Source organism: Cyanistes caeruleus, chromosome Z (assembly GCF_971803275.1).
Source record: "Cyanistes caeruleus chromosome Z, bCyaCae1.hap1.1, whole genome shotgun sequence".
NCBI lineage: Eukaryota > Metazoa > Chordata > Aves > Passeriformes > Paridae > Cyanistes > Cyanistes caeruleus.
In genome coordinates, this window is record NC_141732.1 from 47,521,658 (window position 1) to 47,651,372 (window position 129,715).

General features: G+C 38.8%; 1 protein-coding gene across 4 annotated transcripts; it reads left to right on the forward strand.

Moving 5' to 3' along the window:
- The first annotated feature begins 2,060 nt into the window (after positions 1-2,060).
- On the forward strand, positions 2,061-109,434 carry SLC24A2 (solute carrier family 24 member 2). 4 transcript variants are annotated; one of them, XM_086867572.1, is made up of 11 exons: positions 2,090-2,243; positions 4,102-5,176; positions 57,365-57,403; positions 58,448-58,556; positions 75,209-75,259; positions 82,625-82,720; positions 84,358-84,443; positions 98,065-98,196; positions 105,110-105,199; positions 105,617-105,783; positions 107,792-109,434. In XM_086867572.1, the coding sequence occupies exons 2-11, from the start codon at positions 4,244-4,246 to the stop codon at positions 108,039-108,041; spliced, it is 1,953 nt and encodes a 650-aa protein (XP_086723698.1). In that variant the 5' UTR covers positions 2,090-2,243; positions 4,102-4,243; the 3' UTR covers positions 108,042-109,434. The 4 variants fall into 4 exon arrangements, with proteins under 4 accessions (XP_086723699.1, XP_086723698.1, XP_086723701.1 ...); XM_023943640.2 differs by lacking the exon at positions 2,090-2,243 and adding an exon at positions 2,333-2,464; XM_086867573.1 differs by lacking the exon at positions 75,209-75,259 and having other exon boundaries at positions 2,061-2,243.
- The last annotated feature ends 20,281 nt before the right edge of the window (positions 109,435-129,715 follow it).

Genomic DNA, 129,715 nt, shown 5'->3' on the forward strand with positions numbered 1-129,715 from the left:
ATATTATTGTCCCTGGCTCGCAACATATTTTTATTGTTGGGAGAAAAACCATTGAAAGTAGAGAGAAACAGACGGATATTAGAATTCAGATACATGGAGTTTTGGATGGTATATAATATCATTATAGGGAATATAGTAGCATAATTATAGGTGGATTTTTTTACACATTTTCCCTGTGGTCATTTGCAAAAGTCACCTATTTCCAATTTTTACTTCAGAAATTGATAAAATTGCGGTAGTACACACATATCTCAGCCCGCCTTTGGGCCATCTGTGAAGTTGTAAAACAATTTTTGTTATTTTTGCAAGTGGCCACTTCTCATAGACTACAAACCAACAATTCAGCAGTCACAAGAAATTTTATATGCACACCTACCCTTAATCCTTGTCACATTGCATAGGGGACACAGGTTGAATTTCTGAGATGAATTTTCATTTAGGTCTCGCATATGTGGATACAGAAGTAAATCCACATTTTAGCTAATTCTTATCTGTGTGGGGTCTCTAGAAGCACGGTTAAAAGCAATCTCCACATGTGTTCTTGCATCATCCTGAGACTGAAGGCAAAGACAAACTGTGATAGTCAACGGGCCCCCTCCATCAACTGCCAGCCAGCAATGACCACCTCCCAAATAAGTAACATGAAATAAGTGTACGCTGCACGAGCAGACTCTGGCCTTAAAGGGCACTTTGTGTGCGTGACTCAGCTATGGCTCTCACTAGAAACCAGTGCAATTTTGGACATATCTTTGTGACCTTTTACATCTCTTTCGTGGCCACATAGTTTCTAAGATGCCTGCTGTACTTTGGTGTATCTTGTTTTGCCATCTCCCAAGTCTTTACAATTTATGGGCTTCCCATTATTGCCAAGGGCAAACCAAACAGCCAAGTCCTACAAAATGCTTAAAAAATGTGAAAATATAAACAGACTGTGCGCGCCAGGCTTATACCAATGGTCCTTATTTTTCATGTGATGTCGTAATAATATTTATAATATCTGTGTGTTATCACTTAAGAAAAATTCTTACATTTTTGTATTCTTTGTGAAGCACCAATTAACAGTTATTTCCTGTTTGCCAAGGGATGAAATCAGAGTACAAAATGAAGAAGGTAGAAACTGAAAAAGGTTATTTTTACCCCAAAGAGACTGAGGGTTCACCTCTTACAGTAGGGATTTTCAGAATGTGCAAAGGATGTCACTGAAAGTGGACAAGTTAGTGAGCTGTTTACCAGTTCTTCCCATATCTCAGTGTCTGTCCTACCCAAGCCATCCGAATATCCTTGCTCTTGTCTGGGCTCTGCATTTTTCAGGACTTCCACATGAAGTTCCTCTTAAAGTGCCCTGAACCAATCAGGATCATCCCGGGGTACTGGCCCACCTACACTGGATTGCTGTAGTTTATCCATGTAGGGTTTTTAAACAATGGCGTAGAGGAGGAGTGCAACTGCTGTTTCAAAAGCCCATCACCTGTGTACTCTAATAGATCTCCAGCACAGAAAAAGGAATTTTACAAGAAATTAGCTGTGGCAGAGCTGCATTGTAACTGTTTCAAAGTTTGTGTGTTTTGAAGCAATTACTTCATGAAAAACAGCTTATTGGGGAAATACTTATGTTGAAAGGAGAAGACCAAAAGAGAAGGAGACAGCTCCGGCCAAGGAATTCTCCTGTTTTCTTGTCTGTTCAGAGCACCTTTATTGTTCTCTTTGGCAACTTTGAAATGCAGTTTTAAGAAATTTCTTCTCAGCAGTAAATTAATCATGAGGAATAGCTTAATCGTGGGTATGTCGTCGTCCTTAAATCAAAACCAAAATGAAACGTCCTTTTCTTTCATTACCTGATTTCCCTTCATTTGACATAAAGGATATTTTGCTCAGAAGGCCTCACCTTTTTAAAATAATCGCGCTCTTCGAGGCTCGCTACCTTCGCTAGAAGCGCTGCATTTTACCTCGCTGAAACCGCGCCAGCTAAGCCGGGGTGCAGGGGAGAAGGGAAAGCAGTAAATTCCTCGCCCCGCCAGGCTCGGCCAGTGCCCCGGCTCCCGCGGGATCGCGGCGGGCGAGGGCGGGGCGCCGCCTGCCCCGCCTGCGCGGGGCGGATCCGCTGCCGCCGCCCGCCGCAGTCGGAGCGGCTCGGGGCTGTGCAGGGGCCGCCCGTCCCCGTCCCCGTCCCCGTCCCCATCCCGCTCCTTGCCGTGCCCCTGCCGAGCGCCCGCGGGCCGGCGCGCAGCGCAGCGCAGCTGCGGGTGAGCGCCGCGGGGTGCGCGGGCGGGGGTTGGGCTGCGGCGGTGCGGGGACTCCCATCCGCAAATTCCCGCCTCCATGGGCGGTACCGGCTGCCGAGGGGTGACCGGTGTCCCCAGACCCCGGCCGGTGCCTCCGCGGCTCTCCGAGCTCGGGGCTGGACCCGCTCCCCTTTCGGAGGTGGAAAAAGTTTGTGCGGCGTGGAGCGGAGCGCGGCGGAGCGGTGCGAACTTGGGCTGAGTTAGGCGAGGCTCTGCGGCATCTCCGCGGGGGGACGGGGAAGAAGGCGGGGCGGCGGGGGGCTGCGCTGCGCTCCGTCGGGGTCCGGGGTCCGCCGTGTCGGGAGCGGTCTGGCTGAGCTCTGCCGTGCCTGTGCCGGGGACAGCGTGAGCGCTTCTCCCGTATCCCGTTCGCGCAGCGGCCGAGGGAGCGCGGACACCGGCCCGAGCCGCCGGCTGTGCGCGGCTGCGGTGGCGGAGCCGCTCGGCTATCTTTCCTGCTAAGTGTTTCTGGGGCGGTCCGCCGAGTGTTAAATCTGAGGTGGAAAATAAATATCTCTGCTGGGCTACTGCATCTTGCGGATGAAGTATGTCTCTATGACATCTTAGTGCGGAAACTGTTTGAAAAAAATCAGGAGAAACTGCGAATGACTTATTAGCTTATAGGGAAATAACTGAATGTGATAGCTGTAATCTTGTATTTGAGAATATAAAATCAGTTATTCTGCTGATTGTTCAGAATTCGGAATTCAGCTACTGCTACAAATGACTTGAATAAGAGATGTAACAAAGTATTTTTGGGCAGTAGTTGTGAAGACTAACATTCAGGTTTGTTGAGAAAGTATCTTGTCTTTTGTTTCATATGAAATACGACTTACTCTGCACAACGTATATGTAACTAACTTCTGCATTACAGATATTCTTCAAATTCCTTAACCGAAACACCTGTTATTATCTAGAGGTTTTTTCCCTGTATTAGAAGGGCTGTTAGTCAAGAACACTTATCTCTGCCATACGTGAATAGTCATTCTTGCATAATTCTTTACCGTTTCATTTGTTTCAGGATCAACTCTTGTGTAAATTTAAACTATTTTCTTAAGTATTGGTAAGAGGAGGACTTTTAAAAGGTACTGCGTAGGTATTCTTAGTAACATCCTACATTTATTCTAAATGCATGACATAAATCAAAACAAAATGAAGGGTGACTGAAAATTTTGTCTTGACTCATCCAAGACAGTGTACTAGGTTCTGATCAGAAGCAAGCCAAGTTCTCTCTGTAAACCTGAGTCGATTTTACAGAGGAGCTACTCCCATTTCAATCCTGGTCCAGCACCAGCGTTCTACTTACACGTCAATGACTGTTGCGCTGTGCACGCATAACATTTCAATTAATGCTGCCTCAGCTGTCTAAAGGTCTGATGAGATGCTTGTTAGCACTTTGATTGCTTTTTTCTGGCAGTGTTGCCCCTGCATTTGGGATTTGGACATTACATGTTCATAGTGGAAAGTAATTACAGCAGGTAATAATCTTTGGTGTATCCATTAAAATAATAGTTTCCTCATTTTTGTACATCGTCTGGGGACAGTTTTTACCTTCCACTAGGATATTTTTTTTTGTCAGCAACTGAGGAGAGCAGTGGAAGAGGCACATGAGATGCATAAAATGTGTATTGGTAAATTGTTATCCATGGGGTTACTGCTTAAACAAACATATAATTGCTGTGTCTGGTGGGATGTGACAGAGCTTTATGCTGTGTATTCTGATTTAAATTTCAAATGTAACCCAGTGTATAAAATGCTTTCGTAAGTTTCTAATCACTTCCTATGTCACTAATATCAATAATATGTTTGTCCTTTTAAGACGAATGAAGAAAACACGTCCTGTGAAGAGTAAAAGTACTTGATTCTGGGAAGACTCTTACAGCACTTCTAACTTCAAAGCTGGAGAAAAGTATGAAGGAACGGTTCATCTGACTCCCTCAGCATCTCGCACAGAACACAAAATGGCTCTTCAGAAAAAGACTCTTGTCGGTGTCTTGGAGGAGTGGTGTTTGGCGGAACCGCTGTTCGGTTGCAGGTGGCACCAGAACGTTAGGAAAAAACTGAGACTGATACGAATTGTAGGGCTCCTTGTCAGTGTAGTGGCCATTAGTACTTTCTCACTTTCAATGAGTGCCTTTTTCAAGATGGAACCACATAGCATGGCGCTGGTCAGCAGCCTAGATAGCCAAAAGCTGGTGCGTGGACACCAAAGAACTCTCTTGGATTTCACGGAACAGAATGAAAACGGCACTCCAGATCCACATGCTTCTATGAAATACGAAGCTGGGCGCGACAATGAAACAGATGATCATGCGAAGGGAGAGTACCCCGAGGACCTTTTATCTCTTGAGGAGAGGAGACAGGGAGCAGTGATCCTCCATATAATTGGAATGATTTACATGTTTATAGCCTTAGCCATAGTCTGTGATGAGTTCTTTGTTCCTTCCTTGACTGTCATCACTGAAAAACTGGCCATTTCTGATGATGTGGCAGGGGCAACCTTCATGGCTGCTGGTGGGTCCGCCCCAGAACTCTTCACTTCTTTGATAGGAGTGTTTATATCCCACAGCAACGTTGGCATTGGTACCATAGTGGGATCTGCCGTGTTCAATATCCTATTTGTTATTGGAATGTGTGCTTTATTTTCTAAGGAGATCTTGAACCTCACTTGGTGGCCACTCTTTCGAGATATGTCCTTTTACATCATCGACTTGATCTTGCTAATCATCTTCTTTCTGGATAACTTCATAATGTGGTGGGAAAGCATAACACTCCTGACAGCGTATTTTTTCTATGTGACATTTATGAAGTTCAATGTCCAAGTAGAAGAATTGGTGAAGAAATTTTTAAACAGGAACAAGGTTGAGAAGGTAACAACAGATGCTGAAGGAAAGGTTGGTTCAATTTTTAGTTGAATTCCATGTAATAATGTCCTTGCAAGTGCCGAGTCTTTCTATAGCATAAGGGTTCTATTATATATAGTACAGTAACCAATATAGAAAAGTTCCCTGTTTTGCTCAAATGTCTTTTTGTTTAATCAAACTGATACTATTGAAAACAAAAGAACAAATAGCCTTCTAGCAAATAAATAGCTTTTAATTCCAGAATGATCCTGATCACACAGAAAGCAAGAAAGAAAATGCCAGCAAAAAGACATAAACCTTTACTCAGCATTTTGGCACATTGATGAGGTCTGAGCTATTTTTTCCCTAAGCTTTTGGATTAAGCAGTGGCAATATCTGGGGAGGATCTTGTGACAAAATTCTGCTTTCTAAAGACTTTTAATGCACTTTCTTCCTTAGAGGAGGTACCAATAATTCAGAACAGTGTACAAAGGTATTTTTATACCTGTTTTTCATCTACCGATGCTGATAATGCAGCATTAACTAACTTCCTGTTGTAATTAGCAACAATTACATGAAAAAAAAATCATGAAAAGAGTGACCACAATGGCAAAAGTCATAGGTTCTCTGTTTAAGGAGGATGGTTTCCCATATACCATTTGCAACTATGCAAACTATTTTTTTCTCCACAAGCATATAATGAAATTTATGCACAGAGGGTTTGGTGGGTCTCCACCGATCATGATAATCTTTTGAACAGTTTTCTTCTTAAAGCCAGCAATATTTAAAGGACCTATGAAGCTGAGCTGATTAATACTTATGAATGTTGCAGTATGTTGGTTGGAATGTCTGTTTTTATATGACTTTGGGTATATTCATCAGATAAAGCTTTATTATGCAGTAATTACTCACATTATCAGGGACCTAGCTGCTCACTGTCCTGTTTCTTTTGTTTAGCAGTTCTGTGTGAAATGGTTCAGAAGAGACAGAATCCACCAGTATCAATGCACAGGCACATAAACAGGAGGAGAGGTAGATTGTGACAGAGACATTGTGTGACAGATACATCTGGTTTTAGGGGAAGCTACAAACCATCAAAATCAAAACCCAAAAAAAGTATCTTTTTTTTTTTTTTCCTTTATTTTATTCTCTAACAAGGTTTAACAGCTGTACAGTTACTTGTAACTTTATATTTTCCTTTTAGGATTTGTTTGTTTGTTTTCCAAAATCAGCATGCTCATCTTCGTCGGATTTTATAAGTAAATGAAAAGAAAGGTCAATACCAACAAAATACTTGCATTGCTAGCAGAGAGCTTCTTTCACTACATTAGTTGGTTTCTATATAATCTAAGAGTTCATAGTGCACTGTAAGTCCTTTGACAGTGCTGAAAATATGTGGTGATAGAAAGACTATGGTATATGGAGCAAACTTTATCTATTCAAAACTGGACATAAAATATAGATCTCTAGCTGGTCTGAAGCAATCATCAGTATGAAAAGCAACTGCCTTGTGTTGTTGAGGCTACAAGGTAAGGGAGAGTAGCTGTATATCAAGGTGTTTATTTTTGGCTGAATAGAAGAAAAAAATCATTTGAGAACCACATTGAGCATTATTTATATTTGAAGAACTCTAGATGAATTTGATTTTAAAAGGATACCCTTAGGACCACTCATTTATTATTTAACATATTAATTAGTTAGAGTTTGTTTATAACACAGGTACTCAGATTTCAGATAGGGGTGAAAAAAATTAAAAATTGGCTACTTTTCCTAAAACCACAAGCTTTGCATTGTATGTTTCATGAAAATATTTTTCCTGAATTAACTTGAATTTAATTAAAATGATAAAATAATGTATTCATGAATCATTGAGGGGTGAAGAAAGATGAAAGATGCTCTAATTTTATTGCAATTTAGCTAATGCATATTTTCTGCTTCCTGAGGAAAATAGCTTTTCAAGGTGTCAGACCATGTTTTTACTCTGTGAGCCATGCTGTAAAGACATATTTTTGAATATTCCACTCACACTTTGAAATTATAAGCCATTATGACTGATTTTATTCTTTGCTTAAACAACATTAAGGAGGATGAATGTAATTTTTTAATAGCAAGGATGTCACAGATTATGTGTGTTGGATAAAATCGCAGTGAAGTTCTCTCTTAATCTATTTGCTATTATTAGATAATTGGTTGTCTTGCTTTTTAAATTAAAAAAAAAAGCGAAAAGAAAAACTATTATGTGCAGTCCCAAGCCTAACAGAGATGCCTAGGGCTTTCAGCTTGAAGTTACTGTCTAAAGCAAACGATAAAATGCTTTAATAGTCTGAGGTCTGGTGCCTCGTAGTGAATGCGAGGCACATGGATGTTTATTTCCAAAACTGTGAGGGTTGTAAGTATCACAGAAGTGATAGTCTAGGCTTTTGGTGGCAAAAAATATTTCCTCTCTGAAGTATTAGCTATTAGCCTAGCTTGCTTCCACTCATCAAGAGCATGTATGGACAATTGTATGTATCGAATTAGTGTACTGAACTGAGAATCTGCGGTCTCAGTTGTTTCTGATGGAAACTTTTTCACTCTCTTTTCCCCCATTGAGACAGAGAATTGCAAGGCAGCTCTCTGGAACTGGGTGTGTTAAAATCTCTTGAAATAATTTAATTTCAGGAGAATAGAGGAAATTCTCCCTCTTCTAACCAAAATTCCCTCTGTGTATCTGTTGTTGACTCTGCTGCTGCCAAACTGGCAAGTATTCTGCTAAAAAAACGTGTGTGTCGTATTTATCTTTAAGACTGTTGTAATCTGAAAGCAGCTCAACAAATTTGAGAAGTCTAAATAAGGCAACATAAAGTGGATAGTGAAGAGTTAGGTGGCTTATTAGCAAACAAGTACCAAAGATTAAAAAACTGATCAGATGAGAAACCTCTTGAGATACTAAAATGTGTTTTAATGTTAATATCAGTGCTTTTAGTCTCAGTTGTCCTGAGAGGTTGAAGAAAGTTTTATATTCTCATGGATGGTATTTTCCATGAGAAAAGGCTTTAAATGTGAACTGATTTTTTGTATCTAGCTTTCATCTGCTCTAGGTGTATTCATCAGGTTGCTGCAATGCATGCATATCTCTGTAGGTGCCTTTTAGATTCCTATTCCCTATTCTTAAAAATTAAAGCACATTTTTTTTTGTACTAGAAAATTGTGACTATTTGAACTTCTGATCTTATTTTCTTTAGTGTGTTGGTTCCTTGTACAAATTTAAATGCAGACAGAGTACTCTATATGAATTTCAATGTGCTCACTATTTTCCTTCGCATGCTCTCAAACATATACAGTCTGGATTATTAAAGAGTCCAGGTTGAGAAAATCTGGTGACTTTAATTCTTGGAACAATTTTGTGGCACTGGTGAGGACAGACTACAAGCTTTTTTCATTTAGAGTTCATAGGGTTCGTTGGCAAGGTTCTGTTTGAACTGTGGATAGTTCTGCACCTCGCGCCACCCCCTAGGAAGCCTGATGGCAGTCTGATACTGATGAACTCCAGAGAGCACTGTGAGGAGGATGAAAAAAGGAGGATAGATGAAACAGCGAGGCAGCATGAAAAGACAAGATAGATGTAGACCAGATGGCTGGGTTCTACAGTGTAGGATGGCATATGGTATATGTGGATCAAGATGGGTCCCTAACAAGTCACACTGAATGGGCCCTACTGTAGGAAGTGCCATCCCACCCATCCCACCACTTTTGATATCCCCCAAAGTCCTGTCCAGCCTAACTTCTTCTGTGGCATGATTTTTAGGTTTTATGTAGCTATCCAGCAAAGAACAGAAGACTTTTAGGACTGAGGTGGACACTTTGGTATTAATTTGGTATCTTCCTCAGCTGAATAAAGATGTTTAAAAACATAAGCCTGAAATTGATTATAATAGACAGGAAGAGGAAAACAGAAAAAGCTAAATGGCAAACTTCTTAAAAATAAGACTTTTTAAAAACTTTCTGCTAAGATTTCAGTCTGTTCTTCATTGTCTGTATTGGTGAAGTTTTGTTGAATGTATTAAGTCATGTTAAAACATCACGTGGAAACTTCAGTGCTTCAGTACTTTTTTTTCCTTTAAAGTAGCATGGAGATCATTGCAGAAATGCTTGAATCTGATTGTTCAGTAAATAATTCAAAACAGTTCTGTTTGGCAACTGGGAGAACAGAATGTGGGTGGTACAGGGATGTTGTGCAATGACATCTGTTTCACTGACAGTACCATTTTAGATAAATAGCTTATGGTATATACAAGACAGTTGCAGTTTTTCTACGTTTACAGAGAACTGCATTTGGAAAATTAGCTATTTTTACCAACATGGCATAGCTATTATTTTATTGCCAATTCTGTTTTCTCAAAAAGCTTGAATAGCTTGTGTGTGATATTTTAAGATCCACATTGATCTCAAGTGTTGCCACGGTGTACTTAATGGCAGTATTTGCATTCTAAAGGAAAGTAACAGTATTTTAGTTGCTTTTATGCTTGGTGGTTGTATCAGCACTGCACATGCACATTCGCTGTCATAATGCCTGATCTAGTATGTATTCAAGGTAAAACACAAGTTACCTGTATGTGTACAAGAAAAATTGAAACTTCATCTTCCAGGACTTCTTAATGTTGAATCCACAGACCCAGTAACTATAACTCTATCTACAGAATAACCTTTCTTTTCTCACTACCAAGATTTTTTTTTCCGTAGTTTTCATAGTCCACAGTGTTTCATAGTTCTTAGGAAGATTTGACTTTTATTCTAGACACAATTCTCAGCTGGTCTACTTGTGCAAGCACATGTGTGAATACAGAGCTATGAGTATCTGGATCTTGCAAGACAGATGTGTTGTTTTAAGTACATGTTTGAAACATAAGCCTCAGCACTGACATTGAAATATCTTTTGTTTAGATAAATGTCTGGTTTTGTGTCACATTTTATCTGCTTTTATTATCTCAAAAAACTTTCAATCTACTTCTGTGTTAATTTAATGTTACTCCAGTAACAGGAACTATGAGTTAATTTGCCTTGCATTTTTAGCATTGTTGTTCCAATTTAGGACTATTAACTGACATAACCATAGGCTGATACTTTATATATGAAATCATTAGTACAGTGAAATGGAAACTATTCTCAGTTTCTTTTAGCACTTGTCAGTAATTTATTGACTATGAGGCAATGATTATAGTTTTCACCACAGGAGTCTCTTGGTATTTTATGTGTGTACTTTGGTAATGAGCAAAAAGTGACAGCATGCAAATATAGTGTAGGTTAAATTCTCTTAAAACATGGCCATCCACTAAGATGCTTCCCTTGTTAATTATGATGGGAAAAGGAAGTCTAGAACTGTGCTACCCTTAATAAATAGCAAGGGAAAAAAATATCCATCAGTATATTCAAAAATAATAAGTATATGTAATTAAAAAGAAGATAAATTATACATCTTAGAGGCTGTGCAAAACCAGCTATGTTGGCAAATGTTTACCATGCTGTGTATCAGAAGAACTCCAGACATGATTAAATTTGTTGTACCAGAGGCTGTACAAAGAGAGGAAAATCGAGGGATGTTATAAATGTCGTGTCCTTCTGTCATCTCAGTTTTGGATACTTTGGTCCATTCCTCCACAGAATGTGAGAGCTATGGGAGACTGTAGGTGGAATTTCACTCCAAATCAGTAAACCAGACCTCAAAATATCTGCCAGCTTTGGGGTGCTTTGCTTTATCTCTGGAAGACCTTTACTTTAAAATCAAAAAGAGGTTCAGAAATCTTTTTTTGGTTCACCTTGTGTTCAGAAATGCCAGACACAGGTGCAGCAGTATGGTACTGCTTTTCCATCTGACCCATATTCCTCCACTTTTCCCCCCAAGATAGCTCTCCAGATTTATCTCTCAGATAAATATTTAAGAAAATCCAAAGGCTTTTACAAGGTCTTCAGATTTTGGGGATGAGAGTGTTCAACTTCTATGAAATTACATACAGATCTCCCACATTCACTGCCCATTTGAAGTTGGTGCTGTACTCATCATGTAGTTTTGAGAGGCAAGGCACAGCTAACTCCCCTACTCTCCAGATCTTGTTTTACAAGGCAGTAGTGACCACTCCACCACATGTGTTTTAGACTGTGGATGTGGGCTGTGGGTAGTGGGAGCTGCCCTAGGGCTGTGCTTGTTGCAGTGTTGAGGGTGCCACATTTGGAGTGTGTGATGCTCCGAGCACTGCTGACTTCAGAGTGACCTTGGCCTTTCTGAGTGGTGACATTCCCCTGGCAGCCAGCACTACACTGCCAGGGCCACAGGCCAAAAAATTAGGTTTGATGAAGTGCTTCTTTCCTGCTAATGATCTGGGGTTTTGTTGTTTTTATTAGCAGGAGTCAGTTCTCCATTGCCTGCTGTAGAGGTGAGAAAACAGGCTCTATTGTGTCCTTTCTCATCTGATTTTTTTTTTTTCCCCCCAAGAATTCATGTATTTTGCTTTTGTAACTCTGGAATAAAATTGTAACCAGTCTGAATTTTTTAGTGTATAATGACTAGTGTGTTCACAACAAAGAGAGCCCTGCATCAAAAGAGATACAGAAGTGGAGATGAGGAAAGTTCTTAAAAATAAGGTATGTGCCCATGCTTTGATTGGAAAGATCTGTGTGGGATGAATGAGCATTAAAAGTGTTTTATACATGGCATATAGAACAGATGGGAAGATGTCTTGGAGATGAGTGTAAACGAACAGCTGTAACACCTATAACTCTTACGACATTCTATCTAGCAACATCTTTTTTATGGTTTATAAAATAAACTTCAATATAAAGAATAAGACTTGCTTATTTGTCCCCAGACATGTACCAAGTTTTGTCTAACCTGCAAATGGTGACTAGTGTGATGTTAATAACTCTGTAAATGGTTTCCTTCACCTCAGCCTAGATCAGCCATGCTCTGTTGTTCAACTGCTTTTATTTGAACATCACTTTTTATTATTTAACTTAATGGCTGCTTCCATTAATCTTTGCAGCAATAAGCGTGCTATTGGCACAAACCAGAAGTTCAAATGCTTTCTTGGCACTGAGAAGTTTTTTAGAACGTACAATGACAAGGTAGATCAAATACTGGGTAATTGTAGTGAATTTATCATGCACAGGCATGTACCATGAGGTATAGGTGGCTTAGAAAAAGGAAGGTGACTGGTTTTGTGATTTTATTTAATTTTATTCAAATTCGAAACCGCTCATTAATTAGTGCTAAAAATCACTATATTCTTTTATCCGTGCAAGCCAAATACCTTATTAATACTTAGCTGTGCATTTCAAAATGCTAGAAATTTGGTCTCTCAAGTTGAACACCTTATAGAATGCTCCTATGCTATTGTTCTGAGACAGGCACATATTTTTAAACTATTTTTAATTTTCCTATTGAAGTAATGAGATGATAACCTGGTTTCTCTTGGACTAGGTGCTTAGGTAACTGTATGGAATCACAGCTGCTTTCCTCAGTGGAAAGAAACTCATCATGGGAAAAAGATAAATGTGATTCGCAGTACCTGATCAGAAGAATATGATTTGTCATGTATACAATTTTATGTACTGCTAGCATGCCATCAGTCTTTTCATCCTCACCCAAGCTGTCACTGAGTTGTTGATTATTTATTAAACATAGATGTCCAAGGGGTGATTTAAAGAAGTAGCTTATTTCTCTGTGTGATCTTGCAATAGATCTTTGCAAGTGTCATCAATGATATATCTGGTAGAAGGCAGCACCTTTTTGTATTACAGGACCTAAGTCAAAACACTACTGCTGAGGCCCTGTTTTGCTTTTGAGGTTTGGATTTAGTTTGGTTTTGTTGCAAATTTGTGTGTTGGAAGTTCTTGCAATTGTACTGCTAGGTGCAGGTCAGAGTCACAGGCAAATGGAAAAATCCTAAGTTCAAGCAGCCTTAGGGCATACTTTTGGCAAACAAATTGCATCTGACAGAATATATATTGTAGTACATTACTGTCTTTTGTTATTTTGCAGGCAATACCTGTATCTTTGAGGAAATTAGCTATTTGCTGTCATTGGTGGTTTGTTCATGTACCTGTGTTCTGATCTGAAAAAAGGAAATGGAAAAAAACCCCGCTGTGCTGGGAAAACAGCCACTGCCTTGCTGGTAACAGAAGTGGGCCTCAGGGCTGGGTAGAGCAGTGAGGATTCAGTGTGTTGATCATGTATTTGTTTCTACAGCAGGTGGAGGGTTCAGAGCTCACGTTGCCTCTGAAGCAGCTTTATCTAGCAGTGTAACTACTGCCCCGCCTTAACCACTCACTCTCTTTGGGTGATTTTACTGTCCTTGTCAGGTACAATTTCATCAGGGCAGCTCAAAGAACAATTACTGCTGAGTTACAGTGTTTTGCAGTATTCCATTGCCTTTCCATTGCCATCCATATTGTGATTTACATGAACAACCATAAATAGCTGTGATCTTGGATGACTTCCTTTAAGGTGAATGTGTGAAAACAGACTTAAAGGTGTGTATGTGAAATGATATTAAAACCACGATAAAATCCTGCTCTTAAGAGAATAATGGATTGGTGCAAAATATTTTTCCTGTATGGGGAAGAATTAAGGTAGCAGGGAATTTTTACTACAAACTATGCTGATAAATTAATCAAAAATTTTCCTCAGGAATTAATCCTGCTTTATCACCTCTTAACTGCTTAATGCTGCAAGTCTAGTCTGAAGTCAGCAGTAATACCAGTGACATTTATTGCATAACCAGCTAGTGTAAACTCTTTACCCTCTCACATTGCTGTAAAACAGCTCTAGCTGATATAGATCACTGAGGAAAAGGCACGTCTGCTGTCACAGACTGTGTTTGGTGACCTTCAGGGCATCATTTGAGACCTGTCTAGTTATGTAGACTTTTGCCCAAGGGAGAAAGTTGAAGTTTGCAAGGATTGTAACATTAGAGGATGAGCAACTCTTTAGGGATTAATCAGATGTTAATTTTGTTGTTTGTTTTTTTTTTAATTTGTGCTGCAAGCTTTTATTAAATTACTAATTAAAGTCCTTCTATTGCTACAAGGCACAATCACAAAGTTAGCATTTAACTAAAAATTTATGCCAATCAAACGGTTGAGTGGAAGACCCCCAGATTTTAGAACTCCAACAATTTCTTTGTCCAGGAGTAGTTTGAAATACTACTACTACTAATCCTACTACTACTACTACTAATAATAATAATAGTAATAATAGTTATTATTGTCATATTATTATTTACTTATGGATTTTTAAAGTCAACTGAAATAATTTGAAAGCATCGTGCTGTTACAGATAATTTTGTTTGCATATATTTTTATTTAAATATTACTGGTTTTCTGCTTTATTCCTAATATTAATTGTATTTATTTACTACACTTTCTTTTAATTTAGAACGTTATTGGAGTGATTTTGTAACCTTTTGATTGTCTCATTGTCAGCAGCCATTTCTCATTTGTGTGTGTGGGCACACTTACATGTACATGTGCATGTGTGCACACACTGTCGGTCTGAAAGTGCCGTGTGCGCCATACAGGAGGTAAATCAGAAACAGTGCAGCTCTCTAGGATGGTAATTTTGCATGCTTCCTACACCATTTCACCTGTCTTCTGCCTAGTAACCCTTTTTCGTAAGACTCACTTGAATATTTAAAGTTTCCGAGCAGTACGCTCCTCATAGGATTTTTCCAGATTAGTTATTCAGAGAAAAAAGTCTGTTTCTTCTTAAATATGGTCTCCTTCTAAGCAACAAACAAATCACCCCTGCCTGAGGCCGAGGACATGATGTACTGAACTATTGACATATTTTACTGTACCAAATTTATCACATTAATGATTCCCTATACTGTCCCTCTACAGAAACAGTAGGTCTACATCACTGTAGTCAGATGATTTCTTGCTTTACAGTGAGGTAATCATGATTTGATTCTATCATGAGAATGGCCTATGGTGCTATTCTTTACTGTATGACATTGCGTGTGGAAAAAAGGCATTTCTTGTTCAGGTGAAAGACCAACAGCTGTAATTACAGTAAATAAAATTTGTTACATAAGTAAGAAACTGTGCAGTAAGTTGGGGTGCAAATTTATTACTTTCTTTGTTTAAAGTTGCCTATAAAGTATAAGTTCTTTTAAGCAAAGGAATAGAGATGTTTCTGCACCTATTCCTTAATTGTCTCTTACAATATATTTCCAAATATATTAGTAATTATTTGCAAATATAACTCTTAAAAACCAGAATTTTCAAATAGATTAGTATTGAAATTACTGAATTATTTGGATAACTTCCTGTGTCTAATTCATACTTGCAAGAAACACAATAAGGCTATTTAGGATGTAATACAGTGTTTATGTATTTAGCATTTAAAAAAAGCCAAACCGTGTAGCCCCTTCTTTTTAGGGCATTGGGAAATAAATGTTGATTTAAAACCCCATATGTAGACATGTGTGAAGAAATACAGACTCTCATCTTAAAATAACATTAATAGGCTTAGTAACAGGCTGGACTGAATTGCAAACTCATGCCTTAGCTTCGGTTTTAAGGGTCAAGATGTGGTTCTCTCTTTCATTTAATTGTCTTAGAAACCTGTGGTTTTCAAGCCTCATAGAACATTGTACAGTGTGCTGTAGGAAAGTTTTATTTCTTCTTGCTTGATTGGATTACTATATGCAAGAAAAAGAAAGGTCAGTGTATTGATGGCAAAATGGTCTTAAGGCAAAGCAGGAACATGGTGGAATCTGAGAAAAAGGTGGTCAGGCTTGGTGGAATGAAACCAAATAGCATTCATGAGGCTCTCATTTTGCATCGTGCTGTTTTTGAAGCATCTTGGTAAGCGTATCCTCTTTGCCAAAGCTTTAAAGTTAAGTAAATTTTCTGCTTAAGAATTCTTCCCATCATTAACATTATTGTCCTTCCTTAAAATTTTAGGAAGGATAGTAGGGAAAAAAGTCAAATGGAACTTGAATAAACCTTATATGTGCAGATTTTTAAAATTTCAATAATTATTTTGTTTTCTTCTTTTGTGAGGGAAAGGACTAAACTCAATGAAAGGTAGCTTTGAAGTTGATGACAAGTTTTCCTGTTGAGATTGATGAAAGTGAAATTGAGCCCAAAAGTCAGGACACTGAGAATTACGATCTGGCTGCTTCTCTGATCTCTATGTGCTACTGTATTATTCCAAGCCTCTGAGCTGCTCTCCTTCCATATTAAATCACCCCTAGCAAACAAAGAAAGCAATTTCTTTTGCACTTGTAGTGAGCAAAACAGGCTTTATCAGCTTTCTGTGCCCTTGGACTCAAACTAGAAAAGGGCACTCAGTGTTTCACAGCATGAACTGTCCTGTCATGTGGATTATTGATAAATATCAAAGCAATTATTGTGTGGTGGGATCATAATTGTCTTTTCGCAGACCACTGCTAGAAACCACTGCTGCTTTCATCCTTTTTAAGGGGTCTGTCTCTTAATGGGAAGACTGGGCATGGGAAAAGCCAGTTAATTCCTTTCTTAAAGGTAGGAAAATCTATTAGCTATTTTGTTAATTAGGTACACACACAGGCATGCTTTTGTGAGTGATCAAGTGGAAGAAAGCTTTTCTCTGTGAATTACATGCTCTTCATATAGAAAACGACTCTGCAAAAATACAAAGATTAATTTTCAGATTTAGTTGGCCTACACTCAGAATTATCAATGAGAACCTCAAGATGCAGACAATTGCAGAACCCAGCTCTTGGCCCCAGATTCACTTGGCTTAGCTGTACTGCCTGACCTATGAATCTAGTCTCCTCATGTTACTTACGTAATCACTACAGAGGAATGGGCATTTTTATAGTGTCATAGATTCAGGCTGGAAAAAGCACTTAAGATTACTGAGTCCAATAGCCTAACATTGTCTGCTCTATCACTAAACCATGTCCCTAAGCACCACATCTACACAGTTTTCAAAAGTCTCCAGGGATGATGGAGGCTTGCTTTCCTGGGCATCTGTTTCCAATGTCTGACCACCTTTTCAGTGAAGGCATTTTTCTTAGTACCCAGTTGCAACTTGAGGCCATCTCCTGTTGTTATTTGGGAGAACAGAATGGCCCCAACCTGGCTACACCCTCGTTTCAGACTAGTAGTGGTGTAGTGAGTGTCATCCTTGAGCCTCCTTTTCTCCAGACTGAACAGCCCCAGCTCCCTCAGCCGTGCCTCACAGAACTTGTGCTCCAGACTCTTGCCCAGCTCTGTTGCCCTTGTCTGGACACGCTCCAGCCCCTCAGTGTCTCTCCTGCAGTGAGGGGCCCAGAGCTGGACACAGTACTCGAGGTGTGGCCTCACCAGTGCTGAGTGCAGGGGGACAACCACAGCCCAGGTCCTGCTGGCCACACCATTGGTACAGGACAGGATGCTGTTGGCCTTCTTGGCCATCTGGGCACAGCTGGCTTGTGTTCGATTGGCTGTGGACCAATATTCCACCAACAGGATCTTTATTGTAATGATAATCCTCTCCTGACCTTGAACTGCAAAAATCTGGGCTTTCATCTGTAGCAAGAGATTGGTAATACCTGAAAAGCTGTCTCCTGTGTTTTTATTGCAATACCATGGGTAATTACCACAGTGCTGCCTCTTCTAGAACCCAGAATTACATCAGGTTGTGTGAGGGTGATATCCTGATGTCATTTAGCACAGGGTCACCTTTGAGATAGAGGTAATTCAAAGTTACTGTTTTTCTGTGCCACCAAGCAAAATAAAATACTTACATTTATTTAAGTGTTAATCTAGTCTGTGGATATTTAATTTGCTGTCTTTCTATTCAGGTCAGTATGTAGATACTACATATGGTTCCAAATAGGTACTTGAAGCAAATAAGCTGTTGAGTCTTACTGTTATTTATAGCAAAAATATTGACACTGCAGCCACAGACACTGTTACTGTACATGATTCATAGCAGGTTTTTCTGGATTATCTTTTTTATGAAATGAGACATCATTTTAACTTTCAGAGAATTACACTATTGGTTAACTACTTAATCCCTTCTTTAACTGATCAAATTTTTAATCTTCCATGTTGATAACTGAACATTTACAATAAATGAGTTATATTGCATAGAGCTCCTAAAATAGCTAGGAAACCCTTCTTAGGATTCAGAAACTCCAGCTTCCAATAGGAAAAGGAGTGGTTAATTATGAAAATTCAGATTACATTATTCTTGCTCCATCTGCTTATAATTGTTTCTGGGTGTTTGTTCTTCACAATTAAATGGTAATTGTTGTTTTCAAATATTTCACAATTTAGTGAGGGAACAGAGCCTGCTGTAAGGAGGTGTGTACATACAGTCCTTAACAAAAGGAAATCAGTTTGCAGTCGTAGCTCTTTCAGGCTTGTTTGTTGAATTTCAGCAAGTAATTTATTTCACAGTGTCTCAGATCTCTTCACAGTTGTAAAATCCTATGCCTGCATTTCTCATTTCTGAAAAAGGACCCATACCCTGAATATCCTTGGAAGTCATCCCATTAAAATAATCAGTGTTACAACATCTGTGTGAAGCAAGAAGACACTGGCATTTCACTGATGAAATGTGGAGCATCATCTGTTTCTTCCTGTTGCAGTGGTTCTGACCATCACCCTACTTTGACATCATGACTGAATCATCAAAGTAATGATTACCCTGTTATATCAGTGTAAGGGTAAAAGAATAAGGCAGAAGTGTAGGAAATTAGTATTGAGAAATGGGTATTTTTAAAAGGGCAGAATCCCTTCTATAACAACAGGGACTTCATGCCACTCTTCATTGGTATGCCTATGTTACATCATCCACTGATACTATACCATACATATCACTGTCCATTTGCCATGGGAAACCTAAAATTTACTGTCTTCCCTTTTCTAGCCACCCTTTTGAGACATGATTACCTTCTTTCTAAATGTAGAGGATGCTGTGTGGGCATCTGGCCAATGGTAAGCCTCAGTCTCTGCTCCCTGACCTCTTCTAGGGCCAATGCTGGTTGCAGTTTGTTCACCAAGACTCTTAGAGCAAAGGAAGAATAAAGAAAACCATCAGGTTCTGGTCAAGGAGCCATTACCTACCTGATTTCCTAATATGTTGATATTTCTGTTCCAATGTGTCAGCTTTGTCAGGTGCTGTGAGGGGCTGAGATTGTTGCATCACTGTTTCCCAAAGTGTGGGCCAAGAGACACTTTCTGGCAGCCTGTGAAAGACTAGATAGCAAAGTGCATCTTGACATCAAGAGCAGAAGGATCTGTTCTTTCAACTCCAAATGTCAGCCAGGAATTGTGCACTGCAGAGAGCTGAACAGCTGCATGGGACTGGCTTTCTGCTCACAGTAGATGGATATCAGCATTGTTGGTTTTAATGGGTTTTGGGTAGATTCAAAGTGCTAGAAGGACCTTGTGTAATTGCAGCATATTTTGTGCAGAAAGTGCTGACCATTATGATGTTGTTTGGCATCAAACACTGCAGAAAAAGGAAGCAGGATTTTCTAACTTATGATGCCCTGCGCCTTTCTGAGTTTATTAGAGGGGAACTATACTGCCCAATATTAACCTCTTCAGCAAGGAGAACTTTAATAGAAATACAGTTTTTCTACACTTGAACTATTACTATGGTTTAGTCTTAGCTTGAATTATTACTACAGTCTGCAGTGCTCCTGATATAAAAAGCTTACTTAAGTTCACAAAAATATGTGGGATGACTATAAAGCTCAGTGTGGAACAGAACCGCTAGTTTCTATGATCAGAAATAACTATGGAATGTATTTGTGCTTATGAATTTTACTTTTGATGAAATGCAGCACAATTTCCTGTGAAAAATGCTAATGCCTTTCTCAGTTTACTTCCGAAATATGGTGCTGCTGTATTGTCTGCTGGGTGAATTTGTTCCTTGTAAAATGCATGAAAGCTTGTAAAAGTAACACCGGAGAAATGTTTTCTGTGTGATTGAACTATGTGGGGGGACTTCTGGCAGGGCTCTCCCAGGCCTGTGGTGGCTATTCTGTTGATTTTGATTAGATACACTTGGGTACTGAATGTCCAGGGAAGCATGTACTCTCCAAATGGGAATTCAGGAGAAAACCTTTTGTTCAGATGACCAGTAAGATTAGATACAATACTGGAAAGCTAGTCTGTTTTCCTTCAACAAGGCCGCTAGCTTCTCCAGTGCAAGCATGTATGTCAATAATACAGTTGTCATGAAGTAAACTTCTTTCATTAACTTTGCTATCACATTAATCCTGTTCAAGATTCTGAAAAGATGACTGCATTTTGTCAGAAAAAATTCAGTCAACCTTGTGTGGGTCAGGACTTGTAACAGTTGGCTGTTTCTGTCCAAAGTTCATGGCCTGTTTTTTTTCCCTGTTTCACCACTTACGAGTTCGTTGAAGTATAAGATATGGTTAACTAAAAAGTGTATTATGAATGGGATATGTGAAAGCAAAATAATAATTTATTGACTCTGTTTTTTTTTGTCCTGTGAGTCAGGAAAAGAACTGTTAGGAAGCTTGTGTAAGCTTTCAACAAAGCTGTGTCTGAACCAAGCTAAAAAACATGTACAACCTTGAAGCATTAGCAAGCCTAAATTACTATTCTAAATTACTCTTCTAACAAGCTATAGAGCTAATCATGACACACATATCAGGGATCACAAATTAGTACCCACAGAAATGAGCAGTAGTTTTCTGTTGTGAAATAGACATATCAAGAGTTGTTCAGACCATTTATACATGTTGTGGCAATTAGGAGTGTTAAGGTTAGTATTTCTGTTCACGTTGCTAAAAGATGAGCTGAGGACAATCAAGAGAGGTTCAAATGTCAGCTTTCATTGTGTGCAGTATTTTTCTGATAGGTGTGCAGATGCATTTTAATTGGGTCCAAGATGCACCTTGGATGTGCTGTCTGTCTGTTAGTATAATCGAGAAAAGTATGTATTACAAGTATGCCTAGGGCTTTTAATCTCTCTGTAATGACAGCAGAGGGTTTCTGCTTACCAAAGAGGAAAAATCAGCATAGGCAAATGTCTGTGCGTTCCTGCTGTGATGTGTTCCCATTACATGCTAGTCCTTGAGCAGAGAAATACATAAATAACAGAACAGTCCGTACCTTTCCTCTTTTTATGTCTGTATTTAAACCTGCAAAAGAACATCTGGTTCTCAGAGGACAGTTCCTCTGGAAGAACTTGTTAAGGCTGCAGAGATTAAAACAGAGATGCTGCCCATCACACTTGCCCCAAATAAACGTAATGCTACAGTAATAATGTCACCAGTTCTTCCACAATTAAAAACTTTTTGTGTGTATTAAGAGACTGAAATCAGGATGACAATGTGTAATAGTGCCATCTGGTGACCCTCTTTTGGATTGTGCAGTGAAAATACGTGATTCAACATAAGACATTCCACTTAGAAACACAACAGGCCTTAAGGTTTAATTTTTAAGATTCAAATTCCTTTGAAGTTCAGAGTTATCAAGAGAGGATATTTTATCAGCCCATTAGAGATAGATGAGGATATGCTGTCTAAGCATGTGTATAAATAATTGGAATATTTGTTTCTCTAGTGATACTCATATTGAAAAAAGACAACTTTTGCATATACTGATGTGTGTATGTGTCTTCTCGCTTCGGCTGAGAACTGTGGTATTCATTCAGTCTGATGAGGAATTCAGATTATTAATGCACTGTTTCTTCAGCAAGTCTAATGACACCTCCTGTACAGGCCAGCCTTGCTGCTGCTGATTAGAGCTGATCTGTCACGGCATTTGTCATAGGGCTCAATCTCCTGTGGGAGCAGCAGATTCTCCACACTGCTGCAAGCCCTGGCTCTCAGTCTCTTGCTTGATCCTGAGATAATAAGGCTGAAGATCCTGTTCAACTTCTCAGCTGCAAAGAGACACAAAAAATAAAAATATAGCCTCCCTAGCTTTGCAGATGGATTGCCTGGAGATTTCTGTGCCCCTGCTGGGCCTACTCAGAGACAAGATAAGAAATCTGATAATACTCAGCACTGTCATCATCAGTCTTGCTCAGCAGCAGTTGGAAAATGGAAGATCATCTTGATTTTTTTCCAAATATGTTTCCCATGTTCTCCACCTTCTTGTTTCTGGAGCAGGGCACCAGAGATGCAGTTTACATCAGAGATGAGTAAAGGAGATGCAGTTGAGACCTTAAGTAAAAGAAAACTATTGCATGTACACTGTTATTATTATAAAATATGTTATCACATGTCCTGCTCTGTAATGATAGTCACTTGTAATAGGAAATGCCCTTCAGCTGTCTATATAGATAATTAGTTATCCACACTTTAGGCCAGAAAGCACTTAGTCCCATCAGAGATCAGTCATCTGGTGTATTGTGTACAGCAAATAAAGGCCCAGATGTGATGATTTCCAGTAGGTTACCAATGTTGGAAGTATGAACAGAAATGTGCAAATAAACAAGAGATTTTAACAAGCAAGACTATACTTGCAAATACTATGATTTTATTTAATGGCAGAGGTAAAAAAAAGTACTGCAAGGCACACACCAGCAAAAGTATTTTGTACTTCTAGTCCTTAAATTCTAGAAGTCAGATGCTTTTGTTAAATTCTGTAAGCTAGAAAGACAAGATGAATGTAAGTTCGGTTTTTAGCTTTCTTTTGTTGTTGAAGGAATTTGCCCTGATCGAATATATTGCCCTTCAGAGCACAGAGACTGTAAGCAAGCTTATTGAAACAGCTTTTATTAAAGTATCTCTAATGAGGTTCTCCATTTAGAATCACACCTGGGTTGAGGCTTACCCACCTCTGGGGATTGTCCAGACTCAGCCCACTTCAGGCAGCTCAGCTACTGTGGGTCATATCAGGGCCATACCTGGTTGGACTTAGGAGCATCAAAGGAGAGAGGATCCACACTGCCTGTAGGAAATCAGGACCCCTGTTTGACCACCCTCGTAGTTCAAAACGTTTTCTTCTAAGGGTTAAGAAAAAATTTCTTGTGTTTCAGTCTGTGCCATTGCTTCCTGTCCTTTCCCTGGGCACTGCTGAGGGGTGTCTGGCCCCTTTACACGCTCCTGTCAGGTATTTATGCACACGTGAAAGCTGTCCCTCAACCTCCTCCGCTCCAGACTGACCAGCCCCAGCTCTCTCAGCCTCTCATTCCTAACATGATCTGTTCTATCTATTACCCACATCCAGAATGGAAACAGACAATTATTTTTTCTTTCTTATGGGCAACCTCTTTCCTGAGGCTGAAAACTGTCAGTATTTTAAGGAGTTATTTTCATGTCTGGGTATTAATTTTCTGTGGTTAATTACTATTGTACATTAATATTAATATTGTACATTAATACTGTACAGGATGACCTCACATTTGTTTTATATTTGAAATTAACAGGAAGCAAGACATGAGACTAGGCTGAGTTACATACACTGCATCAAAGTAACTAGTTATTTATCAGGCAGAATTCTTGTTGGTAATCTCCAAATCCAAAACCTCTAAGTTTTTAGCCAGGGCAACATGTGTTTGCGTATTGTGTATTAAATGTTGTAGATGCTCTTGTCCCAGATCAACTTTTTAGATTTTGCAGAATAAATTAATTCCAGTGTATTTCAGCTTAAATAACTGTTTGGAAAAAACTAACTTGCTCTGCACAGCATGAGGTTTGGGGGGAAGCTACAGAGAGTTGCTTTAATGCTGATCTGGACTTCTTGCTGCCTGTTTAGGTTGTATTAGCAAGAATGAATGTATGGAGAGGAGATAAAAAAACCTCATTAACAGATGCCCATGAAGAACATGACAAAAGCCAGATGTGAAAAGCTTGGCCTTCTGTTGCAGATGGAATATGGATGAGTGCAGAATGCGACACTTTTCTTACAGGGCCAACAAGCTAAAGATGTTTGTTGGAAATGCTTGAGATATGCTACGTTTTAAAAGTACAAATATCTTCCTGCAGGTCACTTCAGCTGTCTTGCACGGAACTGCCTCATGGCTTTGTCTTGCTGGAGAAACCCTGACTAGTGCAGAGCTGCTGAAAGAGATAGAGTTTAGATTGAGAGATTGAGTTTTTGAACAAAAAACAAGGTACCCTAAAGGTGCACCACTGATGCCAAAATCTAGAGCAGCTGCTGTACATTATGGAAATCCTCTGATTTCTCTTGGTCCATGAGCATGGTATGAGATATCTTTGCAGTTATGATGAAACAAGTTTAAGTGAGACAAAACCTACTTCCATTTTTTGTGTAATTATATTTTAAACCAGTCAGCCTAATGGCAACATTCTAAAATTTTGCCTTTTTAAATTGCAGTTTTTCAAATACTCTTGTAACAAGAGGAAAGTTTTTGAGAAGTTTTGGTAGCCCTGTCTTAGCAGGGAAAGTACATTTTCCAGCACAGTAGGAGCTTTTTGAGCTAAGAAAAGAAACAGGAAGCTATACTTTTACCTATTTTCTGGTAAGTACTTGCTTTTTGCAGTGGACAAAAGTACTTCTGGCATACTGGTTTTATTGTTGTTTATTGTCATATGAAATCTCTTGTGAAAAGCACATAAAATTCGTGTTTATGTAAATAAGTTATTCCAACAAAACATAGGGAAATGCTGTTTTAATGAGAATAAAGTATGAAGCACCTGAAAAACACTTACATGAAATGGCAACAGTTAACATTTTGCTTGCAGAGTCATACCCTGTTCCCTGGCCAGATACAGGAGAAAACAGATGAAACAATGTGACTGTGTTCTAGAGATTACTGGAGGCAATTTTTTAACTCGCTCACAAATCTTACAGAAAAACATACCAATCTCTGATGAACTTTTCTCTAGGCACAACGTAAAGAAGAACTAAATGAGTTCTTTGATCACTTCATACTGTCGTGATGGGCGTCACAGTGGAAACCAAACGCCTTCTCTGTGAGCAGTCTCTGAAGTATTAACTAGGACTAACTCAATGGGTCTATTTTCTTTAGAAGTGACATCTCACTGGAAACTTGGACTTCCAAGCAGCTCTAAACAGCATTAAAATTGGTTGGCCACTGCCTGCCCAACCCCTCCCACCCCCCCTATTTTAAATTTTTTTTGGTTGAAATTAGTAGTAGCAGAGCTTGTTCCTGAGAAGCTGATATTTTTCTCATGATATGAAAATAAGTTTATTATCACCTTTATTTTATTAGCTGTTTCTTCCTCAACACGGATTCCTCACAGATTAAAACCCCCACCATTATATTTACTTACAGCAGCATTCAATTTTGCAAGGCAATAAAAATACGTAGAAAGCCACATTCCTCTGCAAGGAATGAAATGGCAATCAATTTCAGGGCTAACTTCAATTCATTGAGTCACCCTGATATCAGTTGATTTCCTTCCAATTACTGGACCCTGTGTGACAGTCCTTAAATGTGAACATCCTTTGAAAGGGACAAATAATCGAGCAGGTACGTGAGACATGAGATGAGGTGCGATGGGGTGCTGCACCCCACCTTTTTAGGTGGAACACTCTTCAGACAGGCTTCAGAAACAGACCTCAGAAGAATGATCAAGGTTGCTAATACAGGACTGACCTGTGTCTAGGATCTTTTTAGCTAGCAACCATGACAGGCAGGTAGGACACCATTTTCTGGATAATGCATGGCAGGTATTAGGATCACATTGTTATGAACCCTTAAATCAGACTGAATTTCAGTTATGGGAAGAAAGCAGTGAGTACCTTCAGTAACTAAATCACAGAGTCACAAAGATTTCAAGGATTCACAAAGATTTAACACCCCCTTTGTTCCCCAACAGGAAGCACATCACCACAGCAGGAGGAGTAGAAAGGATTAAAACAATTGACGAGTAATGAGTGACTGCCAAATGTAAATTGCAAATTATAAAGAGGTGGAAGAGGCAGTAGAAAAATAGCTGGCAGATTGTTGTAGCATTGCTGTTTTCTATCTTCTGTATGCTAATGATAGAAAAATATCCTCAATCTTTGTGAAAATAGAGCTTGTTTACTGAAGAGTTAAACAAGATGAGTAGCAGCTGTCAAGTAAAAAGGTTAATTTCAGTTTTAATGAGTTATTTAGGAATGGTAAGGAACAGGGAGTGGCTTAAATGGACACACAAAATTGTTTACTTATTTCAGGTTTTCCTGCTCACAGCTTTATGCCCACATCGTAAACACGGAAGTATTTATGAGAAATCCTCTGCAGGTACACCAGTGCTTAAACTTCCATAGATACGACAGCACATTATAAGCACTGGGACATGATGCTGAGAGCAGTGAAAACTGTGTTTTGCTTATGTCTGTCTCACCAATATTCAGTGCACTGTAGTGGTTTTAGCTGTCTGCACCAGCTTGCTGTGGCCTAGCAGTCTTCTTTGCATTCAGTAATCAAGGGGCAATTTTAAAGCAGTTGCCTCGTTCAAATGTGGTAACACTTAAATTGTTCTAGCAGGGAGATTTCTCTGTGTAGGAGTCCTCACTGAATTAGAGCTAACTAGACATGCTGCATAAATCACAGTGGGACTAAGTAATTTAGTAATGAGCTCTGTGGGGCTGTTATTCAGCAAGGGTGGCAGAAGCATATCTTTTCCACCACAAGCTGTCATAATAGTCTGAAGCGAGAACTCTTTGTGATAAGACATATTTGCTGTTTGTAAGACCAAGTCCTTCTCTGCTAGCTTGTACAGCCAGTGGCAGGGTGTCTCATGCTGATGGGCAGTGTGCAGTCACTCAAAATTGATGGAAATGGGGAAGTATTGTTGAAAAAGCCTGCCCAAAAGCAGCTGTACATCTGAGGGTGCTTTGGCATTTTCTCTTTATCTCTTACTTTAAATTAAAGGCAATGGATGAGAGCAGTGGTGAGCTAAGACTGTGTGATACCCAACTGAAAATGTCTGGGGAAAATTATTTCTTGGACAAGACCTAAATACGGCTGGATCCTTCTTTCATGGAAATGTGCAAAACTCACTTACATGTGAAGTAAGTTCTTACAAATACAAAGAGGTATTTAGTGATTCTCTGGGTAGAAGATAATCTTTCTGTCCTCACAGGTAGAGAGTGGTGTTTCATCTGGTATATATAGAACATGATGTGAAAACAGAGACATTCAAAGCAATATTACCTTCCATTCATGACCCCTCCTTGACTTAACCTTCTTAGGTTCTTATAGGAGGTTATTAAGACTTGTGTATGATAGCTGAGTCATAGAATGAGAAGAATAGAGAGGTGAAGACAACTTTATTATAAAGGTCCATAAGGAGTCCTTATCCCTTGGTACAGGAAAGGAGTCCTCAGACCCTACATCATCTTATTCTTTGCAAAAATCTGTGGAACATTGGTGAATAATAGGTAATTAATTTTAAGGAAGCTAGCCAGCAAGGATAATGACCCCTCTGTCATATTGAAAGTGTAGAAAGCCTAGTAATTACTTCAAGTGAGTATCTACATGACAGCTAGAAATTCAAAGCTGAATTACTTCATTAACCAGCAGGTATCCACATACCTGTCAGGTTAACCTATGATGGTTAATAAAGCAGGGAAGGGAGGGAAAGTCACACTTCACAGAATGTTCAGTTCTGAATAGGTTAGTGGGTCCTGGTGATTCAAAGCAAAACTGTCTCTTAACATGCCTTTGTCTTTCTGTAGAAAGATCATTTATTCCAGCCATCGAGCAGGAAGCAGAAGTACTTGATTTAGTATCATTTTAATCTCTTCCTACTTTAGAGACTGCTCTGTACCTTACACAGACTTAGCATTCATCAGCACTGTTATGTAAACTGAATTACAGACCACTTTGTTGAGTGGAGCTCAGTAAAGCAGCTTGCAGCCACAGTTCCTGGTACCCGAACAAGCACTGCATTCTGTAGGTTTAGCTTGGAATGGAATTGTTGTCACTATGAGGAAAGATTACTTGCTTTTTGATTAAAGTCCATATTTGGCAGCACTGGCAGTTGGGAAGGGGGATTCTTTCACAAAGTCATAGCTGTTTGAGTCTCTCAATAGAAGCAATAGAAACTACTGAGTCTCTCAGTAGAAACAATGAAATTTTTAATTACTGAATTGCTGCATTACATTATCTGTTATCTCATTTAGGTATTGTGCTGTTTCTAACCATCAGATAAGCCAGCAGCACTATGATTCCTTATATTCATGAGCTGATTTTTCTGTAATCTTCAGTATTATTTGGTTGCTCATAGGTGAGTGATGTTAGCCAAGAGTGAATTTCTGAATTACAGTGAATACTGTTAAGAGAGTTATTTATTTACAAGTGTCTGCACCCCATCATTTTTTAATTCTTAATTTTCATGGACCTGGATTGCTCTGTTTGTGGTCAAGGGAGAGGATGTGGACAACCAGTGAAGTGAACACAAGGTCAGCGGGGCTACAGTGCTATTTTTCCTGTGGACCTCAGCAGCAGTGGCAGTGGTGGTTGCATGGTGCCTATAAACTCTGAAGTGGATTGCTGCACCATAGTGATTCTGGGTGCTTCTGAAACTGGGCAGCAGTAGCAGACGCGTCTCTTTAGCAGGCAAGAACTTCCTCTAAGCCAGGGCTTACATTCAGGATCCAGCTGTAAGCTGGGGCACAAAAGCAGAAAGTTGCATCTTCCTGCTACCTGGAGTGAGATACCAAAACTTTCTTGTTGGTGTCCTACTCTCTGTCCCAGTAGGTTCCCTGCTCATGAACATGGGCAGAGCAGGACCTCATTTTGATACACTTGTTCCATGCATTGAATGTGAAGCCAGTGGGCCTCAGTTAGGAGTTTGGTTCCAGATTTCTGTCCCTAAGATCCTCTACTCTTGTTAGACCCCACCTGGAGTGTTGTGTCCAGCTCCAGAGTCCTCAGCACAGGGAGGACATGGGCTTGTTGGAGGGAGTCCAGAGGAAGCTTTCAGGATGCTCAGAGGGCTGGAGCGCCTCTTCCCTGAGGAAAGGCTGAGATAGTTGGGATTGGTCGTCCTGGAGAAGGCTATAGGAAGACCTAGCTGTAGCCTGCCATTACCTGAAGGGACCCTGTCAGAAAAATGGGGAGAGACTTTAGCAGGGCCTGTTGTAATAGAACAAGGGGTAATGGTTTTGAGGGTGGTGAAACCCTTGAACAGGATGCCCAGAGAAATTGTGGATGCCCCATCCCTGGAAACATTCAAGGCCAAGTTGGATGGGGCTCTGAGCAATGTGGTATAGTGGAAGATGTCCCTGCTTGTTGCAGGAACGTTCAACTTGATGACCTTTTAAAAGTCCTTCACAAGCCAGACTGTTTGATAATTCTAAGATATTCACAGGCCTGAAGACTTTTGGAGCTGTCCACAAATCTGTGTAGTCTCTAGTATGCTTTTGCTCAGTGTTTATTGCAATATAGCTTGTTTGCTATGCTCTGCTAAGCAAGAAATATTGACATAATGGTAAGGGAAGATGTGGAAAAAGAGGTTATTGAAGGTGACATTGCTTTCAGGAACTGATAAGCCTGCAGAGGAAGAGCCAAACAGATTTTATTATTATTATTCCAAATTAATTTAAAATAGGATGGTTAAATCAGGCTTCAAATAGCTCACAATGGCAGTTTTTGCTACAATGAGACTAGCAAGATTGTTTAAATGAATACTCCTGTTCCAAAAAAAAAGAAGATGACATGTTTAACTCCCGAAGTTCTTGGCTCACTTGCAGGCAATATTTTTAACTGAGGATTTTCCAAATTCTGCAAAGAATTATTGGTATGCATCTTTATGAGTAACTCCCGTATGTCCAACATATAAGCAGAATCCTTTGTAAAATGTGAAAAAAAAATTGCTACGCTTATCTTTCATTTATTGTTACAATTTATCTGATTTTATGTTCATTTTATTTCCTGGCTCTTTTAAGTTTTCACTTGTAATTCATGAACTCAATTTGCAAATGAAAAGTTTTCAGTTATCTAATGTTTGAATGCTCACTTCCTCTGTAGAGAATATTGTAGGTGTTAAGTAAAATTGTTTCATGGTGAAGTCATTTTGCCATAATATGACACACTGCTTCATGTGATTTTCCAATTTATATTCATTGCCTGTTGTAGATTTATGCAAGTAATAAACTAGGTGCTCCTATTGAAACATTGGCCATAAAATATTCTTCTATTACTAAGATTACAATCTATTTTACTAGATAATAGTCTGCAATAATACAGTTGGTTAGAGTTTGACTGCTTTTATAAATTACATACTCAACTAAATATTTTAATATCATTATATAAAACTTATTCTAAGTTAATAATTTGTTGTGGAAGTATTTAATTTTTAAAGATTAATTTATTCTTTTTTTTAAATAAAGTGCTCTTTGGGATTTGTTAACAATGGGATTAGTTTAAAAATATTTAAAATTGAAAAGATGACTTTTAACTGGTAATACAGCAGACCCACAGTAATCCACATATTTTTAATTCACACAAAAATTGTCAGTGTCTCCCCTGTTCTCATGAAAAGAGGAGAAAGACTTTCCCAGGAAAGACTTCACATCAGGTTTCTGTAGCCAGGATTACTAAGCCACTGCTTTTTATAATGTCTGTTTCATACAGCTAGTGCATTCTGATGTGTTACCGTAAATAATTGCTGAACAGCATGTAATTCCTTGTGCCAGTACTCTTTGTGGCACCACAGTGCACCTGTGGAGGTACTGAGTACAGTTCCCTACAGAGCTCCCCATCACCCAGCTCTGGTGTTGCACTGGTTCATTTATTCTTCGAGAAATCTGAAATCTCATTTTTGCCAGCAACTGAAATAAATTTTGAGTGTCCACATTAAAGGATCTCTCCCCTTTCTGCTCTGGTTTTTCACCCCCAGCATTGGCAGAAAAACTGTGGAATCACAGAATGTTTTGGTTTGGAAAGGACCTTAAAAGATCATGGCTTTCCAACCCCTCTGATGTGGGCAGGGATCGCACTCACTCACTCAGGTTGCTCAGGGCCCCATCCAACCTGGCCCTGAGCACATCCAGGATGGAGCACCCACAGTTTCTCTGGACAACCTGTTCCAGTGTCTCCAATTAGTAAATAATTTCTTCCTAACATGTTATCAAAATCTCTCCTTCTTTAGTTTAAAACTATTGCCCCATGTCCTTTGAAACCATTTTAACCAGTTAAAAAGCATTGTCCATGTCTCTGCCTGTGTGACAAGTCCCTGTCCCTCTTTTTTATGAAATCTATAAATTTATAAAATATTGATGCCATTGATGTTAAAACCAGGGGTTGGAAAATTACTTCCAGTTTGACTAAGTTGTGTCTGTGCAGTATCAGATAGTGCTTGGAAGTGGTTGTATTTTATCTCCCTTTGTGCATTCTTACATTCAGATGCAATAATGTGCAGAAGTTTTCACCAGCACTTCTTATATTCCTCTTTTTAAAATAACACTAATGAATTATTTGTTCTAGTGATGCAGTGTTCTAGGGGTTTAATAATACAAGGAGCTTGCTACACATGATGCCGTGTCAGCAAAATGTCTCTGCTTGATGCCATGGCAGGTCCAAGGGGAGGGGCACGGAGCAGGAGTCATCAGAAAGCTGTTGCACAATGGCTAATTTAAGTTGTGTCTGAAGCTCATTGTAAAAGTAATGAAACATAAATCAGGCTCTCTCACCAGGCCTTGAAAAAGAAAAATAGGCCTTCTAAACCATTATTTTTCTAAAGAAACATTCATGGTATATGATTTCTGATGTGTTAAATTAATTCCTTCCTTCTCCTTGCTCCAGAGACCTAACTATTCACTGCTAGAATCTATTCTAGCTTGCTTTTTTTTTTTTTTTTCCCCATCTCTGTAATAACTTTACTACATGCTTTTTGAAATTTTGAAAGATTAAAGCAAGTCCATGTCTCTTGTCTTAGCCAAAAAACTTACTACCATGCCACATGATCACATTGCAGTACTATTGCTGGCAAAAGAATATAAAGGCAGAAGTAGTGAAAGAAGTAGGTTAGCTAGGCATTTTTCCCAGGACTATATATATATATATATTTTAAACAGAGGTTTAGCTGCTGTTCTTGCTTAAGTAATTTTCAGTCAAAAATTAAAAATAAATTAATTATACATTGAAATAACTCTGTAGGAATGCTATGAAGAAGTGTGTAGATGCCATCATCAAAAAGGCTTTTTTTTTTTGCAGTAACTCCGTCTTTAAAAAGCAGACAAACAATAAAATTGGAAGAAAGGGGATAGACACTGGTACACAGTGAAGCCTTGCAGCAAGTAATCTCTGAGCCACAGGGATTGAACTTTTGCTCTCTTCCCAAGAGGGGAGGAATAGAAAAAGGGGGGAATTGGGGGAGGAAAATTTTAGTAACAGTTAACACTTTTTGTGATAAAACTTAAGCCTTACTTTTTTTTCCCTGAGAGAGCAGTCTCTGAAGAAGTGGGCTGAGACAGAAGAACATTTGGCCACTGGAAAAAGGCATATTCTCTTCTGGAATTTCATAGCACGTGTGCAGTTCTTCCCAGAGATGCATCTGCTTGAACTTCCGTTGATCCCATTTCTAAAGGTTTAAAATTCTGCCTTATCAGAAGTTTCATGGAAAAGTGAATGAGGGTTTTTGGCGGAGGTGGCAGAGATAGGAAGGTTTCTGAGTCAGTTTCCTTGCCTGTCTGCTTCTTAAATAATTAGCACCCATGGATTAGGACTGGAGAAGTGTTTTTGAAGGAGTTTTAAGGTACCTGCTGTGCAAGGCAAAATGGCACAATGGCTTTTAGGTGTCTTCAGCCATCCACACTCCTTAAGGAGCTTTTGTAGTTTAAAATGTCATCTGGTTTCCACAGTTTGATGCCTGCCAGACCCCAGTGGTATGACTCACAACAGTGCACTGAATGCTTGCTTTAAAATAGGAAATCAAGGTTGGGGGTGGTGGTGGGATTTTTAAACAGAAAAAAAAAAAAAGAAGAAGAAATTGTGATACCTTCATCTTTTAGCACTGTTTTAAAGTACATTTTCTCAGCACCTCTTGGATTTAAATCCAGGCACCTAGGCATTAGGTGCTTGCACAGTTTAGCATTAGTGGTTTTGATGATGTTTCATAAAATTAGATAAAACTAAATCATTAGAACTAAATGGAGGATTATAATTTGGGGGTTTTTTAGCTTTGCTAACTCTTTTTAAAATGATAGACAGCAGTGTGCCAGTGCCTATGTATTATGCCAGGAATAAGGGGTTGCTACATTAGACTTTCAGCTGAAGGTTTACCTAAATATTCTCATTTCCAAGTAAGAGTATTCAAGGCAGTTGAATAGTCCTGTTGCACAATGTTTTATTTCTTATTTATATTTGAGGGTCATTATTTCATATGAAAGCATATCATATCAGTATGGCCACCTTGAATTCAAATTAATAATTGCATTCTTCTTAAGTATCATACCATCTAAATTTCTTTATAAAACCCAAATTAAATAATCTGGTTTTATATTGAAGCATTCGAGTAATATTTATTTGGACTTCCTGTCATTATTTTTAATTTGGCCATGTGGGTTTATTTCACAAAATGTACTACATGGATTTCTCATTTGAACACAACAATTCAAAGTATATAGTCAAAATGTAAATTTTTAAGTAAGTCATATTTGTGTTTCAATTTTTGTTGTGACATTTTAATATTTTATCTATATAACTAAATATTTTAGTGAACATATGTTGTGATAAATATGATATTGCATTTATATGCTTGACTTAGTCAACCAAATTATTTCCAGGGAAATTACTGCTTCGGCAACATATATATATATATATATATATATGTAGTGCCTTTTATTTTAAGTGCTAGTAAAACACAGTAAAGATGGCCTTCTACAATTCCTAGGATGGAAGGATTTAAAAGGCAATATGAATATAGCCCCTGCTGAGTCCTTGAAATAGTTGCTACCTTCCATGGCTTAAGCACAAAATATCCCATCTTGGTAGACATGAAATTGCACATAATCTTGAATTAATGCTGATTGTCACTTCACATCTAATTCTGGTTTGCTCATAGTAATTCTGACTATAGTAAAAACCGGCAGAGGTTTCTGTTTCAAAATTGTCATTTAGTGTACACAGAGAAAGCAATTATAGGAACCTTCTTTCTCTTCCATCATGAAAATAAGCAGATTTCTCAAAGTGACACATGAGCATCACTGAGATGCAAAAATGTACTCACTTTCTGTCACTGAGATTTATTTTTGTAGATGACTATAAAGCTTTCTAAAATATCCTTTCTGTCCAGAGTTCCTTCCTGGGAAATAATTTACCCCAGTTTTTCAGTCTTCTCTTCCCCATTACCATACTTTAAGTGGGGAACAGTGACAAGATCCCATCCTACCAAGAGTCTGCAGAAGTCTAGCAACTGTTGAAGTGATGAATCACCAGTAAATTGTGTTGACTAGAAGACAATTCAGAAAAAGTAGGTTTTGCTTATAAAAATAACATGTTGTAAGAATAATAATAACAACAAGAAGAAGAACAATAACAACCACCAAATCAAAACCACAAATCCTGTTTCATTCAAAATGTAGTGTTTTGGAGGTTGGAGGGGGAGTGTTTACTTACATGTTTTGTATTTGCTGCTATGAATATCAGCTGTTAAAATTAAGTAGAATTCTGTTACTTGCATGTCACCAAGCAGAGGAAATGCTCTTCTGATAAATCCTAGTAAAATTCAAATCTCTTCCTGGATATGCTGCAAGTACTCATTGCAGAACCTGACAACATAACACTGGCATGGACTTATTTGTCCTGGTGCTTGTAAACAGAGGCAATTATTTTATGTTGTTCTTTGTATACACTTCTCAAAGCCACAGGGAAAAGGCAGATTCAAGTGTGGATGCTCAGAATTTGACCATTCCTGTATGCCAAGCCCCTTCTTACTTCAAGATTACTTGTTTCTATGGTCGGCCTATAACCTTTTGTTCTGTTCTTGTTTCACTGATAAGTTTTGAAAATGGCCTTTGTGTTCTCATCATCCCATTTCTCCTACACAGAGAAATAAAGCTTTGAGGTCTCCTATTTTCTCCTTCACTGGTGTCCTTCCCAGCACGTGTCCTAGTCAGAACCTGTATTTCTTCTTGGCATATGACTAGAGCTGTTCAGCATCTTGCTGTTGGGCCTTTGTTAGTGCCTTTTTGAAGGGCTGCCAGTCTCTACTGGAAACACTTTTATTGGCACATCCTAGCATTTAGCTTTTCCACAGTGAAAACATACATGGCTCATCATCATCCTGTGACACAATATGACCTTCCTCCTTTTCTGTAATTTCATACTGATAGTGCCTTGCAATGGTTGTGTTGCTACTTAATGAACTGTGGTTCTCTAGGTTTTGATCAGTTTCGCCTGATTGAGGTAATGGAATGTCTTTATAAAACCCTTTCTCTATATGGACGTAATTGTAGAGACTATCCAAAATAAGCAATCTGTTACTTGCTTATCAAGGTAATTTCAGTGATTTTCACCATTCACTTACTGTAGCTGAATTCCAAAATTAGATGGCAATTCTTATTTTAACAGTAAGATGCTGAAGCCATTGAAGTTCTGTGCACCAAAACGTCATTAGAAATCATGCAAAAGAATTCCTTTATAATTTTGCTGAATTTTAACAATGTTAAAAAAACCCAAGACTACTGGGTTCACAGATTTGATTAGAATTTGGTTTGGCCTCATCAGTACTGAAGGACATAAAAATGCTTAGGCAGAGAGACAGGGACAATGTATCTTGATTTGCAGCTTTCTGCCCCAGTAAGTATCTAAGGACAGACAGCATGAGCAGGCTTTTTTTCCATTATCTTCTCATAGGTGTTGTTGCTGCTGTACATTTTGTAACCAACATGTACCTTTTAAAGGGTTGTAAACTAGGTTCTGTGAATTTATCAAAAGCTTTACAAATAATAAAAAAATCAAACTCATCTCTTGACTCACACACTCCCTTTTTCAGTGTCACAAAACAATTCAAGTGAAAAACAGTGATATCTGAGTATAACTGAGTATTTCAAGGCAACATTCAGTCTCTTTCTTTGAGCTTTTCCTGTCCACTGGGGAGCATCTGCGCTGTTTTCATAAAACAAGGACAGATTTTAGTCAGTGTTGTCAGCCTTATTTCACAGCAAGAGCCATATTATAACACATGCAGGGAAGGACGTGGACTGATTTCCAGCTCATTGTTAGTACAAGGAACTCATCAAATAACTGATACTACCAAATGCACTACTTAAACTTCATCATTCTTCATGAAGTCCAGCAAACCAGAAAAAAAGCTGTAACATTGTTTTGGGGGAATGACTAAAATATGTACTCAAACAAAACAAATCAGAGCAAAAATAAAGAACCTTCCAGTTTTGAGTTTTCTTCACTTGAAATCAGTAAGTAAAGCCAAAGAAACACTCAAACAATTGGAAGATGTACTGTGCATACACCTGTGAATATAGTAATTTGTGCAGAGCAAGAAACAGCTGTGACAATGCACATACATTCAGTAATTGAAAACTATACATATAAACTTCTGGAAAATGTGAAAAGAATGTTATATACCTCTCTGCTGATGATTCTGCTTACATTGATTTGGTCCTTGCTTATAACACGTTACCATGTTGGTACATGCTTACTGCTGGTATGACATGTTACAGTATTGAAAGACATGTTTGTTTTGCAAATTTTATAACATGAAAAATAAATAGTTCTGAAAATATTTCTAAGATGCTTTGAATCTCTTCTTCAAATCTGTACATGCATTGCAACAATAAAAAGCATTCTGAGTATCACACAGAAAAAGTAGCTCTTCAAATGTTTGTTTTAATCACTGACCAAAAAACATTGCCCAAGATGCATGTGATTTAGGTAGGAGCAGATGGAATTAGAAATATTGATTAACAAGGGACTAGTAAGATGCTGGATGATTAAACCAAATATTTAGCTCATTCTTTGAATTTTTTGTGTGTGATTAGCAAAGCTCTTTGTAAAAACATCCATATTATTATTATCTTAAATTTGCAGATGAGGAAACAAATAGCAATACATTACATAGAAGCGGGTGGTCCTTTGGTGTAGTAGATAGTGCTGGTTTGTAGAAATTTAAAACTTTGTAATTTGTTCTAAATGTGCAGCAATTCTGCAACCCTCTCTAGAAGGAAAATTATCACAGAGAAGGCAATTTTAGCTCTTGGCAGGTAGCTCTTGTTCTTGTGATATTTTCTGTGGCTAATAAAAAAGCTGCATATGCACTGAGGACCTGCTTTACAAAGGTTGTTAAGCACACATCTTAGTGAGATCAAAGATACACTTAATAAGATTTTCAGTTTCAAAGTAGGCCCCTCAATTTCCAGCATTTGGAGCAAGCATTCTGCAGGGCTGCAGAGCTTACACATGGGAAACAGAATTTGTCAGGAATGGGGAGGAGGCAGATTCGGATTTAGGGTTCAACTAACATAGTATGCCCTCACTGTTCTACTGTATTCTCTTAGATATATAACAAGAAGCACTTGTAAATATCTCTGTTCTCTTCTCCACCTCTGCCAGGACTGCCAAGGTCACTCAAGCCTCACCTGTCTTAATAAACAATAAAGCTCTCAGTAAAGCCAGGATTCTCCTACTTTAGATCACCATTGTCTGTGCAAGACTTGGAAAAGTGGCTAGAGAATATTCTTAAACCTTCCATTTACTGTCAAGTGAAGAAGAGCTTATATCAGCTCTTGCCTTAGAGGAACATAACCATATTGCCTGACATAGTAATGTTCATCATTGAATCAATACTGTTTTTCATTTTATGTTTTAATGAATTAAATACATGCACAAATTCTACATAAGTGCCTGCTTAGGTTCTTTCAAACTGTAAATTGAAAGCTTTCACTAGCTTGTATGACCATTTTCTGCCCTCAAAATTGTAGAAATTCTGTCCCTGGTTTTGCTTATAAAGGTTGAGTGATAGGACATACAAGATTCAGCAGCACTAAGTAGTGTTGTGTGGATTTCTTCCCACATTTAACCCAAGAATTTAGCTGCAGCGTAAAGAATGTAATTCCATTTTCTGCCTAGAAACAGGAAAACAAGATGTAAATCTAGGTCAAGAAGTTGACACCTTCTTTGTTAGGTTTCATGTTTCTTTCTAGCTCTTCCTTATTGTGCTTAGCTGAGACCATTTACCTGCCCAACATGAAGGAAATGCTAAAATGCAAACTTACGAAGCACTGGTATGAAGTGCTGTTGCTGCACTTCTTGTAACCGCTTTAGGACTTTGTCTAAACCCACTTTGACCACTCCCCCAAGCTGACAAATCTGTGACACTGCCTTCACTTGTAAACAGCTCTGATCAAAATGTATAGACTGGCAGGAGAGTACCCCTTTTTTAAAGAGAATGTTAGGAAGATGTGGTGTACTGAGCCGAGTTCTGTAACTATCATGGGAAAACTGGGGCTGCTTTACTGAGGTGAATGGAGTTCCTCTTGTGCACAGTTGTCTGGCATCTAAGTAAACCTGTGAATCAACATAGTTTGAATAAAAATGTGGGTTTATTGAGGGGAAGAAAACTTTCTTATTATGAAGCTAGCATTGGGTTCCCTTGTCTCTCAGCAGATCAGAAATGTAGATACATAAGGCTATAAGAAATGGATATTCTCACACAGTGTGGGAGTAATTTTTGTCTTTAAAAAGTATGTGAATAAGTTTTGAGGCTTTTAAGAGAAAAGTACTGTAGTACCACAAACCTGTGCTCGTACACTCAGGAGATGTCCAGGGTTAAATGCAATCTTGTTCTAATAGAAGAAATAGGTAAGAAGAAAGTAAGGTCTTGTTCCCTCCCGTGTGCTAGGCAAAGTTATGTCCCAGCTCTGTCCCAGTAAATCTCAGGGAGGAAAGACATGTCACAAATTTGTCTGGTCAAGTGCCAGATCCTGATTATCCTTTCCATTTGCATAAGGGACAGCACAGCTGATCTAAGCTGACTGTAAAGCACCTCTGGTAAGAGTGATTTGGATAGCCTAAGGATCTTATATTTAAATGCGACTTAAGTCCACTACTAATTTTATTCCATTTGAAGGAAAGATGTTTGTGCAAAATGATTTAGAACTTATCTAACTTGTCCGGCACAGCAAAATCCATATACATACAGATGCAAGTGAGATTTCATCATGGCTTCTGTGGTTCTTTCAAAGGTGGAAACAGTTTGCAGTTTTCTTCCCTAATCCTGCTATTCCCCTTCAGTGCTCGTCATCTGTGTGGGAGGAGCAGCAGATCAGTGTTTTCCCCAAAACCACAGAGGACTACCCTTGTTCTTCTCATTTCAGTAGTTTATAGTCAACTGCAGTAAAAGAGACTTAGCAAAATTTCTGGTATGGTGGTCTAATCTACTGATTTATACAGGCTTTCATTGAATTTAGATGCAGGAGGGCACATGACAAGGAGAATTATGGGACTCCTGCCTTTGGTTGTGTGTAGCTGTACCAAGGATGGATCATATGAGAGTATGATGAGAATCAGTATACAGCAAGGAAAGAAGCCTCATTAATCACAGTGTGGATGTGGGCTTCCACTGACATTTGGCTTAGTCTTTCTGGGACTTATATAAAAGTCTTTTAATAATAAAATATTGAAAGGAACAACTCGTGTTATCCAGAAAAAGATTCAGTATGAGTAAAATAGATGTAGAGTACCTCACAAGCCACTTGACAGATGAGTGAAATTCAAGTGAAATACAGCAGCCATGTGGCAACATGCTACAACAGTGTGTGACAATTTAAATAAAAATAAAGAAAACTGTCACACTCTTCAGTAAATATTTGATATAGACCAAATAGCCCTGTTTTTCTCAAGAGGTTTCTTAGTCTCTCCATGTCTCAAATTATTGTGTTGTTTTACAGTGAACTGTAGCTGTCTTTGAGAGAAATAAAGGGATTTTCTCTGATAGACAGAGAGAACTAAAGGCATTAAAGTCACCAGAAGTTTAACTTCAGGAGCAGGCTTAGTGGTTTTCATTCCACTCTTTCAAAAATGCTTTATAAAATAAACACAATCACTACATTACTTACACAAGGCTTAAAATAAATGAAACTATGGAAATTCCAATGTTACAGTCTCTTCTCCTGCAAGCTGAACAAATCAAAGGCTTGGTTCTGGGATATGGGTCCTTTATTTTACCTCACGCTGTAAAAATATTTTTTATTCATTTTGTGTCATTGAAACCAAACCTGGGGTATCTATATATGGAAAATATGAAAACCATCTAGTAGTACACTGAACAAGTGCTTATGATGTATTTTCTAGAAATCCAAACTCACCATGTTCACTTTTTCTGAATACTGCTCAAACGTGCAGATGGTGAGCACAATTTAGTGACAATAAAAATGATAAATATCATGAAGGGGTTATTTTTGTGCCTGCTCAGTTCATCCTCCAAACAAACCATCTGAACCACTATTCTTTGTCATCTAAGACTTTCTGACACATACTGTCATTTGACATGATGTGTTGTTACAATATCAGCTGGTATGAAAAAGTAAAGAGGAAAAACAAGAAAATCAGCCTTACTTGAGAAGATCATCTGTGGCCTGTTGTTGGAGTCAGGCAGAAGATGGTTCTGTTTATTGCTGCAGTACCCACGTCTAATATAGTAGTTACATTTTACCATGGAAACAGACTAATTTTTTTTATTTCCAATCATAATCAGTATAGTATTGTTTGGTGGGCTTGTCTGTAAAGCCTTTCTAGTTGTTATTTTTGGATTATAATTGCACATGATCTTGGAAGCTAAACTTTCTCGGGGCTGGGAAAGGAAAGACAGTTAAAATTAAAGAAAGTGTAAAGAAATAGTTTGCCAAAATGGGAGCTTCACAATTAAGTGATAAACAGCACATAATTTTACTGAATGGCTTCATTTTAACCACATTTACTAAAAGGAAAAAAGAATGGCATTTCTCTGGAATAGTAAAGTTTTGGAGATGAAAAATACCAAACATATTTGTGACATGAATACTGCAGAAATTGAGTGTCATTGCAGTGATGAATGCATTACCATTTTTCCTGTCATTTGACTATGATTATTTTGAGATATGTGTATGAAATCTCATGTCTGAGAATACAATTTCACATTTACAAAACCAGTACTGTAAACCATTTTCATCCAGAGGCATGAAAGTTAGGTTTTCAACATAAATTAATAGACTGCCATTAAGGGTAGCAAATGTGCACCTGTTTGCTTATGGCAGAAACGCTAGGATTATTGCTTGGGATGTTAGCACATGACACTCAATAAAAAATTATAAGAAATGTATTCTAAGATAGCTGTATCTCTGTGATTTTCCCTACTTGATACATCAAAAGAAGACAAAGGCAGAGAACATTAACAATTCACTGAGTTAAAACAAAATAGCTAGGATGCAAAATGACAACCTCCAAAGAACATTAGCCTAAAAAGTTCCTTTTAATTTAGTTTTGTTGAACTTGCCTGTTATGATGAACACAGAAAATTATCTTTAAGCATGTTCTGAATAAAAGTGAGAAGAATAAAAAGGAAACAAATGCTTGTGGAGAACATGCAGAAAGAGTGTGGAGCAGTAGGCACAAGTAGTAAGGGGAGCAGAGATGGTCACGGGCATAGTGCGTCTGATGCATTTTTTAGCAGGTGAAATAGTGCAAACAAGTAAAAGTATAAATAGGTTAAAGGAAGCAGTGTATTTTATCCTCTGACTTAATGAATGAAAAATCATTTTAACAGCGAAAGTATTTTGAAATATTTAAAGCATGACACTGACATAACATGTTGTAAGAATATAAGAAATTTCTGGGATTTATATTCTTTCCTAACAGAAGCTGAAACACAGAAAATTGTCTTACACAGAATGATTTCTTCACTCTTTTTCATATCACTAAGGAGGCTTCATGCTGAGCATTTAGATTGGAGACAGATCAAAATGCAGATGCTTTATTTGGTTACCTTAATAGCTTAATAGGCTTTATGGATTATTAGTCTCACAAGCCTTTTTGAGCTTATAAAATCCTAATGTATTTGCTATTAGAAATTATGAGCTCAGTCCCAAAAACTCTTACTTGTATGAGCCCCTTGGTGAATTGCCTGATCTTTAAGGGTCTGCAAGACAGCCAGTCTGTGCTTATAAAAATATTGCAGAAGACAGGAAGTACAAGAAATTCCCAAGGGGAGTCAGCCTATAAAACGACCTTATTCCACTCCACTCAGTATCTTGCTAAGGATCTTTGCTCCATTTGCATTCATGCCAACTAAAAAACAAATGGATTTGTATGGTAGATGTTAATCAAAACTGCATTCATTTAAAAACCGTGGGTTTCGGTGACACTTATACGGAAGCGGAGTCATCGCCTAGAGTAGAAATATCAGGCTACTGCATTTGAATTCTGAAATCCAGCTCTTCACATGGAGACACAAATCTACTCTACAATACACCTCCCCTAATTTGCCATGGTTTTCCCATGGATAAAATTACACTGCTGTTATCCCCTAAACCTCTGGGTGACCTTCCATTTGTATATTCTAGCCTTGCTTTTTGTTTTGCTTTATGATGTTGATTTTTTTGTACTGGACCAAATCTCCTTGACCTTGAAGTTTATATTAAGTCCCTTTATATTGTTATCCTTGGTTCAAAATTGATGCTCTTGAGAGTTTTGCCATAGGACTACAAGAAACATCTTGGAGTAGAGTCACTTGAAAAGGTGTAATGAAGAGTTAGTTAGGAAAAGTAGTTATGAAACTTCAGTGTTGAGGGCTCTCTAGTTGACAGGCTGCTTTTTTAGTTTAACACTGACAACTTTTTGTTCCTTGGATATTTTTATAGGCTTTTTTTCCCATATGTCTCCCATTCACTGGTGTAGTTTAGGGAGGAGAGAATGAGCAGCCATTGCTGCAGGATGTTCTGGCTCCAGTAGCATAAATGTGTACATTTTGGGGTGAACCAACAGGGGTCATAATTGCATCTCTCCATGACACTTATTCAAATCAAATTCAACAAATTCACTGCCAGCAGAGTAGTACTAATGATCTCTTGCGAAGAAGTGAGATTTGCACTGCATGGCATTTTCCACCCAGGTATTTAAATTATCACATATTTCTGACCACAGCAAAGGTCATATGTAACTTTTAGTCCTAAGACCAGTGACAGACCTTGCAGAAAACCTGGCAGTTTTACAGAAAAATGCAAGACAAGACAGTGAATATGTTGATGCTGTAAAACTTACAAATGAAAAAAAAAAAAAGTAAGAAAGAAGCAAGATTTATTCAGAAAGTGTTGAGGGAAAAAAAATACCACAATTAATTGGTCCTTCTTCTGAGAGTAGTAGATTGAAGACCAAAACAGAACCAGACTAAGAATCCTAAATCAAACCTTTTCTGCAGGAAGTTCTGAAATCTTTATTATTAAGCATGTAGAATTGGTTATTTCTGTTTAAGATCCTAAAATTGAAATTCTCTTTAAAGAACTGTAAAAAGGCATGGGAAAAGTTTTTTTTTTTTTTTGTTCATGTGTGAGAATGAGTCCTGTACTACTGGAAGCTGAAGTTTCCCTTAGAAGAACCTAAGAAATTAAGAAAAAGCAGCTGTGAAGAAGCCAATACCTTTTACCCACAACCTTTTAAGGAACCATTGGTCTTGGAGCAGTCATTGCTGAAAACTTCTGCTGATACCTTGGGGGAGATAAATACAAAAATATGGGATATAATATATAAGAAGGTTTGCTTCTCAGTATATCCTAGACTAGCTCTTGCTTCTTGCCCCACCACCATGCTCAGCCCTTTAATGCAGAAATGAAGCTTGCTTGCTTTAACTTGTTTAATCCTAATAAGTGGTTTATGCCCATCTACGTTTACAAGGTTATCCTCACAAGGATAAAGCAGCAAAAATAGCATTTTATAAATGAAACTGAGATTCATCTTCATAGTTTCTGAAATCAGAAATTGTAGGTATTAGACACTAGTCATGACTTTGAGTAAGTGATAAATAAGGGAAATTCAGAGGAGAAAAAACAACCTAGATAATGAAATACTTTTATTTTCACCAGGAGAAAAGAGTTCATAAAATTTAGACCACAAAGCAAGATTTCTCTTCAGCTAATGACAGAAGGGAACAAATTAATTAAGAACAGCAAATGTATTTTTTTTCTACAAAAAATAGGCATGCAGACATCACAATGAACTGAATAAACTGTGGGGTCTTAGATGACAAAAACAAAATGTAGAAATTATTCCAATTCTCCTTTCAGTAGAGGGCTGCCCATTCTGAGAGAAAAAATGCCTGAAGTAATTAAACAAATTAGCGCTCCAATTATTTGTTGGAAGAATTACATGAAAATTGATAATAAAAGACTTGCTGCAAAGGCTTTAAGTCATTTTCTTTCAATTAAATAGCAAGCAGGGTATGATTATAGGAAATTCGAAGTGCTGTGATGCCAGTGAAAAAAACCCCTTCTCTTTCTAAATACATTTTATGTAAGTAGAATCCACACTGCCACATCAGTTTTTTACAAGTCTGTCTGTAACATGACTTCTTTTTTGCAGAACTTGTGATGAAAGTGATTAGGTTTTGTTTGTTTGTAGCATTTCTACTTCTGGTTCTGTTGGTGTTCTGATATATTTAATTGTCTTTAGCTACAAGGTATGCAGTGTCTTTCTTATTAGGTTTTCACAGAGACATACGAAGGCACTTTTGTTGGGTATTCTTTCATGGTCCTGGAAGGCATAATTGTAATTAACTTGTGCCACAAATTTTCCATGATCACTATGGTTTTTGTAGAAAAAGATGCAATCATAGGTCTCAGTCTTCCTTGGGAAGTCGTGGTTAGAAGGATTTAGCCAGCGGGGGTACGTTTCTCTGGGAGATTTTTGTCCTCTGTTTCTGAGAGATACATAACATAAATCAGTGCCTTCCCCCAAAAAAATCAGTGGTTGGAGTTCAGCCTGCCCATGGGTCTGTGATTGCTTCTTAGGGACAAAAGAAAGTCATTATAGACAGAAAATATAGACAGTCATTTGATATTTGGTTTAATAAGAAGATAGGTAAGAGAAAAGCATTGATCCTGTGTTTCTGTGCGTAGCACACTTTATTCAGGCACACAAAAATTTGTGCTTCTTGTGTCTTGGCAGCAGTCCTGTCTGTTTTAGTTCTCTATTTCTTGCCTTGTTTTCATCCAAGATACCATGTCATTTAATGTGGCCTAAACCAAATAAGGAATTCTTTTGTATTACATACAGTTACAAATTAAGCTGGTATAGTTGTGTTAGACAATTTATTCCCATCAGTGGAATTAATATATGCAGCTTCTCTACAGAACTAATAAGAATCTGAAGAACAGTTTTTCCAAAGGGCATACCAAAATGTTGATTTTATGTTGCCCTTTATGTCCAAAGTCTTTGGTGAAATGACAAGTCATTGCCATGCAAATCGGTATTTTGCTATTCTCTAGCTGCGCCCAAAAGATTGCTAGGGATTGGAAATGCTGTGATAGATTCTGTTAGTATGACAAAATCTGCAATCACCCAGGTCGATTCTCCAGTCCCTTTTTCACAGATGGCATTACTAATCCAGCAGACAGGAGCAGCTCTTGTTTATACCCAACCTGAACAAGCCTTCAGCTAGAAATGAGACACAAAAGGGTTGGAATCCTGTTATAGTTCCTGCTTTGCCATCCTTTAATGAGCTCAGAGAGTAGTTTATAATGTTGTCCTTACTTGCCTGTGACTCTGACTGCGGTGGAGGCCAGGAGTGAAAGCAGTGAGTGGTGTGGCACATGGCTGAGCCGCAGCGTGACTGCTTGGTGGTGTGTGAAGCCGCTCTGGATGCTGCGGCTGGCAGTGGCCAGGTGTTCCTTTATCCGGGAGGAACACTAGCACAACCCACCATAATTTGCTATAGCCTTGGGAAAGCAATTTTAATAGCAATTTTAATTGTTTTTTTAAACAGCCATTGCTGTGAGAGCTGACTAGAGTAGGTAGGATATTGAAGTGACTTAAGTGCTTTTTGCAGAAATAGTCAGGCAATTGTTCTTGTTGGAGCAGTTGAACTCTCCAGATCATCAACGCAGTTTGATCTGGCTTGTTAGGGTAAGTAAGTCGATGTCAAGCCCTCCGTTTTCCCAGCTCTCAGTGTTGTGTGTCAGACACTTGTGACTTTAAAATACACCAAAGTCTTCACATTTTTGCATCCTGCTGTTTTCTTGGTGAGGCTCCAGGCTGAGCTGACAAAACCCCAACAATCTGCAGAGTCTGTGTAGAGCCTGAATGTATGACTTCAAAAGCCCTTGTCAGGAAAGGTCTGGGAAAAGGTGTGAAATAGGAGCACATCCTACAGATAAACTTTATTATAATCATAATAAAACCATAATTTGCATTGCAAAATATGCCTTTTATTTTCACTGTATGCTTTTTATCTAACAAACTATGAGATGGACACCTTCTTTCAGCATGCTGTGGAATAAATATCACCTCTTTTCCTGCATGCACAATCAGATCCTGTTCTCAATTAATTTGGTTTTATGCTAATGCCATGAAATTAATTCTGAGTGGTGTGAAATAAGACTTTGAGACACTATTTTTTGTTGTTTTGATCTGGGGGCATATGCCAGTGTCCCCTGTACTTGTTCTTTTTTATTAAGATTATGATTTTACCTGATCTTCTTAATTTTTGTTGTGTAATTGCTAAATCTCTGTGAACCAAAATGCAGAGGTTTTGATAATTCAGATTTAACTAGAATATTTAAAAACATTATTGGTTTGAGAGGAGATTTCTGTGATTGTAAATAGGAAAGTTCTGTTTGCACACAAAACACTGTTAGCAGGAGTTGAACAATGATAGCTCTGATGATTCCGTCCCTTTCAGTAAGCATGGTTTTGAACAAAAAGAAAAAAAAATATTTTAATAAAACAAGCACACTTCAGGTATTGCCATTGACATCCACAGCACAACTGCAGGAATGCTATTTGTGAAGCATATTACAAATGTACATACACAGAGATGTCTACTGTAAAACTGCCAGTAAAGCAAACAGGAAGCAGACAGACTTTGGGAGTTCTAATCCGTGCTTCTCCTCATTCTGTCCACACACCGTTTTACAAATGGACAGATGACTCTACAAGATTCAAATTCTTTTTTTACTTTGACTCTCTTGGTCAGCATCATAAACACAAAAGTTTAATGCAAAAGACCATGTATGGAACCCCATATAATAAAATGTAACTTAAATTCATAAAATCCTGATTGGATACTCACATGAAAGAACTCCCACATGAAAGAACCATATTTACTGACAATTTACCTTGAAACAGACTGCAGTTATCCAAATCTCAGGTGAATATTGTGAAAAGAATCATGTGCATTGTTTGCTGAAGTTTTTACGTGCTTGCAGTGTGATTGCAGAATCATGTTGAGCTAGAAACATGTAGATTCATAACAATGGGATTTTTCCTGTTTATGGATTACTTCCAGACAGGTTAACACTGCAGAGCATATAGTGATTTCTGGTTTTCCTTAACTAAAAGTTTTCTTTTCATGACTAATTTAATTGTATTAAAATTGTATCCTAGGGAACTAGGTTGTTCCCAACCAGATTTTTGTAGATACAAGAGTGTGTGCACTACCTGGAAACAGATTTATTTTGGGATGTTAAAGCCAAAAACGTGCTACCATAGAATGTAGCCACTGAAACTGGAGTCTGGCTATTAAATAATCAGCAAATTGATATACTGAGGCTCAGAAAGCATTTTTATTTGTCTTATTAGAATTCATACCCAGTGTATTTCATTATGAGGGCCCAGCTTCACTATGCAAGTTCAGCTCTTAGTTTCAAATCCCTTCTGTCTTGGGTGACTTCACTCAATGTAAGGGTATAATTTTTGTTAAAAACTCTCCCCAATCCTTCCATTTAGTGTACCTTTTATGCTGAAGAAGGAGTGTTTGGGCTGGGCGATATTGAAAGCAGTGGGATGTAAAAGCCCTCTTGTTGCTAAGTGCAGAGTGTTATGACCGCACTTCTTATTGAAAGCAGATAGCTGGAACAGTAGGAACGTCCCTCTCAGATACAGAGGTGTGCCTGTCCCTGAAGCAGAATGTTCCTAATGGGCTGGGTTTCTGTGGGCATTGTGTGATGTGCTTGCCAATGAGATAGAAGGAAAAAAGAGGTTGCAGGAAAGTCTAAGGTACAATGAAGATACAGGTTCTGGGGGAATAATCATGAGAGGAAAAGGCCGCATCACTATCTACAACTTCCTCTCAAGAGGAAGCAGAGGGCCAGGCACTGATCTCCTCTCTGGTGACCAGTGACAGGACCTGAGGGAATGGGCTGAAGTTGTGACAGGGGAGGTTTAGATTGGATACCAGAAAAGATTCTTTACCTTGAAGTGGGTGGGCACTGGAACAGGCTCCCTGGGTCACAGCACCAGCCTGACAGAGCTCAAGAAGCATTTGGGCAGTGTTCTCAGGCACATGTTGTGACTCTTAGGGTGTCCTGTGCAGGGCCAGGAGTTGGACTTGATGATCCTTGTGGATGCCTTCCAACTCAGCATAGTCTGTGATTCTGTGATTTTATGACAGAGGCAGACTGTCCATTTGGGGAGTAACTGATGGCTGAAAGGATGCTTACAGCTGGGGGTAATGGCATGGTCTTGTGCTTGTGACTTCTGCAGTTAGCGACTGCAGACTTAGAGATACCAGACTTTAAATTTTATTGTAGTGGAATGGAATTACATAAAAGATGGATGGAGTTACTGTGCGTTTCCCTTCTCTTGCTAATTGAAAGACCTTGCAGATTGTTATTTTGGCTGGTGTCCAAAATAACATTTCTCAGAAAAGTCTTAGAGAAATTTCATGTTTTGCCATGAAACTCATCTGGCTTCACCTTACCTGTTATTACAGGTAAAGAAATGCTTTTTCCATAGGCTGTAAATGGGATAAAGAGGTGAAATACAGCTAAGAGCCATCAGTAGCTGCTTAGGCTGCTGCCCTCACTACTACATGAACTCTCTCTGGCTTTCCTGTAGCTATGGTCTCCTATTACATCCATGTAAGTCCTTCCTAACTCCAGCACATCTGCTTTTCCTAATGCCTATCCTCTTCGATCACAAGGGAATTATCTTTGGAGATGGATGTTTAGCTTAAATATTAATTAGGAAGCTGTTTTTGGAGGACCAGACTTTGCAGGGAAGAGCAACAGCTTCTGCACAGGCAATGGTTTCCCTGCAGGCATCTGGGTCATAGTTGTAGGGAAAAATCAGTACTGCAAAAGGCAGTGTGAAATAGCAAACCGATTAAGGAAGGTGAGCACAAAGATTTTTTTTGTCTATCCTCTGCTATGCCATGAAGAACATAATTTTTCTGATGATCCAGACAGTGAGAGCCAAAATGGGGGAGGTCTGATTTATGGTCTGAAGGTTGTAACTCTTCATTTAGGAAGAACAGTGTCATTTAGGTCTTTCTGCATAGGTTCCGTCTCTTGGCTTGAATGGAGTTAAAAGTAACCTGGCACATGCATACTGAACATTGTCCAGAATACGTCTGGTGGTCTCTAGAATCTCAGCACACAGGGACGCTCTTGATTTCAGAGCCGCAAATCTTTGATCTCTTTCATCTTAATGCCAAGCAGAATATTGTAGAAAATAGTCAAAATCAGAGTAAGACAGAAGTTAATGTGGTCCTCTTTTGTCTTCTCCTAAACTGAAGAAAACTTTTTTGTTTTATTTTATGGTTGTAGATGAAATTTGGAAATCTGACTTGCTTTTCTGTCCACAGCTCCATTTTTGCACACTTGCTGGTTTCTTACCTGCAGGCTCTTCTGTAAAATTTCATCTCTATTTCTCCATAAAATATTTTCTTCCTACCCCTGCACCAGGTATAAGACAAAACCTTAGATGGCATTTTCATATTTCGTTTCATAAGAAGGACCTAAGAGGCAGCGATGGAAAAGCTGAAAATGGTTATCTGAAGGATAAATATAGAGGCAGATGGTATTCAATGTAGTTAGGAGGACAGTGAGCCTGAAATACTGTTGAGTCAAATAGGTAAAATTAAGATACTTTCTTTTAGTAATACTTTGTCTTGGACATGATGTCTAGTTTCACATTGTAAAACTGAGAGCATGTAACATAATCCAGTTAGTGGGTGAATAAAAAAATTAAACCATCATTTTTTTATTTTTTTCCCCTCTTACTATGTTCAGGAATTAGTCTAACATCCTATGGGATGTAAAAAGCATTAGTGTTCTGTGTGTTTTGATTACATGAATTCTTATATAATTTTGTAAACCCATAGGTTCAGATTTGTTAGAGACATAAATAGTGCAAAAAGTTAAAAATTAAATGTTTATTAGCTAACAAAGCATTGTAGGAGGTACATTTTGAGCCTTTACCTATAGCTATTGGAGATGCTGCTCTCAAAGAAGATTTGCTTTTTAGCTTATTGGAATGAACCTCTATGTTGTGCTTAGCAGGAGATGCCAAAACCAAAAGAGCACAGTTAATTGCTGTAGAGAGGGCAGTCATACCCAGTAACCTGTCCCTAAAGCAATCAGCCCTCTCCGTAAGAATAAAGTTCTTTACAAATTTAGACACAAAATAGTGTCTTTACTCCTAGTTAATGAATGAGGAAATGGAGGAACAGAAGCTGACTGATAGATCTTACCTATTACACTGGTGTAGAACTGATAACCTATGTTACTGCAGCACATAGCTGCCAGCAAGCTCCCAGAGATGATGATTGTATGTTTTGAAACACAGTTATTTGAAATGTTTGTACCTCAATACCGACTGTATTTTTGATGCTTTCCTTTAGCCCTGCTCTCTTATTTTTTTTTAATGTGTGAGTTAGACCACTTTAAATGTTATTACTGTTTCATGGGAGAGGGGGTCCCAGAGGATAGCCAAGGCTTTCCCTTTGGCCAGTGCTCTGCATTCTGTTCTCTGTGCCTTTCCAGTGGATGTGGGATACATCCACTGCCAGCAGTACTCAGCTGGCTTCCCCAGTGCCATTCATTATTGTATGTGCCCCTCACACATTTGCTTATATTCTTCCTGCAGCCGCTATCTGGAGGGCTCAGTCAGGCATTTCTGCCAGCTGAGATCCTGGTAACACAAAGGTCGCCTGGAGGAAAAAGACAACCATGAAACAAGACAAGAGAAGTGAGGAGATCTTGGTGGAACAGGGACACAATGAGGGCAGCTGAGGATGTGCTGATTCAGCATTTCCTCCCTACGGGCTGCGCCGGCTGGTTTCTTCTCTGCAGCTGGAGCTGTCCTTCAGGATCTCCAGGGTGCTAGAGGTGGAAAGGCAGTGAAACTGCAGCCTTTTTGTCTGTGTGATGAAGCCACTGCAGTATACAGCCAACAGACTGCAGTGAAATTTATTCAGGAGCTGCAAATCAGCATAGCAACAGCAACAATTGAGATTTGTCAAACATTTTTCCCTCTGGGAATTATTGTGACCACTTCTAAGGCAAACTCTGAAACCTCCATTATCTCTCGCAGATCCTTGGTGTATTTAGGCAAGGAGAAGTATCAGGAAAAGCTTTTTTTGCTGGCTTCTTGCTAAGCCACTCATGTTTAGTTGAGTTGCAAAAAAATGAAGAGCAAGCATTTCCTGTCAGTAGTCTCTATGGTGCAATTGCAGTTCAGATTAGAACCTTCCCAGTCCCCTCCTTACAATTTGCTTCTTGTTTCATAGGTGATTTTACTTCCAAAATTTCTTAAGTTTTGAGAGTTTATACTTGGAGCACTCACTAGTGCTTTCTCGTGTAATGTTGATGAAGTAGAAGCATATTCAAGGCTTTAAATCCATGTATTTTAAAGTTAGCCACATAAATCCATACTGAAGTACTTAAACTGTCACTTGTGAACACATGTTCTCTGCATGTGTATCTAATGACTGTTAAGTACATAGATTTAGATTTTATTTATTTATTTATTTATTTATTTATTTATTTATTTATTTATTTAAGGGTTCTCTTGCCCTCCTGAAAGTTACATAGACATACAGAGCTGTGGTGGGTGCTAAATTATTTGAGTCAAAAAATAGCAAAAGGTGACTTCTTTGGTAAGTCTTGAAATGGGGATAAGAGGGACAACTTAAAACTGCATAATTACTTTTGACACTAAGGTGATTAAAAACTCATGAAGTCTAAGCTTGAGCTATTACATTGCCACCCTAAGCCAAAGATACCTGACTTTAAGCAAGTTCAGAGAAGGTAAGAGACATGGGGCAGACTCTTCCTTACACATGATGGGGAACTAAATACCATATAATTGGTTATACAGTCTGACTAGAAGAGAGAGCCTTATTTCACTCGGTGGGATACACAGATATCTGGAATTAAAAAATCAGTTGACCTAACTTTAGCATGTGATTTAGCAACTGATGGCTTAAACCATCTATTTGTCACTGCTCAAATCAGCTAAGATGCATCTCTTCTGAACATTTATGAGGATTCACTATGTGTATGCACATTGGGTAATTGCACGGACAGACTGGCATAAAAGAGACAACTGTTCTGAATTAACAAAGCCATTTTGCTTTTTCCAGAGCTACTACTTTCACACTTGGTGCCTCTAAAAAAGCTGTTGTAAATGGAGCCAGATATTCCATTTTGGTGGTCCAGGTTAATGTCTTTGGAAGTTCAACCTCTAATTTAATACAGTCTTCATTTTGATGAGTAAAGCAACTCTACAACCTCACTTTAATTTTGGATGTGGTTTTGTGAATCATATTTACTTTCTTCAACAATACAGAGGTCTGTTTCTTTGGGTAAAACTCCCTGTTTTATTTTACTTTTAGAAAAGGGAAAGGTGAAAAGAAGAAAGAAGGCAAAATGAAAGAGAACTTTAGTGTATTTTAGCAATGTGGTTGCTAAAGCTTTTTCTTCCTCTGTTTTAAATAAGATCTAAGGTCCTGTATGCAGTGTTAATTCACAGTATGGATTTAGATACTGATGTCTAAGCAGTAATAGACAACTTAAAATCCTTACCATCAGTTTACTATAGCTTAAATAAAGAGGTATTTCCTTGCAGCTACTTACAGCCTTTTTACAAAAATTGTCTAGAGAGTGGGGTAATGAGTTACAAAGTTGTACTGGCCCCACTGGAGCACCTGACAGAGGTACTGCAGGTGGTGATGGCCAGCTTTTATTCCCATGGGTACCTAGAATTTTAGTTTAAGATAATCGAGACCACTAGGATTTGATCTTTCCAGCCAACCATCAAGTAGGTAAAGGTTAGAATTGTGGATTGTTTTGGAGTAGTCACAGAAAGGAGGTCTAGGGGATTCTTATTTGATAAAATTCAATAATTTATGTATTAAGAGAACTAGATGAAGTATTACCTTCATTTTTGGTTCCCTCACTAAGCTTATTAGGCTTATTTCTGAAATCTGCCTATCTGTGTTTGTTGCTGGGATTTTAGTTATGTCTTAATTTGACTCACCATGTAATTTCAAAGAAATGCAGAACGGTTCAATTCCAATTGCATTATTAGCACTCCTTAGGATACTGGTTTTAGAAATAAAGTCTTATGTTAACTAGATTGACTTCAGTGACTGCCTTTGAAATCTATCTCATTTTTCTGCAGTCCAGTCTAACAAAAAACCCTAGGAACCCTTAAGTACAAGATTAGAGAATCCTAGAAATATTCTCCAAGAAAACTTATCTTCTGGAATTTACTTGAGGACTGACAAGTGGTGACTCACCACCAGCTGAAAAGTTGCTGTGTCCAGATACCACTTTTTAAAGCAGGAGTAAGAGAGAGCAGCAGAAGTCCTGTGCTAGAAAGCATTATGCAAATGACAATTATGCAAATTCCTGTCTGGGCTCATATAATACAATAATTGGAGACATCATATTGCATTTTGCACCACACTGCCAACCAACAAACACCACTAAATGCCATTATTCCCAGAAAAGCTGGGATTGATTGATTGATTGTTTGATTGATTGATTGATTTTTAACAGCTTTTCATTGTTATATTTGGAAAATATTTATCAGGCAGAAAAGAGATGTGAACCCACTCTGCAGAAAGGGTGTTGAAATCCCATTGCATTTTTACTTGCTTTTGTTTGACAGCTTGCGTTTCTCAGAGAATGGGCAGTCCAGCTCACTGATTGTTTCTGGTTACTGAACCTTTAACACGGAAGCTTCAATTACAGCAACAACTGCTTGAGCTGTGGACAGTCACCTCTCTGATTCTGGTTGTGGACTACACACTCTAACAGATGATCCAAGTTACTAGCCACCTTTTGCTAACAGGGATGCTCTGTGTCAAATACCTAGAGCTCTTTACAGATTCTGCTCCTCCTTTGACTGTCATGATGCCCTTTATGTCAAAGGAAAGCACTGCTAGACTCACCAGGCACTTAGTGAGCCATCACCTCCTGCATGAATTACTCAGAAGCCTGGTTTTCTACAACATATGTTCCCAAATAAGGCAAGGAATTTGTCAGGCTCAGTCACTGATGGACTTAGGTCACTGAGGAGGAGAGATGTGTGAAAAGAGTACCAGAAAACATTTCTCCATAGCAAGTAGATATTTTTTATGTATTCTTCCTGAAACAGTCTTTTAAGACTTTTAGCTCATCTGAAGCACGTTTGAATGCATGATCACTGATGGTGGCAGGAGGATGGACAAATTCTGATGGCCTGCCATGGAGCATGGGAGAACTAACATGAATTCTCTAAAAAAATTAGTCATCTGTCTAATGATTAGTCATTTTATAATTCTGATAAAAACATGATAATGGATTGTGCCCCAAATACTTTTGAATAAGAAGGTATGCTAGAATGCAGGTTTTTTCACTTTGCAGAATCATAATAAATTCATGGTTTAAAGAAGTTAAAGTGTAAAATTGCAAAAGATAATTTTCACTAGTAAAACCTTCAGAAATATTTGTACTATATAAGACATGGAACCTTCATCTCTTTCTGATCCTAAGGGAACTAACATGCAACAGTTGCCATGATTTAAGAACAAACCTATCTTTACAGAAAACGTGTATTTTCTTTTTAATGTCATGGTTGAGTGTGTCCACAAGTGCAGTATTCACTCCCAGTGCAAAGAAGCACCACCAAGTGGACCAGTTTTTAAGTGTTGTCTCAAAATAAGACAGCATAAAATACCTGAATACTCAATGTTTCTGAGTGATTGAAATCAGATACTTTAAGATACTTTCCCATGCAGTATATGATACCAAAACTAAATAGCAAAGACCATGTTCAAAACTAGCTGAGAACAATAGTAAAATACTCTGACTTTTCCATCCTGGTGCAGTCAAAATGCCATCCAATACTGTAAGCAGAAACACAACTGAATTTTTTCACTGCCATAGTTTAAGATGTTATTTAAAAGTGGTTTTTTTTTTTATTTTTACTCCAGGATAAAATCCAGGAAATATAAGTATTTAGTGTCACCAGAATGCAAGCTATTGTTTACATTCCTGGTTTTGAAATTGTCCTGAATACTTCTGCTAGAATATAACTCAACTGGCAAGTTCAACTCAGAAACAATTGCATGGTTAATCATGTGTGGAAAAAATAATTTTAAAAATCCATTTCATGGTGTATGCCCCAATTTGTATTGGCAAATAATTAAATTATTTCACACTTCAGCTTCCTTAACGCATATAGAAAATGTGTTTCATTATTCTGTCTTTTTTTTATATAATTATCTTTTACTAATCAAATTATATGGTGCAAATTATCAACTAGCTGGTTTTATGCATTCTTTTAGGTTCATCTCATTATTTTTCAAGTAAATGAGAAGTGTTTCCTTCAATATGAAGTTTTGAAAAGTGATAGTCTTCTGACCTTTGTTAGGTAGAGAGTACAATTTACTCAGTTTCACCAATTCTCATATCTTTCAATATTAAAAATAAAAAAAAATAGATTTCCTATCTTCAGAAAATCAAGATATAAAGAAAAAGTAATATTTTTTTAAACTTCTAATCAAGTACCAGTTCTGTGCATTCATCCACCTATCAAAGACTTCTATAACTATAGCTGCTGATCCTTAGGACTCAACTACCCTAAACTGCTTCTTTTTGGAGACAATAAAAGCTTTCCCAGCTTCTCTTTTTTGCTTTCTTGCAAATATGGATTTTTTTTCCATGAAGGTCCCTCAAAATACCCACATATAAATTGTGGATTTGCTCATTTGTATGGGTTTATATCTGAAAGATGCATGAATATGTATAATATATAACCATATATACGTACACCTTAGGCCAACATTTTCTAAGACACATCTATTTTTAAAAGTGACCTTTTAGAGTACAGATTTTATATTTTCTTTTTGTTTCATTTTAATTTGATTCCTTTGGACGTTCTTTTTGTGGTAGTTTTCTTCAATACAGCATAAAACTTTTTTCCTATTATTTTGTCACACAAGTTTAGATTTATTTTAGAGGTGACAGGTAGTTCCTTTTAATAAAGGAACAAAGACATTCTTGTTGTCTGATTATCTTTCTTTGAGTTAATAGTTCAGAGCTGTAGCAGCACATTTTTGACAGAGAGTTCGGTTCTCATTATTCTTGTATTTATTATGGAACATAAAGGATATTTGCTCTGTCATCAGTGTTTGTTCATAGCTTCCACTTAATCTTCAAGGTTAATTAACCCAAAAGGCATGTCCAAAAAATTAGTGTTGATGTGTGTCCAAAAACTGGGTTTAACTGAATGGGAGACATTGTTCCATAGAACTGTTGTGATGTAATTTGTTTTCAATGTATTACACAGCAGTAAAAAAGAATCCTTGAGATGGAGAAGATAATTTAAGACCCATTCAGAGTCTCATTTTCCTTCATGGCAGGGCAGTGTGTGCCATGTTGCTTGCCCTTAATCAGAGCTGCCAGTTTGAGCTAAATGGTAATTTGTAGGGAGTGATTAAACTGAAATATATTTTTTCATTTCTTTGCTTAGTCTCTTCATGCAAAATAACGAGGTTACTCCTTTTTAGGCTTTTTGTGGAACTCACTCTTTCGTGCTCATTTCGGTCAATCCTGAGTTTCTTGTTGCCCTTAGTCTTCTATCTTCACTCTCTCAAACTGGTTGCTGTACAGGGTACTTGTATAAAGTGAACATTGTGATCTGCAGCCCAGCTGCTGTGCCAGGCCCTGAAATGACAACAGTTTCCTGTCCAAGAAACTGACAAGATTAAAAGATGCTTGCACACTGCAGTGTGAATTTACTCTGATTTACTTGATCAGTAGGATGCCTTGAGTGGTTCAAAAATCTGTCACAACATAATTCATAGGATCAGACATGTGTGATGTTCTACTGCCTTTCCATTCCCTATGTGCTCCATCTGACACTTCTTTTTGTTCTTTTTCCCATTCATGCAGTCACCTAATGCTGGAGACAAGGATGACCAAACATTGACGGTAGGCAGCAATTACGCATCTGAGCATTTGTTTCTCAGGGGGGTGGCGAGGCAAGCTTTACCTAACTTTGACATGCATCAATGTTTTTTTTAATTGTTGGGATTTCTTTCTCCTCCTATACTGCTATAGAATTTAAATAATGTATTTCCAAACATAAAGCAGTGAATTAATCTTCTTTATTGGTTTCTATAATTTATCATTTTGTATGTGTATGACACCAAAGATTAATCCGTGTATTATTGCCAAATACTGTTTTCTTCAGAGTTATTTTTTTTTCCCTCTAATTGTATTTCTGTTCTAGTCAGTAGTCTGTTGGCTCTCACTATCCTTTTTATTGAAACAAACAGCCACAAAACAGTTTTACTCTATGAGATAAATGCAGTGCATCGATTATTGTACTAGACAATTGCATGGGGAACAGAATCTCAGAGTATGTTTTATATTTCATTACAAGCATGCAAAACAGACTTGTACATTAGTTTCATTGCTGTAGATGTCTGCACTGCCTAACCACACTTCCAATCTCTTTTTGCCATGAGACTTCAGTGGATTGAGCCAAAGTGAGGAGCATGTTTCTGATTGAGTGCCATTAAAAAAGAGTACTGTCTGCCCTTACTCTCCATAGTTTTGATCATACATGCATATTTGCAGTGTACCGAAGTAATAAAAATTAGTACTGACTTCAGTGATTCAAACAAAAGGTTCTGCAAAGAAACACATTATTAGTTCTTCCTGATGCAAGTATGAGGTTTTCATTTTCTTAGGGCTTTATGAGTTTTCACAAAGACAGGCACTTTTTGCCCTGTTTTTTTCCTGAGTCCGTGTGAGACTAATGGCTGTTCTGACAATCCATCCCCTCCAGAGAAATTGCCTATATTTATGACAGTGGGTGATAAAGCCTGTGGCTTAACGTAATCTGCTATAGGCGATAGTTCAAAATGTTTCACTGTGCAGTGAGGTGTGAGATTAATTCATAATGTTTCAGACATCTTTCCACACAAAAAACAAAACCCCCTAAATTCTTCACAATATTTTTTACCCTAGACCAAGCCACGTCTCCAGCGAGGAGGAAGCTCTGCATCTCTCCACAACAGCCTAATGAGGAACAGCATCTTCCAGCTCATGATTCACACTCTTGACCCACTTGCTGAAGGTATGCCTATTAATTTTTATTGTTTTTGCTTTCCTGATGCAAAAGCAAACAAATGCTTTATTTTTCCTTTCTTACCATGAAACTATTTTTTGCATTTCTCCTGCTTTCATCAATCTTTTCTGAATGTGTCTGGATTTTCTGAGAGTTCTGCACTTTTATGGTGTGATATACATACTCCCACCAACACTTTCAACTTAGGAAACATGTTCATTGCAGTGAAACTAAAACTGGTCGTTTGGTTGATGCATAACTACTGATTCTCTTCTCTTCTGGCTTCAGCAACAATGTAAAAGTTACACAAACTGTATAGTCCTGTACTTTCATAAAGATTTTCTTTTGTTTTCCTCCCTGATTTTGATCTTATTTTTTAAAAAAGTCAAAATGGTGGATAATTTGTCATGTGCACTGTAGGAAAGAATGAGATTCTGTTGATTTGACTTCAGGTTGTTTAATGCTGACATTAATAAAAATGCGGCCAACATACCTCTGTGTTACCTGTATGTAAATGGTTTACTTGCTTTATCCAAGCATGGTGGGATTTATTATTTCTTTGACAAATTAGCAAGAAGACCACTTCTTTGATTGGAGAAGCTGGCAGGAATACCATATGGGCTTTGTAATTGTGGGATGATCTGACTCTCGGATTCTCAGAGAAGAACCAAAAAACTTCAAGGCCATGTGTTATTTGATGTCTGTGTGTCTGTGGGACTTCTCTTGCTGCAGTAATAGATGTCTTGAGAAATAGCACTTGTGAAGGAATAGGAAAGGACTAAAGAGACCTAAAACATTACTGACAGACCTTTCAAACTTCAGTGACCAAAAACCGTATAGCACTTTGCTTGAGCATACATGACAGATTGAAGACTAGACTACAAGAAAGCTAGAATTGTTGACTGGAGCACAATTTGAACCTAATGTAAATTGAGAATAAGATCATCTCTCAGGTATTTTTCCATTGTTCAAGCTTATTTCACTTGTTTCCCATACATAGCTTGTTCAGTGTTCAGAGCTGTCTACTTTTCTGCTGTAGTAAGCTTGCGCTGTGTAGTGTGATCCAGAGGTTTCCCCCTTCACAACAGTGAAGGACAAAAGGAGTTTGAAATCTGAAATTCATCTTGGGAGAGACAAAAGTGCTACATATCTGAAAATTAGGTATTACTTATAATTAAGTTTGTCAGGTAACTCAATCCTGGTTTTCATTATATCAGTAAAATGATGGAGATCAATGTGGATTGATACAGGCGTTTACAATGCATAAATCTTACTTAAATTAATCCAGTAACATTTTCTTCAGGGTTTCTTCACACATAATACTTCACTGTTCTCAGATTTTTTTCTTTCCAAAGTCTTATATTTGTCCTGGGAGTAATACTCTTTAAAAAAAATGGGAATAGAAATAATGTCATGGCTTTCAAGTAAGTGCAAGGCAGTAGCCATTTCATCATCTGGACATTTCATTAAAACTAATACATTGGGTTAAATTTATAAAGGGGGAAAATAATCTACCTACATTTACAGTAATTACTGTATTTTAGTGCAAAAATTTCATGAAGAAGTGGCCAAAAAACTGGTGGAAAATAGCCTGCGTATGTGCAGATATTTAAGTTGGTATATATAAAGAAGACAGCATTTCAAGCTTTTGCTGACTACAGAATTCAAGTTTTAGTTCATGAGAGCATGAAAGTGCAATTCATTCACTAATTTGTTTTTGGACATGGAACTCTGGTTTTAGCTTTTTATAAACAGACTTACAACTGCAGGAAAAATCTGAGAAAAATGCATCCATGTTTCTGTAGCACATTATTAACCTTTTCTGAGGCACCACCTCATTTGTAGAGTCTTGGGTTTCAAGATCTTTTGCACTGTAGGCAGTTTGGAGGGCAAACATGAGCAGTATTGGATGTCTCCACTGAACACACTCATGTTGTTTTCTGAGATTTTAAGCTTTTAAGTGTCCATATTAATTATTCTGTATTCAGCTTACTCTGCAAACTTCTGTGAAACAAAAGGTTTCTTTATTTGATATAAATACTGTGTCGGGTCGAGCAAGGTAATACTAGTTAATAAATTTGGATGTCATTGTATTTTAATCTTGCATTCACTTAAAAAGTATGTGTTACAATGGATGTGGGTACCTATCGTATACAGTATTAATTACCTACTTGGATCTGTATGAATTTTACCTACCAGGTTCTCCCCACGTTTTCATTTCTTAATCTGTGTATAATGACCTTGGAGAACCAAATTTGTGCATCATCTTTGTTTTTAGAGTCTTTTGCCAGCTGATTCTTTAAGCTGATAGCATTTAATTATTACAAATTGAAAGGAATAGTATTTATTAAAAGTGTCTGAGAACTGCAGTCCTTTGCTGTATAAACCCATTGTTTGGGGAGATGTAGAAATGTAAAGGATTACCTGATGTCTTCTCTGGCCCATGTTGCTCTCTCCAATTTACATGTCCTTTCCTCTGCCAAAAAAACTCAACATTTTTGAGTTTTGTGTCGGCAAAGAAAATTAGCTCTGCTGCACTCATGTAATGAATGACGATGGACCTGCTGCATGACCTGTGAGGCTAAAGGGCTTTTTCCAAATCATTTGATGCAAGTATGGGTCAGACTCAAAGGAATAGCAGAAAGATGTAATAAAAATTTTTCAGTCTTTCTTTAGTCAGCTTAAATTTCTTCAGTATTTCTGCCAGATGATGACTTAGATCAATAGGTCAAAAAAATTGCATCATTTGCTGAATTTTTTGGATTTGCAGAAAAAGAACAGTTTATGAAAGCATTTAAAAGTGCTGGTCTCACAGAAAAAGAGTTTGAAGGGTGTCTATCAAAGTTAGTTAAGACACACATGGGGACCCTGGCACCCCCTGCACTTGGGCGTACTCCTGACGCCGTCATCCTCCTCTGTGTCGCATTTCCTTTTTCCCCATTTCTCAGCATTTACTTCTTTGCCTTCCTCATACTGGATCTCACCCACCTGCACCCACCTTCTTTCAGTCTTCCCCCATAAGATGGCTTCTTCAGGCCCCACTGTCTTTCTGGACTGCTGGGTCCTTTAGTCAGATAACTTCCCCATCAGGCACCAGCAGCACTGCAGCTGTCACAGCCAAGTGAACTGTGTTTTCAGTGGCTGGAAAAGCATGGGTTAAGTCTGGAAGCTCTGTTCTTGGTTCTTGAGGGCTTCTAGATCAAATATTGCCTTTAGAAGTTACATTTCTAATTTCTGCTGAGAGATCCAGCTTTTCTTTCTCTTTAAGTCATTAATATCACTGTTACATTCCCTTGAATAATTGCAGGGGAAATGGGGGCATCAGAAGGGAAATGGAGGCATCAGAAGACACACTGCTCTGTCATTTGGAGTTGTGCAGATTTTGCAAGGGTGACAGAGAAGTCCCATCTGCATCCTCTTGGTAGCAAAAGCAATATAGGGTGTATAAACAGGCCATGTGACTATAAAAGATCAGCTTGACCTACACACCATTATTACTGCATTAACATTCAGTGTATTTATAGAAAACCAGCTCATCAAATTTACTTCTGAATAATTCATTTGTCAAGTCAGAACCAACTTCTGCCGCAATTGAAAGCATCTTAAAAATGCACTTGATTGCAAGTAGGATAACATGAAATGAGAGAGTAGGATTTACTTTCCACAAAATGTGGATAAACAGAGCAGTCCCAATATACTATTGTAATAGTATATTACACACTTGCAAACCTGCCCATCCTTTTCCCTTTTCACATAAATGTGGTTTTGGATGGCTTGTGTCTGTCTTGTGAAAGCCAACTTGTAAGCTCTCCAGAATCAGTAGGATTGCAAGGTGTTCAGCCCACCCCTGACAGATGAATGATATCTGAGATCATTGGGAGCTGCTGGATATTTGGCTCTTTGTATTCAGGCAGGTGTGCAGTCATGCTGTGGATTTAACAGTCTAGACAAGGAAGGCTTCTCCCCTTCAATATCTTGGTCTCAGCATAAAGCTTCTAAGAAGATAAAAGTTCAGCCACTCTAACAGGTGAATGTGTAGGTTGCTTGTTAATGGGACATGAACTTTACATTACAGTTGCTGCATCATCATTCATTAAAAATATAAATATCTATGTGACATTAGGTTTTTGTTTGCATTTATTTTATTACAGAAATAATGACCTTGATAGAGATCATTTCCCGAGGATTAAGATTAATGACTGCCTGTGTTTCAGGTTATCATCAACTCTCAGCCAGTCATTAATCCCCAGGAAATCCTATGCCATATTTGCTTCTGCTTAAGTGCTAGTCTGGCAATCCAGCTGGTCTGTTCATAACAACCTTACCCATATGAATAAGGATGGCATCATCTGACCCACTGTGTTGGTCAGACCCCTATCCAAAATCCAAGCAACCCGCACATAAATCATGACAATCACTGATCATTTGTAGCTGTTTTCTCCCGAGTCCTGTACCTCAGATACCTTTGTCCTAGTTTTGAAAGGGATATTCCTAGGTTATGAAAGCCTAGGTTCCACAAAGATCTCTTTACATTTTTTAATAGACAATGGCTGTTGTTGCGCTGGGGGAGCAAGGCAAGAATAAGATGGTAAGTATTTTTTAGGAAAGTGTGCCATGAGTAGTAATCCTACCTTCTTCCTATAAGTTGTTTATAGGGTTTCTTTAAAAATGATACCTTCAGGAGTGTGGAGGGAGAATTTTCTCTCTGGAGGCTTCTACAGCAGCCCTGTTGAAAAGGAAAATATCAGCACTGGGGTGAGGATTTAGAGCAGCAGTGCTACATTGTTTTTCTTGCACAGCTTTATCAAGACAGAGGAAGAATGAGATCTTTTCGTTATCATAGCACCCCTTTTCTGCCTGCTGATAAGGTGCCACAGGCCAGCAAAACATCTCCCACAAGTGAGGATTTAGCTAGTTGCTGACTTTCTTGCTCCTGTGTGACAAGGCTATAACTCATATGCAAATGCCATCCTCTGCATGAAAATGAGTGTGATATAAATCTCTGTCATGGCTTAGTCCCCAGTGAGAAGTAGGTATCTTTGGCAATTTTCTCCTATTCCCATCTCGAGTCCTATTTCCAAAATGGAAAACTACAGGATGCAATTCTGCAGAAAATGAATTGTTTGTCTTATATGCTGTACTTTTTTTTGAAGATACAAATATGGTGCATGTTATTGGTGAGAGAAGTAACCTTCTGTTACATAAAGCTGAGCTTACAATTCTGTCACTTCACTGAACATGGAAAAATACAGTACTGTCACTATTCTGACAAAAAAAAAAACAACAACCAGAAAACCTGCATTCATACTTCTCAGGAAAATAAAAAGGAATCCTCAGAGTTTTTGACATAGTAGTGAATGATTTATAATTTCTTGATAGATTCTGTTGTGTTCCTACATACTGGTCTTAAGAATTTTCCGACTTTTCCATTCACTGCAAACTGTTGTGCCTCATTTGCTGCTGCTACTTCAATACTTTCCTTACATGTCAGCGGTACTGTTAGCTCACCCCAAAGACAGGCTGGGTAACCCTTGCCTGCACAGTTACTCAGCAGCCTCCCAGCTTTTGTCTCATTTTGCAAAAATCTTAGGTTGTTACTCTTCCCATGACCTAGGTGAGCTGCACCATCATGTCTGTGCTCGCTGCCATTGGTGCCATTGGACACCTTGTTTGCTTGAAGCTGTTCATTTGCAATATCCCCAGAGAAGTGAGGCAGGCAGCTCAGCTTACACCTACGCATGGGTAATGCTCAGCTCCTGCATGGCTGAAGTAATCTGAGCACTTCCGCCTTCCTCATCTCCAGAACATGGGTCTCAGAAATCTTTTTTCAACTTTAACCATTCCTTGATTCTGTGGTGCTGCAGGGCTTGAGTGCACTTCACAGAATCACAGCATCACAGAGTCACAGAAAGAACTAGGTTCGAAAAGACCTTTGAGATCATAGACCAATGACCTAACACCTCCTCACTGACTAAACCATGGCACTGAGTGCCATGTCCAGTCTGTTTTTTAAATACCTCCACAGACAGTAACTCTACTACCTCTCTAGGCAGATAATTGCGGTGCCCAGTCACTCTTTCAATGAAGACATGTTTCCTGATGTCTAACCTAAACTTCTCCTGGCACAGTTTAAGACTGTGTCTTCTCGTTCTGTCAGCTGTTCCTGGGAGAAGAGACCGACCCCACCTGCCTACAGCCACCTTTCAGGGAGATGTAGAGAGGGATAAGGTCACCTCTGAGTCTCCTTTTCTCCAGGCCAAACAACCCCAGCTCCATCAGCCATTCCTCACAGGGTTTGTGTTCCCAGCCCCCCACCAGCCTCGTTGCCTCCTCTGGATGTGCTCAAGCGTCTCAATGTCCTTCCCAAACTGAGGGGCCAGAACTGAACACAGCACTCCAGGTGTGGCTATGCTAGAGAAGAAATATATCTTCAGAACTATATAAACACAAAAGTGTTTTATTTAATGTGAAGAAATACGCAAATCTAGACAAAACTAATAAAAGTAGTTTCATATGTTATTAACTATCTCTGCTTTAAATCATTCATCATTCTTGAGCATCCTTTAGGCATGCCTATAGGCCTGCAAAGAAGCTGAGCATTCTTCTTCTTCTTGCACTCCTGTTCTTACCCAGCTTGTCCTTGGTTCATCTTCTGTTCTGTCAAGGAAAAACAGTATTCTCAGCACAGTGCTCAGACCATTTTGGCTCTCCTCTCAGCTGCAGACTGAAATGTTTGCAAGGGACTTCTGCCAGAGAAGATGGGGGCTTCTTGCCAGGCTCGAATACACATTAGTAGCTGTTAATTGTTACACTGTCTTCTCTTTAACTCCTTCCCGTGATAATTCAGTCTGACATGATGGTGGTAAACCAGTGAAAAGGACAATTAGACTGACCTTCAAAGTGTAGTGTCATGTCAGGCAGACACTCATACTCTTTTTATGCATCTAGCTTTCATAAAATAGGTGTGGTTTTTCTCATGTAGGTTGGAAGGGACTTCTTGCTTTACAGAATCCAGCTAGTCTAATCCCCTGCTCAAGCAGGATCAACTCCAGCAGGTTGACTATGACAGCTTCCAGATGTATTTTGGAGGTGTTCACAAATGGAGACTCCACAGACTTTCTGGGAGATCCATTTCAATGTTTGCCCATCATCCCAATATGCATCTGGATGGAATTTTCTGGTTTTCAGTTTGTCTCCACTGACTCTTCCCCTGTCAGTAGGCACTTCTAAGGGAAGGGTTGTTCCCTTTTGTTCTTTCTGTCCCATCATGTGCTTATATATGGGGATAAGATCTCCCTGAACCTTCGTTGCTCAAGGCTGGACAGTCCTAGCTCTCTCAGCCTCTCCTCATATGAGAGGTGCTACAGTCCCCTCATGATCTTTCTGGCCCAATGCTGAACTTGTTCTGGTATGTCTACGACTGCTGTGTACTGGTGAGCCTGGGACCAGTCCCAGCACCCACATATGACTCATGAGTGCTGGTGTCACCTCCTTGACCTGCTGGCAGTGCTCTCCTGGTGGGGCACCCTAAGGGTGCTGTTGATCACCTTTGCTGCAGTGGCACTTCCCTAGCTTTCAGTAGCATGACCCTTCACACACTCATTAGCAAGAAGAAAGCTTTTTCCTGGGGAGGTTTTCAAACAGCTAAATGAGATAGGTGAAGCAATGAGGCACATCATTCTCCAGCAAGGTCTTCTTTCACCTTTCACTATGTTTCAATTCAAGTGGAGACTACCAAAAATGTGTTCCTAATTTAGATACCTGAGATTCCATGATAATGTTGATGAGATGAGTATTTTAAAAGTATCTCCAATATCAAACATCCCACACTACCACGGTCAGCAACATACATAGAGTAGAAATGCATATGGGTTATATGCAGCTAAGGGCACATCTATTTAAATAGACAGAGACAGTATTTTAGAAAGCCTAGTTAATATCTGTCAGAAAGAGAGAGAGAGAAGCTATATAGCTGTTTCCTCCAGTATTAAGAGGACTTCAAAGCCAAGAATGGATTTCAGTTGTATTTACAAACTTCCACGTAACATACAGAAATAAATGTCACTGTAAGAGCTGTGAAACCTGACCTGTCTATAAAAATGTGTGATTCTGGCATAAAGAAAAATCGTATCTTGGGCTAGTGAAGAGAATTTTATTATGAGGTTTTGGTTCAGCTGATTTTTTTATAGGTCAATCATGAATATATAGTAACAATCAAAGAAGTAGACATTCAAAGTGAATTATTTTACTGAGTGGGTCTATTAAATTTACAAACAAGAACCATTGCATTCTTGTCATACTTCTCGGATATAGGTCTACACTTACATGACTATAGGGTGGTTGGGCTTGCAAATTTTATCCTACCCACATATATTAAAAATTTACTGGTTTTTTGTTGAACATAACTCATGGGCAATGAAGGCCTCGCAGAGTTCTCTCAGAAGGGGCAGTTCAGTGGGAAAATTCAGCTCTTTTTTATAATGCTCTCCAAGTCTGTAGCAAGATGTGTCAAATCTGCTTATCTTCAGAGGTGCCCAAAATTCAGAGGGAAGGCACAACTCATTGTTATACTAGTTTCACTGAGAGAATTTCTAGTTATATAGAATTGAAGCATAGATCTCCCTTTAAAATCAGTGTTGATCTTTGTAGGTGGAAAAATTTAAATTATGAAAGTTTTCTGAAACTTTTTTAATTTAGTTTTGAATCCAAAATATAATCCTTGTGTTTGTTTTGTTGTCAATTTTCACAACAATCTATTTCTGCATGCCCTGATTAGTTGTTTTAACTGTAATCTACTCAAGTTGTACACTGCAGGCAGAATTCTTGTTTCTCTTCTCCATAATATTTTCCAGTGATGCCCTGTTCTTCAGACAGCATGTTCCTCTTGGGGTTTCCTACAGAGAATGTGAGGAAGACATAAATATTTAAATACAAGCATGATCCCAGCACAGGGTACAGCTGTCCTGACTATGTATTTGCACGCTTAATGACTTTAGCTTCATTTTAAGTTTCTTCCAAAGTCAGTATTTCTTTGTTAAAAATATGAACAACAGAGATCATAAATAATGCATAAACCTGTGCAGGTCAGGGAACAGCAGAGTCTGTGAGGGGCTTTCCATTGAAGCTGAAAGTGGGAGATTCCCTTTATTACAGTTTGCACATGACAGATGACTTCATCATCCACAGGTTGGTTGGATTTTATGACTGGCTAGTGAAAGGAAGGCATGCTGTCCTTCTGTTATTCTCCTTGGATATGCTGGAAAGCAAAAGAGATGAAATTTTTTCAGTTGGAGTTGTAGGTTTCCAGACCCTACAGTGCCTGGCCTAACAGACACTCAAGGAAATCCTCATCCCACTAGAATCAGTTGTTGAACTCCCAATAGCATCAGCATAATGAGGTTTTCACTTCTACATCTTGGAATTCCTATTTTCATGAGTATTTGAAAAGTGTTTGAAGATAAATACTATCTTTAAAGTCAGCAGGAATTATGTTTGATCCAGGCCAAGTAAATTCTGTAGTATTAGTTGTCTCTTGGTTTTACTACATTATAGAGAATGTTTGGCACTTGTCTTCAAGATTAGATGGCAGATTGAACAAATGTATCTTATGAGGGAAGAAGAAACAAAGCTCTCATGAACAAGCAATTTCATGCTTTTCTTTAATTTAAGAAAAATAAAATCACCTAAAAATATCAAAATCTGGGCACGACATGCAATAGTAATTTAATTTGCTTTCTGCTCCATTGCATATGTCATTGACTATCCCCTTAAAAATATTTGCTCTTCAGCCCATAGCAATTAAAACCCTGACAAACTTCCTTTTGTCACCATGAGAATATTTGTTATATGGTATAGAATGAAAACAGTGGATTTTTCACTTTTCATTTAAAATGAACAAAGTAATAGGTAGATCTAGCTTTTTGATGCTGTCACTGTCTTAAGCTGCCCAGAACTCTACTGATATGATTGTAAAAAATTTAGTTATATTCTATTCACACTCCAACTTGATAAAATTGCAATAAACCAATTATATAAAAGCAGACAACTCTAATGAAATTATTTTGAGGGGAAAACCACCTAAAAAAACCAAAACAAACAGGGAAAGGACACATGAGGAGAGACAACAGGAATAGAAGGCTTGCAATTTAAAGACAAGATGAAAGGTGATCACATGTGTTATTAGAGCTCAGATATGCAAAGTACGGAATTATTTATTTACTCCAAATTTATTTTAATAGCTAAATACCTGAAAGGCTTAATTTATATTATTTTCTGTATTTGTTTAGGATTACTAAGCATTACTAATTTAGCATTAAAGCATTACTGGTAGTAGTATAAGCAAAAAAAGGTGCAATTCTGAAATTCAATGCAATTTTAAACTGTATTACTTATATCCAAAAGGGACGTTTTTGTATTTTTCACAGAAGCAGCTCAGTGGCAAGGCCTCCATTTTTGAAGGACTGGCAGCTGGAAGGTCCACAAGTGAAAATACAGGGTACAGCATCTGATAATCCAGATGTAGTAGGAGAATAAGTATTTTACTTTTTAAAAGAATATTGGCTTTCTCCCTTCTGCATTTTGCAGTGATGCTACATACAAACTCCTGCAGTAGTCCCTGTCTATCCGAGATGGAGTATAGCTACTCAGTAAGAAAGCAAAGAGGTTTATGAACTTTGTAAGTGCTAGGAATCAGAATGAGATTCACTAAAAAAAAATGTATTTCTAAAATTTCTTTCTTTTTAAAATTAACAACTCCTGTTAGCTTTCAGTTGGTGGGATCTTTTGTGTTTTTCCTCTAATAGTGTAAGTACAAAGGCATTTTCTTTTGTTAAAGATCTCTTAGATGTTAGGACTGTAATTTTAAACCTGTAATCTTCACTAGATCTTTCTCAAGTTCTTAGCATCAAGAGATCTTTGTTCCTAATCTAACACCAATGCTGAAATCAAATCAGACTTTGATTCCAGTTTATTTTGGATAGTTACTACAACTTATATAGAAAAATTCTTAAAGTGACCCACTTTTTCTGTTTATGGATGAGATCTAATTAAATTTTCTCAAAACCATGATGTCCAGAAGGAAAAACAGTAAAGACATCCTTGTGCTCCTTGATGTTGTCACATGAATTCCTCTAATTCCTTTGGCCTATTTTTTGTCCTTCTTTTTAAAAAATGCAAATAAAAAAGGACATCTTGTTCAGCATGATGACAATGATAAGTGCAAATCAGAGGTCATATGAAAAAGATGTAAAGGCAAAGAATGGGTTTCCAATATAATGTCTTGGTAACCAGGAATTTGCTGACTTTCACAATTATGTGTATAACCTTCATACAGAAATTCTCTTCCATCTCCTGTACTCAGTTTACTTATAAAGTAAACTTCATAAGTTTAGAATTTTTCATAATTATTTACTTACTTCTAAGTTGAAGTTCTTTGCTGCCTGCATATTCTTAATTTAATTACTAGTTTGGAGCCCTTATTTTCTAATTTCACTTCTTGTCTGTGTCTTAGGTATTCAACCTTTTGGTAGTTCGAATTTATGAGTATGAAAACTTGAGAAAAATATGTGTTCTCCATCTGTTTGTTCCAGAATGCCTCAAAATTTCTGTTAAGATAAGCTCCCACTGATGCAGATAGAGGATTAAGTCTTCATGACTTCATGACTGTAGAAGTTAAACAAAAGCTGTGTCTAGGAAATGCAATGGTGGAATTGTAGTAAAAGATTATGGGATTGCTATCAGTAATTTCCCATTGCCAGTTTTGTTTCAAATAATAGACATAGGAACTTTGAAGCTTTTAATTAACTTGGAGGAGTGTGATATGAATTCTCATATAATATATATGATATATATAACAAATATATTTTTTTATGCAAAGTGGAAGTCTTATGCTTGTTGAAGAAATCCACAATGAGTTTCTTTCATTTGAGATCTGACTTTACATTTTTGAAGGGATACATACCTTTAGTAATGCAGGTTGCTGTCTCTAAAATAGCTGTGTGGCTTATGAGTAGTTGGAGAAACTCTGAGACAGGCTCATTTCTGACCTTACTAGGGTCAGCTGCAGTCTGTATCTGAGATCTTAGTCACAGTGAAGAGAATTATAGGTTCTGCTTTTCTTCTATAGCAGCCTGGGGCTATATACTTAAGAGACAGAAATGAGTATTTCATCACAGACTAAGTATAGGACACAGTGTGTCCTATACTTAGTGAGTGTAAAATAGAGTGAGTTATTAGCTGTCTTAAGTAATAGAATCATAGAATAGTTTGGTTGCAATGGACGTTTAAGATCATCTACTACAATCTCCCTGCAATGAGCAGGGACATGTTCAACTAGATCAGGTCAGTCAGAGTTCTGTCCATCCTGACTTTGAGTATGTCCAGGCATGGGACATTTACCACATCTCTCTGAGCAGCCTGGGCCTTTGTTTCAACATCCTCCATATAAAAAATGTCTTCCTTACGTATAACTAATGTAGTTTCTTTCTACCACAGTAACTCCTACTAAAAAAGTTCATCCCCATCTTTTTTGCAGTTCCCTTTTAAGCAGCTGCGCTATGGTCTCAGGAGCCTTTTCTTCTTTAGGCTGAATAACCCAAATGTTCTGTTTTCACAGGAGAGGGGCTCCATCCCTCTAGTCATCTTGTAAGCCCTCCTCTGGACTGTCTCCAACAGTTCCATGTCCTTCCATGTGCTGGGCCCCAGAGCTGATTCAGCACTGCAGGTGGGGTCTCAGCAGAGCAGAGCAGAGGGGCAGAATCCCCTCCCTGGCCCTGCTGCCCACGCTGCTCTGGATACAGCCCAGGGCATGTTTGGCTTTCTGGGCTGTGAGTGCCCATGGCTGGGTCATGTCCAGCCTCTCACCCAAGAGCACCCCCAAGTTCTTCTCTCCAGGGCTGCTCCTCATCTGTCCATCCCATAGCCTTTTATGGAACCAGGGATTGCCCCAACCCAGGTGCCATGCACTTGGTCTTGTTAAACCTCATGAAATTCTCATTCCCACTTGTCCAGGTCCCTCTGAAAGACATCCTGTCCTTTGGATGTGGCAACTGCATCACCTAGCTTGATGTTGTCTTCAGACTTTCTGAGGATGCACTTGATCTCCCCTGTCAATGTAGCTGATGAAGAAATTAAATAACACTGATCTCAGAGGGACACTACTTGTTGCCAGTGTCCGTCAGGACTGAGAGCAGTTCACCACTACCTTCTGGATGCAACCATCCAGTCAATTTCTTTTCACTAAACAGATTCATCTCTCTCCAATTCAGTGAGAGGGAGCATGAGGGGATCACACAGAAGTCCATAAAATTGACATTATTCCTTGTCCGCTGATGTAGTCACTCCCTCATAATAGTTCACTAGGTTGGTCAGGCAGGACTTTTCTGTTGGTCAAGCCCATGCTGGATGTCTTGAATGTAATTTGAAATCAGAAATAACATAGCCCCATTAACCAACAATATTTTTTTGTTTGCTTTGATGAGGTGTGACACCTACAAACACGGTAGAGAACAGTAAGTAGGTAGTAAGACAAAGTTGCTGTAATCCTTCAGGAATGTCAGACAGGGTTACCAGGAACCTTCTGTTCTTTTCTAGTGTAAAAATATGCAGAAGGGAACAAATTAAGTCGGTGACTCTGTAACTGTTGGGGATCAGCTGTTAAGCTGCATCTCTGCATCCTCTTTGTTTCATGTGACTAGCAGGGATGTAGGTACTGTCTGTCATGCAGGCTATCTACTATGAACTCACCAGGGGAATTGCATAGCATGTTCACAAAAATGGAATTGTCAAATTTTAGTTGTATTGAATTTGGGGATAATTTTTGAAGTACCCTTTTCAATTCCATTTCAAACAAGTTTACTTCTAAAGCTATGAAATTTTTAAGAAATTACTTTTTTTTTACCTGAAAAGTACTTAGTTTTCTGTTTACTTAAAGTCATATTAAACAGAATGTATCTCGGTGTGGTATAACAGGAGAACTCAAAAACAGAGAGCAGATTTAGTCCAAATTTTACAGCAGAAGTACCATATATTGGAGGCAGACTGTATAGAGGCAGATCTGTCATACTGCCAAGAAAGCATGACATAAGTAATCTTAAATATAATTCATGTGAGTACATGCAGCTGTTTTCTGGGATCATTGTAGTGCATTGCAGTCAGTGAGCTGATGATTGTATAAAGTGTTCTACTCTGAGTACAGGACTATAAGATTTGGAGAACATAATCTCACCAGCAAGATTAGAGTTTTCCTGGAAATTTACTAACTGCAGGAATTAACCTAGTTTAATCCTTGCTCTGTTGAATTGCTGAGGTGCCCAGAACATGATTATCATCAGCATCATGCACTGTCATGCATCACCTTGTTTCTCTTCTTCTTTGGTCTCTGTAAGGTCAGATCAACCCTTTTTTTTCCTCCCTGTTTGTCTTTTATCTCTCGCTTCAGATGGGAAGCCAACAGATTTAAATGGGATTGCCAGTGTGTGAATGTCCTGCCTTGCTGCCACCCTGTTATTTTTGTTTGAGATTTAGAATTCACAGTTGTTGTTGGTTTCCTCTGAAATCTCTTCTGCTTCATCTGCTGAGTCAGAAGTCTCGTGCTATTCTGTTAATTCTGAACCTTGTAGCTTGCATGGTGCAATGTTCTTCTCAACTTCATTCATGCAGTCCTCCTCTGCCGACGTTTTGTTCTCCATGTGCCTTCATTTCTTTCTTTACTCTTACACTCCTTTTGGCAGACTCTTTCTGGCATATGTGTTCCAGTTCTGTCCTCAATCTCCAGTGAATGCCCCAGCCCAGGTTCTAGCAAAGCAGGCCACAGACACATGAAGGCAAAGATCAGTGAGAATAAGTATAAGCCAAGGTAACCATAGAATAACCATATGTAACCATAGAATCAGTGAATACTGAGCCCTAATTAAATAGGACAAGTAGTTCCAAATGCTGTATAGGGGAAGTCTATATGATGGGAAGTCTGTATTGACATTATAGGGAGGTCTTTCCAGGTAATGAAATTAATCTTTAGGACTAAAATTAGGATGGTAGGACAATAGCTTCTTACATGTACTAGCAGCTACAAAGATTTTGTTGCTAGTCTAAGAACATTTTTACAAAAGAGTGTATGCATTCTTTATTGCTGTAAGACAATATATTCAATTCTGTCTTTAAATTACATTTTTTTTTGCTTTAAGAGAGACCTAATGTCCTATCCTGTTTGGCTTACTTATGGGCAAGTAAGACACTGCATTGTACTAGCAAGAATATATGAGACTTGAAAGTTTCTTTCCAATATACCCATGAAAAATCATTACAATCCAATCATACTTACTAGATATACAATAGTTATAATATCCTGGTTTAGTTGCCTGGCATAGGGCATTCTCTCTCTCTCTGTGCAAATGATGTGAGATTCCTTTTTTTTTATTTTTTAAATGTATGTCTTAAAGTGTCAGAGTTTATGTCATCACAGTACTTTACAGTTAAAAACTAATAGCCAGGCCTCTACTGAAATTCACCTTTGTGAAAAGTTTTTGAAAAATCATTATGTGTCATCAAAAAACAAAATAATTGGATATCACTTTTGCATTTAATTGCTTGAGCTGTTCCATAAATATGAAAAGAAAATATTTGCAAAGAAAAAAAATCCCCAAATTGTTAAGTATCCATTTTTTAATGGTTACATGCTCTCACAATTGGATGCTCAGAAGCTCTGTTGCTAAACTTTACATAAAAATCATGAGTGGTCATCCACAAATTCTTCAGCCGGATCCTTTACAAATTTCCTGTTGAGCTTAGTTTTCCATTGTCCCATTTTGTAGGTTTATATTAATCATTGTGTTGATACATATAATAACATATATGCCAAATGTAAAGAAAAAAGCACTTCAAGAAAAGGAGTGTAAAGCCAAAAAGTAAAAAGTAAGAAAGAAGTAAAAAGGTAATTTCATGCAAGATTGTATCACACAGAAACAAATAGTAGTAGCCCTACAGACATGGAGACCTCTGCATTCCATTCTTTTTTCTGCCCTGATAGAATATAGTAATGCAATATATTCAGATATATATATATTCAGATAGATTTAATGATTTAATTAATTTAGGTCTCATATCACCCGATGAAGCAAGTAACTTTTTTCTGATTTCACAAGTGACAAGAGAGTGGTTAAATTAAGTTGCCCCTCTAAAGCCAGTCAAAATCAGCACTGGTATCAAAACAGTGTTCAGGAGAAAGCATTATGAACAGTTCCTAAAATTGTGTGTTTTGAGACTTTCTTGTTTAATTTGGATACAGAAGTATTTGAATATCTGACCTGGGGAATGATAAAAGAGCTTAGCTTGCAAAATTACCACTGTTTAGGTACTCTCAAGGTTTATTATCTTTTCCCAAACGTAAAGGCACCAAATTGTCAAGAAACCTGAAAAGGCTGAATTTTAGATTTCAGTGCTTCTCCTACATCTCCCTTTAGAAAGTTTAACACTTTAGCTAAAGTCAATGACTTGTGAAATTTTGGAGGGGGAAAGCAGTGCCATTTCTGTAATCTGTGTTTCATTGTCCTAGAAAATGTTTTGCATAATCACTGTTCCAGTTTATTAAGCACATGCAAAAACATGTACATTTCTTGAATGTCTGCTGGTTCCTTATCTCTGTGTCTTTTACTGTGATGTTATAGAGCTTGGATCATATGGAAACCTAAAATATTATGACACAATGACTGAAGAAGGTAAGAAATATTTTAGAATTGTTTGTATGAGCTTTTTTTGAAGCCCCCTGAGCGCCTTTTATGTGTTTACATTTTCCTTTGTTTTTCTTGGTCCTGTTTTCATTTTCTTCATTTTTGAATAACTCCTTTTTTGCATGTCTTTATTGATGGCTCCATCAGTTACGACTCTTTTTTCAAGCTTTTCTTTTCAACATTTCAGTTCTTCTGTTTCAGGTAAGGAAATACTATGGGCTACCTTTAGCAAAGACCATGTGCAAACCCATACTTGGAAATTATATGACACAGTATAACATAGATTGCAGGTGCTTATTTGATGCCATGTTTTACAATGCATTCAAGAAGCGGAATTAATTTATGGATTTTTCAAACCACTCAGAACAATTGCTAAGTGACTTCAGTTTACTGTTTTATTGAAAAGTAATGAATAACCTTTAAAAAGTAGGCGTGTTTAATCCTGGATTATTAATTGTATGCTTGATTGCAATGCAAAAAATTTGCAGTTTTAAATCCTCATTCTAGCAATAAAAGAAGGAAGCAATTAGGGCCTGAATCAGGGCTCAGTGAAATCTCAGGAAATTTTTCTGCTGACTCAAAGGCATTGCAGTTCTATCATACTAATTCAGGAAAGCAGTTAACTCTCTACTAAATTCCCAACACATACTTTTCATCCAAGTGCGGTCAGCATTTCTACAATTTGGAATTATCCCTGAACTGAGACCTGATTGTCTGTAGGATCTAGGCCTCTTGCCCAGCTCTCTGATTATAATGTCAGACAGATGTTTTCATTATTAAGTTTAGAAATTAGCAGCATGTCTGGGGATGGGGAAAATCTTGAGGTAGTAAAGTTAGCCACCTACTCCTATTTTTTTTTAATCTTGGGAATTTAAGACAAATACCATAATTCTCTTTTTTTTAAAAACACAGCTGCTTTCTAGTGTTGAGTAGTCGTGAAGATTTTAAGAGAATCCTCATTACATGTCTTCCTCGTGATCGTTTCTCAGGGAGGATGGAAAGTGAAAACGTCTGTTTCCCTCTTTCTGCATCTGCTGTTGGTACACCAACACCACCATCCAGTTCTGGGGCTGGCTGTGGCAGATGGTTCCATGCACCTTTGCTGCAGGTGTTGGAAGATGCTGTTTTCATCTGTGGTGGGCCTGAGCTCCAGTGGTAGAATGATCTTGCCTCACTGTGCTCCATTGCCCAGATTAAGCATCTGGTCCACAGAGGTGGTACCAATATAACAAGAGATGTCTTAAAGTAGATATTAACAGGCAAACAGTGGTGTCTATGTTGTTTAAGTACACCTCTCAAGCACTTGTAAGGAGTCATTAACCTGGGCCACTCAGATATGACTTCCAGAGGTAAAGCTTTTGCAGTATGTCTTATCTCAGTCTTCATTACAATCATTACAATCATAAAATCAAAATGAAAAGGTAACTCCTCATTGTAGCCTTAATCGTGGGTATGTTAAGGTTTTTATTTTTTATGGTGAAATATTAAATCTACTATTTCCAAAGTAACCTTCTGAAATGCATAAATACTCCGTTGACATCTAAATGTAGTTATTTGTAGGGAAACACCTGTTGCAGTATAATACATACATATATGTGTGTTATTACTGTGCCTTTGCAGAAGTAATGCTTTTAATATTCAATGTCATCTCAGAATGCATTTCTCAATAATAAATAATTCAGGACCATACTGTAGCAACAGGAAAAATCCAGTAGCAGAAATAAAAAGGAAGCTCTTTGTCTTTAGAAACACTAACACTGACAAGAGTCTGTGATGCAGTTTACCTTCTCAAAAACAACCATCATCATTTTCACTTGTCTTTCACAAAGCAAGTAATGATTAGTTTATCTCAGAAGTTGTATTTTGATCAAAGTGAACTATATTTTCAGCTTTCTATTTGGATTTTTAGAAGTCTAATTGCTATCACTCTGCATCGCTCTTACTTGCATTACCCATTTTCTTCTTCCTCTTGTTTTTTTTTTTACTGAGTTTTTTGTACCTTTTGCACAGCAGCTTAGTCACAGGAACACATAAATCCAGTTACAAATCCATTGATTTTTTTTTTCTGACAAAGTACACCCTTATGTACAGCCCTCAAGCCTGGAGTCAAGATAGGGAATATTCTTTCAGTCCTCCAGTGAAGAAACTCAGGTGCATTTATTCTTCCTGCTGCATCAGAACAATCAGGGGCAAGAATTAATGGTTAAGCTATAATACATGATCAGATTCAGCCTAATGGCCAGAGAGCCATAGTGTTCCATACATTAGAAACTGATTTCTGTTGTTTTGATTGTTTCTCTTTGGTCTGAAAGTGGCTTTAAATTCATTTTAGATTAATCAGATCAAACTGGGAGAGTAAATGTGCCCTACAGGATGAGAAGAGAAGCTCACTGTAATCTTGTGCTCTACCAATAGCCTACAACGTGACAAAATAGAATGTGTTTTCATTTGATACTTCTGCCAAGGAGAAAGCATGTAAGGTGGATTTCTGGAATTGATTGGTAGTGACTCACCAGTTATGTTCCACAGCAGGTCATAACAGAATTAGTAAGTACAGTTCGGAGTGCTCAACAGCCACAGATTTGACATGTTCAGACTCACAAAAGCTCGGCTATAGCTATATAGATGCAGTAATTTTCCTTTGATCACAGACTGAAAACAAGGCAAGGGATAGAGTCTTGAATTTTTTAAATGAGTGAACTTCTGAAGAACTGTTTTCACATCAGATCAGATATTTTTCTGACCCAGGGAGTCTCTAGACTGCAATTTAGTTTGTAGATAACGGATTGGCTTTTTAATATATCCTTTATCAGGAGGAGAATCTCTGCCAGCTGATGCCAGCTGGAGTTACTCATGCAGATCAACGCATATCTACATTATACAATACTGATTTGCTTGTATCTGTTCAAATAAAAACAATGTAGTTTTAATCTACCTTCTTTGGTAATCATCTGGCCTTGATCAGCTCTTCCTTCTACCACATTCTTTGCAAACTAAAATGAGCTGCCAGTTCTGGTGGGGTTTAGTGAACCTAGATTAACTAAGAATTTTCTGTAGAGATCTGTCCTATTTTAAGTCCATGGAAGCATGCACTGTTGTTCACCAAAGCTCTCATTATACCAACTGTTGTGAAAATCTCTGTTACAAAGACAAACCATAGGACTGTTCCAGAGGAAACATAGGTACCTACCTGCTAGAAAAAAGAACAGTGACATTAGATTCCTATGCTTTATTTAATGACCCCATCTAAAGATAAGAAAAAGGACATTACAGAAGGTCTGTGCCTAAGATTGACCTCAGTGGCCTTCTAAAAATTGGAATAACATAGATATATCCTCAGCTGGTCCTTTTTCTTGGTGGCTCTGTGCTTCCCCTTCAGTGAGCAAGTTTTGATTTGGTTTAAAGGAGTAAAGTCTTAGAAAAAGGAGGGAGGGAGGGACGGAGGGGGCATTGCTCTGCTGTTTTTTTACATTTCACTATCTCCATGTAGGTGGGTGCTACTGCTTTGTCAGTTTCATGTTTTTGATAGTTAATAATGCTTTTTAATAATTTCCTTGCACTTCTGGTACCTACATTGAATGAACCTAATGGAAGGTAATGATGTTAAACAATGTAGACTGAACCATGCATCTACTGAGAAATAAAAATAAAAAACCCCACATATTCCATTTCAAATGCTGATTTTGACTTCTGTGACAGTGACTTAAGAGTGTCCAGAATGAAATGGCGTAACTTAAAATTGTTAAAGGTCAGTGTCAGAAATTCTTTCTAAAGATGCTGAGAGGTTTTTGTAAATGTGAAAAAATGGAGGACACATTCAATTAAACTAACCTAAACTGGTGTGACTCTCTGTGAAGACATTTTCTTTTCAGTTCAATAATAGCCATATTTCTCTGTTAAAAAAACCTACAGAGTTTCACACAATCTCAAATGAAATACTAGAATATCCTTAGGATCTTCATCATTTTAATTAGCCTCTAAAACTGAACCCTTAATTCGAAGGTCCTACACCATTCTGGAATAGGTGGAGACATGGGTGGCTCCACAGCTATTTTTCAGAAAATGTCTCAGCTGCATCATGTTCATTGATTGCATAAAATGCATTTGTATATATGTGGCATCACAAACTGTATTTTCAAGCATATAAAGCTTAGTTGGAGTCTTAAAGCTAGCACAATCCTTTAGCAAGCTGAAATTATATTAGACCTTTTCATATCTACTCATTCTTCTGGATAAGCTAACTCATTCTTTTAATTTTTAAGTGCCACTACTCTTTCAAAAGAAATTAGGAACCACTATGACTCAGCATTTTGGCTTAAAATATTTGGGGATATGATTTGTATTTTTTCCTGTTTTCTTCTCTTTTATCTGCTATCCAAAAAAATTCTCATTCTTTCACTCTTTCTTTATTTAACTCTTTGTTACTTCTTCCCTTCTAACTAGAATTTCTGGCTCTACCCTGTGCAGTGAAATAATGAGATAAATAGTCATATTATTTATGATTGTGTTCTATGCTTAAATACTATTTTGCAGGCGTTTTACTCTAGGTGCCAAGAAGATAATATTTGCCAAATATTGTGAATTGCTATGCTATTTTTTTTTTTTTTTTTTTTGGAGCATGATGTGTTTGTGAAAAGATAGGGACTTCAGAAAGGACAGTAATAAATATTTATAAATAAAATCTTAATAAATATTTGTGGTATTTTTATTACTTTCCAAGTGGTTTGCTGTCAAGAAACTAGCTCCATTTCACAGCAAATGATAGCTGGTAGTCCCTGTGAACTGCTCATATGTTTCTTCACATACAAAAGTGTGGGTACAGGGGTTTGAAGCTTCTGTTTTAAGGAGGGAAGAGAGGATTTCTTTCATGACTAATGATTTATCTTTGTGTGCTTGGAATTTCTCCAAGTTTTTAGCTTGGCAACAAGTGACTGTTATCCAAGTAACTGAATTAATTCATGACTTCTTACTTTTACTTTCCACTGATAATCTTTTATATAATTACATTGAAATATCTTCTGGTCTTAAGTCTGTGCTGGTTTTGCTGCAGGGACCCAACAGTTTTCAATGGAAAATAGTTGAATAATCAAAAGAGCTACAGGCCTGTATTGTAATAGTATTTTGAATTAGAAAAATGTGCTGTAAAATAGCCACGAGTTAGACTCCTAAAAAATATTTTAAAATACTACAAGTGCAATTGCAATCAGGATAAATCAGTAAAAGCATATACATCAACTTTCTACACATCATAGGTTGTCATAAGATGTCCAAAGAGTCCTTATATAGAAAGATCTATCAAGGCAGAAAAAGGTTTTATTTGGTATTTGGCATCTTTGACATTGCTGTGTTTTAATGTATAATTTGGACACAGTGGTCAATAAAGAGTGACAAAACTTGGGACCTCTGGACAGTGTGTTGCCCCAGAGAGTGTAGAGGTTGAGCTGCATGGTTAACTTCATGGGAGACAAAAAAAAATCCACCTAGTCGGTTAAGAAAAAAATTTACCTTTACAAACTTGATATTAATATCATGTATTCTGAAGATTTCTTCTTCCCCTTTGGAATTACAGAATCACAGAATATGCTGAATTGGAAGGCACCCACAAGGATCACCAAGTCCATCTCCTGGCCCTGCACAGCACTATCCCCAAGAGTCACACTATGCGCCTGAGAGCACTCTGAACACTTCTTGAGCTCTGTCAGGCTGGTGCTGTAACCACTGCCCTGGGAGCTGTTCTGGTTTCCAACCACCCTCTGGGTGAAGAATTTTTCTCAAACACCCAACATAAACCACCCCTGACTCAGCTTCAGGTCATTCCCTCAGGTCCTGTCACTGGTCAGCACTGAGAAGAGACTGGTTCCTGCCCCTTCCTTTCCCCTCATTAGGGTGTTGGAAGATTGCAATGAGGTCTCCTCTCAATCTCCTCTTCACCAAATGAATAAACCAAGTGATCTCAGCCACTTCTCATACAGCTTCCCCTCCAGATCCTTCACCATCCTCTTCTTCCTCCTTTGGATACTCTCTAACTCATCTAGTTTGATGTATTTCTGATGTTGTGGCACAACCCAGAACTGCCCCAGCTCAGAGCAGAGCAGGACAAACCCCTCCCTTGCCCCGCTGGTGATGCTGTGCCTGATGCCCCCCAGGACAGGGTTGTCCCTCCTGGCTGCCAGGGCACTGCTGGCTGATGTTCAACTTGCCATTGACCAGGACCCCCAAGTCTCTTTCCATGGCACTGCTTCCCAGCATCTCATTTCCCAGTCTCTCCATACATCCAGGGTTGCCCCATCCCAGATGAAGAAACAAGCACTTTTTCTTGTTGAAATGGTTGGTGATTTCCCAAACCTTTGTTGAGGTCTCTCTGCAGGGCCTCCCTGCCCTCGAGGGTGTCAACAGCTCCTCTGAGTTTTATATCATCTGTGAACTTGTTCAATATCCCTTCCAGTCCTACATACAAGCAATTTATGAAGATGTTGAAGAGCACAGGGCTGAGAATGGAGCCCTGTGGAACCCACCAGTGACAGGTCCCCAGTCTGATGTGACCCCTTGTGCCTGACCCATGAGCTAGTTGACCACCTATCACATGATGTGTTTGTCCAGCTGTGGGCTGCACATTTTGTCCAGAAGGATTCTGTGAGAGACAGTCTTGGACGATTTACTGAAATCCAAAAAGATCACATCAATTGGTTTCCATTGATGAGCTGTGTGTGTTATCTTGTCATTAAAGGAAATCAGGTTTGATAAGCAGGACTTTCCCCTCATGAAACCACGCTGGCTAAGTGACTGTGTTGACTTTCAGGTGTTTTTCAGTAACTCCCAGAATAATCTTCTTCATAATTTTACCAAGCACTGAAGTGAGTAGAAGTCACAGACACATAGATGAGTCCAAAGTGACAAAGCTGACCACATTCACTATAATGAGTATGGTCAATATATGTGTTAATATGAAATTCTATTCTATGGTATTACTAATTGAGAACTGAAACTCTTTGGTTTGTTTATGATATCTTGATTCATGTATTCATCTTCTGCTTCAGCTGAAATCTTACACCAGCACATTTATAGGTGGATTTTTACTGACCTCTTCCAAAGAAAAATCGCAGCTTTTGTTTTCAATTTCTTCTTCTGTTTGTTGCTGTTCTCAAAAAAAATTTCAGTTTTATTTCCACAAAAAAACCCCCAACAAATCACAGCCCTGTATATGGGAACATGAGATAGTGTTTAATAGGGTATTTGTTGTTTGAGGAGGAATTTAAATGATTATCAGCAGTGATCTATGGAGCCTAAGGTATGGCAAATAAACTTTGCATCTCAAAATAGCTGCATTGTAATAATGACAATGTTTTCTTTTAGGAAAGTTCAAGGAAAGGGCCTCAATTCTGCATAAGATTGCCAAAAAGAAGTGCCAGGTGGAAGACAGTGAAAGGCAGAATGGAGCTGCTAATCATGGTGAGTGCAGCATTACAGATTTATCACATGGTCCTGATATTATTTTCATTGTTTTATTTTGTTTGAAAATTGTTAATCATTACTTTCTCCTACATTACATATGCTATTTTAATAAAAATACTCTGATTCTCTCTACCAAAGAGTCTGAGAATTATGAATGGGACAGAAGTTAAATGCAATAATAGAAAGCCAATCAAGGCATATAGAAAGTCTTCTACAATGTTGAAAAGAAAAAGCAAAGCTGATTTTGGTTATGGACTGAAGTGACAGAGAGACAAAACTTCCTTGCAGTATATACAAGAAAATTTAATTAATTTACTGAAATTCTCTAGTAGAACATGTGCTTTATATGGTATACTCTTGTCACAAAAAGTATCACCTTTATATTTAAGATTTGATTTGTCTGTATACTACTTGCTAGAAGCCTTTGAGGCCCATCTGTGCTAATTGTGCAAAATTAACTGACTAGGGTTTGCCATTAAGGCAAGAATTTATATTTTAGTTCCAAAGTTCCTATGCTAAAGGAAAATCTGTACCATGAAAAAATCTGTTTTCTCTACCTCATCATATTATCTGCATTAGAAAACCGGATACAAATGTGTCAAATAAGATCTGAATAATTTTATTATTACTTGACACTTTTTCTGACCTTGTGTTATGTTTACATATTATTTGTTTCCAAAATCAGGCAGTTGGTTGGGACAGTCTGTTAATAAACCATAATGCTAACTGTGGGGTTAAGAGACAACACACATATACTGAAATAATTACAGATAGTCTGGCAGTCTGCTGTGGCTGTGATCTCAGATTTTTAATTTAGAAGAATCTCAGGATAGCAGTAATGTAACTAGACAGCTGTATTTACTTCTATGCACAAGAGCATACCATAAGGCATGTTGAACTTGAGTAAGGCATTTCATATTGCTATTCCCCATTTGTACTGTCCAAGGGGGGTTAGGGCCATTGACACATTTATGTACTACATACTTAGGGAGGTTACTGCTTACAGAATTCCAAGATAGTCAAAGTAAGAAAAAAATTTTAAAAAATTTGGCATCAGAAACCAAAGGCCTAACTTCATCCCTTAAGCTCATGTGGAAGTTCAGCACAAGGACTACAGGATTCTGGTTTAAAGATCATCCTCTATAATTAGATGTTATTACACCATCTGTTTACTCTTTCCCACATTTTTGCATGGAAGATGGCAGGATTATGGCTTGGAGGCAACTTTACTAATTGCAGGGGTCAGTGTGTTAGAAAACTTACAGCACTGAATGTGTCCCCTCACCTGCAAATGCAGCACAGTGCATTCTATAATGTCAGGGGTGAATGCTGTACATCACTTTTTACCTGAAGTATTACACTCAGTGCATTTTGCACAATCAGAGAGCTCTGAATATTGCAATGAACTTAAATATTTATTGGAATGCAACTCTCAATGCTTATAAGATCTTTATTGAAAACATATACCAGGCAATTTTTTCTCTCTCTTTTAACACAGATGTTGGTTCAACTTTAATATTTGATAATTTCCTCAGACTGAACATATGATAGCTATTTCACTAGTATATTTGTAATTTAATATTCTGATCTGTTGTTTTCCTGCTCTTATGCTCTTATCCATGGATGATCCACAGAGAAAGGTGCAAAAGTGGAAGTTGCAGTAACACCACCGAGTGATTCAGGACCAGTGCAGAATGGAATCGCACATAATGTCGAAGAGGTTAATGACTTTTTTTATCTTTTTTTAAATTCTTGTGTTAGTAAATATATTGCATGCTTGATTGTGCTTTTCACTGAAAGTGAATATCTTAATAGAAAGGAGCTGACCGTATGAACTGTCTACATAATATTTAGTTTTCATTTACAACTGAACTCAGTGTACAGTTTGCCACATATGAAAGATCTTGCCTTCTGTTCCTGCCCTTCATTGTAAGGTAAAGTGGGAGTCTGGAATCTATTATTCTGGGAAATGTATCTTTACTTTACAGGTAATATGTTTGCAGCCCTAAATATAGCTAATAGAAATTACTTGTCACATTGCACAAAACCTATTCTCTTAAGACAACCTGTCAGGATGTGCCTCATGCAATAGTCAAAATTCATTATGAAGGAGGACCTGTACACAAACTTCTGCATCCTGCCTTCTGTTACCTTGCTTCATATGATTTTTTTCCCACTGAGATTGTTCAGTGAAAACAATGAAGATAAAGCAATCTTAAGCAATTACATATCACAGCAATGTCCAAATGCTATCAATTTATATCGTAATAAAACATTTCCTAGGCTTGTTCAGAAATCTGAAAGGTCAAGGAGCTTTATCATTTGAGATAAAGGCTTCAGTTTCAAGACACTGCAGGGGAAGAAGGGAAAATTATTGCAAGAGTACATTACTCAGCAATGTGAAATTCCTTTCATCTCCCTTTGGACAGTTTAAATTTGCAGTGATGCAGGCTTTGGAACTTTTATGTTAATTTCAGCAAGTATTAGGACATTCTGAACAATGATTTTTATGTATGAGATGTAGGATACATTATTTATCCTTATCTAAATGGCACAATAGAGCAAAGCAAGGAGGTTTGTAACTGGTGGAGGAATGAGTCTGCAGATTTAGCTCCATCAATCTAAATGAAAGGATTTCAGGTATCTGCTGTTAAAATAAAAACTAGCAGTCTCCTAACAGCATTTTGAGATGGTCCATGCTGGATTCCTCCCCAGTGGCCTTTCCAATTTTTTCTTCTTCCAGTGGTATCCTGGCAGCTTTCTTAGGCTGCTTGAGTTATTGATATGCTGAAACCTATTTTGTAATTTAAAAATACATACTGGAATTTTTGAGAAGTTGCAATAAAAGTAGTCTACTCATCCATGGAACAAGTAAATAGGCTTCCATAATACTTAGGACCCTACTTTCAGGGTCTCTGCCAACTCTGTATTGTACCAGAGCCTCTCCTCAAGGTATTGACAGACTTTTTGTGTATAGCTTCCTTAAACACCTTTCCAAACTCTAGCATCACTCTGAAGCTAACATTGGACGGTTCAGTTTCCTTCTGCTCTGCATATTGACTTCATGGACACTAATAAGATTACTATCAATTTTTAGAAGACAATAAAATTTGCAGGCAACAGCAGAAGCCCACTCACAGCATTTCTGTAACCCTTTCCATTGATGAATTAAAATTTGAAGAAGGGAAATTGTTCATTGCCCTCCTAAGCCATCTTTATAGCTTTTCCAAACTTGACCTTGAGTTTTGATCTTTTTGTAACCAAGTGTCTCCATTGTATATTGACACTAGTTGTTTCTGTTTCTAAGTAGAATTCAATCAAGTAGCTTGAAATTTTGATGGTTTTTCCTTACTCTAATTAAAAAGGAATTGCTGTAGTGTCAGAATTTGGAAAGATAGCATAAAGTTGCTTCTCTCTGGTTTTCAACTTACAGAGTCTAAAGATACAGGTTCGTGATCCATAAGTGCTGTTTTGAAAAATCCCTTAAAAAAACTGTTGGTGTCTCCACATTCTGGTAATGATAATATAGAGACACTGTCAATCTGGATTGACAAAGCTTCAGATATGCCTTTGGGGGAAAAAAAATGTTGTCCTGAAATCTGCAGGATGTGAAGTGGATATAGTCATATAGTAGGTCATCCTGAAGCGTGTTTGCTGTGATGATACAGAAGACCTGCATAGGGACCTAATTCTTTCTCCTGCATTGTCAACTTCCATGAAGTATGTTCTTCATGCTTTTCCCTCTTGCAAAGCAAGCATATCTGTGGGGTTTTTATTACTTTTCACTGATGCAGATTATAGTGTCTGGGTCTAAATCCCTAGACACAAGCATTTTGGAATATCAATCTCTATATTAGAGCAAATGAGTACATTAAATATCCTGTGTTCCCCTAGTAAAAACAGAATATGAACATAAATCAGTTTTACTTATAAATGCCCATTATTTTAAAACTACAATGTTGAGGAAAAGGCCCTTGTGAAAAGACAGTCTCAGAGTAAGGCTACAAGAAAAGGAGAAAAAATAGCTTTGTATTGTATTTTAATTTTCATATATTTGTAATTTTTTTTTTTTTTTAAGCATAATACTCCAAACTGCCATGATTTAGTTTACTTCTCCTAATTTCTTTAGGAGCTTTTTAGGAACCTCTTTATATTTTTTCCAAATTATTTTTCTTTCCTCCCTTCCTTCTTTTTCAAGAAAGAAGAAAAGGCTTACACAGAGCTGGAACACCACACAAGACAGATGCAAGGACACTGTCGAGTTAATGATTTCTGCAAGGTGTCATGACTAGGTGGATTTCACCTATTTTATTCAGGATTTTTTGTTTTGTTTTGTTTTTAATTTTTTAATTTCTCTCTTCCAAACTCCACTGTCTTGCTTTTCCTTTTTTCCTAGGGGCTTAACTCCGTTTTTCTTACTCCACTGTCCTCCAGGGAAATTCAGCTTTTCTCTTTCTAGCTCAAGCCCTTGAGCAACAAGAAAACCTCTCTCCTAATGCTGCTTGCAGAAATTTAAAAAGGGTGTCCAGAAAATGTACCCAGCAACCCAATCATTTGAGCCAGACAGTGACATTCTTATCACCCCACTTAGCTACAAGCAAATGCTGCCAATGTCCTACTCTTTGATAAAACTGGGATCATCAGCTAAGAAGGACAGATGACTGTGGTCTCCTTCCCATTCCTTAGACAGCACAGGAGGGAACAATACCTCCTCCCACCATACCATCTGTAAGACATTACTGCTTTATTTGAAGTCAGAAATTGCCTTCCTTTCTGCTGGATATTGCATCTTCCTTGGGGATTTTGTTCTACTTAGAGCATTCTGTCTCTTAACCTTTAGCAGGTTGCCACAGAGGAGAAGATTCTGTTATATAAGGCTTCACAGAGTGGTACCAAGCATGAATAAGAAAATGAAAGAAGACTAAAAGGACACTTAGTAGCTCATTAAATGTTTTATAAAGTGCCCTTCAGAATGTGATCCTTCTGAGAAGTCCAGTTCCACCCCCGGCCACCTTCTTAACCAGCATTTGGTAGTCGTTTTAACCTGTGGCTTACCTAAAAATAGCTTCCAATCTGAAGATAACACCTTTTCCTCCCACCTACACACACACGCACACATGCACGCACATACACACATACACACGTACACATGCGCACAGTTTTTCCTGTTTCCATGGAAACCCCGCTGGAAAGTATTTACATGCCAGCCATGACTGAGATAACTTTTCCATGAAAATATAAGGCAGTTTTTATGTCACAGGAGGATGATGCAAAGGCTTCATTGCTTGCATTGGATTTAATCCGTTTACCTGGGCAACAGTCCGGCAAAGCAGGTTTTGCCTTCCCCACTGAAGAGCAGCAGCACCATTTCAGGACAGAGCACTGATGGGGACATATCTCCCCTGCCCTGGAATACTCATTCCATTCACATCAAATTAGCTTGGTGTGAATGTGAGTACCGTTGCTTTCTCTGTCTCAGGGTATTAATCTGAGCTATGTTAAACATGACGATTTCATAGAGACAGAGGATAGAGAAGATTAGAGCAGCCTTCATTGTAAGGCTGTGATATATTCCAGCATCCCTGGTATTGGTTTGATTCACCATAAAAAAATTATTTTCCAAAACCCAAATACTTTTTCAGTTGCCACACTTGGTCTAAAGTAAATGTCTGCATCTTGTTTGCTCATTGTAATTTGTAGAGAAGGTGCTGCTATCAGAAGGGGTTGATCTTCATTTTCACAATGTTACTTTGTTGCCTACTCCACATTTTTTGCTGCTGTATACCGGTCTGACTTACTTGAAAATTACGACTGTGAAAAATGGCTTGAAGACAAAGGCTTATTCTGTAGAAGTGTCTCCATGATACCATGGTTGTAATTTCTCCTGGTGAGCTGATTGCATTTTTGTGTGTTACATTCTGAGAATTTCTTCTCAAATTCCCTGAAGAGTGCTGGCAATAATATAGCATAAAGACTAGCATATAAGTTTTGGGAGCTGTGATTTTACTTATTTCTGCAAGTGCCTAAGAGGACTCAAGCAGCAATAGGAGAATCTGGACCAAACACCTACCTGAGCTTACTCCCTCCTGTAGAGTCTGCTCAAAAGGTAGCTCTCTTCAGTGAGTTTACTGTGCAGCCAGGATTTGCACAAATTAGCTGTCCTAAGAGTATCCAGTCATAAACATAAGTCTTAGCATTCTGAAAGCTAATGCATTTAATATTACTGCCTGCTTGAATTTTCCTCAAGAATTTGTGAGGAAATATGTTGCTTTCTATCTTAGTCAACCCATAGAAATTGCATACTCTTGTACTAGCTTACTATCTCACCCTATTTGTCTTTTTTTTTTTTAATGACATGTTGGAGAAGATAAATGAGTGATATGACTTACAGACCAGAAACAAAAGGCAGAGATTGAGTTCATAGTAGGGCTCCAGTCGCCTCTATTCTGCCTTTCTAGTGAAATAGATTAATGTGAGATGTGGCCTTCTAAATAAAAAGAAATAAACCTCAGTGCTGAAAATCACTACATACCTCTGGGATAGAGAACATTTGAGATCACAATCACATCAGTTTTTCTTGACTTACTGATTGTGAAAATTTGGGTAGTACAGAGCTCATTTCCAAATGAACAAACAAGTAAACAAACAAATAAAAACCCACCCAAAAAACAAAAAAAAAAAACAAAAACCAAACCTGAGCAGTCTTATGCAGCAAAGAAAGAAATTACCTCTTTATAGGTGGTGCAGTATCCATAGTGCAGCTTAAGCAAATGGAATTGCACATAATTCCTGTTTTAGGTTTCCTTTCTTCTGGAGCCCAAGTGCTAATTCTTTATTGATTAATCAGAAGACAGAATGCACAAGAAATGTAAAAGCATGAGAATTTATAGCTTATCTCTTCATCTTAGGTGGACTAACACATTAATCCTCAGAATGTGGTATTTATAGTTCACATGTTACCACTATTATACAATATGAGTAGTTGGTGAACAGTAGCAGATTCAGTATTTCTGGTAAGTTTGAGGTGGCTCTTTGTACTTGTTTTCCATTTTCTCCTAATGTGTGGAAAAAAGGTGTAAAATTCTGTTTAATGCTGTGCCAGAAAAGTAACTGTTTTTTCTAATGTAATGTGACTGTAAGCTTCTCTGGAGACAGTGGTTTTATGATGTTTTCTAGAAGGAGCGACTCCCTTGTGGCTTTTGCAGATGGAGTTTGCTATAAGCTGTTGTTTCTAAACAAAATAATTGTGGATGAAATGTCACTGTATTTTTGTATTGTTTACATAATGTGAAACACGCCATAATTTCCTGTTAGGAAAAAAATTTACTGGGAAAATTGGATAGGTTTAGATTAGATACTAAGAAGAAATTGTTTACTGTGAGGGTGGTGAGGTACTAGAACAGGTTGCCCAGAGAAGTTGGGAGTGCCCCAGCTGGAACCGTGGAAGTGTTCAAGGCCAGGCTGGGTGGGGCTCTGAGCAACCTGATCTACTGGAAGATGTCTCTGTCCATGGCAGGGGGGTTGCAATTAGGTGATTTTAAGGTCCCTACTAACCCAAACTCATGTTTCTAAAATGGTCCTGAGCAAACCAGTACGTTCTTTCTTCCCTGGAATTACAGATAAGTATTTGATAGATGTTTTTGCATGAAGAACTGTGAAATATGTTTTTGTCCCTTTTTAATTGTTTGTAATGAGTTGAGAGTTAAGTAGCAAGTTAAGTAGCAAGAGTTTTGAATGTATGTAGATTGGTTTAAAAGATTGTTACAGATGTATGAAAGAGAACGCCAAGCAGAATAACACTTCTAATCTCATTTCTTAAGATGCAGAGAGGGCATTTTCCTAGTAGAGTATTCATTTCCTTATCATCCTTATTAATAATAGTAATAGCAACAATAAAATATATGCCAGGGTACCACAATTATCCCATCTAGGCGTTAGTATACATTTGATATTCAGCACTGCAAATGTTTCTGTAACAAAAATACAGTCTCAAACATCAGCAAGAAGAAATGAGGATCCTATGCATAAAGAGTAAAAATAATTATGACAGAATTAGTAAGGATTTCATAGAAACACAGTAATGACTATTATATGTGAAGATGTAATGTAGCTACATCTAAATCTTTAATGAGTGGTTAAGGGATGAAGGGCACAATGATGTCATTCTGTAGTCTTCCAGTTGCAGGACATGAGGAGGGAAGGAACAGGAAGACTCAGAAGACCAATAAATTGCAGAATTTCAATAACTTGCAGAAGATCAATAACATGCAGAATTTTAGGAGTTTTTATCATGGATTGGCTTAAACAAATTGGGCCTGCTGCTGAAAGACAAGATGCACCTGCCTCAAAGGGGCGAAAGGCTCAGATAAGCAGGGCTTATTGAAAGAGATAAAACTAGATTTGGAAGAAGAAAGAGGCATGCTAGAGATAGGCCTAGGAGTGGCACATTTATGTTTGAGCAATAGTGTGCTAGTGTGGTCCTTCAGTCTGCTCCATCATGTGCTGGGTACACCAAGGCACATTGGAAATGTCTCTGTATTAATTCACATGGCACCTTCACCATTGAATCTTCAATGGAGATGGTGAATCAAGATCTATACACAGCTGCAAAGAGCTAAGCATCATCAATCCATTAGAACCAACCAGAAGCAAACACCTGAGAACGGTCACATAGTAATTAAGGCTCCTCCCCCAATTCATGACAGGACTGATAGCCCAGCTAAAGTGCATCTACACCAATGCATGCAGTATTCCTGCACTGAATTAAAGCCATTGAACAGATGGAAAATGTGTGATGCAATTGCAGTAATATAAACATGGTGGGATTACTTACACAACTGGAGTGATGCAATAGATGACTATGAACTCTTCAGAAGGGATAGGCAAGGAAGGAGAGGTGGTGTGGTAGCCCTGTATGTTATGGAGTGTTTGACTTTCTTGAGCTTGATGATGATGATAGAAGGGTTGAGTATTTATGTGTAAGACCAATAAAATTGATATCCTGGTGGGAGTCTAGTATAGACTATCCAACCAGTTCAAAGAGGAAGACAAAAATATACTGCAAGCAGCTGGAGGAAGTCTTACAATTGCTGGTCGTTTTTCCTCTGGGACACTCCAACATACCAGATACTGGCTAGAAATATAACACAGCAGAAGGGAACAGCCCAAGAGGTTTCTGAACTGTGTGAAACATGCCTTGATGTTCCTGACACAGTGAGTAAGGAAGCCAGCCAGGGAAGGTGCACAGCTGGACCTACTGCTTGTGAACAGAGGATTAGTGGGAGATGTGGTGGTCAGAGGCCATCTTGGGCACAGAGACCATGAAAGGAGGGCTTTCTATTCTCAGAGCTGTAAGGAGGGTGGTCAGCAGAGCTGGCAGGGACTTCCAGGGGGCAGACTCTGGCCTGTTTACAGGACTGGTTGATAGTGTTCCTTGGGATGTGGTCCCAAGGGGACAAGGTAGTGCAGGAAGGCTGAACATTGTTTGAGAAAACAACATTAAAGGTGCAGGAGCAGGCTGTCCACATGTGCTGAAAGAAGAGCTGGCTGGGAAGAAGACTGGCCTTGCTGAACAGAGTTTAGGCTGAACTCAGGAGAAAAAGAAGAGTTTATGACCTTTGGAAGAAGGGACAGGCAGCTCAGGAAGACTAAAGGATGTTGTGAGGTTATGCAGGTAGAAAATTAGATGGGCCAAAGCCAAAACTTAATTTGGCTTCTGTAGTTAAAGACAACGAAAGGTGTTTCTAGAAATAAAAGGTTCTAGAAAGACATCAGCAACAGAAGGAGGCTTACGGACAATCTCCATCCTTTCTTGGATACAATGGGAAACGTTGCAACAAGGAATAAGGGAAAAGCAGAGGTATGGAATGCCCTTTTTGCCTCATTCTTTAGTAGCAAGATTCATGTCACCAGGGTCAATCAGGCTGGAAGAAAAGGATGGGGAGCAGAATGAAGCCCCCATAATCAAAGGGGAAATGGTCAGTGACTTGCTACACTGCTTAACACACACGAATCTCTGAGGCTGGGTGGGATCCACTCAAGAGTACTGAGGGTGCTGATGGAAGTGCTCACAAGCCACTTAGCATCCTTTACCAGCAGTCCTCGCTAACTAGGGAGGTCCCAGTTGACTGGAGTTGGCAAATGTGATGCCCAGCTACAGGAAGGGTGGGAAGGAGGATCCAGAGAGCTACAAGCCTGTCAGTCTGACCTCGATGCCAGGGATGGTCATGAAGCAGATCACTCTGAGTGCCATCACACGGCATGTGCAGGATATCAAGGGGGTTGGGCCCCACCAGCCTGGGTTTACAAACACAGGTCCTGCTTGACCAACCTGATCTCCTCCTATGACAAATTGACTTGTGTAGTAAATGAGGGAAAGGCTGTAGATTTTGTCTACCTGGACCTTAGTAAAGCATTTGACACCATTTCCCACATCATTCCTCTGGAGATACTGGCTTTCCATGGTGTGGATGGGTAGACTGGGTGTGGGTGGTTCACTGGGTAACAAACTGAGTGGATGGCAGGGCCCAGAGAGTGGTGGTGAATGGAGGTAAATCCAGCTGTCAGTCACTGGTGGTGTTCTCCAGGGCTCTGCATTGGGGCCAGTCCTGTTTAATATCTTTATTGATAATTTGGATGATGAGGTCAAGTACCCCCTGTCATTTTGCAGATGACACAAGTTGGGTTGGAGTGTTGATCTTCGGGAAGGTAGGAAGGCTCTGCAGAGGGGACAGACAGGCTGGATCCATGGGCTGAGGCCATTGGTATGAGGTTCAGTAAGGCCACATGCTGGGGCCTGCCCTTGGGTCACAACAACTCCATGCTACAGGCTGGGGAAGAGTGGATGAAAAACTTCATGGTGGGAAAGGACCTGGGGTTAATTCAGTCTAGATCTCCAGAGGTCCCTTCCAGCCATCACACATCATCTATTCTATGATGCTGTGATTCCCTTCTGGCCAACAGCAACAAAACACGAGCCAGCTGTGTGGCCAAGAGGTCCAGTGGCATTCTGGCTTATATTAGTAATAGTGTGGCCAGCAGGACCAGGGCAGTCATTGTCCCCCTGTACCCCTGGCACTGGTAAGGCCACACGTCCAATCCCGTGCTCACTCTTGGGCCCCTCACTACAAAAAAGAGGTTGAATTGCTGGAGAGTATCGAAGAAGGACAATGGAGCTGGTGATGGGTCTGGAGCACAGGTCCTGTGGGAAGCAGCTGAGGGAAGTGGTTTTTTTCAGCCTGGAAAAAAGGAAGCTCAAGGGAGACTTTATTGTTCTCTACCACTGCCTTGTACCTCTACAAGGAGGGTGTAGCCAGGTAGGGGTCAGCTTCTTGTCCCAACTAGCAAGTGACAGGACAAGAGGAAATGACGTCAAGATGTGTCAGAGAAGGTTAAATCAGATATTACAAAATTTGCTTCATGGGAAGGGTTATCAAGCATTGGCCCAGTTATCAAACATAAAAGTGCTTGTGTCACCATCCATGGGAGTATTTAGAATATGTGTAGGTGAGAATATGTGTAGGTGTGGTGCTTGGGCACATGGTTTAGTGCTGGAGATGGCAGTGTTAGGTTCATGGTTGGACTTGATGATCTGAAGTGTCTTTTCCAGACTAAATATTGCTGTGATTCTATGAATTTGTGGAATATGAAAAAATACGCCATATTCTTTATGAATATGGTATTCATATTCATTAAAATACTTAGTCTCTGAATGCCCATGTCTGATTGCAAGGTACTGGTGTAAATTTGCTTTTGTTCTGACTTAATATGGCAACTTCTTTCTAATGGATTATCATCACAGTTCATAACATCAGGTGATGCAGCTTTCCCATATGTCCTGGCTAGATTTGTTAAAGTTAATTAGCTACAGAGTCATAGCAGGGAATGAGTTTTAGAATGGAGATGGGTAGGTAGGAGCACTTCAGCTGCCCTAAAGAAATGGAGAACTTTGCACAATGATGGTAGGTGTGTCATAAAGTGAGCAGAATATTCTTTACTTCTGTTAGAGCATGTGGGGGTCAAGGCAGATACCAGAAGGTATCTAAAATGTTACAATCATTTATGTTTTGGCAATTGAATTCCTGGTATATATCACGTAATAGTTTAGTTTTCTTCTTAGCACTGCAGAATGTAATCATACTGAATATTGCAAGTAGGGAGTTTTCATGGTACAGACTGAAACAAAGCTGTATTTTCAGGATTATCTTCTACAAACTGTGATAGTGCATATTCAGTATGTACGTGGCTGTAGCCACAGACAGCGCATGCAATCTCTGCCATAAATCTGTGCTGAGTCATCTTCTGTCACTGCTGCATAGTCCACAGCATGACACTCACATTTGTCTGGTTTTAGAGATGCTGAAATTATTTCCCATTCTTTTCTTCAACATCAGTGGATAATTTAGTGTTGCTTTGAAATTCATGGAAACTAGATCTACAAATACTTTGAACTTCATTACTTCCACTGATTTTGGAAGGTCAGCATTGAAAATCAGATGCCAAATCTAACTTAAAAAATAGGAAATTAATATCCATTCTGCAACATCTGTAATGTATCCTGGAGTTAAGCTAGAAAGAAAAAGTGTATTTCCTGCACTGTGAGCTTGTGTTTGGTCTTATGTTTTGGGGATAGTTGTCTTCGGGAAAGGGATGATGTAGGACAACTGAAGGTGAAAGATCTTGAACAGATAGGTCAAGGTTTCTCAGGAGACATCTAGAAATCTACAAAAGCAGTTCTTTGTGGTTCTTTGCTACAGCCACTCGTGTTGCCTCTGTGCTTATGCACACCCAGAGGTGTTTGACACAGACACGAGACTAGGGCAGGTCCCAGTGTTGAACTGCAGGGTGTACTGGTACAGTGTTGCATGAACCAACATAGGCATTACTGTCTAGATATTTTTAAGACTCATATGCAAGCTCAGAGTAATGTAAAGTTTTGTTGTGATTAAATATAATTGTTAATCATGGCTAATCTCTAAAGATGGCAATTCAGGAAGTACTTTGCCACTCAGTGCTGTTTATGCAGCAGTCACTTAGAAAGCTTTATTCCAGCTGAGTTGGCTGATTGAATTACACATAGGCCATTCAGAAAGAGTTACCTAGGCAACCCTTCAATTGGTCCTTTTGTGCTCCAATTTTTTCTCAGTCATCACATTTCAAAGCTGAGCCTGTGTCTCAGGTTGATTTTCCCACCCCAAAAGCATCTACCAGAATGGAAAATGAATGGATTTGGTTTTGGGAAGTAGCCTCACAAACTTCTCCTCCAGCACAGCTCCTCTAAAGTTGGCTTCAGTAGTTTTCCAGCAATGAAGCATAGCATGTCCACTTCAGTGAAAAGCTGAAAGCCAAAGGCAAAAGCTAGCCTCTTAAGCTGCTCAGGAGCCTCTGAAGTACTGCGTTGAGTGCTAAAAATTGTGCTTATATATTTTTAAATTTCTTTAAATTATTATAACCATTATGACCTATTCACTTTACTGTTGTCATAGAGTTGTGCAACTTGGGAGTTTTACAAAGTATAGGGCATAGCAAAATATTGTCCTCTGTTGACATCAACACGTAACTCAAAAGTAGCTGCAACTTGTCAGCATGTCAAGAAGTAAATAGGAATTTGCTTCCAGTCCACAGATGTCAGGTGATACCTTCATAGTGAAAGATCCCAAGCTAAGAGCTGAGCTTGCTTCTGTAGGTACTGATCATTTCAGGTAGTTGAACAATTCAGAAGTTCATAATAGTGGAATAATCAAGACCAGTTCTTCAAAATTGGCAGTAAGTAAAAAAAGTTATTAACAGTATCAACATGTGGTGACATTTCATCAATAACTCTTCTGCTTAGAAAAGAACAACTAGTTTGGTCATTTCAATGATTGCTTCAAATAACATTGTCATAAGGTTTATATAAGCAACCTTAGTACAGGGCAATAACTGAAAAGAAACCAATTATAAATCTATAGGAAGAGTAACATGCATGTTGTGGAGAGATCTCAATTATTGTCCTTTTTTCAAAAATAAACCCCAAGAACACGACCTGAAAAAGTCATCATATACCACCCACGCTGTCAAACATTTTTCACTGGGTGCTCTTTTTCAGACTTTTTTAGCTTTCATTGAGCTCTCTAGAAATCTTTCCACAGTTTTAACAGTGTTTGCATTACACACATCTACGTGAAAGTATTGTTCAGGACATTTTTTCAGTTGTCTGATTCTGCAATTTATATACAGTTCTGGAGACATCACCTACCTATGTTAACAATTTAAAAGTTATTTTGATTCATGAGTGCAAAAGGCTGAGTCATGCCCACTACACTTGCTCCATTTTGTTAGCAGAAGCAGTCTAAGGAAAGAGAAGTGTGTGGCAGCCAAATGTTTTCTGTCATCGGAGAGGGTTCCTACACACCTACTCTATAATAGGGATGACAGGTGGGCAGCTTTCACATAAATTGAGACTAGGGACCAATGTGAAAATCAGCGACGCAGATTGGAGAGGAGTGTCTTCAGTTTCAGCACCAAGTTGTTAGGAACACTCCTGTGTTGTGACTGGCCTGTACACAAGAGTTTGGATAGAGACAAGGAGAAGCCCTTTCCTCGTGTGGACAACCCAACAACAGTCTTGGGGTCCGGAGAAGCTGGGCCATCTCTGCCCTTGCTGGTTTCACAGTTTGAGTGGGCAGAGCCCTGAGCAGCCCAGTCTTACCTCAGCAGCGTAGCACTACAGCTCCCCAGGTGCCTGAATTACCCTCCCTCCCTGTGGAGAAGACAGTACATATAAATATATAGGCATATATATTCAATAGCAAGGTTTGAAATTACTCACAAAAGCTTAAGAAGTTAGATACATGTATACATCTACACACAGTAGGCATAAAGGCATATATATATATATATATATATATACATATAGGCATAAAGATACGTGTGTGTGTGTGTGTGTGTGTGTGTGTGTGTGTGTGTGTGTTTCTACACATTTTCTCTGTCTTCTCTGTGTGGCCAGGCTTGACACTGCCCAGACACATCTCAGACACATCTTACCCCCTGACTAGACTAGCCCACATCCCAAGGGAGAGCCATCCCAAGGAACACTTGTCAGAGACACCCTGTGCATCCCAAGGGACCAGCCACACTGTCAACAAATGGACATCCTATCCTGTAGGGATACCTCACAGTCCGGCCAAAGTCTTTTTTAGTGTGTCCTAGCTAACATTGCTAGGTAGGTGTGGTGTAAATGCAATGTTTTCAGACACCATAGTTCTCCCTGAAAGACAATGCTGTCCTTGAACTCTTTTTGAAATAATTCCTATCTTCATTCATCCACATTGATAATCTGCTCACTGGAGCTTTTCTTACAGAATGAAGATGAGGAGGAGGAGCAGCCTCTCAGCCTGGCCTGGCCTGAAACCCCACGCAAACAGGTCACCTATCTTCTTGTGTTACCCATTGTTTTCCCACTGTGGGCTACCCTGCCAGACGTCAGAAAACCTGTAAGTAACTGTTGTAAGTCAATGTGTTCTGCAAAAAAGGGTGGTACTCTAGTTAAATGCCAAAAATGAACTAGAGCTATTAGCTTTTTAATTGTTTCTTCTTTGAAGAGGTTGCAACATTAGTATTCAAATCTTCAAATCAGTGCTTATGAGCAACTGGTTGGTAATAGCTCTATAAAAATTATGATTTGTATTCACTTATACTTCATGACATAAAGTGGATGGTCTGAAAAATTCTTTGGAGTCTTCACATTTGTATTTCTGAATCTCTGCTGAACATATGAGTGCTGAGTATCTGCTGTGCTCTAAAGGGTATGACTGGAAGGATTTTAGACTGTCTAAAATTTTTCTGTAGTTCAGACATAAAGATATGCATTTCTCTTAAATAGAAGTTCTATTAGACCTTTCTCTTCTACCCGTAATCTTGTCATTTTCATACTAGGATGAGAATCCATAGGTCCTTTTGTATATAAAATACTTGATAGTTTTGTTCTAAAGACAGCTTGAAGTAATGTAAGACTGACAAGTTACCAAGTCTTACCACTTTTATACAAATAGACCTGACTGGGAAAGCTCATGGAAAGTAAAAGAGTGTCAAGAGCTGAAGAAAAAAAAATAAATTAGTGGTGTTTTAATCTCTGTTCCTTTCTGGATCAAAATGGGTTTAAAACTGCTGCAAGAGATACATGTACAGCATGTAAGTTTATAAATCAACACCCTGAATTCTTTTTTCCTGCTCACAGACAGTGAAAAAGCTTCCCATCCCACATGCTGAAAAACTGCAACTCAGTGCAAGAAAGAAGCTAAAATAAGATCTCTGACTTGTTTTTAGATAAAAGGTTCCAGAGGCTATAAAGTGACGATTTTCCCTTCTAACACATTTTCCCTTCCCAATCTTCTAGCTTTCTTTTTCTTAAAAATTCCAGACAACTCTGGAAATCATTTTTGTCTCACAACACACAGAACATACTACATTAATTTCAGGACCACTTATTTCTGAATTTTTGCCCTCCTTTTGCAAATTTCATTCCTGAAATTTTTTTCATATTTTGATCTAAAATGAGCAAGAAATATTTTGGGGCATTATTTTGAATTTTGAAAATCTGAAGGTAATATAAGAAGACCTCTAGCTTTATCCAATATTCTGCACTGTACAAATGAAAACAGTTTTGTAAATAATAGTTTTGGAAAGTGAGTATCTTGACAAGTTGCCTGCAACTGTGTGATGCATGTGATTATTAGCACTAGTACCATTCACAACAGAACTCCATGCTGACATCCAGCAGCTAAAATACCCTGCCATACCACAAAAGATAAACATACTTGTATGTGCCAGGTAGACAACTGGACAACAGAGTTTTAAGACTCCATTCACTGAAAGGAGTAGTTTTTTCTACAGAAAAAAAAAAAAATGTTGTTTGTAATTACATGTGGATTAACAGAAGAGGTAATGGGCTGTATCAGTATAACAAGCTACTTACTTTGAGCATTGCTGTCAAAGAATTAACCAGATGGTTGCATAAACTGTCTAGCATTTTAAGTATGCTTCATTACTGTATCTTCACAATATTCTCACTTATTTCTGTGTGCCATCCCCACTAATCCCTTCCTAACAAAAAATGATGCCTGCTATCACAGCCCAGCATGTGCATCAGAAAACAATTTTCAATGAAATCTATGAGATAAAAGTTAAAGCAAACCTAAAATAATACTCAGACTTTTTATATAGGCCTGTCATCAGGGGCTCGATTTGCAAGTGTGGTAATTTTTAGTCAGAAACCCAAATTCTGCATCAGGATGCTCAGATTAGCATATGCATATATAAAGTGAATGCTTGTGTGCTGTATACTGATTTGAAAGACCATATGGAGCCTTTGGCATCCTCTGTGGGTGTCCACTTTTCAATAAGTTGTTCTTTCCATCTAGAGTCTTTTTTTCTGAAGTATTTTTTATCTCCACACAAAGAAGATGGTTTCCCTGCATTTATCTGTACTATTCTGAGATACATTTAGCGCCATAAAACCCAGAAGCCCTAGAAAAAATTATTTCGTAGACAAGGTCTCTGGTTCTAAAGTTAGCAAAATCCTGCTGCCTTATTATGGTCTGGTGCACACATATGCAGATTTTTATATACTTAGAGTAGATTATGCATTAGTTCAGCTAACTGTCAGCTGATTGACTAGCTGAGATGTTTTAATGTGTTTAGCGCCTTAACACCTGCTCACATTAAGCCAGTATATATTAAATCCTTACTATAACATCAATAATGTTGTTTGCATATCTCAGAGGTAGGTGCGCCCTTGGTGAATTTTTTTTCCTGAGGTTTTTGCTCAGGTGTTTTGAGCATTAATGGGTGTTTTTCCTGTACTAATGGCTGTTTCCCCAGTGGCTCTTTTGAGGTCACATGTGTAACTGCCCACCTGGAGTAACAGATATTGAAAGACTGAAAGAAAAGTTATGTGACCAAGGTGCCCCAGTAGGTCAGAAGCAGTTATTGAACACCACCTCCTTTATTATAATCTTACTCCACTGTCCATCCCTTTGCATTACATGCCAGAAAAATGGATCTTGGGGCTCTAGTCCTGCCTCCCCCATATGGACCCATGGGGGAGTTCCTTCTATCTCTGCAAATTCCCATTACAAACAAAGAGCTACAACTTCCATGAACTCTTGTTGCCATACAGAGATGCACTGTTACCAAGGGGACAAGGACAACATGTTCCTGTACAGATTCAGTTAGAGGAGCAGGTTCTGAGTAATCAGAGTTAAGCACTGTTAAGTGTGAAAGAAGGATCAAACTTTGCAATGCAGATACATTTATGTACGAGACAAACATGTGAATCATTCAGGTTAAAGATGTTGGTAATAATGCTGGCTAAAATTAAAAGTTACCTTCCAAATTATTCAGCACACACTAGTTTCCAGGATCAATCTCTTAGAAGAAAAGCCTTCATACCTGGATTATTTTTTCTACTTATAGCCCTGTTTTTAAGACATTGGCATATATAAATTTATAGAAATGTATAAAGAAAAATGTTCTAAACATTTCTGATAGACAGGAACAGTACTAATACATCTAATCTACAGTGGAACTACAAAATCCTTTTGCTTTTGTTAAAGGAAAATAGGATATGAACTGAATGAGCCGTGATTCTCTCATTTATCTGTTACTAGGACCACAAAAGAGCCAATTGCTAATAAACTCTGCACTCTGTCTTTACAAGGCAACCACCACAACAACTACTGAAAAAGATGGAGAGAAGTATTGCTGTCTGCTGTCTCTGACTAAGTCTTCTAGGAAAATGCTTAGAATTGGCAGCTCTCTGTATTCCAAAGAGCTAGGGAGTAGAAATTACATAAATCTCAAAAGAATGCTGAAACTAGTTATAAAACTAGCATGATTATTATTGTTACACCCTGGAATAAAATCTAGCATACAAAAAAATTATCAGCATTCTTGTTATGGCTTTTTAAAATTTTCATCTATATGCAAATTATATAGCAGCATCTATGGAGTCCATTTTTGATTTCATCGCTTGTAAAATGTACAAGCTTTAAATTTTGCCCTTTCTGAATTTAAATGTTCCCCATTTTAAAATAGGTAATTTAAGTGTTAAGCTTATTAAAGTATCTTGGACTGCTGCTTATCAGTTAATTTTAGTGGGAGAGGATTAGCTAAGACAGGCGAAGAGTACACATGCTGCAAAGTTACTGACTCGTAATTCTTAGCCATCCAAATTCTGTGGGTGTCTGACTCAGATAGGCAGTGTCTCCTTGTTTTGCCAGAACCATTTGGTGTATATAATCACACCATCAGGGAGATATTACTGACCAGTATGGCTCTGGTTCTATTAGTTTTGCTTAAGCCAGTGTATGCTTAAATCTTGAGTATTGTGTGGTGATCATTCAAATTGCATTGCTGCAAGGTGTTCTTTGCAAGTTTTGTGACCAGTTCAAACAAGTTTATTACTTCATTTTCTCATGAACCATATGTCTTGCCAAAAGATCACAGCTTTTACAAGGAAGATGAAAAATGTTGAAAGTTGGAAAAGTTGACTACTAAGAATGGTGGGGAAAAACCTGCTAGCTGCTGGTTAGTTTTAAAAGAGGAAACGGTTATTTTCACTCATTTATTTCTACCAGACTTAATTCTGCTCCCACTGGTGTCAGATAGTTGTAACATAGATATATTTCTTTCAAATTTTGTTCCTTTTCACATTAAGGTCTTCTACCCTCCATTGCATGTAAGATTTTGATTTTAAACTTTAAAGTCCATCTGAGTAGGTTTTAAATATCATAAGCTCATTGTCATATTTTCTGGTTTGACAGAAATTTAGAACTCTGTTTTGAAAAAATAACTCTGTAATGAGTTGAGAGGCAATTAAGAAATAGATTAACCAAAGTACTCTCAGTAGCTCTAAAAACAGTGCTTGTGACAGCAGTGGAATTTATATGAAAAGGATGTTTCCAGGTGCCATGGTGGTAATTTAAGGGTAATCTGTTTAAAACCCCTATTGGACCACTTCTTTTACTTCAGCAGAGGTGGAGTTATTATATTATGAAGGAATTTAGAATCACAGATTCATAAAATGGTTTGGGTTGGATGAGAACCTTAGAGATCATCTAGTTCCAAGCCCCATGGCATGGGCAGGGACACCTTTCACTAGGCCAGGCTGCTCAGAGCCCGGTCCAGCCTGGCCTTGGACACTGCCAGGGATGGGGCATTCACAACCTCTCTGGACAGCCTGTGCCAGTGCCTCACTATCCTCATACTAAAGACTTCTTCCTAATGTCCAGTCTAACCCTACTTTCTTTCAGTCTTCTTGTCCTTGTCACTACATGCTCTTGTAAAGAGTCTCTCTCCATATTTTTTAGAGGCTCCCTTCAGGTACTGGAAGGCTGAAATTAGGTCAACCCAAAGCCTTCTATTCTCCAGGCTGTACAATCCAAATTCTCTTAGCTTTTCCTCACAGAATAGGTTTTCATCCCTCTAATAGTGTTGTTAAATCTGTATCATTTTTAATGTGTGTTCCTGTGTATATCCAGTTGTGAAATTGTATAGGTCGTGCTAGTGAACATGCTCAGTTTTCAGGAGGACATTTAGCATTATGCAAAGTACACACAGGGAGTGAGAAAGTGCTGTGTAGCACAGCCAGCAGCTGCACCTGCTGCTGGAGCAGATATGAACCTTGTATTTGTCCCATGCTGTAGATGATTGTGCACAATTGCCATTGCTGACTTCACCCTTTTTACATAAGTTAATGGCCCGAGCTCATTCCAGTTACATCAGCAGAAAGTCTACACAGTCTCATTGAGCTACAGACAAGCTGCATTGTTTTCAGGTTCAGCTGGCAAAACAGAGTGACATTCCTGTTTGACCAGCTCTAATGGCCAGCCCAATACATCATCTCTTGGTCTACAGCCACACTGTTCCATGCTGATCAGTTCCTAAAGGTGAGCTGTTTCATACAAATGCCTGTTGGATTTGTTATATAAGAAAAGCTGGCTGTGCAGCTAGTAAACTCCCTAAAAGCAAAGTGTTTATTATGCCTTGAAGAAACTGAATCAGAACAAGTGGTATTTTCTCTCCAAAAGTCACATTGAGATAAAGTCCTGCAATCCCATCTACTCCCACAACATCTAGGAATGATCCACAGTCTTATGAGCCTCCTGGTGCAGCTGGGGCATGACCTGAAATGAAAGTGGGCACAAAAATTCTGGAGTGGAAGTGGATTTAGTGAGGACCGAATGGGAAGAAGTACTGCAGGACTTAGCTGCAGCTGAAAGAGGCATTCAGACTGGTATAACTCACTTCCACAGGCAGCCCTACTGGTTATTCATGCAGATTTGTAGGACTCTGCTAGTCACATGTCAGAAATCATCTGGGGCAACATCTGCATTCAGAGGGGCAATGAACATGAAGATTGGTAGAATTCATTCACAGGACAAATTTAATTTTAAGTACTGATTTGATTTAGAGTGTTTGCCTGGTGCAGTACTGCAGTTTTGTTTCCTTCCTTTAGTAGTTAACTTGACCTCTTTTTGTTACATAGATTCAGTTAGTCAGTAGGAAATATGGAAAATGCAGAACGTTGGAAAGAACATAAACAAAAAAAAAAAATCATTAATCTGAATATAACCCACTCATTGGCTGCAAGAACACTCTGTTCAAAATATGACACTAGTAAAGGAGACAGTGAAAATGAAAAATTAAGTCGCTTTGGTGCTACACAGAGTATTTAATTCATTGAAGGGCCTGATGGTATGTTTTGCATATTTTTATAACATTATAACATTAAATTCCTCTGCAAAATGAAGCATGGAAAGTATGTGCTTAACATACCTTCTATTGAGAAAGTGAGTCATTTTCACAAGCAGAGTAAATGACGAAATAAATTTTACGTGTGCATGTTTTTAGCTCTGCCATATGGCAGTCTTTGTTATACTGACTGTGAAATTTGTTGCAAAAAATTACTAATGTAGGAAAGAAAGATATGGGCAGCTGTTGAAGCAATTTGAAAACATTCATTCTGAGGAAGCATGAAAATATTAATAAATTTAGAAGTCAAACCACTATTGAGATAAACACATATGCAAACTGCATCGTAACAAATTATGATAAAAATCACAACACAGACCTTGCCATTCATCATACAAGATCTTAGGAGATCCTGTTTTATGACTGAAGCAATTGGAAGAGTGAGGCATAGGTTAAGTATAGTACCAGTGTCAGGGCATCTGTTTCTTACTTTTCTTACAAGTATTTTGATCATCTGATGATTATCAGAACAGTTGCTTAGAACAGGCCATCAGAAAAAATAAGAAGCCACTCTCATATTGAGAAACAATTAAGAATATGGCATGTCACCCTTCAATATAGGTTTTCACTTGTTTCTCCTTGCTTCTGTTTCAGACATCAAGAAAATTTTTTCCTATCACGTTTTTTGGCTCTATCAGCTGGATTGCCTTCTTTTCTTACTTGATGGTCTGGTGGGCACATCAGGTAAGGAGGTGATACTGGTACAAAATAAAAGCCCTGCATTATGTTTTGCACAGTAAAAGATCATTTCTAATCAGAGTCCATCTATCTCGTGCTGGGTGCTGCTTTATTTTGGGAGCTGTAACCATGGATGAAGCAAATCAGTACTCACTAAATTGGAAGTAGTTCAGAGAGCTGTGGTTGGTCTGACCACAGGACTTGATCTTCTTGTAACATCAAAACCATCAGCAACTGCCTGTCAATACCTTATGCTTCTATTTGAAAGTGTTATCTTTCTCCTGATACATGGGGAAATCCGTGAAAAATAGTATTTCTCTGATCTTGTCTAGTATTCTCCAAGCTAGTGGGAAAGTCCAGGACAGCTGAAAATACTTCTTCACTGCAGGACATGTTTTTCTGGTTTTGTTTAAACGCTTCTAGGTTGGAGAGACCATTGGTATCACTGAAGAAATCATGGGGCTGACTATTCTAGCTGCTGGCACATCCATTCCTGACCTTATTACCAGTGTTATTGTAGCACGCAAAGGTCTGGGGGACATGGCTGTATCCAGTTCTGTTGGAAGCAACATATTTGACATCACAGTGGGGTAAGTTCTACACCAAGAAAATTGTGTCTATTTTAAACAAGTCTTTTGTTCTTAGCACATTGCTGTGGTATTGCCCACGAGCAGGAATCTTTAAAAAGGAAAGTGATGCAAAAATGCAACAAATATTACTGTGTCAAATGCTCCAAAGTTTATAGATATCTGCATGAAGAAATGTTATAAATTTGTTGCCTAATCCTTGCTTTGATATTTTACAGAGAGGCTTAGGCAAGTGAAATGCACATTAAAATTGTGCAAGGGCATTGTTCCGAAAAGGAATTTCAAAGCTTTTTATACTTTTGTGCGGTTGCTGTTTGCTTTCTGCTACCACTCATTGTGCTTATATTAGAACTTTCTTTATAAATGGTGATCAGGAACAATTCATTGCCTCTGCAGTAATAATGTTTGCTGTAATAACAACAGAAAGTCTTTGTCTTGTGTAACTTGTTTAGGCTGCTGTTGACATGCGATTAATTTTTTTTTCTATACCTGACAAGTTCCAAATTACAAACCAATTCTCTGTTAACAAAAAGGACCCTTTTTATAGCTCTGACAATGTGAAGCTGCATGACATGGTGCAGAAGTTTTCTATTTTCACCTCACTGCTTCATGGCAGCTCTAGGGTAATGATTTGTGGCATAATGTTACAATTCAAATTATTTTTTGATTTTTTGAGACCACAGTAAATCAGGTTCAGGAATGGTATAATCTATGCCTCAGTGTTTCAAAAATGTGCAGAAAATACACAGATAAATTCTGTCTTTGTTGCCATAGTCCCATCTTCAACACAGGATGGAGGTACTGAGAGTCATGTGCGTATTTCGATTTCTCCATCTTTGGTTGTCTCTTGCTATCACACAGAAGAAGACAGGTCTAGTCATAGTTACAGTGCCAGACAGCCTGGTTGTAGAAGAGATCCTGGTTTTCACAGTTGAAAATACACCAGCAACTGCACAGAGGTACAGAAAAGGATCCTAAAGTTAGAATGTATAATAAATATATTTTTTACTTTATCTGTTAACTAATGGCAGTACTTTAGACAAGGGAAAACTTGGCCACTTTTCTATTAATCCAGAAGCATTAAGTCTTTGAAGTACTGATAGGCAGCAAACCTATAAAATACATGAAAATCATGTCCTCCAACTTGGAGTGCAGAGGATGCATCTCAAAATTATTTCTCTTTTGCTTACTTTTTAAAAAATGTTTAATCTTCCTGCTGATGGAAATGGCTTTGTCCTGTACCAGTCTGCTACATTTACAACAGAAATGGCACAGTGGAGTGGTGTAGTTAGTACTGCAGCTGTAATAAATTATTCTCTCTTAAGCTGCTTATTCAAAGTTTTAATGTTGTGAGCTTCTGACAACTTACTTCATGCTTTCTAAGCCTGCTAAGCTCCAATCAGTGTCTTAAATATTTATTTCAGCTTGACATCCTGCAGAGGGATATTGTCTCCTTCTCTGGCGTGAGAGATGAGAAATGCAATGACAGCAAACACAGAAATAGAAGTTAAGCTGAAGTTCAAATGAAGTTCACAGTTTAACAGAGGTTTATACAGTAAATGTGGACAAAGATATTTAAGGGTGAAATTTTGCAGGCAGTGCCTTGCAGAGTGCTGGTTCTTCATGGCAAGGACATGTTTCTATGCAACCCACCCTCCTGTCAGGCAGGCTCTTGGAAAGAGTGCAAATAGCTTCTTCTGCAGATGGTGTGAAATCTAGTAACAAATGAAAGGGGTTTTCCTCTTCACAGACAGGATGCCAGGTGATTTGCCAACCAAGGGAAATATAACTCACCACTATAACCGGTGGAAGGGAGCCCATGTGTTCTCCCCAAAAACCATGAGAAAGCTTACAATCTGTATTTATGCAATTATTAGAAGAGTTGAAACTCTTCCTGCCTCACTTTATGCAGGAAGCCTTTGGCTGTGTTTTGAACTGTTGCCAGAAACTTCCTAGTGCTCCCTTCTGGACTTCTGCAATGTTTTAATTTAATTTTTCTGTTTCTTGACAGCCTTCCTCTTCCATGGCTCCTGTATGCTGTGGTTAATGGCTTTGCCCCGGTGACAGTCAGCAGCAATGGTCTGTTCTGTGCAATTGTCCTCCTCTTCATCATGCTGCTCTTTGTCATCCTCTCCATTGCTTCCTGCAAGTGGAGGATGAATAAAATCCTGGGTTTCCTCATGTTTGGGCTATATTTTGTATTCCTGATTGTCAGTGTCCTTCTGGAGGACAAAGTGATCCAGTGCCCTGTCTCCATCTAGTGGAAAGTGATGTTTCTCAACAAAAAGAAAAAAAACAAAACAAAACATATATATTTATTAAAGAAATGATACATATGTCAAAACAAAAGAGAAAAAAAAAATCCCCACGGTGGAAAACTTCAGTGGGAAGAACCCATGGATCTGTAAATTTCCTCTTCCTCAATTTTAAAAGAGTGAAAGAAAGAGAAAGAGAAGGATACAAAGGGTGAACCTCAGAGGTGAAGAGTGGCTGCTGCTGGACAGTGCAGTTACACCTGAAGGGCTGGGTCCAGGTGCACCGGGGGCTTCTCTGCTGCAGAACATCCTCGCTGCTCAGCGCTGGACACGCTACGTACGCACGGCGACGGTGAAAGTTACTGCTCCTCCTCTGCCTACGGTACATGCCCGCTGACTTCTCGTTCTCTGTAGTAGTATACACAGACACACAGTGTGCTCGGCTCCTAAAGCTCTCCTCTTCTAAGGGGAATGCTAATGTTAACTTTGTGGGGGCACCACCCCCCCACACACCCTGGTACAGGATTTTTCTGATAACCTGCTGAAACGCCTGAGTGGAAAGCATACACCAAGCAATGAGTCACGAGCAGGGAAGGGCTTGTATGCCTCTTCATGTAACTGGATTTATATGATGTGATTTCAGCAAAGCCAGGGGATTAATCAGTGTTTCGATCATCTGCATCACAGGTCTGAAAAGGCAATCAGCAGGATGTTAATGGTGGGTTTTTGACATCTTGCAAAACTCTTCAGGTTCCAGAAACTCTGTCTCTGGCACTGAAGCCATGATGCCTGACCATTTTGTAACTGGTGCAGATTTTCATTGCATTCTCATGCAAAGACCAGAATGGGGATAATCTTTCTTCTGTAATAGCAACGCAGCATGCAGTGACATCATACAGCTATGCGAACACACCATTTTTTCTAATGCAGCAATATCAACAGTACCAATGGCTTTCAGATGCTGTTATGAGTTTGCCTTTTCATGCCAGAATAAAAAGGCTGATTTGCTTATGCATAGTATTTCATACAGAAAATAGAAGTAGTTATAAAGTGGCAGCCTAATTGCTAAGTGAATATATACTTTATAGGCTTTCACTATTCCTTGGAGTGTAAGGACCTTCACAGCTACATATAGTTATTGCTGGAAGAGATCTCCAGCTGTTGTATAAAGCTGGGGCAGTTCACATTTGCTGTTATAAATCTTGAAACTAGGTAGGAGAAACACAATTTAAATACAGTGGAGCTGCAGGAAACTTACATGAAAATTTTTCAGTATTGCTGGAAGTGTACATGTCTAAAGAAACTCAAGGAGTGAAAATGCAACATCCTTTTTCTGAGATACTGAGAGAAGGAGAAGGTCCAAACCTAGAGGAAAAAAAGAAAAAAAACAAAAAAACAAGAAAGGAGAAAGCAACTAACATTCATCTTTCTGTAGCAGTAGATGATAGTCTGTAGTTTGGCTGCTTTTTTAAAAATGAGAGGACTGGAATGAATGTTAAGAAATTATTTCAGATAATCATCATTTGTTTGTCCAAGTCTTTTGTGCAATTAAGAGTTCATGAAGTTTCAGTGCATTCCTGTGACCTGTTTCAGCATTGTTTTATATGTGTATTGTGCTCACAGTGGCAATGCCACGCTCACATCTGTGTAACAGAAGGCTCAGCACATTTTTTCTTGTCTGTTTTTCCCTGCTCTGCACTGTTTGTTTCTCACTCATCCCCTTCTCCTTTACTGTTTTTCCTGTTATATGTCTTTGTATGTAACAGTGTATGATTAGGAAGTAAGGACTTGACAGAAAACAATGGTAGAGTAAGCAGTACAAAAAATCATATTAGGAATATCAATATTATGTGATATCATGACGAAAAAAGTGAGATGTTAATGAAATAAATGAAGGATACTAGGAGTTGCAATGTCTGCTACTCATATGTTGTCCTAAGTCCTAGCTACATGCAGAATCAGTATTTGATCTTAACCATACAACAAGCAACATCTCTTACTTCTTTGTGCTTTTTAGAGTGAGCTTCTCACATTGAGAGCAAAAACTTGTCCCTCTATTCAAGATCCTTCACTGGTGCAGAATCCTTACCTGTCTTAACGATAGTGCTGCCCGTCTCTTTAACATTCGTTCCCCGGGGTGTACGCGATGGAAAGGTGGGTGTATAGACATAGCTGTGGTGCCCTCTGCTGACAGAGCAGCAACCTAAAGCAAATTCGTAACCCAAATTCTGACCTCAGCTGAAATGTGTGTCCCAAAATACACAGCCGACTCCACAGTACAGTCTATTCCAGAGGAGTCACCAAATGCTTTCGTTTCTGATGACAGTGCTCAAAACAGGCAATCCTTTCCCAAGTAAGCAGAATCGGACACAGGAGTGAGCTAAAGGAAGGGCTGTGTATGCTGCCGCTTACAAAATACTGCGATGCCCAGGTTCTCTGATCTGACATTTCAAGTCAAGAAACCAGACCAGAGTCCGATCTCTGTTTAGCACACTACTTTTTTGGTTTTTTTGGTTTTTTTTTTTAAATTTTGTTTCACTTCATGCCATCATGGCGTTAACAACTCCCACACTGGAAAAGGAAGGGAAACTCCTACCTGACCTTCAGAGCTCTAAGAGCACTCTAGTGCACTCAGGGCATCAGCAGGAGAGCAGAGGCTGCTGCCCCACTGAGGGCAGGTAGAGAGTAGAGAGTAACTGGCATCAACAGCTTATAGGAAGAACTTTATGTACACCATTAAGGACTGGTATCTGTCTTTCTGTACTGTCTTAAAATGTGTCTCATTTCTTTCACATGTCTGTTTGTCCCTATCACATATTTATCTTGGAAGGTATTAAAAGTAACTTTTTCTCCTTCAGAGTGAGACACCTCATGGCTCCTGCTGCCTTGTATCTGTTGGGCAGTTCATTTTTCAAATGGCTCAATAACTGTGCCCATGGCACCTCAGATCCAGAGGCAATAGGACAGATTTCAGTTGTGTGGTGCTTTCTGTGAAGGCTGTCTGTGAACGATGTTTATACTTACCAAGGCACCTTTCTACTGCTGGGGTAAACTGTTCATGGACACTTGGATGCTGATGTGCTCTTTGATTACAAGACAACAGGCTCTGCTGGCTGATAAAGAAAAAGAGGAGTGGGATGGAGGGAGAAGCTTAGTCCCTTATCCTGTACAGTAGGAATTCAATCTTCAACTGGAATGCTGAGAAAACAGTCAAAAGCTGCTCTAACCCAGTGACTGGATGTCAGTGAATTGTCCAGGCTCAGTGCTGCCAGAAATGCACACACTTTTTGCAAAGTTCCTATTTTACAGTCTCAGAAAGCTCCCCAGCATAAAGTGCTTCTCATTGTTCATAATTATTTCAGTATGGAATCATGAACTCTTCTCAACACTGCACGCCTAGAAGCCTGTTTCTGTTTTTTTCAGCCAATGTTCTGAATGACTTCACTAGGGATCTGGTCCCCCGCACTGCCCAAGTTTTACAGCGAGCTGGTTGGTGTTGAAGCCTGTTCCACCTGCCTGTATGCCTATGTTCACTCAGTTGATACTGCTGTCTGCATAATCCTTATGAAGTAGAAACTAATAATTAGTAGAAAAATTGGCATTATGATAAAGATCCTGTTCTAGCTTAGCACTTTCAGGACACCAGCTTGGCAACACAGCAAGTAAGATAAGAATGCAACTTCAGATTAAATAACCAACCCTCTGTGCCACCATCATCTCTGAATGGAATAAATGTTGAACACAGTTTTTGGAAGGGATTTCTAGTAGCATTTGAATAGGATCATGGTTCAGATTGTAGCCAGTTTTAAAGGTTTTCTGCACTAACTTCATTGGAATTAAATATGAAAATGGGCCCCATTGGTACAAAATACCATTGGAGTTCTACAACTAACTAGAAGTTCTACAACTTCTCTGCAGAAGCCACCCTGGCTACCACTTGGTAGAAGCTATAAAAGTGTGATTAAAAGTGTGGTGTGAAGATTCTCTCCTTAACAACTACATGTAGACATGGAAAAATCTTTCAGCAAAGCTCTATGTATTTTAAATTAACTATTTTACTGAAAGCTAGTGCTTTCTTATAGTGCAGACAGGCTCTTGTGTCTGTATGCTTCTGCTTATGTATCCAGTTGATGTGGCTGACTGCATAAAATTCATGAAGCATAAAGCACAGTGGGTGACAAGCATCTTATCTAGGTGTCATTTGTTTGTAATGGCAATGAAACTACCATATAATTTCCACATATACTACTCTGAAGTAGTTTATGGTCACTGTCACTCATGGTACTGTTGTGTGTGGATATGAAGGTCCACAAAGTGGTAAATTAAACATGTAGTTAATCCAAGTACTGTGAAAAAATAGATGCTTAGAAATATTATTAATGTTTGGGTGTTTTCTAAGGGATTATTTCTCTGGTTGTCTTTTACTTCATTACATATTTTGCAAAAAAAAAAAAGGGGATATTCGATGTTTTTTAATTATTATTCTTTCAGCAGTAATTCCTTAAAATAGCATCTTGTGGTCCATATAACTTATGTTCTGAGTCAAGTATGAGTCTGAATCAGATGGTTCTTTATTTGTAACAAGGAAATAATCCCTTCTCTAAGAACTGGCCCAACAAAATACAGAAGAATTCTGCCATTAACCTGGACAAGACAGAGACTTTTATCTTAGGTTCCCGTATTTCATAAATGCAGTTACATAACAAACCTGGTTGTCCTGGGAGCTATGTACAAAGAGATAAATTACATTCACTTGTATTCTTAGAAAAAAATTTAACTCTTGTAAATAGCAATGACTAACTGAGAAAGAGAAAGAGGCTTGATTTGAGCAGGTGATTCTTTTTTCTTTTTTTTTTTATGCTGTTCCTGGAAAGTTAAATTGAAGGATTTGCATCTGGAAAAATACTTGCAGAAAATGATTCTGAGATTATCAAATGAGATAGTTTGCACAAATGGGCTAAGTGTGGAGAAGAATCCTGCTCCAGTTCTCCAACAGCTATGGGTCTCATTCCTGGTTGATATTAAAATTATTCTTCTTGGGTCTGTTGCCATCAGTTACAGGAATATTGGTATTGAGGTATCCGTCATTTCCATTGGAACTGGGGAGTTCCAGACCGCAGTTCTGCTGTTCAGTGCACCTCTCAAATACAACAGTCATGTATGGCTCACCGCCCCGCGGTTCAGACAGGCCATGCTGTAGGTCTGCAGCGTTGTCAGACACCAGGCACACTGGCTGGGTGTCAGTGTGCAGCACCCCAGGACTTCCTGCCTGGATGGGTGCAGGTGGTCTGAGCCTTCCCCTGACCAGATGCAAGCCGTGTGTCTTCTCCAGAAGTCAGATTAGGTCAGCCCCAGCCTAGAAGCCATGCAATCCCATGGAGTGTGGGTAATCCAGACACATAATTGGCCATATCATTCCTACATGAGCCATAAGTGAAACAGCCCAGGACAGGACTGAGTGATTCAAGACTGGTAAATGAACTGTACATTCATGTAGATTTATTGTAAATTCACCACTCATCAAACACAAAACCAATCCCAACAATGAAATTTGTACACGTTTTTAAAGACCGTGCACTTTACTATTTTATTTTTATTTTTATTTTATGTCACATAGTTGTCTTAATGTAAAAAGAAGCCATAAAAAACCCAGAAGACTAGTATGGGGTTTCTAAGTAAGGGGATCATTAATTTTAAAGTAAAGAATTAATTCCATGTCTCTTTTTGAGGTATAATGTCAAATACTGACAAATAAATGTACAGTAAAGCAGGATCTGGTTTTGCCTTAGTGATGCTGTGAATAAGTCAGGGGAGTTTGCTCCTCATACTCTTGAGTTTTCCTGTGGGGCTGTACAAAATGCTGCACCTTTGCAGTAGGGACTCAATCCTGCTACCTTTGTTCACCCCAGGAGAAGGAATAAAATGCTTGCAGAGTCAGGCCCAATGAAGCAATTAAATCATTCTGCTACTCTGAGATCACAGCAAAGGAAGTTCCTTATGTTTTAGTAAGTTTCTGAGTTGCTTCTGTCAGTTTTTCAAGAAGTTTTCAGGGTCAGGTTATCCAATAGAAATCAATAATTTATTTTAATCCCTTATCAAAATTAAGTAATGCCAAAGGGTTTCACTTGGTTTTGTGTTCATTTCCATTATCAAGATCTCTGTTGCAGTTTTAATTTTGCAATCCTGACTCTGGGGAGTTGACTTACATGAATTAAAATTATTTCTGTCACTTAAGATGGAAAGATCAGGACATGGTATTGTGATGTGAAAATAGTAGTGTGTTATAACTGACAATCAGATGCTATTTTTGTAATAAAGTGTTTTTAGCACATTTGTTTCACTTTGTAGTTTTCATATTCTTATGACCCCTCATTTTCAGCCTATTGTAAGAAAAATCTGAAGTTCCCCATCTTTACTCATTTTAAACTTTAAAAGTAAAAATACATTGCCATGTATTTTTTTAATTTTGCAAGTCCAGGCAACCCCCTGAAGATTCAAGTTTTTCTCATGTGTTTAAGTGTATGGATCATTATTCATTAGATGAAACTCTTGTGTCTCTGAATCAGTACGTTCTCTTTGAATATAAGTTTGTATATAGTATGAAAGTTACCTTTATTTGTACATAGGCTCTTGGAAATAATCCCTTCTATCAAGGTCCTACTTCACTATCTACAGAATGTTTCACTGTGGTGTGTACACTTTTCTCACCTTATCATATTAATACAGAGTTCTTCATATAAGTCACTTAATGTAACTGAGTTGTCTAAGTGTGAATAACAATAACAACAATAAATACTAATAAAAAGACTGAAGAGTGTGTCAGTTTGCTCAGTATCTTTTGTGTTAATGGTCTTGCTGTTACTCTGAAAATAGTATTTTAACTACCTTCTTTGGCAGTTGATTTTTGTAGTTTGGGTTGAGTGATGATCTGCAGTGCTGCTTGTCATTACTGGTGTTCAAGCTGTACTGCTTGCCTCTTGCCATGTCCCAGTGCTACCTTCTGTGTATGCACAGAGTAAAGAAATTGCCTGTCTTCCAGTGAGCTTAAAATTTTGTTAGACAAGGATTTTTCATCTACAGCACAACGTGAATCCAAACAACCTGGAGCTGTGTATGTCTGTAGCCCTCTCGTTCCATTCAGGATCAAGTTTCCTTACACTTTACTGATACATTTGGTCACAAGATGTTTTGAATGCCATTCTTTACTTTGACACCTTGTTTAATCTCCAGGCTGCACAGTCTGTTGTCCTTGCCAGTTAGGCTTTTTCCATTTTTTAAAATTTTTTTTGTCAGTCTTTTGGTGAATGCTGCATTTAAATAAAAGAATGATCTTTCATAAATTACAGCAAAAGAAGGTCAAATTTTCCAATAAAGAACCAAACTTTCCATCTTCTCAAGTTAGAAAACACTGCACATGGACATTATTACTTAAAATTTCTCCCACAGCAGTCCCAGGAAGTCATCCTCCCCAGAGAATTAAGGTGTTTTTAGTGAGGCATAATGCCAACACTGAAGGTGTGAGCTCAGGAGAGGGGATTTTCATTCATCTTTAACCTGATTAGAGCCTTAAAATTTTAGACTGGAAACAAAAGAAATTTGCAGATAGCCAAGGAGTTGACAACGTTGATTGTCCTGAGACGTTCGTGCCTGCCAAACAATGAAAAACAACAAGGTCAAACACATCCTGCAAAAAACAAAGTTGGTGTAGGCTCCAAGTCACAGAGACACATGTGGGATGTTTCCAAAATTTAGATTTGAGATAGAGAGTTTGTAAAAAGACATTTAGACTTTTTTTGAGGAGTGAACATGCATCCATACACACACAGGTGCTCATAGCTTTGCTCTATGGGTGTGTGTTTTCTTACCCTACTGCTGGCTAACATTTAATCCCTTCCTCAAGTGCAGTGACATTTGTAAAGAGGAGGATTTTCAATCCTTCAGTACCACAGCAGGTCTTGATGGTATATGACTGGGTTGAGCAGGGAGAACGTGTTATATATCCACCACCGTCCTGCCTGGGGGAATGAAGGCAAGTTGCCTTACTATGTATCCACAAGCAAGTACTTCACTGCCTTACCAATAGTGCTGAAAAAAGCATTCACTATTACTTCTTTATTTTACAAGTAGTTGCATTTGGAGTGTTTATTGACAAGGAGAAATCAATGTGCATGTTAAAACGGAGTTCAAACTTTCCTTCCCTGGAAAGACTTCAGAATTTCCCTTTAAAACAAGGAATTCCTTTTCTGTCAACACATGTATCAGAGAAATAAATATTTGTGCCAGAAACCGGCAAGGAGTACAGAGAGCTAGACTACAGATTTTAGCCCTGAAGAGATGTTTTTCCTCCCTTCATCTCTTATTTATGCAAATTTTCACATCACCGTTTGAACAACATATATATTGTGTGGACAAGGGGGCGTTTTTTTGGCAGGATGATGAAGTAGTAGTAATTAGTTGTAAATCTACAGTATAGCTTCTGAGGCATCAAATCCAAAATAAACCATTTCTTGTTAGCTGAATATGAGGGTAGTCAGAGAAGTTACCGGCATCCTGTAAGATTAAAACACTCCACATACAATGTTTGAACAACAGTTTTGCAAAAGAATGAAACTTCGAATGAACAAGAGGTGTCCCAGCAACCTTTGGGTTGTCTGCAAGCACTTTTTGCCTGTGCACCAGCAATGATGAGCAAAAAAAAAAACTGACCTAAAAATCAGTTACAATTAATATGTCTAAAAGGACATATAACAGATGTGTTTCCCTCCAGTTCCTTCCTTCCTTCCCAGTTTAATTTTGCTGTAAAATGAAGGAATACAACCCTGAGTAACATCCTCTAGGGGACACTGTAGGCAGGGAGGTTGGACTTGATGAGCCTGCCGGTGATGCCTTCCAACCTTACAAATTCAGTGTTTCTGTGAATGGTTTAGTGCACTGTATGGTAACATGGTAACAGTGAAAAAAATGCTCCCACTGCCCGCTCCTCACCCCCGCTTATTTCCTATTCTTTCCTGCTAACTAGTATGAAGGAAAAGGGAAATTATTCCCAGAATTGTCAAATTCCCTGTGAAGATCTGGACCTGCTCTTGTCATGTACTGCCTGCGTGCCTTGATACTATGCCCTATTGCTGGTCAGAATTTGCCTCTCGAAGCAGAGACCAACTCTTGCCAATTTTCAAGAACTAAGATATTGTAGTCTGATCCTCTGGCACTAGGACATACTACTAGCCAAAACTAGCTCTAGAGAGTTTCACTAAAGTTTACAAAACACAAGACTATTGAAGAAAAATTAGTTTGAGTGTTGACTCAGTCAGAAGTGTAAGTAAACTCATTTTCTGTTATATTATATAGTGAATTTTTGAAAAATTATTCCCTAAAATTCAGTTTACTTTCCACTCAGAAGAACAACTTTCAGCAAAGCTTTTGCCAGAAACTGACTGAAAAAAGGAATTGCTAAAAGTTCATGATTGTTAATATGCAATTTTTCCAAGAAGAAATTACCTGGGCAGCTTTCTCCCACCACTATCACCTGTTTTGCAAAAAACCTATTTAAAACATGCCAGGATGTTGTCCTGAGAAGAGCTGGGACAAGCATGGTGGAGCCAAATCTTTCTTGTCCTCAGGCCTGTTTTTACTGTCCTGGCTTCCTCTACATTCCTATCCTCTCTGTTCCTCACACTGTCCAGCATCCAAAATAATTCCTGTCACCAATGATGCCCCAACACCAATGGAGGCAGGTGATGCTCAGAGCAAGGAGGTCTCAGGCCTTTTGATGCCTCATAAGGCTCAGGCAGCAGAAAGGACCCTCACCTACAAGTAAATCCACAGCCCAGGAATGAAACAGTCATGATGTGACTCAGGTTCTTCCTTTGAGGCTTCATTTTGTGTATTCCTGGGATTTTCACCTTTTCTCATGTGAAGGATGGAATAATGCTTCAGAATTCTTAAAAAGTTTAATAGGGAATAAAATAAGAGACAAAAGTTCAGTGCTGGGGTGCTCTTGGCAAACAGCCAAAGAACATGCTAGTAGTCCCTGATAGTGTTTTTTTATACTGTTACATTACAGAGGCGCATGCATATTCATAAAGTCCATACATTATTCACACATTCCTGTCAACTGTTTGATGTTACGGGAATTCTTCTGTTTGGTTTCTACGTACTCTGGTTTATCTGCATGACATCCTGTGTGTTAAGTCAATATGGTTTATTCCTTCTTGTGTCTCCATCCTGTTGTTGTATGTCCTCTTTAAATTTAACATGGTAGTTTCTAATTGTCGTCCGGAGCTCTGGTTTGTGTCACAGTTATCTTATCACTTGGATAAGACAGCGGAGAGGCGGGTAACATGATTGACTTACACCATTTGTTTTGGTTACATAGAGGTATTTTAACACCCAGTGTTTGGTTAAGGCCTATAATATCATATATTCACCCCACTACTTCTGTAAGCTATGCAGTACATACTTAAACTGGTTGATTATGTTATACTAAAAACTAAATAAAGGTATAAATGATACTATATCTAAATACTTATGATAAATGCAGAAACTAATATATAAATGCAAAAGCCAATATCATATTGCAGTCCTTTTTAACAGTCCATAAATATCAGGAACTACCTAATTATCTTACACTATTCTCTGAGTTAGTTACATGAATAAAAGCATTTTAACCTCACATAGTCTCTATTTCAATATTATGCTACGACCTAAGATATACTTATCACGCTACTATTTATATAAGCTATATGGTGCATACATAAACTGACAGATCATACTATACCAAAAAGCACTTAAAAGGAAATACAAATTGTACCATATCAAAATATTTGTGATTATTAGTAGGCAAAAGCTAATACATAAATGTGAAAGCCAATACTGTATTGTCATCTATAACACTCATCTTAATTAGTATCTCAGTAAGTCATTTGTATTTTTGTAACCCATCACACCCCTGAGAGAAGTGGGCTTTGCTTACAGAAAAAAGCATTGTGAGGGGCTAATGCCCATATGATGCTCCTTCAGGCACACTGCCTGCACTGCCATCCTCCAGGCAAGGCCAGTTTGTCCCAGCTGGCACCACAGCTGACACCACTTCTATCTGTTTGTGGTATCACTTGGCAGCTAAACATAGAGAGGCAAGGTCAGCTCTGCAGGCACCACCAGGCACGGTGGAAGAAGAGAGCAAGTGGCAGAAGCAGGGCATCCTTAGTTGTTTCACAGTGGGTTTGTGCAAAGTCTGGGTAGCAACAGAAAGGTGATGCTATGTACATGCACCCACTGCCTCAACTGCCCTACCTGGTGAGCTCTACCATTCCTGCCCTACAGAAAGATGTTTACTGGCATGAAGTACCTTGGCACCTGTACCAACTTGTCCAGAGCTGCTAATGAAACAGACCCCAATATGCACTCCTTGTGAGTGGACACTTCTTGTGAGTGGAAAGGGGGAAAAAAAAATCTCTAAGTCACCAGATCCACCACAAAATCAGGAAGAGGTGGGCGCAGTATCTCCCAGAGAAACACTAATCTTGCAGAATGTCAGAGGAGGTAGGTGGACTGAAACACAAGCAGGTCATGTCCTCAGTGCATGGAAGGTGGCTTATCTGGATTAATAACTGGTGCTGGCATGGTTGCTGAAGCTTTCATTTTCTTGGAATTACCTTAATAGCAAAGTGTCTGGTAGCAGGTGTGCTTGCGGACATTTGCAGGCAATTATCTCTGCTGACAAGGAGACATAATAAAACCCTTAATGCAGGAAGAGAGCAAGGCACAGCCAGGCAAGGACATTAAGCAGGGCAGTACATCTCATCGTGTCCTTGTTCCAAATATATACTTAGCATCACGACAGCTGTTCTCCAGTCAAAACCCCTGCTGGCCTTCATTGCAACAAAAGCATTCTCCTCTGGGCTGATTTCAACTCTGAATGTTAAAGAATAAGGGCAGTAATAGAGATCATAAAGAGTGCAGTAAATAGTTATTTCACTTGCCAGTACAGGGCAGGTGTCTAAACTAATCTCTAGGTTTCTCTAGGTTCTTGCACCAGCCCAAGGTACAATAAGGAGCAGCTGGGCTTGGATGGAACTTTGCCTTTTGTGTAGGGGACGTCTTCCCCCTTAACACTCGTCTCAGGGTGGATTTCCTCAGCCCCACCATATGCCTCTGAAGAGATGTGGATTGTATTTTCCTTCTAGACAGAGATTCAACAGATTTCCTTCCGTTCACGGAGTGTTCTGGTTGCCATGCCAAGTAATGGAGTGAATCCCATCATTTCCTTGGGAAGGGAAGGTGAAGGTCTCTGCACCTCCAGGAGGGCTCTGGGTGAAAGCACACGTCTGCTCAACATTCTGAGCTACACAAACCCACTGTGCAATACACAGCCTGCCAGCAGGCTGCAGGGAACAACTTGTCCAGACTGGTTGCATCTGAAGGCCTTGCTGATTTTGACCTTGCTGTGGACCACCAATGAGTCAGCAGCAGAAGAATGAAAATCTGATGACTTTGAGAAGTTTGTCAAGCTACACAGAGCTAGAAACTGCAAAGGAAGGAGGCTGAATTAACCTCTCTCTTTCTCCTACAAGGCTGTCTGCTTTTAATTTCAGTTAATATACAGCTAATTTGAATGAAATAAAAACCTGGAAAGTCAAATTCATATAGGAAAAGTAATTTTTCTACTTTAAACTGTACTTCTTCCTCAATTTATCATTTATTTGGAGCAGAGTTAGTCTGAGAAGATAGCACCTTTCTTTGGCACCAGAAATAGCAGTCTAACCACAACTTGGTGAAATCAAGTGAGTGTTTCAAACTAGCCATTCTGTGGAATTGGGAGACAATATCTGGGAATTTGTTTGTATCTGGGAATTTGTTTCTTGGAAGTTTGGCTTTGCATGCTAATGTGCAAGTGTTTTCAACAAAAACAGGAAAAACAGAAACTCTCCAACATCACCTTTTCAGTGTTAGAGAATCAAGGCATTACTTTATTCTGGTCAGGATGTGCAATTGAAATCATTCCATGGTTCTTTAGCAGACTTTTCACATACCTATATAGACAAAACCCAAAAAAATTCTCATACTTGGCCTTAAATTACACAATTCTTAGTATGGTAATCTCCTATTGATCCCTTTACCTTCAATGTTTGGTCCTCCTTCTTTGGTTCTCTTATCAGTCTTCTCCCAGACCAGGTGTCTCTGACCTCTCCAGGGGTTCATGTTTGGGATAATGTTTGTTAATGTTCATTTCTCTCTGGTGTATCTTCTGGCTACTCCCAATCCATGGGTTTTAAGCTCATCAGGCCTCTCCCTGTGAACAGAGTCTTTTGTAGAGAAACTTCAATTCCCCTGCCCCTGGGCAAAGGAGAGCAAACCCTTGATTAAAGTTACATTAATAAATATTAAAAGTTGTATCATTTCCAACAGTATTTGCTGTGGTATAAGATAATATTTTTAACACAAAATTGCCAACAGAACAGTTCCAGGCATCTCAGCTATTTAGAATATTGGAAAGAGTGCAAATGTATGTTTGTTTCCGCCAGAATTACAAAAGTATTATTAAAAATATATCTGGCCTTTAGTGTATTTAATGTCCTTCACTTTGAGTAAGACTTGTCCTCATGGAACAATGTCCCTTTAATTTCCCCCCTCCCCTGCCCCTGTCTCTCATGAAACAAAAGATGTTGTAGTTACAGGATGTCTGGCAACTTGTTTCACACACAGTGCTGGAATATAGCTTATGTTGTAATTTTCAGGCAGTTGGTTGATGCCCTGCTTCTGAGAGGAAGGATTCTTGCTAATCTCTTCACAAACATCTCTTTCAGCTGGTGAGGGTCTTAAGGAGAAATGGGTGGGTCTTAATGTCTCTATCATCCTCAAGCTGAAGCAATTTGTTAGTTTGACTTTAGGCTAATAGACAAATGGGTCCTCACAAAGTCTACTGCAGAAATCAGACAGCCTAAATTTCTAAATATTGGAGGAAAATTACATGTTCAGTGGGGAATATGTGGTAGGTGGTTTGGTAAGGCTGTACCTTCCTAGTACCTCAGCCAAAGGTAAAGCCTTTCCTTAGAAAGGAAGGGGTCCAAGAGCTGAGGATAAAAGGAGGCTGCATCCTCTGAAAGCTCGAGAGAGGGAAATCCCATGTGGCTATGCCCTAGAGAGTGGACGGGCTCTTTCCCTCTATACAAATAAAGTTGCAGGACTCCTCTGCCTCCTTTATGGACTGGCTTTTCATAGTGTGATTTTCCACAAGCTTCCTTTACATTACCTTCATCAGACTGCTGGAGTAAATGTCTTCCTGCTGCAAATAGTTTTGCCTGCCTATTTTTTAGCATGTGAACAGTGGCACAGTAAGTTCCTGAGGTTACAGCTCCTCATCTTCCTCTGGCTTATGAAATATTAATCTCTTCTTTTGTTCTATTTAAAGTCATCTTCCAGAGGTTCTCATCTTTATGTTGGTGAACGTTTGCTTTAAATAAAACCCTATCCTGGCATAAGGCATCTGCTCTCTGTGGACTATGACAAGAAGAGATGCAGAAACCTATGGGGGAGAAATATTTGAAACATTTAGATTCCTTGCATTGACAGGCCCTGTTAAAATCTTTCTGCCCTTACACCCCACCAACTGGGATGTGATAGCACAGGATGAAAATCTAGCAGAACAATCTTGTTTTTATTCGGCTGATAGTGGTTTTCAACCATTAAAATAAAATGCTGCTGGAAACTACTATGTATTTCATTGTTCAGAGCTTCCTCAGCCAAAACAGGTTTGAGGTAGGTGACTTTGTTGGAAATGATACAACTTTTAATATTTATTAATGTAACTTTAATCAAGGGTTTGCTCTCCTTTGCCCAGGGGCAGGGGAATTGAAGTTTCTCTACAAAAGACTCTGTTCACAGGGAGAGGCCTGATGAGCTTAAAACCCATGGATTGGGAGTAGCCAGAAGATACACAAGACAGAAATGACCATTAACATTAATGAGCATTATCCCAAACATGAACCCCTGGAGAGGTCAGAGACACCTGGTCTGGGAGAAGACTGATAAGAGAACCAAAGAAGGAGGCCCCAGTTAGAACTGAAGGTGAAGGGAATGATAATCACTGGGAGACTGAATACTAAGAATTGTGTAATTTAAGACCAAGTATGAGAATTTTTTTGGGTTTTGTCTATATAGGTATGTGAAAAGTTTGCTAAAGAACCATGGAATGATTTCAATTGCACATCCTGGCCAGAATAAAGTAATGCCTTGATTCTCTAACACTGAAAAGGTGATGTTGGAGAGTTTCTGTTTTTCCGGCCGTTTCGATGACAACTTGACTGATAGCATTTCTGCTACTGACTTTTCTTTAGTCTGGTACCACAAGCTCTAACATGCATTTCAGCTTTCTGTCCACAGCAGCATGACTGAGAACCCACAAGGAACGATGATCTCTCCTTCCTGAGATACATACCCGAAGCAATACATAGTACATTTTTGTCATTGACAATGACTGTCAGGTCAAGGAAAGTATTTCTGCTGTGTATAAACAGCGTTCAGTCCTTGAAGCTGAAGAATTGCTGTGAGTTCTTCTAACTGTGGGATGTTATTTGGGTCAAGGACAATACTGGGAACCATAGAATTCACAGAAAGAAGGGGAAAATGCTCCTTGAGCAGCTGCAAAGAGCAATCTATTCACTTTACCTCCAGTGCCTTTGTCAGGATGACAACTGGGGAAAGTTCAGGCAGGAGACTTCAATGACAGAGCACTCTAAAGTCTTCAGATCAAAGACACAGACAGTACAGTTGTGCTGCCTGAGTGATGATCATCTTGTAGCTGCAAATAGGTCAGAGAGAGAATGCAAAAGGGAAAGAGTTTTCTTCATGACACGTTCCCTTGTCTTGTTTCTGTCAGGTCCAGAATTCTTTGTTCCTTTTAACTGGTCTGCATTACTCCTAATGGAGTGTACATTCCCTTAATTTTGTACTGTAGCCTGAGTTAACTAACCTAGCTTATTTCACAGTCTGAACAGTGTCTACAGGACTGGCCTTGCCCTCAGTGATAGCAAAATCTCCGTGGGTTTCACAGTGGGAGACGAAGCAGATACATGAAGAGTGAGCCTAAAAGAGTGACTTTGTGTCTTATTTGCTGGAACTGTTGCTTTCAGAGATTGCACAGAGAAAACTAAAAGCAAGACAAATCCATTAGTGCCAACAAAAGATTAAAACTACACTCAGATGGGTATAATTTGTGCAATACTTCTTCATGAACAAAAGGGCTAGGGAGACAGTACTGAAGTTCAAATTCATTGTATTGCTGTAGGGGGAAAAAAGACAAAATGCATCCTGTGGAATGGTAATTGCTGATTTTAGACAATTACCTCAGACTTCTAAAGAGTAATGAAGAAATATCCAGAAGGTATTGAAGTCTGTTGCAGTCAGAACAACAGGGGATCAATAGAAACAGATTTCCCAGTATCTCAGTTGTCCCTCTTTCCTTTAAAACATGACAGAATGCTTGCCTTTCCAGTGATGACATATTCTTGTATTTTACTCATGGCTAGTTTCACTCAGATATGACAGTAAGGTGAAGATCCCAAAGGCAATACACTTTTCCATGAGCTACATCAAAGCAGCTACCTTAGTACAGAGCAAATAGTTGCTATCAAGTGCTTCTGCTTAAAAAGAGGTGAATGACCTTCTGCACTTTTAAGCATAGAGAATTCATGAGAAGGAGAGCCAGAGACATTATAAATACCTTAACAACATGAAGGTTTTTGATTTGTAAGGCAGAGAAGTGTTCTAAGTTCAGCTTCTTCAGGTTGTGGAGTTCCCCATGTTTGCTTTTTCCGTCTGGCTGGCTGGCTTTTACAGTAACTAAAGCCTTTTCTGTAGCAGTAGTCTCCTGCAAGGGTTGGTTTGGGTTAGCAAAACCAGGTAGTGCTGGAGGGTGTGGTTCTGAAGATACAGATTTCCTGCTACAAGCGCCCACCCAGAGTCCCCAGGATGGGGCTGAGGTAGGCACCAGCCCAGTGGCACTGCCAGCTACGGGCAGGCATCAAGGGATGGAGGAGTGATTGTTATCCCAAGTGATTGCTCCCCAGCAGGGTTAACAGTGCTGTATATACAGTCAGTCTCCTGAGTGGAAGGACTATATGAATTTTTGAACAAAAAAAACCCCAACCTGCATATCATGCTCCATTGCAATGGGGTAAGTAAGATGCCAGAGCCAGCAAGACATGCCCAGAGCCTTGAGAGGATACAGAGGTCAGCAGGAGAGCATCCAAAGGACAGCTTTAAGGAATTCCAGCACCCCAGACAGAAAGTCAGCCTCATTAAGGGCCCAGTTTAAATGTCTCTATGCTAATGTAGACATTTAATGGGGAATAAACAGGAGGAACCAGGGATGTGGGCCTACCTGTAAGGCCATGGCATTAGTGGCATCACACAAACATGGTGAGATGATTCCTATGACTGCAGTGTTGGGAGGAACAGGCCCCTTAGGAAGGATGGGCAGAGGAGGCAGGGAGGCAGTCTTGCCCTCTATGTCAGTGACCATCTGCTCCACCAGGAGCTGGATGAGGAGCTTAGAGCTTATGGGTCAGGAATAAAGGGAGGGCAGGGACAGGTGGAAATCTGCTACAGGCCACCTAACCAGGAAGACTGAGCCAATGAGGCCCTCTAAGAAATAGAAGAGCAGCTTCTCATTCACAAACCCTGGTCCTCATGGGGAACTTTAACACCCTGACATCTGTCACAGGGACAGGACAGAGGGGCAGAAGATTTCTGGAATGCCTTGATGACAACATCCTCCTCAAAGTGATAGATGAGACAACATGGAGAGATACATGATGAACCTTATTCTTACCAGTGAGGAGGGGCATGAAGATAATTATGGGGCTAGAGCAGCTCTGCTATGAGAACAGGCAGTGAGAACAGTGGCTGCTCAGACTGGAAAAGAGAAGGCTGCAGGGTGACCTAGTACCTTCTAGTACCTTCAGGGGCATACAAGTAGGCTGAAGGGAGACTTTTCACAAGGACATGCAGTGATAGGTGATAGGACAAGGGGGAATGACCTTAAACTGAAGGAGTGTAGGTTTAGGTTCGACATTAGGAAGAAATTCTTTACTGCAAGGATTGTGAGGCAGTGGAACAGGTTATCCTGAGAAGTTGTGGACGGCCCCCTCTGAAAGTGTTCAAGAACAGGTTGGATGGGGCTCTGAGCAACCTGATCTTGTGGAAGGTGCAGGTTCTAACTACATGATCTTTAGGGTATTTCCAATCCAAACCATTTTATAACTCCATGATGATTCTAACATTCAATCTATTCCTCTATGTGTATTACACTGCATATACCTCTGAGCTGAATATGTTGAGGGGATTTTAAACACCATTGAAGGCATACACTTGTCAGAGACTTAAATTTGCTTAACACGGTAGGATTTTTCATCTGGGTACTAAGCAACTTCAGACATTCAGAAGACTGAGAAACATCTTACATTTTTGAAAGTTTTTCCACTTTCTAAAGTTTTTTTCACAGTTTTTTCCAGTCTTTATTAAAAAGACTGCCAGGATTATATCAAGAAAGAAATTTGACATCTGTTTTCTCCTATTTCCTTTCTGGGAAGAAACATACAGAAAGACAGTTGACCTTTGTATTTGAATTGCAGACCTAATACTGATGGAGGGTAACATTTTTGTAAAGTCTTTTTTCTCCAACAGTTGCCTACTGAATTAACTCCTAGTCTTCTAATTAAAGTTCAACTGAGCATGTTTTGAGGGGCAAAAGATAGAAATTTTCTTTCTCCAGTGATAAACTTCAACAGAAATGTGTGGTAATCTGTCACTTCTCATGTTTTATCATGGATCTCTAGTGGCAAGAGAATTACACTGAGAAGATACTTGCAGAGGCCTTTCCCCAGTGCTGACTGAAAGCAGGAGAATTCTTACAACTTTTCTTCCTCCTTGTATCTAATTAGCAATGACCTGATGAATTTTCATCATAATCCTCACCCACTGAGGTTTTATTTGCTTTTAAAGCCTTCCTTCCTGAAGCAAGGTGTCGTGGTTTGACCCTAGCCAAAAGCCAGGCACCTATGAAAAAATTCACTCATTCTCCTCTGCTATAGTTGAGCAGAGGAGGGGGAAAGAAAAAACAAAGGGCTCATGAGTTGACATAAGAACTGGGAAGAAACACTCTAAGGGCCAAATAGGCCCAAATTTAAATGGCATAGAGAAAATTTATTAATAGAGTTAAAAGAGGATAATGACAACTAAAAAAAAAACCTTTAAAACACCTTTTTTCCCCCAACAGCATAGAGAGAGAAAGCATGGGGTTTTTAGTCAGTTTGTTATTGCTACAAATCTTTTTTCAGTTTGCTTAGGAAAGAAGGGGTTTTTTTACTGCTGTGCTGTGGGGTCCTTCCCATGCGAGGCACTTATCTGTGAGCTTCTTCAGTGTTGTTTTAATTTTCATGAACAGTAGTCCCACTGGACCTGCTGCAATGTGAGTCCCCTCTAGGCAAACAGTCTTCCTACAACTGTTTGCAGGGGTCATTACTTCACAGGGTGTAGTCTTTTAAGGATGACCTGTTCTATGGAAGCAAGGGTTCCTATCTGTTCTCTATCTTCTCTCTCTGAGTTTCCCACTAGATTATAGATTTTCAGCATCCACCTGCTCCAGTGTGAGCACCTTTTCTCATGGGCTATGAGTGGATTTCTGCATCACCCCATACACTTAATGAATTACAGGGGAATAGTTGAATTATAGTCCTCACTAGAGTTTGCAGAAGGGTTTCACTTCCAGCGTTTGGAGCACCTCCTCTCCCTCGTTCCCCTCACTGACCTTAGAGTTGCCATGTTGTTCTCCTCACTTTATTGTTCTCCTCACACTGAAAATGTTTCCACTTTTTCTCTGACTCAGAAGAAAATTGTTGTCTGCAGGTTCATTTGTTCTCAAGTTCTATCAATTGAAAAGTACTTACAGGGTTTTCCAGTGTTGAAAGGTTGATCTCATCTGTGATCCGTATCAGGGAATTTCTCGCCATGCCCCTCACTGCCTCACTGTTAGCCACACGCTCCCTTGCCAGCAACATGTGCACAGGGCTGGACACTGTGGCACAGCCACCATCCAGTGCTTCTCTTCTGCTGCTGCTGCTTCTGCCCTTCTGCCCACAGCACAGCTGGCTAAAAGCAGCCAGCTAGGCAGAGTACACCACCAGCCATGGCAGTGGCCACATGGCCCTGGGTGCATGGTCCCAGCCGCAACGCCCCAGCCCCATGGCCCTGGTCCTGTGGGTCTGGCAGATGCACAGCTGCTCACGGTGCTGGGAGGGCCCTGGATGCAGCACCTCCCCATCCCTCCGGAGGACAAGGACTGCACATGGTTGTTTTTCCTTCTCACAGATGTCATCACAGAGACATTACCAAGGTCTCTAATTGGGACAGCAGCACGCCCATTGTCAGAGCCTTTAGAGATTGGCTCTGCTGGACATAGTAGAAGCTTTGAGCAGTTTTCTTTCTCAGAAGCTGCTTCTGTGGCATCCTCTGCCCCCACTAATAGGCAGGAATGAATAATCTGCCCCACAGAGAACCCATCCTGCATGTTATCAACAAAACTTCTCTATCAGCTAGCATGAATTTGGTACTCAGGTACTATGATGTGTACAGACTGTCTCGCCCGTTTTTCTTAAAGCTTTGACCTTATAAAAGCAAGATCAGATCCAGGACTGTACAATCTTTCTGTTGCACATTTATACAGGCACAAATAATGCCATATATGCTTACATTTACCTATGCTTTACACGTACAGTATATGCTTTACATTTACAGTTTTCTATTATATGAGTCATTCTTTTCCTAAAATGAACATTTGGGGTCAGATAAGAGAGGAGCAATGGGAACAGAGAAAAAAAATGAGATCACTGCAGAATATTTCAAAGTTTTTTTTTCCATTAGAATGTCCACTTTTTCCTGACAGTTATTGCTAGGAGCACTTTAAGGGTCAATCATACATTTCATTATGAATGGAGAAGCAAAGAGCTGGTTTCTCACAGAGAGAGCCTGACATGAGGTTTCCTGGAGCACCTAAGCTGTCATTCAGCTGCAAACCTGTCAGTGATTTCAAAGCTGTTTCCACAGTCAAGACATTTTTTTCTGTGCATTTTCTTCACACTATCAATATGCTATCACCCACATATCCCAGTTAAATGATATTAAAAAATGACAGCTCATACTGCAGTTCTGCCCTTTCCACTTCTGATTCCAGCTGAGATACTAAATGGGCTGAAATTCCCAAGGTTGCAATTACTTCCTAAATGCTGTTTAGGCTCAAGAAATAACATCACTAATACTGCATACAGAGCCTTTTCTATGATGGAAAACTTTCATCTGCCACAAATGCCACCAGAGTTCTGTGCTTTTCCCTGGTCTATCTTTCACTCTATGTTACATTTGCCAGTGTCCTGCCTATGCTATAGTTTTGATTGCTGCAGTAATCAGTGAGATCACAGAGTGACTTGTACCACTAATGCCACATCTAACCTTCCCAAAAGGAAATAGCAATAACAACAGATTCTACTGTTCTTTACTGCAAAGATGAAAATAAGATGTGGCTAATTAAAACAGTAAGAATTATTTGCTTATCTAAATGCTCATCTTTATTATTAACAGTCATAGAGCCTTACAGCAAAAACTAATGCTTGCATTCAATTGCTGTC

Bases quoted from the DNA above. Each gene is read 5' to 3' on its own strand.
- SLC24A2 (XM_086867572.1), top strand. From the start codon at position 4,244: ATGGCTCTTCAGAAAAAGACTCTTGTCGGTGTCTTGGAGGAGTGGTGT. The intron at 84,444-98,064 runs GTTAATGACTTT...CTTTTCTTACAG, and splicing joins TCGCACATAATGTCGAAGAG to AATGAAGATGAGGAGGAGGA. The intron at 105,200-105,616 runs GTAAGGAGGTGA...AAACGCTTCTAG, and splicing joins TGGTCTGGTGGGCACATCAG to GTTGGAGAGACCATTGGTAT.